This window comes from Papaver somniferum, chromosome 5 (genome assembly GCF_003573695.1).
Source record: "Papaver somniferum cultivar HN1 chromosome 5, ASM357369v1, whole genome shotgun sequence".
NCBI lineage: Eukaryota > Viridiplantae > Streptophyta > Magnoliopsida > Ranunculales > Papaveraceae > Papaver > Papaver somniferum.
The window spans coordinates 111670115-111814293 of record NC_039362.1 but is presented as its reverse complement, the minus strand read 5'-3'; the positions used below and the strand labels follow the sequence as shown (position 1 = coordinate 111814293).

The following is a 144179-nucleotide window of genomic DNA, read 5'->3' as shown; positions in this document are numbered from 1 at the left end:
TATGCGATAACGTTTGTAATTAGCTTGGCCGTTCACATTTTCTTAGAAAAAGATGACTGCAAACAAATAAATGTGGCGCTAGTTTAGGGGAGCAAGTTAATAGTGCTACAGATGACATCTCAGTTCTCATCCTTGAGGACAAGGATGATTTGGAGGAGTGGGTATTTGTCATGTCCCCGGGCAAGGATATATGTGGTACTTTATTGTTATTTAGAGGGTAGTTTAGGTACTCTAATATTGATAGTAGTAATCAGGCTATATTACTCAGAAGAGTTGTAATTGGAGTCATCTAATGAATAATGAATGAAACTCATCTTCTTCCCTAATTTCTTCTGTTATTTCCTCCTCTATCAATGTCTTCTTCTTACCTCTCCAATTCGTCTAATTCTTGCTCTAACCCTCTAATTTCTTCTATCTATCACAAATCATCTCTATTCTTAGAGATCCAAGTTGTTCCTGATAGTCCAATTTGTAGTGAGTTCACTACAGGAAGCTCCTAAATCAAGCAAAGCACGCTCGATCGTCGGTTACCAATTGTAACCGGTACTGTGAAACCGCCAGGATCTTCACACTTTGTACGCATCTTCTTAAGTAACATAGCTGTAGCATTGTCGCCCACTTGAGTAATCTCATTAGCAATCAACCTATCCTTCCTTGTACACAAATCCTTCAAAACCTTGGCATACCTGGGCACGGTTCCGATGGCCTTAATAAATGGAATGTTGACGTGTATCTTGCTGAAAATGTCCATGATCTCCTTGTCTTGAGCTTGCTTCTTCGACTTGGCAAAACGACTAGGGAAAGGAGGTGGTATGGTAAAAGTGGGAGCCGTGTCCTTAGGTTGGCCGTTTGAGGTTGGCTTTTCCTTTGGGACGGTTTCCTCCTCTACTTCCTTCTCAATATCATCACTAGGTACGTGTACTGTCCCTGTATCCAGATTAGACCTTGTTGTTGTGGCTCTTCAACTTGTCTTCCACTTCTTAATGTCACCACATTGACGTGCTCTCTTGGGTTCACAAACGGTTGAGATGGTAGTTTACCAGGCGCCTGTGCTTCTAACTTACCTACGGATGTGGCTAATTGACCCATTTGTGTCTCAATGTTCTTAATCGTCATATCCTGTCTTTGCAAAATTGTATCTTGTTTCTGTATGTAGGTTTTCAGAAAATCCTCAAGGCTGGAGCTTTGATTCTGAGGTTGTTGAGGGTGCTGGAATTGTTGTTGTTGAAATCCATTTTGTCTCGCATAACGATTAGGAGCTACAGCTTGCTTGTTAGCATAACTAACATTTGGGTGGTCTTTCCAACCCGGATTGTAAGTATTAGAGTAGGGATCATACCTTGGCCTCTGATTAGGAAATATGACATTTACCTCGGCTTCATCTTCGTATGATGTAATAATCACTGCTGCCATCCTTTGTATTACCTTCTCTATATTGTCCATCAGTTGCTCTGACTGTGAAGTTTCCTCCATATTGCTAACTGAAAAGGCGAGGGTACCCAAATATACCTCAAGCTAAAACTTTTCCTACCTATTTTTTTCTGAAAGTGATTGTCTATGGACCGAGTCGAAACAATGCAACAAACCGGTTCACACTTCGTGTGATTGTCTATGGATACGAGATCGAGACAATACAATAACGAAGTATGTTTACTTGATAAAAAGGTTCGGACTTAACCAAACACAATAGGATTGCTTATCAAGTAAATAGGAATTAACGTTTGTGTGATTTACTTTAATTATAATAAAACAATTATAATGCGGAAATATAAAGTAAATGACACAGCAAGATTTTGTTAACGACGAAACTGCAAATGCAGAAAAACCCCAGGACCTTGTCCAGAATTGAATACTCTCAGGATTAAGCCACTACACAAAATTAAACCAACTTCGTATAGTTGATGCCAAGCAACTAAACCTATAGTTCACCTAGTTCCGTTTTGTATTCCCACGCCTCCAACCTATGAATAAGTCACGTACTTGGAACAATTCCTTTGGTTCGTGTTCCAAACAGTAAAGGAACAACAAATATGTTTGGTATCAACTCTCTTCAACCAAGTGATGTGAGTTCGACAAAGGCTCTTCTGTTTATCTCAAATAAACTCCTTCGTCAGCTTCTTAGATATATCTTATTCTCAACTATCGAAGTAATTGTTAAGATTTTGCAATCAATACTTTTAATCACAAAGAATTGTATTTATGCTGATCTACACAACTAATCAATCCAATCTACCACAAGGATAAACCGATTATACTTGGATCCTCTTATACCGAAACAAGTATTGTGCACACCAAAGATTATGAACCCCAAATCAGAAATCTTCAAATCTTCTTTGTCTTCAAATCTTCTTAGATATTCAATAAACACCTGCACACAACAACTTGAATCTCTTGTGATCAATCACGCACAGAACGGAGTCTGTTAACAATGGATTATCAGAAGATCGTCTTTAAAACTAACAACAGTCTAAAGATCCCTGTTGAAACTCTGAACTAGTTTGAGTGAATCTTATATCAGAAGAGAAGATTCTCAAGCATTAGCAAACTAGGTGCAATCAAATTCAACCACCGTTAGTCAATCAAATCAAAGAAAACAAAAGATAAAGTGCAATTATCTAGTTTCCCACCAACGGTACACGCTAGAGCTTCTCAATCCCAAAGAAGACTTTAAACTGAGCGGTCGTAAGAGATTTCTCCTAGTTAGGTTACTCTCCTCTCCGAATAGGTGGCTTCACCAGTAACAACACAACCGAGGAAGTTTGCTGTCACGAAGGATTAATTTGCTAGAAATGCAAACTTCAAGTATTTATATACAAGGAAGTTTGGACATCAAGGAATTTCCAAAACCGAAAATATTCTCAAGATATTCATTAAAGCACAAATTCGGTTTCCATAATTCCTGGAAATGCTCTGTCCAAAATATTGGCTGAAATCTCTTTAGAAAATCTTTAACTAGTAAATGCACATTAATAATTCTTATTTTTCCTAAAATAAAATTAAGACCTTAATTAAAAGATTTTTAACTTATTTATGTTTCGATCCTTGGATTTTCTTCCTTTAGATATTAAGGAATAACTTTGAACAATAAAAGATAAACATTACCGCCTGTATTCAAAGTGTGTCGACATCCTTACTTTGTAAGTCCTCTTTCATACTTGCAACCTTGAAACCGATTTGCCACACTTCCAAACAAGTTTAGAATTGGTTCATCTGACTTTCAAGAACTATGTGATTGATCAAGAACACTCAATCACAAATCATAGGTTTAACGGTTCTACCAAAACAAGTTTCGGTTCTACCTCCATGTAAGTACTATGCATAGTCACACTAGCTTTCCAAAATTCGGTTGACTAGATACTAGGATCGGTTCCCCACACATATATATGGTATCTAACTTATATGTGTTGCACATGTCCATAGGATCGGTTCCCTTTTGCCTAAAAACGTGTCGCAAATGTCCATAGGATCGGTTCCCCTTTGTGCTACAAACTTGTTGCACCTCATGCAAGGATCGATTCCCCTTTGTGATGTGTTGCACCTATTACTATGATCGGTTCCCCTTCACCCAGATTCGGTCATACACAAATCACAAACTCGATCATACCATCTCAACTGATTACTTAAGATCGGTTTCACTAATAAAAGTCATACCAATACATAAGTCAGGCCTTTGTGAATAGTTTTACCAAGAACACAAACAAGTCATTAGCGGTTATACTAAATCACACATATTGGTTGTTCACAGAATATGAAATGAATAACAATACCAATAACGCCTGGCGATTTCATTTTCGATTCATAAACAAGTTGATGAACTTACCTCCTTAAAACACATGTAAAACATTATTTTCTAGGATGAAATCCTCACCTCATACTCATACATAATCACAATAGCATTTAAACGATTATGTAGATGTCTTATCTACAAAGTTTAATGGTTAAGCAATAAACCTCGTATTGTATTCCTTAATACTATGTCTATCTAGAGTGTTCATGCTTCGCAGTTCTGTTTTCAATATGCACGACTTGAAAGATCCGTGAGGGAATGAAACAGTTCAATTCAAATATCACTAACCTCAAGTGGAAGGATGATGTTGTCGTTGTAGCTTCTTACTTCTTAACTTCTTCAAGTCTTTGAAATACTTGTAATGTCTCATATCCTAATACTTTCAAGCTAACCTGTACGAAGTTGACTCTAGTACATAATCAAGCGACTCTTAAATGAGTTTTGATTCACTAAAATATGACAACAAAACTTGACATACCAACGCTTGGTGGGTTCAACCGAGCTATGCTCTAACAATCTCCCCCTTTGTCAATTTTAGTGACAAAACTCTTATAATCATATGGATAAACAAATTACAAGAATTCATTACACATACGCTTGATTCCCGAATTCAACAACACAATTACCTGTGTACATTCAATCCTTAAATGTCGCTGTTGACATTATAATAACAAAGCTAATACTCCCCCTAAAGGTGAGATAGGTAGATTTTACCAATCCGCACGTCTTTGTTATACCAATTAATATGATATGTTACTCCCCCTTAGTCTAAGCTTTCACTCTTTCGTTAGATAAACGTTTAAGCACAATTGTCCTTTTCCTTAGCGATACCAATCAATATAAAATCAATGCCAGTATCACTTGTTTACTCCATATATTCTCACCTTTTTGTCACAAAATTACAAAGAAACGAAAAAATAAAGGACAAACAGAAAATAATCTTACAAATCTCAAAATAGACTTGCAAACCTATATAGTTAAGCACGAGGGTTCCACACACCATTTTTGATAATCAATATCAAAACCGAAACTATAAAGTAATTTGTTTTGATATGTTATCAAGGAAATAATTGCCCGAAGCAATTTTTCCAATTTAGTTTAGCAAACAAAAAATCAACTAAGCACCTTAGTCCCTTTGCTAAACCGATTGTACAAATACAATCGCTTCATTCGATAATACCAAAATAAAGATAACTATATTTTTCTCATCAAGTTCTAATTATCCATATAACTTAGACCTTTAAGTTTTAAACAAGACAAGTACTAGGTTAGTTAACTAGCATTTCTTGTTAAGGCATTCGATTAGACTTGAATAACCGAAACCTCCACTTTGATAAGTCTAACTAAGATAAACTTAGATTCTCTTATCCGGAATCGAATTGGACTAAACAATCCATCCCGTAGACTTTTTCTTTCGTTAAGCCATAAATAATTCATACAAACCAAAATAAATCAACTTGCATAATTATTCACCTCAACCGGAAGCAATTGAAACAACATAGACATTATAGCACCACAATTGCACCAAAATTTTGTAAGCCTAAACAATTGATACCACACAATAAAGCAAGATAAAAATAGTTTTTCTTAATTGGGAACCAATTGAATCACACACACATCCATACACACATAATGGAATAAGTCATCAATTGTACCAAAATTTTGTTAAGCAAAAGCAAAATATATATGAAATAATATCAGGCTTTTCTTAAACAGGAAAACAATTAACTAACAACATTGTTACCTCAAATTTCGCATCAACTTCTCCAATATGTTTGCATCTTCTTCCAGGGAGATTGATATCGAAATATCATTATGTTGTCATCCTTATGCAAAACAAAAGAATAACAACAACCAACCTTTACCAGAGAAAGGTTGAAAACCGGTTTTAACAATTGCAAGCAAAAGTTGAAAACCACCGAAACACATATGCTTTTATGCTAAATCAAAATCGATTCAACATATTGTGATTTTTTCACATATTGTTTCTATCAGAACTCCTCATGATGCTTTGATAAAGCCTACCAACATGGGCTAGAACTTAATCCTGCTAAATCAAAAAGTCACCCAAACCATAAGGGTTCGCAACATTATGAGATTGAATATCAAGGTAATAAAACCGAAATCAAACATCCCATAAACAACCATAGGAATAATAAAGCATTCAAGCACAGGCTATGTAAATCAAAAACCATCACAAGAAAAATTATAAATCAAATAATTTTATTCATAATAGTTTTATTCATAATAAACTTAATACAATCATTGAAAGAAATCAAAAATTGATGTCTATTTTTCGGATTAAGTATTACAACATATAACTTAATCTCTAGTGGTGCTCTTGTTGTTCACTGAGGTTTCTTCAGTATTCAAACTTTTGAAGCATGTCTCAAGAGACTTGTCAGCAACCACTTATTGTTTTTCAAGCTCTTCAATTAGAACCTTAAGTTCAGCAAGAACTCCTCTTGTTCCTTCAATCTTTTCTTTTACCCAATCTTGATGTCGAACAGTTATAACAAGATTGGTTTCCAGTTCTTCAAAACCTTGGATATATTGAGACATACTATCAGAAAGAATCCACTTGGTTTTGATTGGATCTTGTTTGTTGTAAGCCAAAAAACATGACTCATCTTGTGATCCAACTGAACTATCCGAATCATAATCAGACATGATATTTGATATGATTTTCTTCTTCCTCTCTGTATTGATTCCTTGACAATCTTTAACCCTTTGAGCTTCCTCCTTATTATCCTTTGAGATGTTGCGAGTTATTGGAGGCATGCTTGCTCATATATATATATATATAAAGGATTGATCAGGGTATCAGAATACAAACAAGAGATAGTTTCCCTTTAAAAAGAGACAACTTCCGTCCGAAAGATATCAGGGGAAACTGAAAATATTAAACAATATATTTCGTTTCCTTTGTCCGAACTTCTCAAGTTGGAAGGTCTTTTAAAATTCGAAAATTCCAAATATAACTTAATTTTTGGAAGATCATGATAAACATGAACATTTTTACACAACTATGGATTCATAGCTATCCATAAAGTTTCACAATTTTTCTGATAAACAACTACTCAAACAAATGTGCTCCAGATTTATTGTGCCTTTCCCATCCATGAATAAAAGCACGAAAGAAGATGAGAATGCACAATTTTGATACAACCAGGTTGCATCGGAGTAAGCTTTTTCTAGCTTACAGTGAACATCAAAAACATAGTTCATGTTTCTCTTAGGGAATTTCTGCCCAAAATATTTTCTCCCAAGACGATGATCTTTTCTAACTCTAGAGATATGATCATGTGGAGAAACTGTATTGACGTGAGAATTTTCAGAGATAGATAAAACTCTCTTAATTCTATCAATAAGATTTTCATAAGATTTTTTCTCATTCTAAGGACTTCCTTATGATTCATGAAAAGGAGAGGGTACCCAAATATACCTCAAGCTAAAACTTTTCCTACCTATAGCCCTTTCTCCGAAAGTGATTGTCTGCAGACTGAGTCGAGACAATACAACTAATCGGTTCACACTTCGTGTGATCGTCTATGGATACGAGATCGAGACAATACAACAACGAAGTATGTTACTTGATATAAAGGTCCGGATTTAACCAAACACAATAGTATTCACTTATCAAGTAAATAAGAACTAACGTTTGTGTAACTTACTTTAATTATAATAAAACAATTATAATGCGAAAATATAAAGTAAATGACACAACAAGATTTTGTTAACGAGGAAACCACAAATGCATACCCGGGACCTTTCTAGAATTGAATACTATCAGGATTAAGCCGCTACACAAAATTACACCTAACTTCGTATAGTTGAGACCAAGCAACTAAACCTATAGTTCACCTAGTTTCGTATGTATTCCCACGCCTCTGACCTTAGTCACGTACTTGGAACAATTCCTTTGGTCCGTATTTCAAGCAGTAAAGGAACAACAAATATGTTTGGTATCAACTCTATTCAACCAAGTGATATGAGTCGGACAAAGGATCTTCCGTTTATCTTAACATAAACTCCTTCGTCGGGTTCTTTGATCTATCTTATATTCAATTACCGAAGTAATCGTTTAACATTAAGCTAACAACACTATTAATCCAAAGAATTGTGTTGATGCCGATCTACTCAATTAATCAATTCAATCTATCACAAAGATAAACCGATTATTAATTGGATCCTCTTTTTCCAAAACAAGTATTGTTCACACCAAAGATTATGAACCCACAAATCAGAAATCTTCAATATCTTCTTCGTCTTCAAATCTTCTTAGATCTTCAACAAACACCTTCACACAATCACTTGAATCTCTTGTGATCAATCACGCACATAATAGAGTCTGTTAACAATGGATTATCACAAGATCGTCTTTAGAACTAACAACAGTCTAAATATCCCTGTCGAAACTCTGAACTAGTTTGAGTGAATCTTATATCAGAAGAGAAGATTCTCAAGCATAAACAAACTAGGTGCAATCAAAGTTCAACCACCGTTAGTCAATTAAATCAAAGAAAACAAAAGATAAACCGCAATTATCTAGTTTCCTACCAACGGTACACGCTAGAGCTTCTCAATCCCAAAGAAGACTTTAAACTGAGCGGCCATAAGAGATTTCTCCTAATTAGGTTACTCTCCTCTCCGAATAGGCGGCTACACCAGTAACAACAAAACAAAGAGGAAGTCTGTTGTTACGAAGGATTAGTTTGCAAGAAAGGTAAACTTCAAGTATTTATAGACAAGGAAGTTTGGACACCAAGGAATTTCCAAAACCGAAAATATTCTCAAGATATTCATTAAAGCACAAATTTGGTTTCCATAATTCCTGGAAATGCTCTGTCCAAAAATAATGATCGAAATCTCTCGGAAAATCTCAAAGTAGTAAATGCACATTACTAATTCTTATTTCCCTACAAAATGAAGTTAAATACCTTAATTAAAAGATTCTTAACTTATTTATGTTTCGATTTTGGGATTCTCTTCCCTTAGCTATTAAGGAATAACTTTGAACAATTAAAGAAATAAACATTCATAGCACGTGTTCAAAGTATGTCGACATCTTAACTTTGTAAGTTCTCTTTCACACTTACAACCTTGAAACCGATTTACCACACTTCCAAACAAGTTTAGAATTGGTTCATCTGACTTTCAAGAACTATGCGATTGATCAAATAACATTCAATCACAATCATGGGTTTAACGGTTCTACCTTCCATGTGAGTACTGTGCATAGTCACACTAGCTTTTCAAAATTTGGTTGACTAGGTAATAGGATCAGTTCCCCACATATATATGGTATCTAACTTATATGTGTTGTACATGTCAATAGGATCGGTTCCCCTTTGCCTAAAAATGTGTTGCACGTGTCCATAGGATCGGTTCCCCTTTCTGCTATAAACCTTGATGCACCTCATACAAGGATCGGTTCCCCTTTGTGATGTATTGCACCTCTTACTAGGATCGGTTCCCCTTTCCCATATTTGGTCAGACAAAAATCACAAACCCGATCATACCATCTCAGGTGATTACTTAAGATCGGTTTCACTAATAAAAGTCATACCAATACATAAGTCAGGCCTTTGTGAATAGTTCTACCAAGAACACAATTAGTCGTGAACGGTTATACTCAATCACACATATTGGTTGTTCATAAGATATGCAATGAATAAGAAAACCAATAACGCCTGGCGATTTCCTTCGATTCACAAACAAGTTTATGAACTTACTTCCTTAGAACACATGTAAAACATTGTTCCCTAAGATGAAATCCTCACCTCATACCCATACATAATCACAATAGCATTCAAATGATTATGGTGATTCTTATCTACAAAGTTTAATGGTTAATCAATAAACCTCGTATTGTACTCCTTAATACTATGTCTCTCTAGAGTTCAAATATGCTTCGCAGTTTTGTTTTCAATATGCACGACTTGAAAGATACGTTAGGGAATGAAACAGTTCAAGTCAAATATCACTAACATCAAGTGGAAGGATGATTGTTGTCGTTGTAGCTCCTTGCTTCTTCACATCTTCAAGTCTTCGCAATACTTGTAAAGTCTCAAATCCTAATACTTTCAAGCTAACCTATACGAAGTTGACTCCAGTACATAATCAAGCGACTCTTAACATGAGTTTTGATTCACTAAAATATGACAACCAAACTTGACATACCAACACTTAGTGGGTTCAACCGAGCTATGCTCTAACAATTCACATCAGTGTGGTTATCTGAAACAATTATAGAAAACTCCTGATTGTTTCTTTTGGCAGAGATTCTCTCTTTCCCTTTCTTCTGGAGTCGTTATTCATCAAAACAAGGATTGTTTCGATAAGGATGAGGAGGAATCTTTTTCCAGAAGCGATTATCAACTCTTTCATATGACTCTTTTGAGTTGATCTTATCGGGTAGTGGTATAATTGTCTTTCTATTGAGGAATTATCTTTCAGTTTTTTAAGACAAGAAACTTCCTTCAAAAATTTTACCACCGTATGTCGAAGAAGTATAAGTTTCCTGTCAAGTGACTGAAAATTGTATTCCTTAAGATCACCATCACGGAATCGGTTCAAAGTTTCCTTTGGACAAGATTTCGTTTGATCATCAGTAGATCTAGAAGTTGGTTTCTCATCCTCTTCTAACTTGATGTAGTTAGGCAAACTACCATCATCTTGATCTGTTTCAGATGTGATTAAACCGGTTTTATCACGGTCTGTAAAAGTCGAGCAAGGACTTTTAGTTTCCTCACTATCAGAAGAAATCACAACACATCATTAGTCAGAGTCATAAGACGTGTCTCTTTATCACAAGTAAGAGATTTACCAATAGCTTCTATTTTGACAGTGAGATCCATATTCTCTTTGTCCAGACAATTCAGTTGAATGTCTTTATCTCTGATCTCTTGTTTAAGAAGATTTGTCTATGTCTTTAATAACACTACTTTAGAAGACAGAGATTTTATAGGCTTTAGGAGTTTTACCAACTCTTTATCAGCATCTTGTTTTCCACCAGAGATGGACACAGATGTTTTCGCAACTCCTGGATCATGAGTCAACGAAGTAGTAACATCTTCAACTTTTGAGTATTCAAACTCTTGCATAACGTTAACTGAATCCGACATAAATTCAATTTCTTATAGGTTAGATCGCACCAAACACAGATTGTTAGATCTTTTCGTGTTTGCCTGCTCTGATACCAATTGAAAAGGCGAGGGTACCCAAATATACCTCAAGCTAAAACTTTTCCTACCTATAAGTCCTTTTTATGAAAGTGATTGTCTATGGACTGAGTCGAGACAATCAACAAATCGGTTCACACTTCGTGTGATAGTATATGGATACGAGATTGAGACAATACAAAAACGAAGTACGTTTACTTGATAAAAAGGATCGGACTTAACCAAACACAATAGGATTGCTTATCAAGTAAATAGGAATTAACGTTTGTGTGATTTAATTTAATTATAATAAAACAATTATAATGCGGAAATATAAAGTAAATGACACAACAAGATTTTGTTAACGAGAAAACCGCAAATGTAGAAAAACCCCGGGACCTTGTCCAGAATTGAATACTCTCAGGATTAAGCCGCTACACAAAATTAAACCAACTTAGTATAGTTGAGACCAAGCAACTAAACCTATTGTTCACCTAGTTCCGTATGTATTCCCACGCCTCCGACCTACGAATAAGTCACGTACTTGGAACAATTCCTTTGGTTCGTATTCCAAACAGTAAAGGAACAACAAATCTGTTTGGTATCAACTCTCTTCAACCAAGTGATGTGAGTTCGACAAAGGCTCTTCTGTTTATCTCAAATAAACTCCTTCGTCAGGTTCTTAGATCTATCTTATTCTCAACTACCGAAGTAATTGTTAAGATTTTGCAATCAATACTTTTAATCACAAAGAATTGTATTGATGTCGATCTACATAACTAATAAATCCAATCTACCACAAGGATAAACCGATTATAGTTGGATCCTCTTATACCGAAACAAGTAGTGTGCACACCAAAGATTATGAACCCCAAATCAGAAATCTTCAAAATCTTCGTTGTCTTCAAATCTTCTTAGATCTTCAATAAACACCTGCACACAGCAACTTGAATCTCTTGTGATCAATCACGCATAGAACGGAGTCTGTTAACAATGGATTATCACAAGATCGGTCCATGTTGTAATACTCCCTGGAGGAAGGTAATACAACCATTCTTCCGCTGAATCTATTAAAGAGAATGGGAAAGCTTGCAGCATTGTCGTATCACTGTCTTCGGTACTTTGGCTAAGACTTGTCATATTTTGTTGAAATTTTCGAAGATGACGATTCGGATCTTCACCTGGAAGTCCCTTCAACTTTGGTAGATGATGAAGTAGATTCAACTTCAGCTCCACTGGATTAGTGATTGTAATACACAGTGGTTGCGAATCTAAGCATGGATATGTCAACTCTCGAAGCTTCCTCTTTTGAGGCGGAGGAGGTGGAGGGTTTGTGCCGTCTACCATCTCTTCTGTAAAGGGTTCCGGTTGTGGTTGTTGATGTGCTTGTAGTACGGTTCCCCTACGAGTTTGAATACCACACCTCTGGTAATCCCAATCTTTCAGTACCAGAGATTAAGTATCTGAAAATAAAAATCTAGAAAAAGAAATTAAAAACTAACAAGAAATTCTAAAAACAATAATAAAACTAAAAGAAATAACAACTAAATCTACCGACTGCTCCCCGGCAACGGCGCCAAAATTTGATGGCTGTCGTAAGTGCAATCAAATTAATAATCTTATTTCTACACAATTAATTGGTAATATAATGGAAGTAAGGACCGTTCCCACGAAGAGCGGTGAGTTTTAGTTGTCAAAGTGTTACAAAGGGGGGTTTTGTTTTAGATTTTAAACAAAATAAATAATCGAAGCAAATAAAGTTTAATTGTAATCAATAAAGAGAGATATGATCGAGGAATCCTTCTTCGTTAATAAACCGTCAATGAGTTATTATAATTTCCTACTCGTCGTTGGTCATAGATTATCACCAATCGTGGAATAACAGCTAGATCAGTGTTATCCCCTAAATCTATAATATAAAAGAGGTCATGTCTAAGTTAGCCTATACAACTAGTGGTCCAGATTAAATCTATCTCAATATAATCCAACAACTCAAAGTTAAAGTTGGAGCATGTGCTCTTAAATACCGCGTATGTGGCGTTCAATCATCTGAGCAGTTTTGGTTGGGCTTTGGAGGGCTTTGGCGTTCAATTATCGAGTTTGAAAGACGACGACCTATGCGTCCCAGACCTAGAAAAATACCAACTGCATATTGAGCCAATAAGAAAACAATCAAATATTAATTTCTAGGGTTTTCAGCACATAGAAACCTTCAAATAGAATTTATGGACGGTGCCATATAGCCTGCAATGTAATCTAGCATGCAGTGGTCATATTTTTTTCTTGAGCTGTAAGCTATTATCTCCTTTCAGAAATCTTAAAAAACTATTACTATACCGGCTTATTATATTTGAATTTGCAAAAAAAAACTCTCTTCTCCAATCTAACGGAAAATATATGTAGGAGCTAAGAGCATGTATTGGTTGGTTCACCGGTGAGTTAGCTCCGGAGGTTGATCAAGTTATAGCAAATATAATTTGCAGATGTGTATATCTAAAGCCCTCTACCAATTGTCCATCGATGTAACGTGAAGGCAGCATTGTGCGACTATCAAGATTTAAAGTACGACTGTCCCAACCTCACTCATAATTTGATATTGGTTACTAGAATTTTAGGGTGCATCTTCAAAAAATAAACCAAATAGCGATGTAAGTCACCTATTGAGATAGAAGTACGAGATGGAACTCACATACAACAGAAACAAAACTCCAGCGCCAAGGCAAAGGATCAAGGGAAGTACAAAGGACCGACACTACCTACACCATGATAGGTACGAGGACCTGCACTACCTACACCATAATTGGGGAAACGGTTACAACTAGATCTTTTGAGGAGAGTTGACCCCATATGAAGACAAACGAAACTTCAATTGGCATGTACAAGGCTTTGTCGGATCTGTAACAACCTTTCATTTTTAAATTAACAACCTAAAGGTTACATTTAATGTGATGTGTTCGCGTATCAAATAATACCAGGTAAGTGTGTGAAAATGTGAATATAATGGGAAGATAAAAGATCCGGGTTGCTTAAATTTGTGGGCTGCATATTGGCTGATTTTACCGTTCATCTGTGGTAATTGATTCCCATAAATAGGAATTTCCTATAATAAATTTCCCATTGAATAATAATGTACATGAACCGAAAATGGGTCTTTGGATAGGGTGACTCGATGAAAATTCGGAAAGTATTTTTTATATATATGAACGATCGACTAGAATGCGTATATAACCTCGATTGACTAGAATGTGTATATAATCCCGTGCCACTGGATACTGAAGTTCTCGCCTACCAGATTCTATTCACCCAAACCACCTAGTAGTAGATCACTCAAGGTGTAATTTAGTCGAATGATTTATCTTTTGTGAATTTATAGGTTGATCCTACTAGTTAGACTCTTAGATCAAGGTCCACTTTTTAGTGTTGTTTATACACACAATCGCTCCAAGGAATCCCTCTACAAGGTTTTGTGTTCTCTACTTGTGTACAAGTTATTCGACGATTACTTATCTCCTAACTCAATACTAGCAATGGATTGAATCAACAAATAAATTTAGTTGGCCACCTAAACAATCTATCAATCAATCATTGAAAATTCGATATAGTATAAACAAACGATAATCATATGAAGAACTTCAAAGTAGATTAATATAATAACTCAAATCTTGTCAATCAATAGGTGTTTAGCTACTCATGGATGTAGAAACATCCATGATATATATATGAGAAAAGTAAAGAGATAACGTTAAGATTGAGAATCGCTCCGTGTGATGTTTCTTCTCTCCAAGCCTTACAATTTCGTGCCTCTTAATGTGATATCATTTCACATAATCTAATACCTTTTTATAGGTTTACATTGCTTGGCCTTCACGTATTTAATTCGATTCAAGAACCCGACCCAAAAACACCAAATAAGGGTCCTAACCGTGAGTTTTGGCTTTCCATAGTACTTAAGTATGCGTACCCGTATGCATACTACAAAAACCAGCAGAAATTTTCGGAATTAAAGTATGCGTACCTGTTTGTCTTAATGTCTTCGGTATTCGATAAAAACTCTTTTTGGCCACAACTTCTTCGTCCGAACTGGGAATGACCTCATTATTTTTGCGTTCTTTTTATATTTCAATTCTCTTCAAGATGGTGATGACAAATCCTTAATTTGAATGAGTTAAGATCTGTCTTTGGCCTTTCTCTTGATTTTGAGCGTTTTGCTCCTTTTCGTCGCACTTCTTCCACTTCTCTTAGACTTGGGAACTTGGATACTTGGAATACTTCTTTTCCTAACTCTTTTCAGAAATTTGTAGCTCATTTTTGGATGATTCACCTAATAGAGGCAAATGAGAGAAAACAAGAGTATAATACGAATACATGCAAGAATAATAGCTAAAACAAGTATGGAATGGACACTAAAATCATATGAATTATGCACTTATCAACCACGTGTATCACGATGTTCTTTACATGCTCCCAGCATAGAAGATAATTTTGTAGAACTAGAATTGAATCTTTTCATATTTTCTCCAATGAGTTTACCTTATCAAGAGCAGCAGCAAGATCAGTCTCCAAAAGTTTTTCCTTGGCGATAAGACTTATTTCTCTGTCATTAATTTTTTTTTTTTTGAGAGTTGTATCTTGCTTCAGATTCTGCAAGTCCGTCTTTCGACACAAAGAGATTTCGAAGAAGATTATCACATTCAGACCTTTTTGAGCGTACATCTTCTTCTAGATCTTTAAAGGTAGATTGTAAGAGTTTATACCCACAATCATAACCTTTAAAGAGTTTTCTTAGTTTTATGTTTTCTTGACAGAGAGGTGCCAGATATTTACCCAAGCAAGTTGTTGACTTCTTTCCTTTTAAAACATGGTCAAAGAGCTTGATATATTGAGAGATTTCCTCATCAATACTTTGTCCTTCTTCTGAATCACTCTCATCTGAAAGATCATCCAACTATTCATCAAGACATTTTTCCCAGTTGAATGCAGATTCAGTCAAAGGAGAGGACAAAGGAGATTTCTCAGAAGTCTCAAGATTTTTATCCAAATCAAGGTGACTCTGAACTGGTGTTGCGTTATTAGAGATAGCAGTTATGTCCATAGAGTCAGATCGCTACAAACACGAGCTTATGAGGTCTTAAACGTGTTTGCATGCTCTGATACCAATTGAAAAAGCGGGGGTCTAACAACCTCACCCAATATTTCGCTTAGCAATCTGTATGGACTAACTCCAATATACTTTCAAGAGAATCAACTAGATAGTCAAACTCAATCTAATATCAAGGAGTTATATCTCAATCTCTTAATTCAATCCGAAAAAAATAAATAATAATTTACGAGCCCGATTGAATATAAGAGAGATAACTTGAACGGTACCAAAGATCAATGTTCAAGGATCAATCAATTTCAATCAACAGCCAAAGGTTGGATTTACCAATCGATCGATTCAACGCACAACCTGTGATATTTCAATTATATAACAAAATATAATGCGGAAAAGAAATAACACAGACACTAGAAGTTTTGTTAACGAGGAAACCGCAAATGCAGGGAAAACCCCTGGACCTAGTCCAGATTTGAACACCACACTGTATTCAGCCACTACAGACACTAGCCTACTACAAAACTAACTACGGTCTGGACTGTAGTTGAACCCTAATCAATCTCACACTGATTCAAGGTACAGTTGCATTCCTTACGTCTCTGATCCCAGCAGGATACTACGCACTTGATTCCTTTAGCTGATCTCACCCACAACTAAGAGTTGCTACGACCCAAAATCGAAGACTTGATAAACAAATCTGTCTCACACAGAAAAGTCTATATGAATAGATAAATCTGTCTCCCACAGAAATATCTACGAGTTTTATTCCGTCTTTTGATAAATCAAGGTGAACAAGAACCAATTGATATACCAGACTTATATTCCCGAAGGACAACCTAGAAATATCAATCACCTCACAATAATCTTAATCGATTAACGAAACAAGATATTGTGGAATCACAAACGATGAGACGAAGGTGTTTGTGACTACTTTTCTATCTTGCCTATCGAAGATATAAATCTCAATCCAATCTTATGATTGCAATTAATCACGATAGAAACAACAAGATCAGATCACGCAACTACAGAGAAAATAGTTGGGTCTGGATTCACAATCCCAATGAAGTCTTTAAGTCGTTAACCTACAGGGTTTCGTGAAAAACCTAAGGTTAAAGGAGAATCAACTATAGCTTATACAACTAGTATCACACATGAGGTGTGGGGATTGGGTTTCCCAGTTGCTAGAGTTCTCCTTTATATAGTCTTCAAATCAGGGTTTGCAATCTAAGTTACCTTGGTAACAAACAATTCAATATTCACTGTTAGATGAAAACCTGATTAGATTCAAGCTAATATCTTTCAACAGTTAGATCGAACTTAGCTTGTTATACAAAAATGAAATGCACCTTCATTTAGGTTTAAGTAACCGTACCTAAACGTGTACACTTAGTTGGTTCAACAATAGTTAACCAATGGTTAGCCATATGAGCACTTTCATATCAACCTTATTTATCTTCACCATAACTAGTTAAAATGACTCAAATAAACTAGTTAGAGAGTTGTTCAATTGATTAGATCTTATAGAAGTATACAAGACACAATTGAAGCAAAATCGGTTTTGATTCACTCGAATCGATTCATGAACATTATAACCACGGTTTGCAAAGATTGCATTCCTTATTATATAAATATTTTAGTTCATGAACAAACCGATTTTAGAAAGTAACCTACCTAAGTATGCAAACGGGTACGCATACTTAAGTAACCGGATTGAGTTTGTTTTTCACTTTCAAACTCCAGCAGAATTTCACGGACGTGAACTTTCCGCCAGTACACGTACGCGTACACACAGTCTCCCGGATTTCCAACAAACGCCAGTACGTGTACGGGTACGAATACTTTGGGTTCCCGGTTTTTGACTTTTACACAAATGTGAGAACACACTATGTTTATATCCAAATATGGTTACATGTTCTAACTCTCATTTCAATCATTGAAACTTTCTTAGAGGATGTTATATAGTTGTTATTCACAAACTATTTTTCATTAAAGTGATTTTCAAGTTATTGAAATAATCAACATGACTTTCGTCACGAGTAAAGATGAACTTGGCCAAAGCGAAAGCTTACCAACACATATTTCGAGAAATAGATAAGCGAGATAAACTCGACTCGAAATAGCACATGTGTATAATCGAAGTCTATATAGCAATACGACTTTTGTCTCAAAAAAAGAGATAGAATAGATCGACTTTTGAGTGATAGATAAGTTCAAGTCTCCACATACCTTTTGTGTTGATGAAGTTCCACAAGTTCCCTTGAGTAGTCCTTCGTCTTCAACCGATGAATGCCGTGGAGTCTAAGGCTCAACTACACTTAATATCCTAATCCGAGACTTAGCTATAAGTAGTCTAAAAATCAATACTTATAGTTTTGGCAACTAAACTTGACAAACAACCTTGAGATAGAAACGCTTGCGAGTTCGACCGAGCAGTGCTCTAACAGTACCAGAGACCAATGTTCAAGAATCAATCAATTTAAATCAACAACCAAAGGTTGGATTAACCAATTGATTGATTCAACGCACAACCTGCGATATTTCTATTATATAACAAAATATAATGCAGAAAAGAAATAACACAAACACCAGAATTTTGTTAACGACGAAAACCGCAAATGCAGAAAAACCCCGGGACCTAGTCCAGCTTTGAACACCATACTGTATTAAGCCGCTACAGACACTAGCTTACTACCAATGAACTTCGGACTGGAATGTAGTTGAGCCTAATCAATTTTACAATGATCAAGGTACATTTGCGCTCCTTACATCTATGAACACCATCAGGATTCTACGCACTTGATTCCCTTAGCTGATCTCACCCACAACCAAGAGTTGCTACGACCCAAAGTCGAAGACTTGATAAACAAATCTTTCTCACACAGAAAAGTCTATAGGAATAGATAAATTTGTCTCCCACAGAAATACCTATGAGTTTTGTTCCGTCTTTTGATAAATCAAGGTGCACAGGAACCAATTGATAAACCGGACTTATATACCCGAAGAACAGCCTAGTATTATCAATCACCTCACAATAATCTTAATCGCATGGTAGCGAAACAAGATATTGTGGAATCACAAACGACGAGACGAAGATGTTTGTGACTACTTTTAATCTTACCTATCGAAGATAAATCTCAAGCAAATCTTAGCAAAGATAATACTCAATCACGATAGAAGAAGTAATATCAGAACACGCAACTACAGAGAAAATAGTTGGGTCTGGCATCACAATCCCAATGAAGTCTTTAAGTCGTTAACCTACAAGGTTTCGTGAAAAACCTAAGGTTAAAGGAGAATCGACTCTAGCTTATGCAACTAGTATCACACATGAGGTGTGGGTATTAGGTTTCCCAGGTTGTAGAGTTCTCCTTTATATAGTTTTCAAATCAGGGTTTGCAATCTAAGTTACCTTGGTAACAAAACATTCGATATTCACCGTTAGATGAAAACCTGATTAGACTCAAGATAATATCTTTCAACTGTTAGATCAAACTTAGCTTGTTATACACAAATGAAATGTATCCTCATTTAGGTTTGAGTAACCGTACCTAAAAGTGTATACCATGTTGGCTCAACTGTAGCTAACCGAGGTTAGCTATATGACCACTCTCATATCAATCTTATTCATCTTAACCACAACTAGTTCAAATGACTCAAATGAAACTAGTTAAAGAGTTGTTCAATTGCTATATTCTCATAGAAGTATACAAGAACACAACTGAAGAAAAATCGGTTTGATTCACTCAAATCAATTCATAAACATTATAACCACGGTTTGCAAAGAATGCATTTCTTAATATATAAATGTATTAGTTCATGAGAAAACCGATTTTAGAACTTTAACCACTCAAGTATGCATACGAGTACGCATACCTAAGTAGCCGATTTGAGTTTGGGTTCGCCAGTATGTGAACGGGTACGCATACCTTAGTACACTTCCAAAACCCAGCAGAAATTCCCGGACCTGTACCTTACGCAAGTATGTGTATCGATATGTGTACTTGGTACACAGAATTTCATAACTACAACTACGCATACGGGTATGCATACTATAGTTCCGGTCATGGATCACATACATGCAAGAATGCAAACTATGTTCATAATCCAATAGTTCTAAACTCTATTTCAATCATTTAAACTTTCTTAGAGGATGACAATAGCCGTTTTCAGACACTATTAGCATCAAAGCAATTTTCAAGTTATTGAAATAATCATAATGAAACATTCCGAGTCTACACCAAATGATTGTATCACACAAACCATGTAAGATGTTACTCGGCAGTTTTCACATGGTCATCTTTTGACTTTCGTCAAGAATATAAGATGAACTTGGTTGAAGAAAAACCTTACCAACACAAATTTCGAGAAATATGTAAGCGAGTTAAACTCAGCTCGAAATCTCAAATGTGCATAATCGAATACTATATAGCAATACGACTTTTGTCTCAATATAGGAGATAAAGTAGAAATAGAATTTCCAAGTGATAGATGATTTTTAGTCTCCACATTCCTTTTGTTGATGAAGTTCCACAAGATCTTCTTAGTAGTTCTTCGTCTTCAATTGATGAACGTCATGAAGTCTAATGTTCAACTGCACAATCTATCCTAGTCCGAGACATCACTATAAGTAGACTAGAAATCAAGACTTATAGTTTTGATCACTAAATATTACAAACAAGCTTGAGATAGAAGCGCTTGAGAGTTCGACCGAGCAGTGCTCTAACAGGTACTCGTAGAACTTCTTGATCCCACATAAATCTTTAAACGAGTGGTTGTAAGAGATTTCGCGTAATTAGTGTTAGAGCATTGCTCGGTCGAACTCGCAAGCTTTCCTATCTCAAGTTTGTTTGTCAAGTTTAGTTGTCGAAATTATAAGTCTTGATTTTGTTAGAGCATAGCTCGGTTGAACCCACCAAACGTTGGTATGTCAAGTTTGGTTGTCATATTTTAGTGAATCAAAACTCAATTAAAGAGTCGCTTGATTATGTAACTAGAGACAACTTCGTATAGGTTAGACTAGAAAGATTAAGATTATGAGACATACAAGTATTACTCGAAGACTTGAAGAATGTGAAGAAGTAACAATCTACAACGACGACATCATCCTTCCTCTTGAGGTTAGTTATATTTTGACTTGAATTGTTTCATTCCTAACATATATTTCAAGTCGTGCTATATTGAAAACATAACTACGAAGCTGTCAATGATTATACTCTAGTAGTGAGACATGATCACATGATCATAGTTTTAAGGAATTAGGATACGAAGTATAACGCTTACCTTTTGAACTTTGTATATAAGATATCGACATAATCGTATGAATGTTATTGTGATTATATGTATGGGTAAAGGTGAAGATTTCATCCTAGGAAACAATGTTTACATTTGTTTAAAGTAAGTACATTCATGAACTTGTTTTATGGATCGAAAGGGAAATCGCTAGGCTTATTGGTATTGTTATTTATTGCATATCTTTGGATTAGCAATATGTGTGAGTTAGTAGAACCGATCATAACTTGTTATGTATCTTGGTAAAACTAGTCACAATGCCTGACTTATGTATTGGTATGACTTTTATTAGTGTAACTGATCCTAAGTAATCACCTAAGATGGTATGATCGATATTTGTAATTGGTGTAATCGATCCTAGTAATTGGTATAACCAATCAGAGAAGAGTTGTGTAATCGATCCTTGTAATTGGCGTAACCGGTCCTGGTAATTGGTGTAACCAATCTTAGTGACTTGTATAACCGATCACAAGTAATACCATGAGAATATGGTTACCGGTCCTAGTAATTGACGTAACCGATCCTCGTAACTGATGTAACGGGTCCCAGTAACCATATTGAGGTAGAACCGATCCTTGTGTTTGGTAGAAACAAAAACCCATGATTAGTGATTTGATATTTGATATTTGATCAATCACATAGTTGTTCTTGGAATACAGATGAACCAATTTTAAACTTGTTTGGAAGTGTGGTATAATCGATTCCAAGATTGTAAATATGAAAAAGGATTTACAAATGTCGACATACTTTGAACATGTTCAATAACTCTTATCTTTTATTGTTCAAAGATATTCCTTAATTACTCAAGGTGATCCCTGACCAAAATAAATTAAGAATCTTTTAATTAAGGTTGTTAGTTTTATATACTTTTAATTACCAGCAATTAAATGCATATCTCTGGAAAATAAAAATTGGTAATGTGCATTTACTAATTGGAGATTTTCTAGTGAGATTTCGGAAATGTTGGACAAAGCATTTCCAGGAATTATGAAAACCGATTTGGGAATTTATTGCATATCTTTAGAATAACTCGGTTTTGGGAATTCCTTGGTGTCCAAACATCCTTGGTCTATAAATACCCAAGTTTGCATTTCGAGCAAACTATCCTAAGAACCAGGCAAACTCCATCTTTTTGTTGTTTCTGGCGGAGCCGTTTATTCGGAGAGGAAAGTACCCTAATTAGGCGAAATCTCTTACGACCCCTCGTTTAAATACTTTTGTGGGATAAAGAAGCGTCTACGAGTAACGTTGGTGGGAAACTGGATAATTGTAGTTTATTTTAGTTTTCGATTGATTTGATTGACTAACGGTTCTTAAACTTTGATTGCACCTAGTTTGTTTATTCTTGAGATACTTCTCTTCTGATATAAGATTCACTCAAACTAGATGGAAGTATCGACGAGATATTTAGAACTGTTTGTAGATCTAAAGACGTCTTGTGATAATCCATTGTTAATAGACTCCGTTTTGTGCGTGATTGATCACAAGAGATTCAAGTGGTGTTGTGCAGGTGTTTATTGAAGATTAAAGAAGATTTGAACACAAAGAAGATTTCTGATTTGGTTTTTATATCTTTGGGTGTGCCCAAACCTTGATCGGCTGAGATCCAACTAGAATCGGATTTATTCGATTGTTTAATTGTATAAGATCGACATCACCTTGTAGTTTCTTGTTTGATTCTATATTGACTGATTGAAAATCTAAACTCGGCTACTTTGGTAGTTGTTGGATAGATTGATCTGATCATGCAAAGAAGTTTATTGGTTAAACAGAAGAGCCTTTGCTTATGACTTGAGATATCTTCATCTGAAAGAATCAAGAGAGTTGTTACCAAACAGATTTGTTGTTCTTTTATTGTTTGGAATACGATCCAAAGGAATTGTTCTAGTGTGTGCACTTATTGAATATCGGAAGCGCAGGGATACTGAAGAAACTAGGTGAACTATAGGTTTAGTTGCTTGGTCTCAACTATACGAAGTGATGAGTGCCAAATAATGTATATATTTATCCCTTTTTGTTGGCATTTAACTCATCTTTTGTGCAGTAATTCTACATTTTATCCCATATTCTGTATTTTCATTGTTTTCAAGAATAAATATTTTTCTTACTTAATTTTGCATTTTTAGGTAATAAATAAAGTCTGGATGACTTGCGGAGCGGAAAAGAGCTGAAGAGTGGTGAAAAGCCGGAATAAATTACGCAAGGAAGCCGCAAAGAATGGAGCGCACGTCCAAAAAGCTAGGAATGGGCTCAAGAAGGAAGAATTGTTCTTAAAGAAGATATGGGCTTGGCATACCCAAGGTCCAAAACCCTTACCCAAACCCATTTTCTATATCAATACCCGCTTCCATTCTCATCCGTTAGATGGGATTACATCGAAATCCAATGGTCGCTTCAGTAGAGTGCATCAAATAGCGATACTTCCGCTAAACACTACAGCACCTAACCTCGATCTTCGCCGTTAACTTCGTTGTATCAAGACATCCGACGGTCGCTACCAGACTCTTCAGGGGTAGCCATCCGATTCACCTACCAGCTTCGCATCCAGTGACTCAGATTCGCCAACATTGAATCTTGATATCCCACCTAACACCCAAGTATCGAACACCTATACCCTTCAGCCAAACGCACCTTACCCAAATTCTCATCTTCCTCCTTCGAGCAGTCGAGCTCTGCTCCTGCCAACTCCACCACCATCACCCTGCACTGCCATCGCCACCACCTACTCCATATCCACCTAAACACCACCACCAACTCCACTATAATCACTCCCCCCATCTTCTAGCCATCTATCCTACCAATTTCTTTTCTTTTCTTTCTCAGAGAACCCTAGGAAAGAAATTGGTACAATAACTCGAGCTAGAAAGAGAAATTGAAGGCATGGGAAGGAGCAGAGAAGGGAGAAGAAGCATGGGTTGAAGACGGACTCGTCTTATCACGTTTGGTAAGTTCGAAAATCAAAACCCTAGTCTACTGTCAATTTGGGGGAATTTATTAAAAAACCCTAATTTTCTGTTAGGGAGAGCATCAGAAGATATGGGTCTGATTTGTACTGTCAAATTAGGTAGAAACAATTTACCTAATTTCTGTTTGATTTTAGGGATTTTTTTGGGAAGAACCCTAATTTTGTAATTTGGGGGAAAATCCAAATTGGGTCTGTGGGTATAAATAGAAGGGACTGGTGTGATGTAAAGGCTTATGCTGGAATAGCCAGTGTCCAGAACTTTGATGTTCTGCATATGTTCATGTTTTGTTTTGTGTAATGTTCATGTGTTTAATTCCTTTCCCTGTTTTAATATCTTGTTGTTGTTGTTGTTGTTAATGTGATGTTTTGGGAGAACTGGATTAGCCAGTCTCTCCAATTTATGTGTTGTTCCATCTGTTTTCTCATGTTCTGAGTTCACTGCTGAGGCTCAGATGAAGCTTTAGTGGACTGTTAGGTAGTGGAATGCTAGGTTAGAGCCTTAGTGCAGTGTTTTGCTTGTGCAATGGGAAGAAATTAGTGCTCTGGTATGCCTGTGATTGACTGTGCTGTCAAAAGACAGTCAATACTAGGGGCATATCAGTGAGCAAGCTGATTTTCCTTCCATTCTAGATGTATGCATAGGATGTTCAATTCAACCTAGGATCACATTGCTTGGCTAGGACACAAGGGTGGATTCAAAGCCTTAGCTTAGCCCACAGTCTGTTTTTACAGTCACTTGCAACTCTAATTCTGTTATTCTTATTGCTCAGTTGAGTTTGTTGCTGTTTTATTTAGCTTTTGCACTTCACATCTTGCTGTGCACTAAAATCAGTGCACTGCCTGCCATTGCCCTTGGCTTAGGCCTTGGTTCTTTCTCTTTGCTTCATTTCCATTGCCATCTTCACTGCCATTTTCACCATTTCCTTTGCTTTTCTTCACTATCACTCTCCACTGTCACTGTCACCTGTTTTGTGTTTTGTATTTGTATCTGTTTTCTTGTGTTTATTGTTTTATCATCCATTGTCTCATTATTTCACTACCATCTTCATTGCTTTGTAAATATCACAGCTTCACTGCCACTATTTGCTCTTTCTTCTCATTTGTTTCTCCTGTTCTTGTTACTGCATTCATTACCTTGTTTTACAAAAGCCCATTGTAATCTGTTTAAAGCTCAAAAGCCTAGCTCAAGCTAAGGCCCAAACTGTTAGCTCAAACAGGCCCAGCTCAAGTTTACACCAAAAAGTTCAAATCACTCAGAAACCCAAAAAGGTTAAGTCCAGTCCACTGTGAATTCAAAGCCCAACGCACTTGCAAAGGTCCAGAATCAAGTTTAGAGATCCAGGGCTCAGTTCACCACACTAAGCCCAAGCCCAAATTCAAAACCAAAGCCTAGTGCACTACAAAACCAACTGAGCACAAGCTCAGTTCATTTCATTAAGACAACACCCCAATTCATTCCAAGAGTATTCAAAGGCCCAAAGCACAATCATAACCCATTGGTTACCAAAATCCATTGGTACCCAAAGCCCAACAATAGCAATTTTAGAGCCCAAAATAGCTAGAAACTACAAAGCACCCCCAGTCTCTGTGGATCGACCCGTACTTGCACGAGCTACAACTGACGACCGTGCACTTGCGGTATTACTGTAGGCCCGCGTTTTTATTACGCTTAATTTTCACACATCTCCGGGCCCACCACGAAGTTTGTTAGATTTTGTATATCGACTTAGTTCTGAGAGTATTCAATTCTGGACTAGGTCCCGGGGTTTTTCTGCATTTGCGGTTTCCTCGTTAGCAAAACCTTGTTGTGTCATTTACTTTGTTTTCCGCAGTTATCAAGTAATCACACTTTGATTGTTATATTGTCTCGATCTCGTATCCATAAACAATCACACAAAGTGTGAATACCGATTTGTAGTATTGTCTCGACTTTGTCCATAGACAATCACTTTCGGTAAGAGGACTTATAGGTGGATAATTTAAGATTGCGGTGTATTTGGGAACCCTCGTCTTTTCAATTGGTATCAGAGCAGCCAAACACTAACAATCTGTGTTTGGTGCGATCCAACCTATAAGATATGAGTCAAAATAAGAAAAGCAAAGCTAAACTTATGAAGAACTCAGTTAATGTACAACAAGATGCTAAGAATAAGGTCTCATAAAAGGTCAATGGAAATTGGTCTCGTAAGTCTTTTCGAAAATCAAGAAGAAAGTCTAAGACTGATAAATTGATTGAGAATCAGGATTCTGATCAGAAAAGAATGAATCCAAAACTAAAGGAACGTGTTTTGGATCCGACTCCAATCGCTGGTGAAAAATCTTATGTTTCTAAAAGAAAAAAAAAATTTGATTGACTGGTCTGCCCAAGTTCTGAATTTCGTAAAACGTTAGAAAGGTTTTTCAAACATGTTGAAAATTATTCAGAAGAAGGAAAAACCATTGACAACCTAGATGATGTTCTAAAACTTATTGTTCAATTAAATGTAAGAATCTGTGAAGGAAAGCGAGAAACACTCAGTCTTCAAAATAATCTGGCAGATTATTTGGAACAAAAATTGGCCTTGTGCAACGAAGTATATCAGCAAACTTCAGAGTGTGAAATTCTTACTCAATCGCTGGAGCATTCACAAATAAGGAACAAGATCCTTATAGAAGAACTTCTTACAGAGACATGTCGAAAGGTATACCTTGAAGTGTTTAGAAAATCATTTTCAACAGGGGATGGATATCTTAAAATGACATATAAAATGTCTTGAACAAAAGACATCTGCAATTTTTTTAATGGCAAATAAAGATCACATGGGTTCGAATTCAAAAAACATACCATCCTGGGCACAAAATGTAATCAAGGATATTACATCACGCAATATTCCTGATAAAAATGATGAATCCATAACCCACACTAGGGAACACGATCATGTTCCTAGAAATAAGAAGGAAGAAGTTCCTCAAAAGGTACTCGGTGAGAAAAGTGATTCTCACCCCAACACTTAATTATGTTGGAAAGTGCATCCTTACAATGCCCGATCATTTGATGTAAGGAAGCACAAGCACCCGGGCATCGTGTATCCTGTTAATATCTCTTATTCAACATAAAGAGTATACACAATATACCTAAAGATATTTTATTTGTCTTCATGTGTAGAGAATTTGTCTTACAACAACTTGTGTAAACAAGATAAGTTTGCTTGTCTAAATTACCTCCTGATACCTGATCTAGAATATCAATTCTCTCCAAAGAATCATTGTGATTCATTAACACATTAGATGCGAAAATATTTTCAAATCTGGTTAGAACTGTCTATTTAAGGCTGACACCTATGTTTGGTATGTGTTAAATATTTCTTGAGTATATGTACTTATCTTGGTTGACAACTTATACTAAAGGATGTATCCGCAAACCAGATCTCAAGCGAAAATTCTGAAAGTCTTGAGTGGTATGGCTTCTACTGAAACTATAAATCTTGATGATTCCCTTAAGAAATCTGGTTGTGAAGATAAAGGAAGAGAAAAGGAAGATGTGACTCATATTCTTGTCCAAAATAGTTTGGATACTAAGATTGACATTCTCAATCTTCGACAAGTCCTCCTCAGTACTATTGAAACACATCATAGACATGCAACATTACTAAGAACTGTTATCCGTAACCAAAGGAATCTGATTAAACTTGGAATCGGTAATAGGGAGTATGCTCGGAATATTAATCGTAAGGTTAATGCTTTAGCCTGTGAACATAATCAAGGTACTGTGTGCAGAATCCGAGTATTCATTCATGATGTTGTTGATGAAGATCCTGAAAAATTTGAGAAAATTGAAGATGATCTTTGAAAAATCTGCTTGAAGATTGATCCAACAAAATAAACATCAGTTTTTTATTATTTCAATTATTGTATAAGGTCTATTGCTGAATAAATCTATCTATTATTTATTGAATAAAAATATTATTTTATAATTTTTCTTGTGATAGTTTTTCCAATTACATAGCCTGTGCTTGAATGATTTATATTATTGCTTTGTGTTTATGGGATGTTTTATTTCGGTTCTCATAACCTTAATATTCGATCTCAAATGATGAACCCTTATGGTTTGTGTGGCTTTTTGGTTTACGGGATTAAGTTCTAGCCCATATTGGTAGGCTTTATCAAAGGATCATAAGGTGTTCCGATTGAGACTCATATGTAAAAAGTCACAATGTGTGGAATCAATTTGTGTTTACATGAGTTTTGTTTAGCATAAACATATGTGTTTCGGCTTTTCAACTTTTGCTATTCGCACGCATTAGTTAAAACCGATTCAACCTTTCTCTGGTAAAGGTTGCTCTTTGTTGTTGTTCTTTTGTTCTTGCGAGAGTATGACAACACATCTAACTTGAACTTGCGCTTAATGATATATCTTTTTGGGGAGAAGAGGATGCGGAATCTGAGGTAACAAATTTGTTAGTTAATCGTTTTCCTGTTTAAGAAAAGCCTGATTTTATTGCATATATTTTTCTTTTGCTTAACAAAAATTTGGTACAATTGATGGTTATTCCATTATGTGTGTATGGATGTGTGTGTGTGTGTGTGATTCAATTTTTTCCGGTTAAGAAAAACTGGTTTAATATCTTTTTTTTTTGTGTCAATTGTTTTTGGCTTAACGAAATTTCGGTGCAATTGCTGTGCTTTAATGTCTATGTTTGTTTCAATTGCTTCAGATTAAGAGAAATAATTGTACAAGTCAATTTATTTGGTTTGTATGTATTGTTTATGGCTTAACAAAATACGGGACATTTTTTAGTCCAATTCGATTCCGGGTAAGAGAAACTAAGTTAATTATGATCTTAGTTTGACTTATCAAAGTAAAGGATTCGGTTATTCAAGTCTAATCGAATGCCTTGACAAGAAGTACTAGTTAACTAACCTAGTACTTGTCTTGTGTAAAGTGTAAGGTCTAAGTTATCGTCTGAATAATTAGAGCCTGATGAGAAAAATAAAGTTAATTCTGATCTTTATTTTGGTCTTATCGAAATAAGCAATTGTATTTGTGCAATCGGTTTAGCAAGGGAACTAGGTTTCTTAGTCAATTTGTTAAACTATTAGGGAAAATTGCTTTGGACAATTGTTTCCTTGATAACATATTAAAACATAATTACTTGTAGTGTCGGTTTTGATATTGGTTATCTAAAATGATATGTGAAACCTTCGTGCTTAAATCTTATAGTACAATTCTTTTAGATTTGTAAGATCCTTTCGGTTTGACTTTTATTTGCTCGAACCTTTGTCATTTTGTGACAAAAAGGGGGAGAAATATATGGAGTAAACAAGTGATTTGTAATCACTAAGGAAAGGACAATTGTGTTTAAACGTTATATCTAACGAAAGAGTAAAGCATTGACTAAGTGGGAGCAACATATCATATTGCTATTGTAGTTATCTTGACTACAAAAGGGGAATAACAAAGATGTTCGGATTGAAAATCTACCTATCTTGCCTTTGGGGGAGTATTAGCTTTGTTATTCAAATGTCAACAACGACATTTATGGATTGAATATATGCAGGGTATTGTGTTGTTGAAACTTAGAATCAAGCGTATGTGTAATGAATTCTTGTAATTTGTTTATCCATATGTATTAAGAGTTTTGTTATTAAAATTACAAAGGGGGAGGTTGTTAGAGCATAGATCGGTTGAACCCACCAAGCGTTGGTATGTCAAGTTTAGTTGTCATATTTTAGTGAATCAAAACTCAATTAAAGAGTCAATTGATTATGTAACTAGAGACACCTTCGTATAGGTTAGACTAGAAAGATTAGGATTATGAGACATACAAGTATTATTCGAAAACTTGAAGAATGTGAAGAAATAACAAGCTAAAACAACGACATCATCCTTCCTCTTGAGGTTAGTAATATTTTGAATTGAACTGTTTCATTCCTAACGTATCTTTCAAGTCGTGCTATATTGAAAACATCACTACGAAGCTGTGAATGATTATACTCTAGTAGTGATCGAATTTTAATAGTGGTAAGAAAGGTTGTCGTTCACTCAGACTTGTCGGATTGATTTTAAGTTTTAATAAAAGAAAATACTAAAAATAAGAAAATATATATATACAATATAAAGTCACATGATGAAGAGGGACCGGGACTCGGGATTCCACTGCTTTTCATGTTCATGGGATTCATAAATTTATCCTAGACATTTATAGCTCAAAACAAAAGAAACAATGACTCTATTCTTTGCCAAAGTAGATTTCGTAAAATATCAATTGTAAATTACAAGCATAGTGTATCTAAAGCACCTAAGACTAAGCATACACTATCTAACAAGATAACAATTGATTAATAGAAATCATAAATCATTTAAAATCGGTGCATAAAGTAAATAAGGAATTAATTAAATTACCCCAAGGATGAAATCCAGCTTCCTCCGTTGTCCCAGTGATGGGTTCTAGCTCCACATGGTGAAAACACACTCAAAAGAATTTTTTAATGCTCAATAGGTGTTTACAAAGAGGAAAATATAACTCAGGCAATTCGCAACACTGAAAAGGCGTTACAGAGGTCACCGTTACAATAATTGTTACAAACTGAAGGTAATCGTTAGAAACTGGCCGTTACAAACTGTTAAATATGCGACCCTTAAAACGACAGTTTTATACGGTTTTATGTTCTTTAGGTTCTTCTTCCCTGCCGCAGCAGAAAAATCTTCTCTGCAGCTTCTTATTCCTCTCTGTCGCTTCTCCCAACTCTCGACCCCCCTCTTGTGAGTCCTTACACCCTTTATATAGTCACAACACCCAAATATCTTCGTAATAAACTCCGAAATCTTCTCACTGTCAAACCATTAACTCGAGAATATTTTGCTTCATGTTTTAACTTCTCACGCGCCTGCAGCTTCCTAACCCTATTCAACACGCTGAGTCATCATCCAGACATGTAACAAACTTGATTACAGCACACTCAGGTCACACACAGTTACCATAAATGGCTCGGAAGAATCCGTAGAATATTCCAACTCTGTTTAACGTTAATCAAGAGAAATCTTCCATGTTCGATGATTCAGCCAAGCCTAGTCGAAAAAAACAACCATACCAACCCTGTTTCGTAGAAACATGCTAGTTCCAATCCCAACCCGAAATTTAATCTCTCTCAAACCATTCTTTGTTTCAAACTGAAAACCCGAGAATAAAATCATCTTTCCCTGATATGTTCAATCGAATTCTCCAGCCAATTCTGGTCCAAGCCATTGATCATACCTCGCATGTTAAGCTTAATGAAGTCGTCACATGCAATTTCAGCCGTTGAGTCTGCTTAAATCACCTTTAGAACACGAACCCTAATTTCTGTTAGTGATGAACACAATTATTAAATCTCTAGTCAATTCCTGATCATTATGCCTACATATTTCATGTTCTTCATCAATACTATCCTCATCATAATCATCATTATAATAACATGATAATTATCGCTTCATCTAAACAAGTAGTGTTACCAATTCTAACCTCGTCATCTTGATTATGTGAATAAAAACTATCCTTATTTTCAAGGGTGGTATTGGGAACACTATATTGGAAATTAAGACTATCCTGAGCAAGTTTTTCCACAATCCTATTTGCACTCTCAGTAAATTGCTTGAGGGACTCTTCTAGAGAAATCTTAGTTGACTGCTCTACGGACTCTTCTGGGAGAAGAATATTATAAGTCTCTTTCATAAATAACTTCCATGTTGACTCATTGAAACTCTTGAGAGACTCTTCTAGAGAAATAGAAGGATTGTTTTGCTCGTATGACCTGTGGGTATGTGCATAGTAATTGGGCTCACAATGGTATGGACCATAACCTTCAAAAATTTCGCGTTCCCAATCACTATTCACACTATGGTCATAAAAAGGATAATGTCCAAGCTGCTCAGTCGGATACTCATTGTATTGGCTATTATAATACCAGTTCGACATCCTAACTGCAAGGGAATTCTAAACAAACACAAAGAAGGTTGACTCGACCACAACAAGCCTATTTTATCTAGCAAACAAAAAGCATGAAGGCTCCACTTAGATTGTTTCTAGACTAGATTCTAATTCTTCGAAAGGGAATTCGTTACAATTTAAGAAAACCCCTTTGGAATCAATCCGAGTCAAAGTAAGTTGAATAGAGGCGAGGGAAGCTCGGTGCAGCTTTGATACCCAAGGCCTCACCGGTATTACAAGGCGGCGCAGTCACGCATTCAACTCACAGAAACCATCATGAACTTCAAAGTATGCTTAAAAGAGTAACCAATATTTTTCGAATGACTTTCCTATTAAGCTCGTTACCCTATCGGTCTCGTTCTAGTCAGTATTTTAAGCTTATGTTCGCGTAGGTTACGTGTTCCTAGGGCGGGCAAGAAGGAAACGGTGATGAAATCCGAGTCCTTATCTTGATTTGGCCAGGCCTTGCACTTTACTAGAAAATTAAATCCGATTTCATCTCCTCAACATATTTGCATACAAAATCATCCAGTAAACCCGCTGACAGGGGATTCGCGGGTGTTTAGAATTCTTACCTCCCGTTCCAGACGGGGGATGAACCGTTGAAGTCGACTCGGGCCACCGAATCCAATGTCAGTGTACGAACCCGAGGGGCCGAGACGATATTGTAATCGTCGTCCTTCTCTGCACACAGTTTATATTTAAACTACCCTTCCATAGGGTTTAAAAATAATGTCCCAAAGTTTAAAGTCCAAAGTCCAAAAATAAAGAGCAAAAGAAAAGGAAAGTCTAAAAAAAAAACGTCTCTTTTTTTTTCTCTCTTTTTATAAAATAAATAAATAAAAAACAATATCTTCTTCTTTCGCTTTGCCTTTTACTCCAAGCTTTAAGTATTCACCAAAAGCTTTGCAAAATTTTCTTTCGCTCCAAATTCCAAATTCTGTAAGGAAAAGACAAAAACCCAAAAACGTAAATAAGAACAAATAAAATAAACAAATAAAAACCTAAAAAAGAAAAAGAAAATCTAAAACTCTAGCCTAAAAAAAATCCCCCGGCAGCGGCGCCAAAAATTGATCGAATTTTAGTAGTGGTAAGAATGGTTGTCGTTCACTCAGACTTGTCGGATTGATTTTAAGTTTTAATAAAAGAAAATACTAAAAATAAGAAAATATATATATACAATATAAAGTCACAGGATGAAGATGGACCGGGACTCGGGATTCCACTGCTTTTCATGCTCATGGGATTCATAAATTTATCCTAGACATCTATAGCTCAAAACAAAAGAAACAATGACTCTATTCTTTGCCAAAGTAGATTTCGTAAAACATCAATTGTAAATTACAAGCATTGTGTATCTAAAGCACTTAAGACTAAGCATACACTATCTAACAAGATAACAATTGATTAATAGAAATCATAAATCATTTAAAATCGGTGCAAAAAGTAAATAAGGAATTAATTAAATTACCCCAAGGATGAAATCCAGCTTTCTCCGTTGTCCCAGTGATGGGTTTTAGCTCCACATGGTGAAAACACACTCAAAGGAATTTTTTATTGCTCAATAGGTGTTTACAAAGAGGAAAATATAACTCAGGCAATTCGCAACACTGAAAAGGAGTTTAAGAGATCACCGTTACAATAATTGTTACAAACTGAAGGTAATCGTTAGAAACTGGCCGTTACAAACTGTTAAATATGCGACCCTTAAAACGACAGTTTTATACGGGTTTATGTTCTTCAGGTTCTTCTTCCCTGCAGCAGCAGAAAAATCTGCTCTGCAGCTTCCTATTCCTCTATGTCGCCTCTCCCAACTCTCGATCCCCCCTCCTGTGAGTCCTTACACCCTTTATATAGTCACAACACCCAAATATCTTCGTAATAAACTCCGAAATCTTCTCACTTTCAAACCATTAACTCGGGAATATTTTGCTTCATGTTTTAACTTCTCACACGCCTGCAGCTTCCTAACCCCATTCAACACGCTGAGTCATCATCCAGACACGTAACAAACTTGATTACAGCACACTCAGGTCACACTTAATTACCATAAATGGCTCGGAAGAATCCCGAGAATATTCCAACTCTGTTTAACGATAATCAAGAGAAATCTTCCTTGTTCGATAATTCAACCAAGCCTAGTCGAAAAAAACAACCATACCAACCCTGTTTCGTAGAAACAGGCTGGTTCCAATCCAAACCCGAAATTTAATCTCTCTCAAACCATTCTTTGTTTCAAACTGAAAACCCGAGAATAAAACCATCTTTCCCTGATATGCTCAATCGAATTCTCCAGCCAATTCTGGTCCAAGCCATTGATCATACCTCGCCTGTTAAGCTTAATGAAGTCGTCACATGCAATTTCAGCCGTTGAGTCTGCTTAAATCACCTCCAGAACACGAATCCTAATTTCTGTTAGTGATGAACACAATTTCCCGCCAAGACATGAAATTCAAACGAAGAGGATGGTCAGCCCTTATCCAACAGCTAGGGGTGTGAATATCATATGGGTGCCCCTTAGTAATTGAGGAGCCCCTTATCCAAGATGAGAGTCTGCATAGCAAATGTCCTCCGGGGGTGCCCCGAGCAACTTTTCGAGCCGATTTTTCCACACATGTTTATTTTTCCAAAAACACCTACACAAATACAAAAACAAAATAATAAGTACGAAATCGAGTACCAACAGTACGAAACATTGAGGACAAATTAGACACAAAAATGCGTCTATCAAGTAGTGAGACATGATCACATGATCAAAGTTTTAAGGAATTAGGATACGAAGTATAACGCTTATCTTTTGAACTTTGTATATAAGATATCGACATAATTGTATGAATGTTATTATGATTATGTGTATGGGTAAAGGTGAAGATTTCATCCTAGGAAACAATGTTTACATTTGTTTAAAGGAAGTACATTCATGAACTTGTTTTATGAATCGAAAGGGAAATCGCTAGGATTATTGGTATTGTTATTCATTGCATATCCTTGGATTACCAATATGTGTGAGTTAGTAGAACCGATCATAACTTGTTATGTATCTTGGTAAAACTAGTCACAGTGCCTGACTTATGTATTGGTATGACTTTTATTAGTGTAACTTATCCTAAGTAATCACCTAAGATGGTATGATCGATATTTGTAATTGGTGTAATCGATCCTAGTAATTGGTATGACCAATCAGAGAAGAGTTGTGTAATCGATCCTTGTAATTGGCGTAACCAGTCCTGGTAATTGGTGTAACCGATCTTAGTGACTTGTGTAACCGATCACAAGTAATACCATGAGAATATGGTAACCGGTCCTGGTAATTGACGTAACCGATCCTGGTAACCGATGTAACGGGTCCCAGTAACCATATTGAGGTAGAACCGATCCTTGTGTTTGGTAGAACCGTAAACCCATGGTTAGTGATTTGATATTTGATCAATCACATAGTTGTTCTTGGAATACAGATGAACCAATTCTAAACTTGTCTTTAAGTGTGTTACAATCGATTACAGGATTGTAAATATGAAATAGGATTTACAAAGAAAAATATGTCGACATACTTTGAACATGTTCAGTAACTCTTATCTTTTATTGTTCAAAGATATTCCTTAACTACTCAAGGAGATCCCAGACAGAAATAAATTAAGATTGTTAGTTTTATATGCTTTTAATTACCAGCAATTAAATGCATCTATGGAAAATAAAAATTGGTAATGTGCATTTACTAATTGGAGATTTTCTAGTGAGATTTCGGAAATATTGGACAACGCATTTCCAGGAATTATGAAAACCGATTTGGGAATTTATTGCATATCTTAAGAATAATTCAGTTTTGGAAATTCCTTGGTGTCCAAACATCCTTGGTTTATAAAAATCTAAGTTTGCATTTCGAGCAAACTATCCCAAGAGCCAGGCAAACTTCATCTTTTTGTTTTTTCTGGTGGAGCCGTCTATTCAGAGAGGAAAGTACCCTAATTAGGCGAAATCTCTTACGACCGCTCGTTTAAAGACTTCTGTGAGATCAAGAAGCGTTTACGAGTACCGTTGGTGGGAAACTGGATAATTGCAGTTGATTTTAGTTTTCGATTGATTTGATTGACTAACAGTTGATGAACTTTGATTGCACCTAGTTTGTTTATTCTTGAGAATCTTCTCTTCTGATTTATTCGATTGTTTAGTTGTGTAAGATCGGCATCACCTTATAGTTTCTTGTTTGATTCAATATTGATTGATTGCAAATCTAAACTCTACTACTTCGGTAGTTGTTGGATAGATTGATCTGAGCAGGCAAAGGAGTTTATTGGTTAAACGGAAGAGCCTTTGATTATGACTTGAGATATCTTCATCTGAAAGAATCAAGAGAGTTGTTACCAAACAGATTTGTTGTTCCTTTACAGTTTGGAATACGATCCAAAGGAATTATTCCAGTGCATGCACTTATTGAATGTCTGAAGCGCAGGCATACTGAAGAAACTAGGTGAATTATAGGTTTAGTTGCTTGGTCTCAACTATATGAAGTTTGTTAGATTTTGTATAGCGGCTTAATTTCTGAGAGTATTCAATTCTGGACTAGGTCCCGGGGTTTTTCTGCATTTGCGGTTTCCTCGTTAACAAAATCTTGTTGTGTCATTTACTTTTGTTTTTCGCAATTATAATTGTTGTTATTATAATTTAAAGTAAATTACACAAATATTAACTCCGTATTACTTGATAGTGATCCTATAGTGTTTGGTTAAGTCTGAACCTATTATCAAGTAATCACATTTTTATTGTTGTATTGTCTCGATCTCGTATCCATAGACAATCACACAAAGTGTGAATACCGATTTGTAGTATTGTATCGACTTTTTCCATATACAATCATTTTCGGTAAGATGACTTATAAGTGGATAATTTAAAGATTATGGTGTATTTGGGTACCCTCGTCTTTTCAGATTTCTAGTCTATTTATGTCAATTTCTCGGATTAGGATAGAATGTGTAGTTGAGCTTTAGAATTCACGGTGTTCATAGATTGAAGATGAAGAACTACTAAGGGGAGCTTGTGGATCTTCATCATAAAAAGGTATGTGGATACTTGAATTCATCTATCACTTAGAAGTCTATTCTATTCTATCTCCCATTGAGACAAAGTCGTATAGCTATATAGACTTTACATTATACACATTTGATATTTCGAGCTGAGTTTAACTCGCTTATATCATTCTCGAAATATGTGTTGGAAAGCTTTTTGCTTTAACTACGTTCATAATTATTCTTGACGAAAGTCAAAAGATGATCATGTGAAAATCACCTGGTAACATTTTACATGATTTGTGTGAGAAAGTCATTTGATGTAAACTCGGAATGTTTTGTATTGATCATTAGATCACTTGAAAATTGCTTATAAGCTAATAGTTCGTGTGAGACAGCTACTATCGTCTTCTAAGAATGTTTCAACGATTGAAATGGGAGTTTATAATAATGAATCGTTGTCTGGATATAGCACAATATGCATACCCGTATGCAAACTGTTGTAAGAATGATTCAGGTCCAGGAACCAAGTATGCATACCCGTATGCGAACGATTTTAACTGTCAAAGTTCGGGAACTAAGTTTGCGTATCCGTTTGCAAACTTATTCACCTGGGCTCGGTCCGGAATGACAGTATGCATACCCTTTTGCGAACTGTCGGACATGACCAAAGTCCGGAACTTAAGTTTGCGTACCCGTTTGTAAACTTATAAGGTTAAGTTCTAAAATCGTCTAAGAATGATTTCATACTCATGAACAAATACATTTATAAATTAAGGAATGCAATCTTTGCAAACCGTGGCTAAAATGTTTATGAACTAATTCTTTTGAATCGATCCGATTTTGCTTTAATCGTGTCTTGTATACTTCTATGAGAATATAAAAAATTGAGAAACTCTATGAGTAACACAATTAGATTCATTGGATTATCATTTGATATAAAAGTGTTAAGATGAACATGGTTGACACAAAAATGTTCATATGGCTAACTTTGGTTAACTGTTATTGAGGCAACTCAATATACACGTTTAGGTACGTACAGTTACCCATATCTAAATGAGAGTATATTTTATTTGTGTGTAACAAGCTAAGACCATCTAAGGGGGGAAAGATATTAGCTTGAATCTTAAATCAGGCTTCATTTAACGGTGAATATTGATTGCTTTGTTACAAAGTTATCAAACCCTGAGTTGAAGACTATATAAGGGAGAACTCTAGCAACTGGGAAACCTAATCCCACACCTCCTGCGTGATACTAGTTGCGACCAGAGTCGATTCTCCTTTAACCTAGGTTTTTCCTAAAACCATTATAGTTAACGACTTAAAGACTTCATTGGGATTCTGAAGCCAGACCCAACTATTTTCTCTGTAGTTGCGTGTTCTGATCTTACTTGTTCTATCGTATTGAGTACTATTTTCTCAAAGATTGCTCGAGATTTATCTCCGATATGTAAGATATAAAAAAGTAATCACAAAGCTCTTCGCCTCATTCTTTGTGATTCCACAATAACTTGTCCTACTACCATATAGTTAAGTTTGTTAGAGCACTGCTCGGTCGAACTCGCAAGCGTTGATATCTCAAGCTTGTTTGTCAATGTTAGTGATCAAAACTATAAGTCTTGATTTTTAGTCTACTTATAGTGATGTCTCGGACTAGGATAGATTGTATAGTTGAGCATTAGACTTCACGGCGTTCATCAATTGAAGACGAAGAACTACTAAGGAGAGCTTGTGGAACTTCATCAACAAAAGGTATGTGGAGACTAAAACTCATCTATCATTTGGTAAGTCTATTTCTACTCTATCTCCTATATTGAGACAAAAATCGCATTACTAAATAGTATTTGATTACGCACATTTGAGATCTCGAGCTGAGTTTAACTCGCTTACATATTTCTCGAAATATGTATTGGTAAGATTTTGCTTCAACCAAGTTCATCTTATATTCTTGACGAAAGTCAAAAGATGATCATGTGAAAATCGTCGAGTAATATCTTACATGGTTTGTGTGATACAATCATTTGACATAGACTTGAAATATTTCGTTATGATTATTTCAATAACTTGAAAATTGCTTTGATGCTAATAGTTCGTGGAAACGTCTTTTGTCATCCTCTAAGAATGTTTCAATGATTTAAATAGAGTTTAGAACACTTAACCATCATTGGATTATGAACATAGTATGCGTTCTTGCATGTATGTGATCCATGAGCGGAACTATAGTATGCATACCCGCATGCGTACCTGTTAGTTATGAAATTACGAGTACCTAAGTAAGTACACATACCCGTACGCGTACTGGCGAAGGGTTTGGGTCCGGAAATTTCTGTTGTGTTTGGAAGTATGCGTACCCGTTTGCATACTGGCGAACCCAAACTCAGACCAGCTACTTTAAATATGCGTACCCGTTTGCATACTTGAGTGGTTAAAGTTCTAAAATCGGTTTGTTCATGAACTAATACATTTATATAATAAGGAATGCATTATGTACAAACCGTGGCTATAATGTTCGTGAATTGATTCGAGTGAATCAAACCTATTTTGCTTCAATTGTGTTCTTGTATACTTCTATGAGAATATAGCAATTGAACAACTCTTTAACTAGCTTCATTTGAGTCATTTGAACTAGTTGTGGTTAAGATGAATAAGGTTGATATGAGAGTGTTCATATAGCTAACCTCGGTTAACTACTATTGATCCAACCTAGTGTACATGTTTAGGTGCGGTTACTCAAACCTAAATGAAGGTACATTTCATTTGTGTATAACAAGCTAAGTTCGATATAACGGCTGAAAGATATTAGCTTAAGTCTAATCAGGTTTTCATCTAACGGTGAATATTGAATGCTTTGTTACCAAGGTAACTTAGATTGCAAACCCTGATTTGAAAACTATATAAGGGAGAACTCTAGCAACTAGGAAACCTAATCCCTACACCTCCCGTGTGATAGTAGTTGCGACTAGAGTCGATTCTTCTTTAACCTTAGGTTTTTCACGAAACCCTGTAGTTTAACGACTTAAAGACTTCATTGGGATTGTGAAGCCAGACCCATTTTTTTCTCTGTAGTTGCGTGTTCTGATCTTACTTCCACTATCGTGATTGAGTTTTATCTTTTCTAAGATTTGCTTGAGATATATCTCCTATAGGTAAGATTAAAAGTAGTCACAAACATCTTCGTCTCATCCTTTGTGATTCCACAATATCTTGTTTCGCTTCCATAGGATTAAGATTATTGTGAGGTGATTGATAATACTAGGCTGTTCTTCGGGAATATAAGTCTGGTTTATCAATTGGTTCCTGTGCACCTTGATTTATCAAAAGACGGAACAAAACTCATAGGTATTTATGTGAGAGACAAATTTATCTATTCCAATAGACTTTTCTGTGTGAGACAGATTTGTTTATCAAGTCTTCGACTTTGGGTCGTAGCAACTCTTGGTTGTGGGTGAGATCAACTAAGGGAATCAAGTGCGTAGAATCCTGTTGGGGTTCAGAAACGTAAGGAGCGCAACTGTACCTTGAATCAGTATGAGATTGATTAGGGATCAACTACATTATAGTCTGAAGTTCATTGGTAGTAGGCTAGCGTATGTAGCGTCTTAATACAGTATGGTGTTCAAAACTAGACTAGGTCCCAGGGGTTTTCTGCATTTACGGTTTCCTCGTTAACAAAATTTCTGGTGTCTGTGTTATTTCTTTTCCGCATTATATTTTGTTATATAATAAAAATATCATAGGTTGTGCGTTAAGTTCAATCAGTTCTTGAGTCCGACCTTTGGGTTGTTGACTGAAGTGATTGACACTTGGATATTGGTTTGCGAAACCGTCCAAGTTATTTCTCTTATTCAATCGGGCTCGCAAATTCCTATTTGTTTGATTGTAGATTTAATGGATAAATTGAGATATAAACTCTTTGATATACTTTTCTATAGATTGAGCATGACTGTCTAGTTGATTCTATTGAAAGTATATTAGAGTTAGTCTATTCAGATTGCCGAATGAAATATTGGGTGTGGTTGTTAGACCACGCTTTTTCAAAGTTATTGTGAGGTGATTGATATTTCTAGGATGTTCTTCGGGAATATAAGACATGATTATCAATTGGTTCCCGTTCACCTTGATTTATCAAAAGACAGAACAAAAACTTCGTAGGTATTTTTGTGGGAGACAAATTTATCTATCAAAATAGACTTTTGTGTGGGACACAGATTTGTTTATCAAGTCTTTGCCTTTGGATCGTAGCAACTCTTAGCTATGGGTGAGATCAGCTAAGGGAATCAAGTGCATTGAGTCCTGCTGGGATTCAGAGGCGTAAGGAACATGATTGTACCTTAATCAGTGTGAGAGGTTAGGGCTCAACTACATTCCAGTCCGAAGTTAACTTGTAATAGGCTACAGTCTGTAGCGGCTTAATACAATGTGGTGTTCAAATCTGGACTAGGTTCCGGGGTTTTTCTACATTTGCGGTTTCCTCGTTAACAAAACTTATGGTGTCTGTGTTATTTCTTTTCCGCATTATATTTGTTTATATAATTGATATATCACAGTTTGTGTGTAGTTCAATAAATTTGTAAATCCAACCTTTGGTTGTTGATTTAAATTGATTGACACTTGAACATTGGTCTTTGGTACCGTTCAAGTTGTCTCTCATAATAACCAGGCTCGCGGATTTCTATCTGTTTGATTTGATGATTACGTTGAGAAATAGAGATATAACTCTTGGATATATTTTCCTTGATTGAGTCTGACTATCTAGTTGATTCTCTTGGAATTATATTGGAGTTAGTCCATACAGATTTCCTAACGAAATATTGGGTGTGGTTATTAGACCCCCGCCTTTTCAATTAGGTTACTTTCTTCTCCGTATAGACGGCTCCACCAGAAATAACACAAATGAAGTTTGTCCGACTCTTATGATAGTTTGAAAGAAATGCAAACTCAGCTATTTATAGACCATGGTTGTTAGGACAACAAGAAAATTCCAAAAACGAAAATATTCTCAAGATATGTAATAAGTATCTAATTTCTGTTTTCATATTTCCAACTAATATCCAACCTGTAATTCTGAAATCTCTCATTAGAAAATATCTAATATTAATTTAGCACTTAACTAATATAACTTTTCAAGAGATATGTTTTGATTGCTGGAAAATCAAAAAAATATAATCGAAATTCTTAATTAAAAGATTCTCAATATTTCGGTCCGGGATTGTAGTTACCTAAAATCGGTGAGAGGCTAGAGATGGGATTCTAGGGTTTTGAAAGTGAGTTTCGGGAGGTTGATCACGAAAAGTCTTCGCCTAAACCATGCACAATGTTCGTTCAAAGGCTTCTTAAGTCACATGGATGGAGGTTTAGGGATGGTCTTAGGGAGGGAAGAAAATGAAGAGAGAGAGAGATCAGATAATTCTAGGGTTTGAAGAAGAATTACTCTGAGAGATTATCAGATAGATCATCGTATCTTGGAAAAATAGAGGACCTATTTATAGCTGAGTTCTCTAATCTCAGGTCGGTGAAGATAAGGATTGCTTTCCGTGTCGTGTGGAACAATTCTCACGTCTCTTCAGGAATAGATAGAGATAAACTAGGTTGAGTTTATCTCATTATTCCACCGCCTTTACTCTCTTTTGCGGTGAGAAATAAACCGGGTATTTCTCACACGTGTCGTAGACCGCCATACCAAAACCCTAATTGTTATGCCCCCATTTGTGTGAAGCTGAGTCAGCCTTTGTGATGATGTGTTGAGAGAGAAATATTCTCTTTAGCCGAGTTTTCCAAGATAGAGAGACAATCTCTGATTTGTGAGAATGACTAGGATGAGTCACGTGAAAAGGCATGTAATTCCTCAGGAATCGTGTGCAGAGCGTGAGAGGAGCTGAGGATGATCTCCCTCTCTCTATGGACGGTCACATATTGTCATGTGAAGACCGTATTATTGTTTGTGGGTCCCTTTGTTGAGCATGCGGAGCTCAAGAGAGCTTATCCACGTTTTTCGATAGACATGTATAGTTCTGGCTCAGTTTACTAGCCGTGATTGTGTTTGAGAGGATGAGAAATAGGCCCGAGCACTAGGTAAGGCGTGTGCCTATCATATGAATCTCTCCGAGATTTTTCGAAGAGATTTGAATCTCTCCGAGATTTTGCAGACGGAACAAAATCTCTGTGATTTTGCAGAGAGATTTGAATCTCTCCGAGATTTTGCAGACGGGTCAAAATTTCTCCGTGATTTTGCAGAGAGATTTGAATCTCTTCGTGATTTTGTAGAGAGATTTGAATCTCTCCGAGATTTTGCAGATATATTTGAAACTCTCCGAGATTTTGCGAAGAGATTTGAATCTCTCCGAGATTTTGCAGATGGATCAAAATCTCTCCGAAGATTTTCTTAACGGATCTGAATCTCTCCATGGTCAGCTGGGACTCGTCCTTAGAGAGAAAAAGGATTTGTATGCCCAATTAATGCATCTGCGAGACTTTGGCTCACTTGTCTTTGACCAGCGTATCTTGCAGAGATGTGCTAGGAATCAACTGTGTATCCATATGATGGGCCAACAAGACCAGTATATCCTGAAATGATGTTCTAGGAGTCTGTCGAAAGAGCCCGGAGGCAGAATAACCAGTGTATCTCGCGGGGATGTTCTAGGAGTTATTCGGAAACCTCAGTAAGTCGAGTCAGAGGCTAGAGCAGACATGACCAGTGTATCTCGCGATGATGTACTATGAATCAGTCCTTGATCTCAAATAAGGAGAGTTGTGCTTACAGGAGATAAGCAAATCTCCGCTCTGGGTCATAAGTCCGTCGGGGACGTATTTACGCATCTAAAGAGCCTACATGACCAACAAAATCTCGTTGAGGATATATACCAGGAATCATGGCATCACAATCAGCAGCGTCTCACAAAGACATGCTGGAATTGTGGTTGTTCTGGTTCATAAGTCTGTTGGGGACATTTTACGCTCTACAGAACCTACGTGACCAACAATATCTCGTCGAGGATGTGCGCTAGGAATCACGGTATCACGACCAGTAGTGTCTCGCGAGAACGTATACTAGAAATCTGGCTAAGGATGCCTTGAGGGCTAAGGGCTTAATATCTCCCGTAAGAGTTGAGTTATGTCTATAGGGTTGAAATGACACTTTTTTCCCCTATCCAAATTTTACCATCTATAGGGATCACCTTGAGTATCAAGGAATATATTTGAACAATAAAAGGTAAGAATTATATACATGTCCAAATCATCTCGACATCTGGAACTTTCCTATTTAGAAAACCCTAATTTCAAACTCACACAAAACCGTAAGTAATATGTAAATGTTGGAAATAATTTTTTGCTCTTGGACCGGTTCTACCATGACTCCTAACATAGGTTAAGATATGTTCTACCAAGTCTCTAAATATAGGTAGGTATCATTTCTACCATAAATCCAAACATAAGTTAGGGTTGGTTCTACCATGATTCCCAATATAGGTAAGGATCGGTTCTACCAAGACTTCCAACAAAAGTTAGAATCGGTTCTACCATGTTTTCCAATATAGGTAAGGATCGATTCTACCATGGCTCTCAACATAATTTAAGATCAATACTACCGTGTATCCCAAACTAGGTAAAGATCGGTTCTACCATAACTCTCAACATAAGTCAAGATCGGTTCTACCAAAGTTCTTACCTAGGTTCAAATTGGTCATCCAATAGATCTTCATAGAAAACCGGACCAAAACACCAATTTCTTTTCGATTACGAAACAAGTTTCGTATATGTACTTCTTTTAAACATATGTAATCAAACATAGTTTCCTAGGATGAAATCACACCTATATCCAAAATGCAATCAAGTAACGAGTTACATAGATTATGACGATGTCGCATTTACGAAGTTCAAAAGATAAAGGTTATACATCGTAATCAAATATTCTTCCCGTGACACTTTGATCATAATAAAATGACCAAGTATAATACTAGAGTATTAAATATAACCTCGCATGTTATGTTTTCAATTTTAAATGACTTGAAAGTAACGATAGGAAAGTAAACAAGTCAAGTCAGAATCACTAACCTCAAGAGGAAGGATGATGTCTTCATTATCGTCGATAAGTCTTCACGATCTTCAGGTATTCAAGGTAATACTTGTATGCCTCAACATTTCTAGACTTTATAGTCTAACCTAAACTAAGTTAACTCTAGTACATTTAATCAGTCGACCCTAATTGAGTTATGATACTAAAATATGACAACCAAACTTGATATACCAATGCTTGGTGGGTTCAACCGAGCAACGCTCTAAACAAATTCTTAAGGAATGTCATCAGAAACTTTCTGAAACTGAAAGCTCTTTACTCAGTAAGAAAGTTCAATATTACAGACTTCGTAGTGAGCATAAAAACTTGCAAGACCAACTTGATTTTATCGGTACAAGGGATTATCTCAAACAAATAAGAGATCTCAAATAAGAAATCTCTGAAGGACGTGATAGAGAGAAGGTACTTCAAGCAAGACTATATAATTTGGAGGACGGGTCCAAGAGCATAACTCAGTGGTATCCCACCAACTCCAGTATGGAAGAAGTCAGGGGTTCAATCCCCGTCGCCGTAAAGGTTTGTAATAGTTTAGTTGTATGGTGGGTTGAGCGGGGTTGGGTCTGTCAGTGGGGCCAATCCAACTAGCTGGGTTCGGGTAGGGACCTGGGTCCGGCTTTAGCATATCAAAATAATAAAATAATAATAATAATTTGGAGGACATTGCAATGAACTTGTTATTTGATTCAAAACGAGAAGATCTCAAAGTTGAATTTGAATCATTTAATAATGATCTAGTTAATACACTTGAAAAGATCAAAAGGTTGGAAGATATGAGCTTAAAAGAAATCTTGTCTCTCATTAGTGCTCAGATAAATTAACCTCGATATTGGGAGCATGGAGAAGTCATCGTTATTAGAGCATTGCTCGGTCGAACTCGCATGCGTTGCTATCTCAAGCATGTTTGTCAATGTTAGTGATCAAAACTATAAGTCTTGATTTCTAGTCTATTATAGCTAAGTCTCAGACTATGATAGAAAGTGTAGTTGAGCTCAATGACTTCATGGAGATTCATCATACAAGTAGAAGAACTACTCAAGGAACCGGTGGAACTTCTCGACAAAAAGGTATGTGAAGGCTTGAACTTATCTGTCACCCAAAAGTCTATATACTCTATCTCCTACTTCTTGAGACAAAAAGTCGTATGCTATATGTATAGACTTAGATTATACACATTTGGTACTTCGAGCCGAGTATATCTTGCCTATCTATATCTCGAAATATGTGTTGGTAAGCTTTTCGCTTCGACCAAGTTTATCTTTACCTAGTGACGAAAGTCATGATATGTTTCAATCATCTTGAAAATTGCTTTGACGAGAAATGGTGTAACAACTATATAACTTCCTCTAAGAATGTTTCAATGATTGAAATGAGAGTTTAGATTACATAACCCATGATGGACATAAGCATTGTTGTGGAAACACATTTATGTATAAGTCCTATTCCTTGTACCAAAGTTTTCGAACTTTGTTGATCAAGAGAACCGGAAGAATGGCAAGTGCCAAATCCGCGAACTTAGTCCGCGAACTGCCGAAGTTCTCAAACCCGAGAATTTTTGCTGGAGTTGACAAACTACTTGCATGATCTAAGTCCGCGAACCCAGTCCGAGAACCGGCGAAGTTCTCATCCCGAGAATATCTGCTGGAGTTTGTAAACTCTGTCCGGTTGCTTAAGTCCGCGAACCTAGTGTGCGAACTTAAGAAGGTTATATATCTGAAGATGATTTATGAACTTAAACTTTAAAAAGACTAAGGAATGCAGTTTGCAAACCGTGGCTATAAAATTTCATGAACCGATTCAAATGAATCAAATCATCTTTGCTTCAATTGTGTCTTGTGTAGTTACATAAGATTTCCTTGCAATTGAACAACTCTCTAACTAGTTCATTTGAGTCATTTGAACTAGTTATGGTGAAGAACAACATGGTTGATATGAAATGCTCATATGTCTAACCTTTTGGTTAACTATTGTTGAACCAACAATGTACACGTTTGGGTACAGTTAACAAACCTAGAAGCGTGCAATTCATTTGTGTATAACAAGCTAAGTTTTCGATCTAACGGTTGAGAAATATTAGCTTGAATCTAAATCAGGTTTTCATCTAACGGTGAATATTGATTGCTTTGTTACCAAGGCAAAACCCTGATTTGAAAGACTATATAAAGTGGACATCTAGTATTGTGTAAAACTTATCCCCACACCTTACATGTGATACTAGTTTGCGTACTAGACTCGATTCTCCTTTAACCTTTGTATTTCTTCTTCTAAAACTAGGTTAACGACTTAAAGACTTCATTGGGATTGTGAAGCCAGACCGATACTACTTTTATCGTAGTTGTGTGATCTGATCTTGCGTCTTCTATCGTACAAGTACAATCAGATTGATTGGCTTGAGATTTGATATCTCCGATAGGCAAGATATAAAAAGTAATCATAAACATCTTCGTCTCATTGTTTGTGACTCCACAACATCTTGTTTCGCTACCATACGATTAAGATTGTTGTGAGGTGATTGATTAATCTAGGTTATTCTTTGGGATTATAAGACCGGATTATCAATTGGTTCCTGTTCACCTTGATTATTATCAAAAGACAGAACAAAAAATTTAGGGTTTTTCTGTGGGAGACAGATTGATCCTTTGATAGACTTGTCTGTGTGAGATATATTTGTTTATTGTCAAAGCCTGCGATTTTGGGTCGTAGCAACTTCTAGTTGTGGGTGAGATCGTCTAAGGGAATCAAGTACGCAGTATCCTGCTGGGATCAGAGGCGTAGGGAGTACAACTGTACTTTGGATCTGTGGGAGACTGATTGGGGTTCAACTACAGTCCATTCCGAAGTTAGCTTGGAGTAGGCTAGTGTCTGTAGCGTCTTAATACAGTGTGTGTTCAATCTGGACTAGGTCCCGGGGTTTTTCTGCATTTACGGTTTCCTCATTAACAAAATTCTGGTGTCTGTGTTATTTCTTTTCCGCATTATATTTTGTTATATAATTGAAATATCACAAGTTATGCATTGTTCAATCAATTAGAATATCCTACCTTTTGGTTGTTGATTTAACTTGATTGACACTTGGATATTGTTCTTTGGTACCATCCAAGTTATCTTTCTTTGACAAAGACTCGCAGATTTCTATTTGCTTGAGTAAAGATCAAATCGAGAGATTGAGAGATCTAGATTGACTCTGACTGTCTAGTTGATTCTCTAGAAAGTATATTGGAGTTTGTCCATACAGATTGCTAATCGAATTGTTGGGTGTGGTTGTTGTACCCCCGCTTTTTCAATTGGTATCGGAGCTGGAAAACACGTTAAAGACCTTATAAGTCTGTGTTTGTAGCGATCTGATTATGGACGAGTCTATCTCTAATAACGTACCAGTTTAGAAATTACCAGATGATTCTAAAATCTTGGATTCACCTGAGAGAAATATCACATCTAAGTCAATATCTAAACATTCTCTTGATGTAAAAACTGTTGATTGGGAAACTCTCCTAGAAGAACAGTTGGATGAACTTTCTGATGAAGGTGATTCAGATATTGATAGAGATGTTGATGAGGAAGTCTCGGAGTATGTTAAGTTTTTGGATTCGTGGAATATGAAGAAGATTACAACTCCTCATGTCTCACCTCTTCTGACTCCTCTCTGTCGAGAAAACAAGAAATTGAGAATATGTTATGCAGGTGTTTATTTTTCAAATCGTTCTTGCGAATCGATCCTCAAGGATTCTGAGGAAAACCTACGTATGAAGTCATTTGAATGTGATAATCTTTATCAAAAGTACTTTTTGTTGGAAGAGAAACTTGCAGAATCTGAAGCAAGGTTTAACTCTCAACAAATTAGTTTTGATGACAGAGAAAGTGCTTGTCTCGCTCGAGAAAAACGCCTTGAGGCTGATTTAGCTGTTGCTCTTGATAAAATCAAGATGTTGGAAGATGACTTGAAAAAGTTCAATACTAGTTCAAGCAAATTAACCACTATGCTAGGAGCAAGTAAAAATCATCGTGATACACGAGGATTGGGCTATACGAGAATAGATGCTCCAAGTATTAGCAAAGAGGTGAAATTTGTCATGGCTAGTGATTCTTCTCAACAAAAGGTTTCCACTGATGGAAAAAGTGAAATACCTTCACCGGTAGTTAAGGTTCGAAAGAGCAAAGTATATCAACCTCCAAAGTCAGCACATACAAATCGAGGTAAGAACATTCCTTATGTTTGCCACTATTGCGGAAATAAAGGTCACCTGGAAAGGAGATGTCGTTTCCGTATAAGGAATGAGAAACTTCATGATGTTCTTGTTTGGGCATCACAAGAAGTTTTGAAACCAAGATCATATGTTAAGACTAATCCTCTTAACGTTACAGGTTGTAACTGTCCAACCTTTAGGCAAAGGAATCAGTGCTGTGATAAGCCTAGATTTGCCTATAAACATCATACGAATCCTTTTCACAATCGTAATGGTTATCAAAAGGATAAATTCGTAAAGAAGAAGACAAGATATGATGCTCCCAATTGGAGAAATACTAACTTGCAAAAGAATAGTCAATCCAATTCTCTTCCGGAAAATCTTGAAGAGAGTAATGGGAAAAAGGTTTCGATGGTTCCTAAACACACTCAAAAGTGGATACCAAAGAAAGTCAATGATGTTTTGAGTGTGAAAAGGAATGATCTCCCAGAAAGTTCCATGACTATAGAGAAAGCAGTATCCATGATGCTGGAACTTAAAGAGTTCTTTGGGAAGATGGATTTGGATGTGAAAGGTTCTAAAAGCGATCTCTTTCATGGTAATCCAAAAGTCACTTGCGGTGAGCAAGACATTGTTCACCTCAACACAACTTGAGTGTGTTGTAAGTGTTTCCTCACCAAGGAATGCCTTGTTACGTATACGGTGAGGGAAGCACGAAAATTGGGGCGCACAGATTATGTTTGGTAAGGCTGTAGAATTCAACTGGATTCATCTAAAAATGTATGTCTATAAACTTGAGCAAGATTTGTGCTTATAATGATTCACATACCTTTCTTATCGTTCTTTTCTACCTAACTTGATCTGTGTTTAAGATTCTTAAATGTTTAGGTTTGAAAATAATAGTTCGGGATGTTTGGACTTCATGGTACACATACCAAGTATGTATAATATCATTTAAAACCAAAATCCAGGGGTTTAAATTCGCAAACCCCGTCTGCATACTGCTCCAGGATACGAAAATTCGTTTCCAAACTCGTATGCATACTTAACGTCGATATTCGGTAAACTTGTTTTGGCCGTAAGTTCTTAGTCCGAACTCGGATTGACCTCATTATTTTTGCACTCTCTTCCTCTTTGGATTCTCTTCAAAATGGAGATGAGAAACCTTGAATTTAGATGAGTTAAGATTGGTATTTGTCCTGTCTCTTGTTTTTGAGTATCTTGCTCCGTTTCGTTGCACTTGTTCCACTTCTCTTGAACTTGGGCACTTGGATTCTTGGAGTACTACTCTTCTAAGCTAATTTGTAGCTTTTACAAGAATGTTGTTGGTGAATCACAAATAAGGAAGTTCAAGAATGGAAAGTAGTACGTAGTGCTATGGAATTCTTGAATGTTCACAATCATCCTTTGTGAACTATGGTGCATAGTCGTTATTGACTTTGTATGTTCTTCTTTATTAAGAAAATCTTTTTATACGCCTTTGGTAGCTATTATTGATGTAAATCCATGCGAAAAAGATTGATTCTACCCTATAAGGACAAATCATCTTGTATGTGCATTACGAGTTTGTCTTGTTGGCTAGGAAACTTCTTATGAAAATTTATTCTTATTTTTGAGAAGGATTACTAGAGTTTGAAATAGCCATTATTGTGATTACACATTGCTATGTCCAACGGTTTCATCTTCATGTTTTTAAATTTATTGGTTTAAACTCTAAATTTGTTTGGAAGATGATTTTTGCAGTATTAATCTTTATGGTTTTATATATTGCAAATTTGTTATGGGATATGTGTGTTTACGTCCGTGAACTATGTTTATCCCATACCTTGTCAAAAGTAAAGTCGTTTGTGATCGATATTCATGTATTGGTTAAAGAATGAGTGGACTTTTGACAGTTACAAAAGTTAAGCCTATATTGTCAATTATTGATGGAAGATAGGTTAAAATATTTTGTTTGCAAGGATTATGTCTATTAAATGTCGTTATGCAAATAGTGATGGAAAATAGAATGAATCCTTGTATATTCCGCAGTAATTGATCTTCCCTGATCCATATTTTATGTATTATTGTGTGGCTCCGTAATGTGTCTTATGTTGAGCACGAAACAACCAAGTTGATTATTTTTATGATTAGCCTTGTTGTTGTTCTGTAAGGTACTTTATGTTGAGCATTTTGAACTAAATTAATCATCTTGTTTGGTTATTTAGTTATGACTCCATAAGTCTTATTATGTTTGAGTGTTCATGACTGGTTTGATTGTTTTCATGATTAACTTAGTCATTGCTCCATAGACTCTCTTATGTGAGTATGACCAATTAAATTGATTACTTTTGTGGTTAATTTGGTTGTGTATTTCGATTAGATTAATTATGGGTATACTTGTGATTTGTCTAATTGAGCGCTCTTAAGTCTCCATAAGTTTACTTGTGTTGAGCATTTTCGGTTAAATTAATCATGAACTTCTTGTGGTTAATTTAATATTTTGGATTCAAATTCATACTTGTATGTGATTTGTTATGTCTAAAGAAATCCTCCTTTTCTCTTTCGAAATTAAGGTCGCTCTTGCTGTTCCCTTGGGAATGACATATAATGGGGGAGAGTTCTTTTGAACTTGTACTTAATGGTCATATCTTGAGGGGTGTGCGGCTGTGGAATTTTAGGGGTTATCTTGTATCTTTAAACTCCTTGATGAAATCTATTAGCTTCGGCTATATGATTGCATCTAAATAAGATGATGTGTGTTCTTTCTTTTTAGTCATGAAATGTCTCTTACAGAAATTTCATTATGATCCCGTTCTTGTACCTTTGCCAATTTTATTGACAAAAAAGGGGAGAATTACTATGTAGTTCACACTACAAATACATATGGACTTTGGGTCATTATGTAAGGGGGAGTGGTTTCCATGTGAGATGGAGTATTGACTAAGGGGGAGCGATAGATATCACCATAGTATTATTGTTGAAGTTGTGATACAATTGAACTTTGACGTTGTGTAATAATACTATGACACTGTATAACAATGATCGAGACCGATGCTTTCTCATTGTTATAGCTACGGATCTTCAATAGCGGCGATGCTAAACTTACAACGTTTGGGATCATTGGAGTACTTGGATGTGACGAAGATTTCGAGGAATGTTGAAGATTAGTGTGACGCCACAACCTAATACCCTGCTTAGCTAATAGGATTACATCCTAATCGAAGCATCAAATCTAGATTACATATTTTAAGAATCATAGTTACATAAAGTGCTAATAACGAAACCCAAACTCTCTGATATTATATAAATGATAAATCTCTCGAGTGATAAGAATATACTAATGTGTTGTTTTACAAAGAAATAAAGAATACATATATAACAATAAACAAACATCTTCAGTTCGCTAAAACTTTAAGCTACAAACACGGATATCTTCATGTGCACTATTTCTTCGTGTAACTGAAACTGAAGTGAGAACGAGTGAGCACATCATCCCAAAGGGTGCCCAATGGAAACAAATAACTCTCATGTAATCACTAACATGCTTCACAGTTCTAAGATAAACATTAATTTAAAAGTGACGATGGTAAAAGAAAACATTCAGCAATTCACGCATCAGGAAGCAAGAGTTAATCAAACAAGCATAATATGCACACGAGTGATTTCCCTTAAATAAAAAGTATATATAATATTCTGACGGATGGCGTACCACCCTACTAATACTATTGCCGACGGATGGCATACCTCCCTACTATCTTAATAAGCAGAAAATATAATATTATTGCCGACGGATGGCGTACCACCCTACTAATACTATTGCCGACGGATGGCATACCGCCCTACTTAACTTAGCAAGGAGCTGTGGGGAGACACAGACACTCCTCGAGGGAAACCACATAATGCATATCACACACATACAATTACATTCAAAACAAACATCGTTCAATGCAATTACAATATACATTCATATATATAGTAAAAACACATCATGCTCGCAAAGGAAAGAAAACTCAATGATTACAAGAAGGTTACAAAGTTTCCACCTGATTTGATGACAAGCCACGCCTACCTCGAGATCCTCAATCCACTAGTTCATCCTTTAATTCAATCGTTATTAATAAAGACTAACTGTTAATCACACAAGCACTCTAAAGATTATCCCAAAGGCTCATACAAAGCTTATAACACATTTCCAAACAATACTCTAGTTATAGGCTAAGTGAACTATCTAATGGTTCTAAGCCCATTAATGATTCTACATCTTTTCATTATCTATCTTTAGCATAATAAAGGTTTACTAATTCCATTAGGTGGAATCTATAGTCCATTTGACAAGTCTAAAGAGTATCCACAACTTTGTAGAAGGAACTAAGGTTAATTCAGACCATAAGGTCCAAAGGTATCAATCTAAGAAATTATGACATTAAGCCCAAGCCCACTAAAGAAGCCAAAACACAAGGCCTGGTCCATCTGGATCAACTGACGGTCAATAACGGTTAATGGGTCAGCTAACAGTCAACGTCAATCAGAAGTCAAGACAGATGGTCAACTAAGTCAAAGGTCAAGTCAATGATCCACTGGTCTAGTCAAGGTCAGGTCTCCGAGTCAATTCACGGTTAGACTGATTCAACTCAGTCAGATTTACTAAGTCAGCTAAACAGATTATGTCAGCTAGACTGACTGGGCTGACTAACAGGCCAAAAGCCTAAGCCAAACTTCTAAGGCATAACCATGATGCAACACAAAACATGCTAGGATCAAAAGATGCATTTCTAACAACAAAAAGCCTTACAATTGAGATAACAATTCTATCATCTCATTCCATAAAACTCAAGCCTCCTCCCTATATCTTTACAACATCTCAATTATAGTTCCAAACATAACCACTACCACCTATAATTTCAGCTATCTTTTCAACTGACTCTATTCATCTCAAAACAACACTTCTGTCACATACATAACCACCAATTCTACATTACAAACATCTCAGCTCAACAATTCCATTATCATACGTATCTCTTGAATTTTAACAACACTGTCATCCTAGCTTCAACTGCAACACACCCAAACTGTAGTTAGCAATTCTAATTCTTCTAAGTTTTACCCGACCACTGGCATCAACACCAACTAACCTTGCCTAACTATGGCTGTAACTTCTAGCACATATCATCAACTGAGCAACAACACCACAACTACTAAGTCATTCATAAACTTCATCTCAGGTAACTCTATCTTCTCCACTTAACACACTCTCACTTCAACAGTACCAAAGCAACTTGTAACTCAGCTGTAGTTGAAATTCATAAGTCTTACAAAATCAATCTGCTAGAACACTCTCCTGCAATACTTCAATCATATAATCCTTGTTCTCAACTGTATTTCTTTAACCTACTCTACAACTGCATCCAAGATAGAAGTACTAATAATCCGCAGCACCATAATCACAACTAACACCGTCCCCAAAATCCAATGCTTTACTAAGTCACCACCACCACCAATCTTCACAGTTCATACACCATATCATTACCATAGTCTCGGCTTCATTTCTATTTTTCTCAAGTCAGTAGCCTTGTAATTCAAATCCAGCAACTAACAACTTCACCTGCCATCTGTATCTGTAAAACAGTCCACTCAACAAACACAACCCATCCATTTGTAACTTCCAAAACAAATAGCAGCACCAGTTCAGTAGAAACAGTATTCTTGTCACAAAACTATAATTCTAAACCACTAACAACAATCGCAATTCACTAATTCATCTTCCTCCCAATACCATTCAGTTAATTCCCAATACAAACTCAAACTCAAATCCCAGATTCCATTTCTTTTTTACAGAACCTTAAAATCAACATCCAACTTCAATCACCCCTTACAATTCATCTTCTTCATCTGCTGATTCCGATTCAAACACCCTAATTCACAAGAACCCTAACTTCTGGTTGATTTAGGGAAGAACACCCTAATTTTTTGCGGAATCGGAAATAAACTTCATAAATTCATCTACACCTCAATTAACAGCAAACCCACTCTATAGTCAATCAAAAGAAAACAATTTCATAAAGAAATTTCAATCAATTACAAAACCCTAATTTGACTTATCCAAAGCTCTGTTGTTTCCAGAACTCACTCGGCTTCAGTAACATCACCTCCTTCTTCATATCATCAAGCTAACTAGGTCTATGATAAATTCTCTAATAGAAGAATCTCAAATCTCTGAGATTGAAATCAACAGAGAGGAGATGAAGAAAACTAGAGAAAAAGAAGAAAGAAAGAGAAAGTGAAAAGAGAAATGAAGTTTCTCTCGACACGTTTTGGTGGTGATAAGGCAAGAATAGTTATTAAGGCGCCCAGAAAATGGATAAGGGCAGCGAGGCGGTTTAGATGTAAAATGATTATTTTCCCTTCATAATAATCCAATGATATCTTCTTCGTCCGCTGTCCGAATGACACGTTCGAGTAATTTATTTCGCATAACTTTCCGAGATCTATCTGGTGATACTAGTTTCATATCTAGATCGTTGTTATATTAATTTCTATTAATTAATGTTTGTCTCTAATTAATCGAGTCATTGGCGGCTTAGTCGTCTCTTGACTGGTCTAATAGCGTTGACGAGCTTGAGGGTCCTTACAATTAGACATGTGGAATAGGAGCTACTTAAGTTTCTTTATCTTTTTTGTATTCTATATGTATTGATAGTTTTGTCGCTAAAATTGACAAAGGGGGAGATTGTTAGAGCATTGCTTGGTTGAGCTCGCATGCGTTGCTATCTCAAGCATGTTTGTAAATGTTAGTGATCAAAACTATAAGTCTTGATTTCTATTCTATTATAGATAAGTCTCGGACTAGGATAGAAAGTGTAGTTGAGCTCAAGGAATTCATGGCGATTCATCATACAAGTAGAAGAACTACTCAAGGAACCGGTGGAACTTCTCGACAAAAAGGTATGTGAAGACTTGAACTTATCTGTCACTCAAAAGTCTATCTACTCTATCTCCTACTTCTTGAGAAAAAAAGTCGCATGCTATATATATAGACTTAGATTATACACATTTGGTATTTCGAGTCGAGTATATCTCGCCTATCTATATCTCGAAATATGTGTTGGTAAGCTTTTCGCTTCGACCAAGTTTATCTTTACCTAGTGATGAAAGTCATGATATGTTTCAATCATCTTGAAAATTGCTTTGACGAGAAATGGTGTAACAACTATATAACGTCCTCTAAGAATGTTTCAATGATTGAAATGAGAATTTAGATTACATAACCAATGATGGACATAAGCATTGTTGTGGAAACACATTTATGTATAAGTCCTATTCCTTGAACCAAAGTTTTCGAACTTTGTTGATCAAGAGAACCGGAAGAATGGCAAGTGCCAAGTCCGCGAACTCAGTCCGCGAACTGCCAAAGTTCTCAAACCCGAGAATTTCTGTTGGAGTTGACAAACTACTTGCGTGATCTAAGTCCGCGAACCCAGTCCGCGACCCGGCGAAGTTCTCATCCCGAGAATATCTGCTGGAGTTTGTAAACTCTGTCCGGTTGCTTAAGTCCGCGAACCTAGTGTGCGGACTTAAGAAGGTTATATATCTGAAGATGATTTCTGAACTTAAACTTTAAAAAGACTAAGGAATGCAGTTTGCAAACCATGGCTATAAAAGTTCATGAACCGATTCAAGTGAATCAAATCATCTTTGCTTCAATTGTGTCTTGTGTAGTTACATAAGATTTCCTTGCAATTGAACAACTCTCTAACTAGTTCATTTGAGTCATTTGAACTAGTTATGGTGAAGAACAACATGGTTGTTATGAAATGCTCATATGCTAACCTTTTGGTTAACTATTGTTGAACCAACAATGTACACGTTTGGGTACGGTTAACAAACCTAGAAGCGTGCAATTCATTTGTGTATAACAAGCTAAGTTTTCGATCTAACGGTTTAGAAATATTAGCTTGAATCTAAATCAGGTTTTCATCTAACGGTGAATATTGTTTGCTTTGTTACCAAGGCAAAACCCTGATTTGAAAGACTATATAAAGGAGACATCTAGTATTGTGCAAAACTAATCCCCATACCTTACATGTGATACTAGTTTGCGTACTAGAGTCGATTCTCCTTTAACCTTTGGTTTTCTTCTTCTAAAAACAGGTTAACAACTTAAAGACTTCATTGGGATTGTGAAGCCAGACCGATACTACTTTTATCGTAGTTGTGTGATCTGATCTTGCATCTTCTATCGTACGAGTACAATCAGATTGATTGGATTGAGATTTGATATCTCCGATAGGTAAGATATAAAAAGTAATCACAATCATGTTTGTCTCATTGTCTGTGATTCCACAACATCTTGTTTCGCTACCATAAGATTAAGATTGTTGTGAGGTGATTGATTAATCTAGGCTGTTCTTCAGGAATATAAGACCATATTATCAAATGGTTCCTGTTCACCTTGATTATTATCAAAAGACGGATCAAAAACTTTAGGGTTTTTCTGTGGGAGACGGATTGATCCTTTGATAGACTTGTCTGTGTGAGACAAGTTTGTTTATTATGAAAGCCTGCGATTTTGAGTCGTAGCAACTCTTAGTTGTGGGTGAGATCGTCTAAGGGAATCAAGTGCGCAGTATCATGCTGGGATCATAGGCGTAGGGAGTACAACTGTACCTTGGATCAGTGGGAGACTGATTGGAGTTCAACTACAGTCCAGTCCGAAGTTAGCTTGGAGTAGGCTAGTGTCTGTAGCGGCTTAATATAGAGTGTGTTCAATCTGGACTAGGTCCCGTGGGTTTTCTGCATTTGCGGTTTCCTCGTTAACAAAATTCTGGTGTCTGTGTTATTTCTTTTCCGCATTATATTTTGTTATATAATTGAAATATCACAGGTTGTGCGTTGTCCAATCAATTAGAATATCCGACCTTTTGGTTGTTGATTTAACTTGATTGACACTTGGATATTGGTCTTTAGTACCATCCAAGTTATCTCTTTTTGATAAAGACTCGCAGATTTCTATTTGCTTGAGTAAAGATCAAATCGAAATATTGAGATACAAACTCTTTGATATACTTTTATCTAGATTGAGTCTGACTATCTAGTTGATTCTCTAGAAAGTATATTGGAGTTTGTCCATACAGATTTCTAATCGAATTGTTGGGTGTGGTTGTTGTACCCCCGCTTTTTCAATCGTGATATGGGGGGATTGGGTTATGAAGGAATAAACGCTCCTAGTATTATTTGCAAAGAGGTAAAATTTGTCAAGGTTAAAGATTCTTCTCAAGCACTTTGAAAACTAACGGTCGAAATTAAAGTCCGTGGTGAAGTTTGGTATCCCGAATTGTGCTCATTTTTTGTAAGAATCTAGAATTTAATAAGATAAACGTATCACCAAAGTAGTGGCTTGAAATTCATTGTCGTTATAAACAGGGTCAAATCCCGTATGATTGTGGAAAAAATGGCTTTTTGTTTCGAAAATTGTTATGAAATCCATAAGGTGTTGAACAATTTCAACCCCTTATTTGTTGTTCCACCTAGTACTTCTCAGTGACGTTAATGTAATGCTTAATATTAAATATATATAATTTGATCTCAACGAAAAGTCGTACTTTTAATTGATTAAAATTATAATTACATATGTAGCAGAATTAAAAGTTACAATTTCTCTAACGTCGTCCACTGTTATCTTCTTGGCCTAGAGTCCATTCTCCAAGACCCTGGATGTCCTCACCTTCCAACAAATTTGCAAAATTTGAATAAGGAAAAGGAGATGCTTGAACACCACTAGCCGATTGGTAATTATTTGGTCCTCCAAACGTATAACTGGTTTGTTGTTGTACTGGTGGTATAATAGTGTAGTAAGGGTCATTTGGGTTGAAGGGCGAGAATGATGATGAAATGCGCCTGGCATCTGGGTGATATACTTGATATTGAGATATAGACACAGTTAGTGGTGAAGTATTTTGCGGTGCTTGTGTTTCTCCCACCATTGTATCATTCTTGTGCCATGATTTGTTGCTCCTGGTAGAATCGGAAGACTGTAAACTCCCATCAACATTTACAGTTGGACTCAATCCAAACATTGTCTCTGTTTGCTATTTCTGACACAAATTCAAGTGTGTAGCCCCCATTTGCCGAGCCAGCCAATTCATATCATTAAGTTGTCTCTTCAACTCATCATTACTGGCATCCACATTGTAGTAAGGATACTCATGTTACATAGCTTGGGAAATAATGGGGATCGTGATAAGCTCACCTTGTGAAGTAATACTTGGCATCTCCCAACGGATTTCGGGAAAATTTGACGAGGATGATGAAGAACTTGCAACCGTGCTGGGCTAAGTCATAAAGCATGGATCTTATGGAGGCGGCTGTCTAGGAACGATGTTTGTATTAAGACCCATGTGTGATAACCCTGGGAAATCAAACCCATAGATGTGCATGTTTTGTATACCAATTACATGCTTTGCAATCGACTTGTACCAGTTCGCATACTGCGCTTCATTAATATCCTTTTGTGTGTTTAGTTCATACCTCACCGACGACGTATATCTCAACCGATCGAAATATGATGCAGAAGTTTGCATATGTGGTGACGGGTTAATTGCAATTGCAAACATCCCACGTAACTGGTACACGTAGTATTTATGATTCTAAAAACAAGGGATGAAGCATGTGCCATTTATTATTCGACACCCATCCGTTTTGGTTGAATGGTACAGGATCTCCCACTCTACTTGGAATCCCACAAATGAAATACAAATCAAGGGGCATAATTCCTATTAAAAAAAATAATATCAACTATAATTAATTAGTTTGATTAAGGATGAACAAGGTAATATGATGGAGTCTAGAGAACAAATTGTTGCGCTGTTTGAAGCTCACTTTAAAAAGGTTTATCACTCTTCTCAACCTTGCTCTGCTGATATTCAAGAAGTTTTAAAAGATGTTCAGCCAATCATTACTAATGAAGTAAATCTGTCTCTTGTGGCTATCCCTACTCCGGAGGAAATCTTGTCCACCATCAAAAATATGGAGCCATGGAACTCTCCTGGCCCTCCCTGCAGGTTTTTTCCGCGACAATTGGGATATAGTTTCTGTTCAGGTAATTGAGCACATTCAAATTTTTTTCAAAACTAAGTTCTTGCTGAAACAGTTGAACTACACTTTTATAGCCTTAATTCCTAAAGTTTCCAATCCTTCCTCGCCTAATGACTTTAGGCCCATAAGTTTAGCAAACTCAGTTTACAAAATTATCTCTAAGATCTTAACCAATAGGCTCAAACCTCTGCTAGATTCACTTATTTCCCCTTTTCAGTCGACTTTTGCGTCTAATAGGCAAATTCAGGATAACATCATAATAAGTCATGAGATTCTGCACTATTTTAAAAGAATGAAAAAAAGAACTAAAAAGGGTTATATGGATATTAAACTCGATCTGTCGAAAGCTTTCGACAGATTAGAATGGCCATTTATCATTGCTGTATTTCAAAAACTTGGTTTTTCAAATGATTGGTGTCAACGGATGCTTCAATGCATCAGTACAGTCTCTTATTCGATTTTTATAAATGGTTCTCCGGGAGAAGTTTTTTCTCCCTATAGAGGAATCAGACAAGGAGACTGTCTCTCTCCCTATATTTTCATCCTTTGTATGGAAGTCCTTTCTCAGATGTTATTAAAAGCTGAATCGGATAAACTTATTCAAGGTTTTAAACTTAGAGCCAATAGCCCTTCTATCTCGCATCTTTTCTTTGCGGAAGAATGTATGCTTTTCTCTAAATCATCTTTAATGTATGCAAAAAATCTGTTGCATATTTTAAATAAGTTTGCCAAAGCTTCGGGACAGGTTATTAATCTGGAAAAGTCGAGTTTTTTTACAAGTGCGAATATGCATCACACACACATCAAAATTCTATCTAGATCCTTAGGCATAAAGTTTCTGTCAAGCACAGAAAAATACTTAGGAACCCCCCCATTTGTTAATAGAGACAAGACTAAATCCTTTAAGTTTCTTATTGATAAGTTATATGCTAGAGTTGGTAATATGAAGAAAACTAATCTCAATGGTGCTGGTAGAACTGTTGTCACTCGACATGTTTTGTCAAGCCTTGATGTGTATCATATGTCATGTTTCCCCCTTCCTAAGAAGCTTACTTCAAAGTTTGACTCAATTCAGAGAAATTTTTGGTGGCCTAAGATAAATCCCCGTAAGACAGTTTATTTTCGATCTTGGATTGACATTGGTAAATCTAAAAAATGTGGTGGTCTGGGTATAAGGAATTCTTATGCTCTGAATAGGGTCTATATATCAAAAATTGCTTGGAGAATTACTCAGTTCCCAGGTCACTTGATTTCAAAATTTCTAAAAGATAAATATTTTCCTTATCAAAACTTATTAGAAATAGATAAGGCTGCTGACACCTCCTCCTGGATTTGGAAAGGCATTGTAAATAGTTTAAGTTTTCTAAAATCCAATATTGTTTATAAAATCAACAACAACACCTCTACTAGAATTTGGTCTTCTATATGGTTACCATGTTCTGCTCCTCCTCCTTTATCTATTGATCCTAATTATAATGAATACACTTTTGTTAGTGAGCTTATAGACCCTTATCATAATACTTGGAACCTAGATATTCTGAATTCCTTATTTTGTCCTGAAGATGTTATCAAAATTCGTTCGATTCGCCTGAATACTTATCATGAGGACAAGGTTATGTAGGCACACATTAAAGATGGTAATTTTACAATTAAGTCTGCTTATAAAGTGTATAGAAATGAGTTTTCTACAGCTGAGGAGTCTTATTTCTGGTCTAAAGTTTGGTCACTGAACTGTCTTCCAAAAGTTAAGTTATTTATTTGGAAGGTTTTTGCTAGTGTGTTGCCAGTTAATGCTACTATGAATTCTTATAACAACACTATTGATCAATCATGTCCTCTCTGCAACGATGATTCTGAAACTGTCCTTCGTCTCTTTTTCATTGTCCTGTGGCGTCTCACATCTGGTTTGCTTTATCTCTACAACATTTGATATTTTTCGACTTTATGTGTCCTGATGATTACTTTCTAAAATGGTTTGATATAGGGATAGGTCAGTCTTATTTCCCTGTTGGTTGGCCTAGTGTAGGAGGAATTATTATGTGGTGTATATGGAAGCTGCGATGTGAAGTAGCCTTTCGGAAGGTTGAGATAAATTTTGACAGAGTTATCCTCAACATTAAAAGAATGTTGAATACTTATATTCATCCTCCCCTTGCGACTGTTTTTCGTGTGGAAACTAAAACTCCCACTTTTGAGGTTGATCATATATTATTCATTGATGGCTCTTATAAAAACTTTAACATGGGAACTGGTTTGATTTTATGTGATGTTGTAGGAAGAATAATTTCTTGTAAATCGAACTTTGGGCTTGCTCCTGATGCAGTTAGTACTGAAGCAATGGCACTGTTTTTGGCTGTTTCCTGGGCAGTGGAGCTGAAATTATCCAAAGTTCTTCTTGTTAGTAACTGTATGCAAGTGGTAGATTTTGTGAATAGAGTCAGTCACTTGGCCGGTTGGAGATGCAGTGATATTCTTCAAGATTGTTGCTGCCTTCTCTCTAGTAGTTCTGGTTTTAAGCTTGTATATATTAAGCGTGCTATGAATAAGTTTGCAGACCGGCTTGCACGCCGGGTTAGGAAGTTATGTGTTAAAGCAACTTGGGTTTCATGTCCTCCTTTTTTGAACTACCTTGAGAGGGAACAAATTGTGTATGCTTGTGACTTCTTTCTTTGTGTATGAAAAGTTTGTTTCTTAGCAAAAAAAAAAAAAAAAGATAAAAAAAGGAAAAAAAAAAAATATTTTTGTTAATTGTCATAGGAATTGCCCCGAGATTTTCCATGGATACTTCTTAAAAACATATATCCGTGATAAAATTAAAATTAAAAAAAATGTATTACCCTTGGAGGACTTCGGTTAAAAGTTATGTGGAAAGACTCAAGAGGCGATACAATGAACACGCCTCCCAGAACATGAATAATTCCCATACATGTGGCAAACAATGCTGGTCTTGGTTCCATGATCACTTTCCAACAGTTCCGGATGGGGAAGAATTAGATCCCAACTCTCATCAATCACCCTTTTCTTTATGTGAAAACTACAGACAGACCCATTTTACAGATTTTTCCCACTGTGAAACCCATGCTCAAAAAAACACAGGCGCGCACCCATTTTCTACGACAAAATATCTCCCAAACCCATAATTTCAGAAATTATGTTTCAGTCTTTTTTATTCTTCTTCTCCGATTCGTATCTCCCTACTGTTTTCATCTCAGTTCTTCATTGGAGCTTCAATTCATGGGTAAATCTCAACATCTTCGTATTTGGGGGTTGAAAGGGGATCTGAGCATCATTTTGAGCTTCTGCAGTTGAACTGAAATGGAGACATCAAGGATTGATTGAAGCAGCGATGACGAGAATGGATCTGTGGTGTTTGGGGGTTTAATTTCAAGCCAATTGCTTCAATTCTCTCAACAACAACGATTGAATTTGGGTGTGATTGCTTGTGGATTGATTGCAGGTGGTATAATTTGGGGTCTGTTGATTGAAGAACTGGTGTTGTTCGATGATTTGACTTAGGGTTTCTTCCATTGATTCATGGCTATATACGAGAAGTTTAAGCAACAGATTTTGGGGATTTTTGAAGTTAACTGAAACGGGTTTTATATGGAGTTGTTGGATAAATGAGATGGATCTGTTGGGGTTCAGTGTGGTGCTCGATTGAGAGAGAAATTATGAAGGTAATGGTGGTGTTTGCAGGTCAAATTGGTGTTGATTTCCGTCGAGTGTTCTCTGGATATAGACAGAGTTTGGTGGAGTTTTGGTTATGCCAGAAAACCAGCTGAAATAGATGCCACTGTTGCTGTCAACTGGGGTTTTGTTGTGGCCTGAAATTGGAGGTTTGTATTTGAAAAATCAACAGTACCTGGCAGAAACTAAAATGGGATTCTGGGGAATTCTGGTTTTGAACTGAAATTGGGGGTCTTTGGTTAATTGAATCGATTCCGTGGAGATGGGTTCTTACCCATTTTTGTTCTTGATTAAACAATGGTTGTCGACTTGTCGGGCAGAATTGCAGACACAAATGGAGAATACTCGAGCTTCAAAGCCACTGGTGGTTGTGCTAGACAGATCTTTAGACGTTGTGAACACGGGGAGTTGAAAAAGATGGTGTATGTCCTTCTCTACTACATTGCTGATGGAGACTGGAGTGAGCAACGAAGAGAGACTTCGGCACTTCTGTGCTTCAGAGACCAAGTCGAAGATGCAATGAAGCTGTAGCGACTCGATGGATGATTGCAGGAAGCAGTGGTCTACAACAACAACAACAACACAGATTTGCGGAGGATTTTTGGATGTGGATTAAAACTGGGTTCAATTGAGAAGTGGAGGAATGTGATGACATGAGTGCTACAGCAAAATATCTATGTTGTTAGCTATAGATTGTATGGCTGTCTAAGATGGAAGATGTACTGCAGTTTGGGGTTTAAATTCAGTGAAGTATGTGACCTGCATTCAGGCCAGTGAATCGGCAAGAGCAGCAATTTAAGGTCTATGTTGTTTACAAATTTGTTGCATAACTTGTTATGCAGTCCCGAAAATGGTCGCATAACACGTTATGCAACAACTTTTTTATCACTATTGAAACCAATAAAAACAAAGACTGTATAACTTGTCATGCACCTACTATAATATCTACATAACATGTTATACAGTCGCGAAAATGGATGCATAACCTGTTATGCATCCGAAAATATGACTGCATAATGCATCGAGAAAATTGTAGCATAATATTTTATGCATCGAGAAAACAGATGCATAATGCATCATGCATCAATTTTTTATATACGCATTAAAACCAACCAAAACAATGGTTACATAATTTGTTATACATGCATAACTTTGTTATGCAGATGCATAATTTGTTATGCAGTCGAGAAAATAGTTGCATAATTCGTTATGCGTCTGCAGAATGTGTTATGCGTCTTTTTTGGTGGCCGCATAATGGCTACATAATGCATTATGCATCGAGAAAATAGATGCATAACCTGATATGCATCCGTAAATATGGATTCATACTGCATTATGCATCAATTTTTTATATGTACGACTAAAATCAACCAAAACAATGGTTACATAACTTGTTATAGATACATAACTTTGTTATGCAGATACATAACTTGTTATGCAGCCGAAAAATGGTTGCATAATTCGTTATGCGTCTGCAGAATGTGTTATGCATCGTTTTTGGTGACTGCATAATGGTTAAGTATCAAGTTTTCAAAAAATTTCCCTAAAATGAGGATCACCTCCGATTTTTTCGTTAAAAACAAAAATTTGATATTCTTGTTTGTACTCGTTGCGTAGCTCTTTTAAAAAGATTTCCAACGATATAAAATTTGTAAAATTCTAAGGCGCGGATTTTTAGATATGTTATGTCCAAGTTGCGCTGTCAATTATACCCCTCAAAAAAATAGTACGCATAACGAGTTATGCCTGAAAAGATAATATGCATAACCAGTTATGTATTGATTCATATAATAATTTCATATAATTATGGGTGTCACGGTATACAAAATTAATTGTGGGCCTGAGAACGAGAATATTTTTTTCTTTTGGGTCTCCCCCTAATTTCCCCTTTCTTTATTCCTCCTCCTTCCACCGAACCAGGTATTCATTGGGGCCCACACCACGTTCAAGGATATTTTCGTCCATTAAACACAGGCCGTATGGTTTTTATTTCGTTCCACTTCTCAACACCATTTTGTTATAATTTCGGTTACCAGTTTCTTTTCTCTTTCCCTCGACTCATTTTCTCTTTCTTCTCTTTAGATCCTTTCTCAAAAGGTGTGTCTCTTTCTCGATCTCAATTTTCGATTTATAATTCTGATTACAATTCTTGGTACATATTTACTGTTTTTCTGTGAAATTCATCGAAGAATCGCGATGTTTTGAGGTGATTACTGTTAGACTTTAGTTTGCATTGGTTAGGTTGTCGTTTTGACCCAAGGGTTTGTTGATCTGTATCAGATTTTGTTAGAGTTGTTGATTATTTGGGTTTCATCATTGTTTGAGGGGAAACGATGGTGAGATTTGGTGAAATCAAATTCCAGTGGATAATCACGATGTTTTGAGCCGATTATTGTTGGAATTTAGGATTGTTTATGGTTTTTGATCGAAGTGCTTATCGATCTGTATGAGATTTTTGTAATTTAGCTGATTGTTTTCAGTTTCATCAATGTTGAGCTGATCCTGTTGATGAATTGAATTGGATCTAATGTGTTATTTATGTTTGTGAAGTTTGATTATTGTTGATAGTGTTATTTATGTTTGTGGAGTTTGATTGTCGGTAGATCTTATGATTGAGTTAGTTATGATAATGGAGGATGTGGACTTTTAGATGCATATAGAGGATATATTCTTAAACCCTATGTTGAATATGTCACTTTTCATCTTTAGATCTTTTGTATAAGATAACACAATTGTTATTGAAGGCTTTTTTAAGCGATGCATGGAGCTTGTTTGTTATAGGTTGCTAGGTATTAGATAATTTGATTTCAATAATCTTGAACTTAGTTCTGTGAGTCTTCATAGCATTTTGTTATAACTTTAGGGGTTTGTATGAGTTTATTTTGAATCCCTCCTTTAAACTTGTGATGTTATCTGTTAATTATGTTTTCACGCTAGTACATTGTGTTAATGATTTGGTAGCCTTGAGATTCTGAATTGCTTTTTGTTTACTCAGTTTAGAGGATCAATAGTGAAGCAGAGATGGGTCTTACATTCACGAAGCTTTTCAGTCGGCTTTTTGCCAAGAAAGAGATGCGTATTCTGATGGTTGGTCTCGATGCCGCGGGTAAGACTACAATATTGTACAAGCTCAAGCTGGGAGAGATTGTCACAACTATTCCTACTATTGGTAAGTTCTGGTTACTGTATAGACGACTTCAATGTAATTTCTATGCAAATTGTTCTCAAGAGGTCTGCTGCGCATTGATTCATTCTACCATTTAAGTCAAGTAGTTTTGTGGTGTCATTCGTGGTCTGTAATTCTGAAATATAACCTTTCATGATTCTTGTTAAGTAGCTCTTCCTTGGAAGAAAGTTTCAGCCGGGATATTGGTTGACGGGAATGTTTGGATCTCATTATCAAACTTGATAACCTTATATATTTGAATGATTCACTTACATAGGTCATATTTGAGATGCAGTTTATGTTCCTCTTGTTAATTCACAATGATTTATAAACTTTTGGTGATTTATACTGATATGGTACCTCTGCTTACTCCGTATCTACTCTCTTGTAGGTTTTAATGTGGAGACGGTGGAATACAAGAACATCAGCTTCACTGTTTGGGATGTTGGAGGTCAGGACAAGGTATATGTTTTCATTTTTTATAAAAAAAATTTTCCGTAACTCTTGTAGCACCATATTGCAATATCTAGCCATGCACAATTGGTAAGCTCTTTCGAGGTTCCAACACCCCCTTATTTCTGGTTCTGCCTTTTCTTTTTGCTTGTTCGTTTCTTGTTTTCTTCTGGGATTTTGTCCATTGCTTCCTAACCTCCTATATAATCAAATAACCATAATGTTGAGTTATAGCCTCTGTGAAATATGTTTTGCCCCTTCTTGTGGTTAACTAGAGCCATCTTATTTTGTAGATCCGTCCATTGTGGAGGCACTACTTCCAAAACACACAAGGATTAATATTTGTGGTGGATAGCAATGACAGAGATCGAGTTGTCGAGGCTCGTGATGAGTTGCACAGGATGTTGAATGAGGTATTTAGAGCTTCAATTAGAGATTGGAAATTGCAGATTAGGTGGTATGTGAATAACCCTTAGGATTAGTTGAAACTAAAAGCTGGTGATATGTTATATGCTTTCAGGATGAGTTGCGAGATGCTGTGTTGCTCGTATTCGCTAACAAACAGGATCTTCCTAATGCAATGAATGCTGCCGAGATCACTGACAAGCTTGGTCTTCACTCACTCCGCCAACGCCACTGGTAACTGACCCTACATGCCTTTCCTCAAGAAATCTTTTATTATATTATGTTCCTTTTTTTTGTTTGCACTAGTTTATTTGACCAGTTCTTGTTGTCTGATATTCATTTGGGTGGATATTCAGGTACATCCAGAGTACATGTGCAACCTCAGGAGAAGGTCTGTATGAGGGTTTGGACTGGCTTTCCAACAACATTGCTAACAAGGTAATGAATATTTGGGCAATAAATTGCGTAAGTTTGATGGTACTTGAATAATGACTATTAGTGGCTACTCTTCTTCTTCTTCTTTTTTTTTTTTTTTTTTTTTTTTTTTTTTTTTTTTTTTTTTTTTTTTTTTTTTTTTTTTTTTTTTTTTTTTTTTTTTTGAGATGTGAGTCTTTAATTATTACTTGATTATTGTTAGACAACTTGGCATTTAATCTCTGGACAAGATAGAAAGATACTACATTCTGACAGAATAGGCCTTAATTTGGTTGGACAATACTTTCTGTGGTTTGGCCTAGAGAGTAGAACAATCCATGGTGGTTGATATTGTCAAACATATAATATGAGGTCTAGTTTGCTCAGTAGTTTAGTTTTAGTTGACTGCTGAATGTATCATTTTTAGAATACTATACAGCTCGAGGATCCTGAAGTTTATGGAATACTCAATCACCTGAGGAAGTTACTTGGATTCAGTATATCAAAACAAATCAAGGAATCCATATAGATTCCTGTAAATTGGAGCTTGTGTGAAGTTTTTGAGTCCCTAACTGAACTAGGTTTGCATCAGGGAGGTGCTATAGCTTACTGTAGGCTTACATAGATACGCACAGACAGGGTATCATGATAGTTCTGGAAATAGTTTTCTAAGGACCAACAGCAGCATATCTACTGGTGATTAATATATTAGAGTTTCTGAGAATTCTAAATGACGATTAGGTGATTAATTGTATTTTCTAATGTTTTACAGGCTTCATGTGACATTTTAAGCACAAAACAAAATCTTAACCATAAAAAAGCTATAAGTTTTATTCACATAAGAAATCGGCATCTACATTGTCCAAGTTAAAATGAGTTTGTGAATTACCTATGTGATATGTTGAAGTTGCCAGAATATGTTTTCACCACCTAAACTGAAATGGCATAATTTAATCTCAGCATCTGTTGTGTTGGTTTACTTTTATTCATAGTGTGCGTTGTATTCTCCCGACATGCTCTCACTAAATTGCTTTTTGTGTTTACAGGCTTGAGGCAGTTGAAGGTTGTGTATTGGTTGGTTGCTTATTGTTGAAGGGACATTTCTTCTTCTTTTTTGCCGTACTGACTAATGTTGCAATAGGATAAAATGAATGTCTGGTTCGGATATTTGTTTGTTTTTTTGTTTAAAGAAGGATTTATATTGGATTTAAGTTACTATTTTTAGCTAATACTTTTTCTGTAATTGAGTCTCTATGGTTAATATCATCTCTTTATACTAAACCAGCAACAACAAAAAATCCCCAAAACTGCAACCGAGAAACCCTAGTGCCGCTTCTGCTCCTTTGGAGCGGATCTGAGCGGGAAAAAAATCCTCTAATTTGTTTATTTTCTCCTTAATCTCTAGTAATCCTGAAAACCCAAACCTTTTTTCTTTATCAGCACCATCAAAAACCAAAGCATTCACCATGGATTTAGCACATCTCACCAGCTAAATCCTTGATTCACCGGCCTTTAGGATTCAGTTAGATTGTTGCTTGCTGTTTATTATGATTCCCTTCCTTTCTCATGGAGATTTTAACCTAATTTCATCATTATGGTGCTGGCCTCGTCTAAAAAGTGGTAGGTGTTATAAATTATTATTTATTTATCAAGATGTCGTTCGTGTCTAAGTTTAGGGTTTACATATCTTGGACACCAGGTCTTTTATCTATATAAATAGAGGCTTAAACATTGTATTCTACACATATCTGATGGAAATTCTCTTTCTTTGTTTTTCTATTTTGTGCATTCTTTTAGATTCACAAGACGTTATCACGCACACGTTGCTGTAATCGCTAAGCATATAATCAATTTTTTCTTTTGGTTTCAAAAACACAATTGATTGATCTTTTTCTTTTTCGTATAAACATAATCCATGATTAGGGTTAGTCTATATATTTTTTGAGTTTTACATCTTATTTATACGAACTAACTTAACTTTTTAGTTGGTTCATGTATAAATTGTTTGATGTACAAGAAAATAGTTTTCTTCTTTTTAACGTGTCTTAATGCATTGATTATCGTGTAGATTTTGATAACCAATACACAGATGTGCTATACTATCAGAGCTATATAAGTTATTGTAGAAATTATTGTCCCATGTTAGGCACTTAAATTATATCATCCGTTCGTATATATATATACTTAGTATGATGCATATATCCTTAGTATGGTTATGTATGATGTGTTTATGTGCTCTATGGTTCTATTAGTACTCATGGCTATTTTATCTTCTACGCAGCTTAATTATGGGATTGGTCCAAAACAGTATTATAACTACGATGATCCATCCCGGCTGAACTTAAAGCATCCATCACCTAACCGATACACGAGCCTATAGGATGGGCGATTGGCAATCAATTATTACACAGTAATTTTTTTATTTACAGTTCTTATTCGTTGTTTATATTAAGTTGTACTTCGTATGGGTAATCAATTTTTTTTTTATTTCCCTTCTTCTCTGATCTTTTCATGTAGAGAAAGAAAATCCATCGGAAGATGGTTTACAGTTTCTACTCCTTTCATGAAATTGTAATCACCAAAAAAATTGATGTTACCGCAATCTAATTACTTTTACGGTAACCAATCACGTGCATGGTTGAAAAACCTCCGGCCAATTAATATTGGCATCTTTGTCCATTGGTCAATCATCATGTGATTCGTATTTGGTTTCTATTCTTACAAAAATCATTCTTTTACCATACAATGGATTTTCCATGCATAACAAACAACATTTTTTTTTTCCAGTCGTCGATACGATTTTGGTATATAATTTTACCAATTGGCATTAATTTTCTCCATAAATTCTCTATAATGAGAAGTAAAATTGGCATTTTAAGTATTTATAGCCAATTTTGGTTTTTGATTTCTATTCCTCTAGAGAAATCTTCATCAACCAATTGGAATTCGTATTCTATCAGTACTACGAAGATTGAATATTGTTATTATGGTATTGATAGTTGCAAATATCAATAAAACGAGGAGATGCGGCATTCTTGTTGGATATTTTTGCAATTTTAATTTTCCTCGTTGTAATCATCTCCAAATTTTGTGATTGTTCCAATTGGAATTAGAATATAATTGGACACTCAAGCTCAATGGGTGCGCACCCGGCTTGTTAGGCCATATAATTAGTCCTTGTAGTGACTATATAGATCTTAATATAATTTTCTTTGACAAAGAATGTGTCCATAATTTGATTCTAAATCATTATCTTGTTCGCCTTAGAGGTCACAAAATTATTTGGAGATTTATGAATGTAACCAATAAAATCCGTGGTTGATGTTCAATTTGGTATGTCAAGTAGACTACAATACTATTTTATTTTGGACATTGTTTTTTATGGATCTTGAAGTCAATCGTCCAAAAATTATTATAAGTATATGTTTCGAATTAATCGGATAATACTTTACGAAACTTGAAGTTTCGTATATGAGATGAAAAGATTTTTCGCCATAATCAGTGAGAGACTATACACTATCAGAAGCTTGTGTAATTAACTTAAATGTTATATCAATTTCTCTCCCATCACAATCAAATCGACGTAGGCTAAGGGATATGATTGGCGTGAAATTTCTCATTTTGCTTTTATTTAAGTTTTTACCTCTTAAGGGGAAATCCAGTCACATCTAGCAGATAAGTAGTGTTCTATAAGAGGCTACAGGTAGTGCTCCACTTGAGTGTACCGAATTCACATTCTCAATTATAATATCTTCTCACTTGAATATGAGGAGATTATAATGCCCGCGGGCGCTGGTACCAGTAATTGATTGAATTTTTCAATATATGCATACACTTGAGAATTGTGTTGGCTTATAGTAAGCTAAATTATTGTCGAATATTCATTTATGGTAGCTACTGGAATAATAAAGATGGTGGTTGTTAACCCCTCTGCAGAGGAATATCGACATATGTGATTGGTTGGCATGTAATCCATATTAGATTGGAATATTATAATTTCTCCATTAACGCGATTTTGGATCCATTACTAACACCTTTTAAATTTACAAGCCTATATAAATTATAGGTTGGTGTAGTCATAAATGCGTTACACGAGAAATATATTCGTTGTGAAAACGATTTGAGGGTTTTATTTTTGCTCAGACCCTAGGATTGATTAAATAATTTTTTGATCTCCTTATTTGATGCATTTGGCGTGGTAGTCCTTTAAGGATTCATATTGCATTCACACAAGAGATGTGATCGGGGAACATATTAAAATTTGCAATCCTTGAAGGATTCAAATTATATTCAGGCAGCCACCTGACTAGATTTTGTCAGTTTTAACAATCATTTATGTATTTTTAGAAATTTGGTACGAAACCATAAATCCGGATTAATTAGTTGATGATATCAACTTTACAGGTCTCTTGAGGAGTCCTTAAAAACACTAAAATCCACGCTTTGGCAACATAAATTCTATTATTTTTCTTTCTTAAATCTGCAGTTAGATTTATGCTAGCTTAAACTCGTCATTGAGATAAACTAGAATTATGATTTTTATACTCGTTTTCTGCAATACTCATATAGTTGAGTTAGCATCCATAAATCGTCAAAAGTTGTACTCTTTTTCCTTCGTTTCAGGTTTTGTCCCAAGTAATTTTTCTTGACAAGGTTTTAATGAGGCAATATCTCGTTGGCATTTAATTTTCTTTTAAAATGTTGATATTTGTGCTCTTTTTCTTTCGACCATATATTTTTTCCCGCTGGGTTTTTAATGGCAAGGTTTTAGTGAGGCAATTTAATTCAACATGGTGGTCATCCAAGGGGGAGTTGTATTTTGGTTATTTAGTGGATGCCCACATTTGGTTAAACCAAAACAATTTAATTATCTCCTAAGATATTAGATCTCCTTCTTACATATACGATATTTTTCACGTATGATAATGTATTCATATCTTGGCACTTTGTTGAAGAAATTACATCAACAACTTCTGCAAATCATCTCGGGAAGCTAGCAATCCATGACACAATGTGTTGAAGAAGAATATAGACTCTGCAAAAGTATTAATCGAAGACAATACTATTGGTGCAACCCAAAAGAAGACTTCATCAACTATCCGACATCTTCATGAAAGCACAATAATCTTCTGCATTCAAGAAATTCGTTCTTCAAAATTGGAAAGTCTAGACTCAAAGATTTGCACGTCAATATTTGACCGAAGTATTCATCAGAGGGAGCGCCATCATCAAAGGTGCATTTACTGGACTTATCGCGTTGTACTCTTTTTCCTTTGTCAAAGTTTTGTCCCACTGGGTTTTCCTTGTCAAGGTTTTAACGAGGCAACATATGCGTGTCCAACACTGTCTAAGTCTTTACATGCTTATGCAATTTCAGGTTTTTCTCTTTTGAGTTTTCATGATATCTTTGTATTGACTTAGCCACAGTGGTCATCAGGGGGAGTGTTAAACTATTGTTTATTTACTAAGATGCCCTTCGTGTCTAAGTTTAGGGTTTACATATCTTGGACACCAAGTCTTCTATCTATATAAATAGAGGCTTAAACATTGTATTCTACACATATCTAATGGAAATTCTCTTTCTTTGTCTCTCTATTTTGTGCCTTCATTTAGATTCACAAGAGTAGGGGGTTTGTTTTTATATATCAACTGATATCGTTATTCAAGTTTTTATCCTGGGTTTGGATTTGTTCTTTTAAACCTCATTCAAGAGCTATATGCTGGGTGATTTCAACATCATGCTTGCATTAAACCCTAAGAACCCATTTGACCACCATAACTATCTCTCTGAAAATTCCAAAAGTTATCTTTATAAACTCCTTAATCCTTGATCTATTCACCTGTTCTGCAGATTTTGATTTTTGTTTTTAAACTCCTAGCTTTCGCATAAATTTTCGGTGTTTCTTTTTAATCTGTCCTGGCTGGTGAAAACCCCTGTTTTCCCGCTTGATTAATTTTGGATCATGTTTTGGTAATTGAAAGGCATTTTTAATCTACCACCAATTTAGTCCCAGTTTGAAGTTTTGGTTTTGAATTGTTGGTGGTGTTTCTATGGTTGTTCCTATCTCATGCCTTGTTTAAACTTGGTTAGTGTTTGTAATTCTCTGTGGTTGTATCTGATTTTCAGTTCAGATGGGTTTGCTTATGTTTGTTTAGTTGATTTAAAATAGTTTTGGTTGCCAGGATTGTGCTTCCTTCCTTGGTGCACAAGTGTTTTTTGATCAGGATTTGGTCCCTTAAAAGGATTTTAGAGATGGTTTTTTTTTCAAATTAGTCTTTGGGATAACAACTTTGAGTATACCTGATCATTCTTAGAAATCAGCTCATTTGACTTGCATACATTAGCATTTTCTCAAGTCTGCTCCATAATAGAGATACCCAGCAAGCGGACTCCAACTCCAATTCAGCTAGTGCAGAAACCGGAAGCAAACCATTATAGATACCTCACACCTTGATCCTCAATGTTAATATAGGACTCTTCAGTAATGGATTATCTAAGGTGTATATTCTCACAGCGAGCAAAATACACAACTTCTCCATTTGTTTGAAGCAGCAACAACAGCAGGCTCGGAATCTTATTGATATTCGAATAGGCCGGTGAATCCTTTCGCGTTCACTAGAAAAGTTATTTCATATTCGCAGTAGATTTTCTTGTTTTAGGAGGTTTATTTTCTCTTTAGTTAAGTTAGCTTAATCAAGCGTAAGTCTGTAATTGTTCTTGTTGCTTTATTTCAGTCTATAGGTTTATATTAGTTTTGTTGTTAGTAATAGTAGTCTCTTGCAACAATATTATTAGTACTATTATCGAGTTATCTTTCGACTGCACCAAAATCTTCAAGGTCATAGATTGGAGACTTTTTCAAGCTACAATCAGAGTTGAAGGCATATTCCGAAGAAATGGATCAAGGCGAAAGATCAAGAGATAAACAGATATCGTCGGGGAAGTACTCCTCAACATATGGACGCAAATACATGGACAGTAACTTCACTCAATTGCATCGAACCCCACTACCATCAACCAAATTCCTATGGACACTGTTGTGTTCATCAAAAATACAACTTTTCTTGTGGAAAGCATTGACCGGAGGCCTTTCGACCTTCGACTTCGACTCCAACAACCGCCATCGATGCAACTCCAATCTGAAGACTACTACTCATAATCTGCTCCAATATGATGTTGTAATTGAAAAATTTAGGGGTATCAGAAACCCTCTTGTAATGGTCCCTTATTAGTATAATAAATTTCATGCTTCAAAAAAAAAAAAAAATCATCTCTTTATATAATATATATCTTGTTTAAAAATTTACCTGGCTAAATTAGGGCCTATGCCACTTAATTGGGGCCTATAGATTACTTCATCTACCTAATACAAAATGATAAGGGGTGTCTAAATTTGTTGAAACTACCAAAATTACCCTCTAAAAATATTAATATTACTAAATTACCCCCATCAACTCTAAATAATAAACCTAAAACTAAAATCAGTTTTCATTTCTATCTCATAAGCCGATTCTTTATCTCTTCTACTCCCTCTTTTTTCTTTTTTCTTTAAACAAAAAATCGTCGATTATCGACGATCCAAAAATGATCAATCGTTTTCTTTCTTCTATAAAATGTCGAAACCATCAAGAACGAAGCATCCTATTAACAAGAATTTTCCTAGTGATAAGAATCCCGGAATCGTTGAAGTGATTCGAAAGAAAACGAAGGAAGTGCTTGAAGAAGCCGAAGCTTCTCGTGTCGCACAAGATGAGGAAATGGGTCGAATCAGGAACTTTTCTATCAACCCAATCCTCTAAGTTAGGTTTTAGTAACATGCAATCGCTTAGAAATCAAAATTTTTGAAATCAAAATTTTCCGGGTTTTACAAAATCGGATTATGTTAGTTTACAAGTAAACCGATTCTGTTTAGAAACAGTTTATGTTTTTGCTCACATAAACCGATTGTTCTGCATGTGAATAGGAATCGGAAAATTTTAGTGTATAAATAGACCGATTCAGTTATGGTAGGGATAACCGTTGTTTCTGTAACTTTTTTTCGTTAGAATCAGGTTACATATGTGTTCACAAAAACCGATTGTGTAGCCTTTGGATTTTTATATGCTTAGTCAATAATCAGACTTTATATGTATATCGAGAAAACCGATTAGTAGAATCGGTTTACATTAGCACTTAAAAAATCCGATTCTTGGTTTTATTATGTTAGGAATCGGACTTTATATGTGCATCGATTAGACCGATTCCATTATTGTTTGTCGCTTGACTCCGAATTCTACAGGCCAAACAAGGGCAAGCAATCAAAGCAAGCCGAAAAGAAATATAAGAGGAAACATGAATTTGCTTCTCCTTTGCCTTTGGGACCTCGTCGAAAAGACGGTCAAAATTTGAATGCTTCCCACCGAAGGGCCACGGGGAGTAAAGCCAAAGAGATCAGCATCAATGACCCACCACCTCAAGCGGAGCAATCAACACATGAAGAATCTGATTCCGATACACCTACTGAACAAGAAGGTGGTGATAGAGAAGTTGCCGAAGAAGAAAGTGATGAGGAAGAAAGTGGTGGCAAGGAAGGTGATGAAGAAGGAGATGAGAATGAAGGTGATGAATAAGGAGATGAGAATGAAGCTGATGAAGAAGAAAGTGAGAAAGAAGGTGAAGAAAGTGAGAATGAAGGTGATGAAGAAGAAAGTAACAATGAAATTGATGAAGTTCAAGAACAAGTGCAAGAACAAGTCCAAGGAGGAGAAGTTCAACAACAAGTCTAAGGAGGAGACGCTCAAAAACAAGGTAAGACAGATGGTAAGAAGAAAGAAGTTCCAAAGAATAAGAAAGGGGACCACATGCCCGACCCGCTGAAGATGTTTCCTCGCGGCCCTAAGGATCCCGTTTAGGGGTTACCAGGTGATGGAGGACAGATGTTATGGGGGTACAAAGACAGTTGGGCCGTCGTCGTTTGACATACCATAGTAAGTACCTAAACCTTATGCTATGTAACATAAAAATTATTATCCGTGTAGCGTTTTGATTGTTGTCCACCGAGTTTGTTTTGTTTTATAGGATCACAGGGATGTCGTTCGTCTTATGAAGCCAGGAACGTCAGTGGGTATGATGAGGTAATGGCCACTGCAAGCAATAAAATCAACTTTTGGAGAAGTTCCGGAAGTAATAGATCTAGTCAATTCTACGGGGTTGATATCTGCGGTCGAGAATTTGGACCTTGGTTACGACAAACCTCTTTGTTCCGCCTTTTCCGAGAGATATTACAGGGAAACGGATACTTTGCATCTTCCGTTTGGAGAACTGACGATAACTCCAAATGATACGAAGTTCATTACCGGGCTAAGAATAGAAGGTAAAGTCGTGAAGCACAAAGAGTACACGCAAGAGCTTGAGTGGGTCAAGATTTACGCGTTCACCAAGGATGTGTTCCAATGGGATGAGGAGAGGACCAAGTCAGAGATGCTGGTAGGAAACTCAAAGCAGAGGATATTCCATCTGTCGAAGCTGAGGGACAACTTTATGGGAACAAAGAAGCTTCGTGCTAAGGGAAAAAAGGTGACGCCGAAACGTATCATCGCCACGACCAATGCGTATGTCCTCTACGTCCTGGGAGTTGTTATCTTCCCCGACGTTTCCGGTGCCCGTGTGAGCGCCAACTTTATCCAGCTGTTGCAACCATTTGACAAGATTCACGAATACTCTTGGGGCACTGCCATCCTTGCACACTCGTTGAACGAGTTGAGAAAGGCTTCTAGGGATCAAAGGAACCAAATCAAGGGAATATGGATTTTCTGCAAGCGTGGATATATTTTCACTTCCCAATATTTGCTCAAAGGGCTTTTGAGAACAAGGAATGGGACCACAGGTATTATGGAGACAAGCACACCTACAGAAGTAAGCCGAAGAACCAAAAAAAGGATTATCTGAAGTTGAGACGCCAGTTGGACAACTTGACGACGAAAGATGTTGTCTTTGATCCTTACAAGGAGGAGTTGGTTAAAGGAAAAGGAAAGAAGGTTGGGTGCGAAGAGCAGAGAGATTATTTTGGGCCTTTGTTTCACCCAAGAGGATATGTAATGTACAACCCGATGAGAGTCACAAGACAATGCGGTTACGTACAAAAAATCCCAAATGAGCACAAGATGTTCAAAATCAATGAGAAAAAAACCAAATCATATGATAATGATATTGACATTGTTCACAAGCCTTTACCATCATGTGATTATTAGGAAGACAGAGCGTTTCACAGATATACTATGGATGGAGTATCTCGAACAGATGATGATGCAATTACGGGTTACATGCCATGGTACCTCAATGTTTCGCATACTCGAGTGATACGAGTAGATGAGAGGCCCAAGATAGAGGACAAAGATACGTCTCTCGAATACCTGGTGCATATTGTTACTCAATTACGATTTTGTTAATGTTATTAGCGTTTTTTGTTGAATGTTTGTTGTTTAAAATGGAAACAGAGAAGACGAGTCGAGTACTTGATAACCCAAGCAAAGGTACAAATCAGGGAAGGGAAAAATGTTAAGGCCAATGAAAAGCTGATTGATGAATTGAACAGTCTCCAAGATGTAGAAGCTGGTGCAAAGTTTGGGGAGCTGGAGGAGGAGGAGGAGCCAAAGAATAAGAGGAAGAGAGCCCCCAAAAAAGATGTCTGAAGGTGCATCGAGCAGCGCCCAACCTGGTAAAAGAGGACGCGGTGGACGTGGTCGTGGCAGTGGACGTGGTCATGGTGGGGATGTTCATGAATGAATGGTTATATTCATGTTTATGTCTTTAACTATGGATAATTATGGAGTCAAAACTTATGTTTAAACTTATTGTCGAATTATGTTTGCTTATATTCCTAGTTTATGAATGACTTAATCTGGTTTCTTTTGAAAATTGTTTGTGTTTGTCTAAGAAGCGACAAAAAAACCAACTACAATGTGTGACTGAAAAAATGCAGGATTCTGGCATTTTTTCAGTCAGAATCGGTTTACATATACCTATATGTAATCCGATTCTGACAGTTCCCCAGAGGTTCAGATTAAGCATCGGTCTATGTGGGCACTCCTTGTAATCCGATTCTTATGAAGAAAAGTTCGGTAACTTTTTTTGTCAAGAATCGGATTATATATGCAATATTAAAATCCGATTATTGAGAGGCATATTTTATATGATTTTGCGAGGAAACAATCGGTATATGTGGTCATCCCTAAAATCCGATTGTGTGAATTAAATTCGAAAAAATAGCCGTTGAGACTTCATCTATATAAGGATAACCTCTTTGAGCCACTCCCACATCACACACTTCGCCTAGAAAATGGAATGAGAACCGTTTGAAGATTTTTGTCTCGTAAAACCGTTTGCTAATACGTTTCGCGAACGTCCGAATGAAATCTATTCAATGTTTTGGAAGAGAGTTAAAGAATTCTTTTACGGGCGTACGACGAATCCCAATAACCGTAAATGGAGAGACTTGGCTTTTCGATTCCAATACATAAAAAGCGCAATGCGATAGTACGTAAAAGTTAGAAATATGGTGTACGACTATCATCCACGAGCTCCTCTTAGGGAAAAAGTGAGTAATCCGATCATTTTTATACCTATGTCACCGTTATAACTTCGCATACTAACATTTAAGATGAATTCCAGCTGGAACGTTTCAATGGGCTATGGAGAATTCGTAATGGGGAAACAAAGTTCATTCACCACAAAGAATATACGATGTTGTACCGACGTGCTCGGAGTTTCATTGACGAGCATTTGATGTGTCAAATTCTAGAATTCCCATACTGAATCCTATATATGTAGTGCGCTAATTTTCTAAACCATGTAATGAATATTTTTGTTTCTGAAAGTAAGGTATAATCGGTATATGGACATATATAAACACCGATTGTCGGAATCGGTTTATGTGGGTGATCGCTGTAGTAGGCGTCAAAAATAATTACACTTTCTTACTACTCAAATTATATAATATAGCAAGGGCAAGAAAGGATCGTTCGCACAGAGAGGACTTAGGTTGTCAATATGCTTCGGTTTTCTATAAATAACAATGGGGGGTTTTCTGATTTTATATATAATAAACTAAATAAAAACAAACAATAAAGGTAAACAAATCAAATCAAGGATGGGAAAGTATTGGTCACGGATTTCATCTTCATTCACAAACATGTTTTCTACACAATAACTAGAATTGATATTTTAATCTCAACTTTTATCAAAGGCCCTAGGATACCTTGATCGCAAGAATATCCCGCTAATTTCCTCTTATCATCAACAAACACATTAAAAGATGCGCATATGAATTCTATCTAAGAGAACAACCTAACGTGTAAAAGCACTAATCAAGTTTAATCCCCTAGATGCATTAAGTTTTATGAAATCAGGCCAATCAAAGCAATCGAACGTGTAAAAGCACTAATCCGATTTAACAAAGGTTATGACTCACATGTGACTACTAGGATGTATCACTACAAGCAATAATCACAATCATGCTACTTATAATCAGGAATCTATCACTTTTGCGTATAATAAATCATAATCTAGCAATGGAGATGAACACAAAATCAACCGATTCGCGACTCGATCAAACAAGTATTCAAATCATAAGACAATATCAATAGTGAATCATAAACGATAAAGCATGGAGACAAAACTAATTTATCATATCAAAAAGCATATTTTGTGAAATCCAATTATTCCATAACCAATAATTATAATCTAGTTCATGTTCATGGAGTTCATCGAAAGAAGAAATAAATATATCATTTTCACAAACCCTAGAACAAAAATAGAAGAGAAGATCTCTCCTGGAGATGTCTGATATAAGTGAAAAATCTTCTCTTTATAGCTTCCCTTCACCTGATTTAGGTCACACGCCCATCTGCCAAAAAAATCCACAACTGAAACAGCCCATGAGTGAAGCCCATTGCAAACAGGTCCATGTCCAGTGAGTCAGCTCGGGTCACTAAGTCAACTCGCCTCAGTAGAAAATCTGGCCGAGTTTCCTTTTTTTTCAGGCAATTTCCAGGCCAACTTTTGGCCAATTTCTTCTCCCCTGCAAACCTAACATTCATTCACCAGATACCATTCATTCACCAGATACCATTCGACAACATCATCTCGCAGCAACAACAGTTCAACTCATTTCTTCAGAAGCAGCAACACCCTTCTAGTTTACCACAGCTCAATAACTCATTACCAGCAGCAGCATTAACCAACCACCAGTGTCTCAACCAACCTCAATTTCCATTTCTTTCGCCGACTCTCACTGCCTGTATCTTAACGTCAATAGCAGCATCAAGCTATTCCATGTCAGGAGCTTAACACTCACCTGCAACACCACCACTTAGCATATCAACACTGCCACAGACTCGAGCCATTTCAGTTGAGTTTCGACCCTGAATCCACAATACCCAATTATCCACACACACAGCAGCACTACAACCAATGCACCTGCAATGCCCCTGCACCAGTTCTGATAGCAGCTACTCATTCTGAACCTGACTTCAAACATTAACGTCACCTTCTCGGATTCATACCTTGCTCAATTCCAGCCACTGCGAACTGTTATCAACACCACCTACATCTTCTCAAGCACCATTTCCAACCCATTCTGCATTTCAGCTCACAGTTCCCATGACTAGCACAGCATTCATTCCTTCATTCGAGCCATTCCTGCACCTCAGTGGCACTGGTTCTGTCTTCTCTTGCTTATCTCGCAGCTGCGAAATCATCCAGCTCTAGCCTTCTCAGCATCAAAACCATCTCTGTAACTTCTTCTTGCAGTTTTTATTATCACATGCAATTCATAACCTTGAACAACAACATTGCCAATTAGCTCAGCTGCAACTCATTCCCTTCTAATTCTTCATAGATTTCTAAATTTGAACATCAACCCAGCTTAATCATCTCCTCTTCATCAGATCCCCTTTCTCTTCCTCAACTGCTTCTATAACTTCAATTACAGCATTCCAGAACCATCATCTTCCTTGCAGCAAGCTCCATTCGGCTCTGTACTTAAATTCAGACGAGAACCCAAGTCTTGTATTGTTATGGTCTTCCAAAATGAGCTCTTAATCGCCTTTTTCATCAACAACATCAGTGGTAGCAACAATTCTCAAACTAGAAACCCCCAAATTGACAAACACAAACCCTAATTACTCAACTGACTCTTCATTGAGAACCAATTGAACCAATTCGTGAATAACCCAGCAGATTTCATACCCATTTCAATCCATATTCATCTTTACAAACTGCTTCTTCTTAATCTTGACTCTGAATCACTAATATCATCATCATTTCTTCCATCAACTGTAACCCTAATTAACCACCTTCCCTGATTCATCTCAGCTTCAGAAATTCTCCAATCCATTCATTTAAAACGGCCTTAAGCCTATCTTCAGCTTCAAATCCTCAACTCAATTCGATCCACCTGATTTTGGGAGTAATTAACTCCGGCCGCACACTCTCTGAATTTGAGGCGAGTGGTAATGATAGACAAACTAGTTGTCTGAGAAACACTCGACCTAAGTAGGTCTCTCTGTACGGACTGGTTATTGGCACCTAATGATTTGAATAAGGGCTATCCAGTTAATATGTTGCCTGTCAGTTTCGTAGAACCGACAAGTCTATTCTCTTTCTTGCACAACATTATCCTGCTCCAAATATCGCCTGTGAATTGATATTTTTTTCCGTTTTCGCTCCAAATGGACATTTTTCTTCTTTTGTTCCCAAGGACTCCATTGCACCTAATAACTCAAAACTAAACATAACATACATAATTTACAAGAAAAGTAGCAAAGAAAGCATAAACAATGAATAATAAATTTAGGTGTTTTAGACACCTATCATTGGGTATTGACTAAACTCCGATTCTGGGTTTACATCGTCATTCGGCATAAACTCAACCCATAATCGGTTTATAAATGCACTAACATCAACCGATTCTGGGTCGAGTCTTTTAAAAAAAAATCAAATTTTTACAAGTTTTGATTATGTATTAATGAAAGTTAATTTCAGGATTAACTTGATTAAACATTATTTAATTATATGAAATTATGAATTAACACTAATTTAAGAAGGACATATTAGGCATTAACATAAATAGTGGATAAGGAGTTTCTACAAATTACTTGTGAACGACCCTATTTTGTCATGTAGCTAAGGCCCCAATTAAGTGGCATAAACCCGATTTAGCCAACCTTTCAAATAATCATTTCCTTAATTTCTGTGAATTTGTTAGTCACTGTAGGCATCCTGGTCATCACCCTTTGGCCTTAGTAATTGTGGAAAATACTAACTAAAATACTGAATAGAGGAAGTTCTTCCCACACTGATAAGAAACAAAGAAACAAGTGGTTAATTTGATTTATTTAATTTCGCAGTTATTTTTCGATTGAAGAAATATGGGGTTAAACAATGAACCAGTTGGTCCAATACGATTGGAAATTCTCTCAAATTTTTGGCGAAGAAGTTCATAAGGTAAGTCTTTCTTACTGGATCCGATTTAAAATTTGGGTTTGATTTGGATTTTGTATCTTAAGTTTTTTTTTTATTGATTTTGGATCTGCTCTGATTTTAAAAAAAGGAAGAGATTTATATGTTGAAAGCTTTTGGTTGGATTAGTAATATATAGATCTCACACTTTGGGACTGAATTTGTTTCAATTAACAGTAGAAATCAATGGGGTTTTAGTTTTTTTTTTTATTTAGTTTGTAACAGTATATGCACCTAATAGGTACAAGAAGCAATCAACAACATCTGAGTTATTTGGTACTTATTGGGGTAGTTTTAGTTTACTTCTGTTGAGTTTGGTTTTTGTTAGTGTCAATAACAACATCTAAGTGAGGTAGGGGGATATGAGTTTTAGTTTTCTAATTGTCATTACCCTTAGCAGTCTGTAGGAAATGTTCTCAAGTTTCTCAAACTCATGAGGTTGACAAGGGATGCCATTTCAGCATTCATTTGGATAGCTCAACACCTAAGGTATAAATTCTCAGCATAAGCAATGCCAATTTATCTTATAACACATACATATATGAGAGAAATAAGTCGATTTACAAACATGCCTAATGTCGTGATGCGATCGCAGTACCTGTAACACCGATCGTGTCTTTAACATACAGTTAACACACTTAATGTCAGTAGTGGGGTGCCAATTAGAGTTATTGTGTAGGCCTTAAATGATAGGCGCAACGACCTATTTATCCTTTAACCTATTGCTTATCCGAAAATTATATTTAGGTATAGTGGCCATTGTGTGAAGATCATCCTTTGTGGTGACTCATATCTCGAGCTCAGTCGTAGTTTGGAGACCATGGAACCACCCATTGTCGTTTTTGTCTCCCGAAAATGGACCAGGTTTACCATTTATAATGTTTATTGAATTGTTTATCTGACAGTTTTGCTCTTTACTGTTATGTCTCCTGTTACTAACACCTCTCCCATATCAGCAGAGTTGGTCTCTCATTGTCCTCGACTAATGCGACCAAAATATGGTTGTAGCTGTTGCGATTGAATGCATGTTTAAGGTAATGTTGTGCTCCTTCTAATTAGTTGTTACTATAACTATTGCTTCCCTGGCCTTATCAAGATATAAACTTCCATATACAAAGCATTTCTATACGTTTTGCCTTACTCTTAATAATTTGGCATAGGTACCTGATCATTCTTGAAGTGAGACATCATAGTTGTCCATTTTTGCTTTTTTCGGCGAAAGCTTACATTGTTTTGGTAGAAGAGGTCAGACAAAATTTTCTACCCATATTCACAGCCCTCAATTTATTTTTAAAATCATGCATCGTGGCATCGTTACTCCGACACTGAATACGAGTACCATGTTGTTGTTGCTTTTGAGGAGGTTTCTATTATAGATGTTGGTACCTCACTGGACTTGATAGCCAAAATTTGTTGGGAATGAAAAGTACAAGTGTCTTCATCTCAACGAACAATTGCCCTTTCTTTGCCGCTTCAGAGCAGAATCCTCCCTACGTTGTTGCAACTATCACTCGCAATGCTCTATACGACTTCGCAGAAGACAAACTGGAGGAGTGGAGTATCCCCGACAGGCATTGTGGTGGTCCCTTTTTGGTTAAACAGAATGAAGACAGAACTATTAATATTTATGGGCTTTCTCTGTTGGTTCTATGAACCTTTATTTATTGAACTAAAGGTTGTTTTGTAGCATCTTAATTGTGACGTTGGCTTTTCAATTTTATTTTTTTTCTGCATAATATTTTGAGGTAATATGCAATAGAAATAGAGATTCGTTTAAATAAGACTTCTCAACTTTTTTGGGTACAACTTTGTTCAAGTCTAATACAATTTCCCTATGTTATCCACGAACGGTTAGACTTAGCTTTGCATAAGACTTCTCAATGTTTCCTTTGTTACAATCATTCGCCCAGCAGAAGTCTACCGACTTTTCTTTTTCTTTTTTCAAGATTCATGACACCTAATTTTTTTTCTAGTATTTATGCTTTCTTTGCTATTATCCTTTTAAATTGCATCCCTTGTTAAAAAAAAATGAAAAAAAAGAAAAACAAAAGAAAAGACAAGACAAAATTTCTCTAGGTTCATTCTTAGTTCTATTATTTTATCTTGTTTTGTTTTCATTTTGTATTTGTTATATTTTTCTTGTCTCAATAAAAAAAAAACAAAAAAAAAAAAAAAAAAAAAAGCAAAAAAAAAAAAAAAAAAAGAGACAAGAAAAATCTTTTGTATTATGTTTTGGTTTGTTTTTAGTTTTGTTCTTTCAATAAAGCCAATGGAAGAAGAAATATCCATAATGAAGTTTCAAGCAACAAGGAATTAGAGGAAAGAGTTACATTGTCAAGATTCTACGAAGTTCAAGATTTCATCATCAAGATGTAAAAATCGAAGACGAAGATGAAGACAAGGATTGAAGACCGAAGACGTTTCTATGGATACTGTGTGAGTGGTACTAACTGCACGTCGAACGGATAACGAGGTAAGTAAGCATATTCCCACCTTCGTTAAGTGGTTGATTTCCTTTCTTAGAGATCATCAGAAAATGGTTTTTTAAAATGAATAAAAGATGTGGGTTTTCAAAACATTTCAGAGGGTTTTGCCTTCCTACTATTCAACGTGTCGCAGGATTCTCTTTTCGCTCCTACCTGGACACATGTGTGACCCATAAAAAGCTATTTATTATTGAGAGCAACTTCATAAAACCCTTTCTTGTGAGGCAGAGTCGAGATTTTTGATCACTCCGAACCCGAATTTCTTTCGATAAGGGATGTTTATTTCTCTCTCAACTTTTAAGGATGAGATTGTGTTCATTTATGTGTCTAACTTCTTATGACTAGTGTGCAGAATCTCTATGTCTTCTTAGCGCGTTGGATGCTATCATTTCGGAGAACTAGTAAGTTGGAAGAGTAGGTTTTGTGGGTATATCTCTAGTAAACCCTCACGAGACTATAACTCGTCCACTAGGGACACCTAGGGGTTCAAAGGCTTGTTATACGTGCTAAGTGTGACCGTAGCCTCGACGACACAGAGTTGTATGTATGTTTTAGAATTTGTTTTGTTTGATTTGCTCGGGGACTAACAAAGTCTAAGTGTGGAGGAATTTGATAGGTGCTGTAAAACACCTAATTTTTTTATCTAGTATTTATGCTTTCTTTGCTATTATCCTTTTAAATTGCATCTCTTATGTTTGCTTTTGAGTTTATTAGGTGCAATGGAGTCATTGGAGCAAAAAGAAAGTGGAACTAGCTCAAATCCAGGATTTATTCTCATTATCTTGTAGAGAACAAGAAGACGAAGCTAACGGCGAAAGAGCGAGGTCATATCGACGTTGCATGAGGAAATTATGAGCGAAAGCCAATGATTGAACTTGTCATTTCTAGGGAACTGACAGTACAAGAAGACTATTTGGTGGCCCTTATCCGATTATTGGGCGTCTATAGTTATTTTACTCATTACAGCCCTAAAACCCAGAGAAATAATATCTTCTCTTCTCATTATTCTATCTGTCTGAAATTTAGAGATGGGAGGAAATAGAGGCGCAGTTCCTCAGAGAAATTGATGGTGATTGAGAGAGATTATGGAGGCGTTATCAAGAGAGCAACTCAAGGATTGGGTGAAGAGATTGATGCAGCTACTGGCAAAAAGATGATGAAACCAGGGATCTGTCGAGAAGAACTGGGAATAGAAATTGACTTATCAATGGTAGAAATCAGAGATGAATGGAGGAGATCTCTGTCTATTAGAAGTCAGGAAGTGTTCATATGAAGGGGTTTTGGTTGAATTTGAATTTAATTCGAGTTAAGAGAAGAAATTGAAGTTGGAAATGGATTATTTAGGGTTTGCTGCAGATGATTTTGAAGCCAAGATTACAAGAAGAGACGGTGAAGATCACAGAGGAATGAAGCTAATTTGCTGTGGTTGTACAAGGGTCTTGCAGATTGCAGGATTTGTTGAGTTCAGGGAGATGCTGTGGTGTTGGCTGCCATGGTACTGCAGAGACTGTAAAGAGATGAAGAATCTAGAAGCAGTATGTATGAAGTGCATGGAATGGGTTAAGTTGTGTAATTTGAGGTTACAGGGAACTTGGCAAGGCTAGCAATTGCAGGATTGAAGTTCTAGTCATGTTACAGAAATCTGAGTTAATGGAGCTGAAATGCAATTTGCAGGTCTAGAATGGTAGTTGTGCTGCTGAAATGGAATGGCTGTGACAGAGCTACAAATGGAGTCTGGAATTGGAGCTAGTGCAGTTGAGTGTTGGATTGCAAGCAGCTGTTGCAGGTGCATTGGTTGATGTTGCAGCTGCAGTACATGATTGTGTACAAGAAGATGCAGGAGCAATTGCAGTTGGGAGAATGGTTCGAGTACTATGAGCAAAGAAGGAAACTGTGCGCTTATGAATCATGGATACAGGTAGAAGAAGATGGAGTGTGCAGGCATGATGATAGATGAGTTGTGTTTGTTGAACTGAAGTTGCAGGGAAGAATGTGATTAAGGAATGATGCTGCTGTCTGAATTGAATAGATGTATGCCTAGGTTTTGCAGTGGTTGGTTGCAGCTGGTACTGGTGGTTGCTGCCAAGGGGAGTTATAGAGCAGTGGAAGTGTGCTGCAAGAAATATTGCTTCAGGTGGTTAAATCTATGGTTGCAAGTGGAAATGAAACAGAGTGGAATGTGTTATGTATGAAATTGCAGAGATTGATTGAGTTAATGGGTGGAATTGAGATGATTTTGTTGGTGTTGTGTGCAAGTACTGCTTCTGGGTTGGTTTTTTAATAGGTCTTGGCTGAAGCCGATGGTGACAGATGAACAAGGTTTGTGAACAAGTTGCAGGGAAGAATGTGATTAAGGAATGATGCTGCTGTCTGAATTGAATAGATGTATGCCTAGGTTTTGCAGTGGTTGGTTGCAGCTGGTACTGGTGGTTGCTGCCAAGGGGAGTTATAGAGCAGTGGAAGTGTGCTGCAAGAAATATTGCTTCAGGTGGTTAAATCTATGGTTGCAAGTGGAAATGAAACAGAATGGAATGTGTTATGTATGAAATTGCAGAGATTGATTGAGTTAATGGGTCTGTGGAATTGAGATGATTTTGTTGGTGTTGTGTGCAAGTACTGCTTCTGGGTTGGTTTTTTAATAGGTCTTGGCTGAAGCCGATGGTGACAGATGAACAAGGTTTGTGAGATGAGTAGGAGTATGGGAATGAAGAATTGGTGCAGTAGAAGTGGCAAGTTGCTATTGCAATTGAGATGGGTTTTGAATTAATGGGTTCACTGCTTTGGCTATGTCTTGCGGAGGTTAATGGTGGAGATTCATGGGTGGTCAGTGAATGGAAATTATTTGAGCTGCAGATGGTACAAATGAACTGAATCAAATAGGTGCTGGTCTGTGGTGTTAGAATGTTTGAAATGCATTGAGCTGTAAAAGGGTGCAGCGTCTGGCATTTGTGATTGTTTGTTGCTGCTTTACAGGGAAGAATGAGCTGAGATTGTATGCTGCTTGCAATGAGGATATGGCTGAAACACAAGCGGTGAATAGAGAAAGAAAGGATGCTGTCAAGTTCAGACTTCAGACAAAGAGAAGTTGAGCTTAATTGAGCTGGTGAATGTGAAGTTGATCTGGTGGTGGCTTTAAGAAGAGAATGGAAGTGCTGCAATAGATGTATGTTAGGACTGTGAATGAATCAAAACTGCAGGGAAGAACTAATGGCCTGAATGTGCCGGATACATGGCAGAACAGACATAACCTTGGTTGAATCGGAGTCAACCGAGTCGACTCACCGATTCAGCTGCTTACTCAGATGGACTTGGGCTCTGATATTTGGGCTCTTAGGTAGCAGAAGCAACAGGAGCCTATGCGGTTGGAGATAGCTCATATTTGGAAATCATGAAGGCACGACTATAAAAAGGAAGAGTTCTATTCTATTAGAACTCTTCAGCTGCTTACTCAGATGGACTTGGGCTCTGATATTTGGGCTCTTAGGTAGCAGAAGCAACAGGAGCCTATGCGGTTGGAGATAGCTCATATTTGGAAATCATGAAGGCACGACTATAAAAAGGAAGAGTTCTTATCTCTTCTTCTACTTTTGTTCTAGGGTTTAGAAACCTGAGTAGTTATGAACTCCATTAACATGAGTAGTTAATTTTATCATTGGTTATGGATTAGTTGGATTTCCAAACATGAGTTTTTGTTCAATAAATTAGTTTTGTCTCCATGCTTTATCGTTTATGATTCACTATTTATATTGTTACATGATTTGAATGCTTGTTTGATCGAGTCCCGAATCGGTTGAGGTTGTGTTCATCTCTATTGCTAGATTAGGATTTATTATATGCAAAAGTGATAAATTCCTGATTACAAGTAGCATAATTGTGAATATTGCTTGTAGTGATACATCCTAGTAGTCACAAGTGGTTCATAACCTTTGTTAAATCGGATTAGTGCTTTTACACGTTCGATTGCTTTGATTGGCCTGATTTCATAGAACTTAATGCATCTAGGGAATTAAACTTGATTAGTGCTTTTACACGTTAGGTTGTTCTCTTAGGTAGAATTCATATTCGCATCTTTTAATGTGTTTGTTGATGACAAGAGGAGATTTGCGGGATATTATTGCGATCAAGGTATCCCAGGGCCTTTGATAAAAGTTGAGATTAAAATATCAATTCTAGTTATTGTGTCGAAAACATGTTAGTGAATGAAAACGAATCCCTAACCAATATCTTTATTTCTTGATTTACGTGCTTGCTTTACTTTGTTTGCTTTTAGTTTAATTTCCTTTACATAAAATCAGAAAAATCCCCCCTTGTTCTATATAAGAAACCGAAACATATTGACAACCTAGTCCTCTCCGTGGGAACGATCCTTTCTTACCCTTGCTATATTATATATTTTGAGTAGTGAGAAAGTGTAATCTATTTTTGACGCATACGACAGCGATGAACGAACGGTTAGACTTAGCTTTGCATAAGACTTCTCAGTGTTTCCTTTGTTACAAGCATTCGCCCAGCAGAAGTCTACCGACTTTTCTTTTTCTTTTTTCCATATTCATGACAGTTAAATCTCCGTAACCAGTATGCTATTAATTTACTGAAGTCTTAAATTATAGATGAAATAATAGCTATTAATTCTAGACTGATAAGATTATCGAATTCAACAAAACGGCAGACGCATCGCACGTGCGTGTTATACTAGTTATACATAAAGAACCAGCTGCTTTTGTAATGTCTGCAACCTATTCAGTAATAAGCAAAAAAATAAATGGACACTCGTGAGCGTTACCCATAATTTATTCACCATTTTAGGCTATAAATTAGTTGTTAAGTCCACTACCTACCAGCTAGCAAATAACTGCACAATTAAGCGTTAATTTAACCCTAATTAATTCCTAGTGGTCAGTCCATTGTCCCAAATAAAGAACTGCACAATTGAGACTGGTAATTTGTACATTATATATCCGCAGTTCACTTTGTGCAGAGAATATCCACAAAATTTGTTATGTGCAGAAAGTATTCACAAATTCATTTTGTGCAGAAAATATCAACACAACTATACATACCAATTTCATTTTTGGTTCTGGTACTTGACACAAGAATTTCTTAAGGGCCAACGATTTCAAGTAGCTTGAACTCCGCAAGCTGAATGAATGTTCGTCTTTGTCTGGATCACTTGTTTACCATTAAATAGTCCCTGCATTAACCAACACCAATAGTAATATTCAAATGCACAAAAATAAAATAGAAAAAATGAACCATTTAAACTAATATCTAACGATAGTAAAGGATTTTACAGAATGCACCGTATATGCTTTATGGATAATAGCTGTAATATTAAAAGAACTTTGTGCATAATGTCAACAGGTAACACTAGTAACCAAAAATGCTTAAATTTCCAAAGTCACATCCAAAACATGCGTTAATTTAACCCTAATTAATTCCTAGTAGTCATCCCATTGTCCCAAACAAAGAACTGCACAATTGAGACTGGTAATTTGTACATTATACATCCGCAGTTCACTCTGTGCAGAGAATATCCACAAGATTTGTTATGTGCAAATTCATTTTGTGCAGAAAATATCAACACAACTATACATACCAATTTCATTTTTGGTTCTGGTACTCGACACAAGAATTTCTCAAGGGCAAACGATTTCAAGTAGCTTGAACTCCGCAAGCTGAATGAATGGTTGTCTTTGTTTGGATCACTTGTTTACCATGAAATAGTCCCTACATTAACCAACAACGATAGGTAAAAAAGTTTGATATGTACAGAAATTATCCACGATATTTCATTTTGTGCTGGAAAGTATCTGTATAGGTAAAAAGTTTAAACAATAAGACAACAGATTTTAAAATGAGTATATAGTATCTGCACATGTTTAAAACAACAAAAGAAGCAGATTTTAGAATGAGTGTGTACTATCTCTATAGGTAAAAGTTTTATAAACAAAAACAGCCGATAAAACTGATCTATAGGTATCACAAAAGGTGTAGCCTTAACTAAATCAAAAATGGAAATATACATGAACTCAATAACTAATTAAATTTAAAATTGATACTCTAGAATCCTAACTTAATGAATCGAAACACAATTCTCTTGAATCAATACTATTTTTTCATCAAAATCAAACTCCACTTGCGAATCGAAAAACATACCTAAAAACCTCGACGAAAAACATGCTAAAATAGAAAGCAGATTAAAAAACGAAACATACCTAAGAACTTCGATGAGTGTAAAGCTCTGGCAAACGAAACCTTCTGTCAATCGAATTGAATCATAAACTTCAATTCCTGATTTGTCTAATCAATTTCATATATCATCATCAACAACATCGTCCGGATCGATCTGCTGTTGTGATTATTATTATATTTCTGGTGGTGGATCTAATCAATGATGGTGTTACAACGACTATCACCGTCGTTTGAATTTGTAGAGGTAAAACTTCAGCACCTAGTGGTGGATCGAAAAAATAAAACAACTGAAGAAAAAAGGAAGAGGAAATAGTCTTCTCGATTTAAAAGGCTATTTTCGGAATGCTTTTTTATTAAGGTTGACGAAAGCAAAAACATTTAATTAAAATAACCCTACATGTTATTGTTTTGGCCCTCTCTTTTAAATGTGCCTGAAAAATCCGAATCCATCTCAAGCCCAAGACCAAGAAAATAAGAAAGAGTAAGAAGAGGGTCAAACACTTAATCAGGGGCGAAAAACTATGAGGTGGGGTGCAACAAAAATTTTTAAGGGTGCAAAAGAGCATAAATGAGCTTATGTGTAAAAAATATTCTTGTTGGGCCTATTAGGCTTTGGAGCCAGCTTGTAACTGTCCACCCTTGCAATGGGCTGGCTCTGCCCCTGCACTTAATTCCCACTTTTTGGGATCGTTGGCTGACTTTTTTCAAGTAGTCGTTCCGAAAAGTTCTAGCCAAACTGACTTTTTTTTTTCAACTTTCACAAATCCAAAAGCAATTTCTAATTGTACATCGGAACACCCTATGAGTGTTTTATTCGAGCTGATGTTTTTTTCTTTTTTCTTAATAGAAAAGAAAGAACAAAATATTAGGGTACTCAAAATGCACCATTGACATTCAAAACCTTAGCTTCGAGACCAACGCACTTGATTTCCGAAGGACACTAAGTTCTGCACATGTGGCTGACGATGGTTGGTCCTATGATAGCAATCTCATTTGTCATTTTTTTTTACATATGCGCGTTCTTTGACTTGTCCTTCAATTTCATGGATAAAGGTCATCATGGGTCCAGAACATATTTCGGACAACAGTCACGAAGAGCATATTTAATTTGTCGCACCCTTCTGTTTCTACATCGATCACAGTTCGTTATATTTTTGCTTACTCTTAGAGGATCAATAGTGATATATCAAGCAGAGATGGGTCTCAAGTTCACAAAGCTTTTTAGTCAGCTTTTTACCAAGAAAGAGATACGTATTCTGATGGTTGGTCTTGATGCCGCCGGTAAGACTACAATATTGTACAAGCTCAAGCTGGGAGAGGTCGTCACAGCTATTCCCACTGTCGGTAAGTTCTAATTGCAACATACAGTATATCAGTGATCAATTGTTTTCAAGTTCAAGATTTCCTCTATGATGGTCCCATTGATAACTACCGTTTGAATTAAGTTGTGTTTAATTTATGGTGCGTAATACTGTCATATCTGTGTTCTAGCTTGCTCTCGTGATTTAGAATGTTTGAAAAAGCTGTTTTGTTTTTTAACCAAATTAGTTTGGTTCCTGTACTTACTCCATGTCTACCATTTTGTAGGTTTTAATGTGGAGACCGTGGAATACAGGAACATCAACTTCACTGTTTGGGATGCCGGAAGTCAGGACAAAGTATATATCTTCACATTCCATATTTTCGTAACACTATATTCCGGTATTATCAGCTCTGCTCTATTGGTATACGTCGACACTTTTAAGTCATGTTTGTTTTTTTTTGCTGATTTGGTCAGAGTCAGATCTATACCGTTTGTTTTCTTTTAAGTCATGTTTGTAATAAAATACCCCTACTTCATGGAGACAAATCACTGACTCATATTTCTGAGTCAGATGAGTCAGATCTGATCCAAAAAAAACAAACATATTGAGTCAGATCCAGATGAGTCACGTGATTTTAGTCAGATCCATATGAGTCAGATCTGGACGAGTCAGGAGAAAACAAACAAGGTCTAAGGCCTAGTTTGGTATTGATGCGGCTTTTGCAAAAGCACTTTTCTGCTGTGCGTTGCTGTGCTGTGCTGTGAGAAAAAAAACAGTTAAACGTTTGGTAAAATATTAATTAAAGTTAAAGCCGATTAACAAAAGCAATCAAAGTGTGTTTGGTAAAATATCATATTCAACCATTGTTGTTGTAGCAAATGACAAAAACAGACATATATCTGAAAATAATTTTGTTTCAATTTTATTGGGTTTAAAAATAATTAAATTTTTTAATTTTAAATATAAACATATATAATATTAAATTTACTTTACCACTTTTTAATATATATATATATATAAAATAATTTTCAAACAAAAAATCAAACTAAAATTAAGTAATTATTTAATACTATTATCAACTGTGTTATTAAACAAATATTATATTATATTATATAATATAATATTTTTTATTTTTATTTTATAATAAAAATCAAGCTAAAATTAAATAAAAATAATTTTATATTAGTTTTACATGGAGTTAGTTGGTAGCCTAGCAACAATTTGCGCTCAAACTCCTTTTAATATTTGTTTTTATTTTTATTTGTGACAAACTAAATGAAATAGTATCATAAAATAGTTTGAAAATAAAATATAATAATATTTAAAGAATAAAATATAAGAAATAAAAATTGATTGTATATCTATTTAAGGGTAATATTTTTCATTCACAAAATAAAATAGGGACAAAATTGATAAATCAAACATTAAATTTTGGTGGGACCAAAGCTTATGCTTTTGTAGCTTTTAAAAGCTCCTCCTCCCCAACTTTTAAAAATTGTGGAATTTAGGAAGTGCTTTGGGTAAAAAATATTTTGATTTTTTTTTTACCAAACACCAATTTCAAAAATAATTAACATATATAGGTTATGAAAGTGCTTTTGGAAAAATAAAAGCATTACCAAATCCAGCCTAACTGCCTTGTTTCACGTTCGTTTCGGTTCAATCTCTTTCTTTATGCTTGTTCTTTTTTAGTTAGTTCTCTTCTGTTTCTATTGATTGGTTCTTAACTTCCCACAGATCAGTAAATGCCAAGCTGATCAGCTACTGCATTTGTGAAATGTGTTCTTGTGGTTAACGTAAGCCATCTTATTTTGTAGATCCGTCCATTGTGGAAGCACTGCTACCAAAATTCACAAGGGTTAATCTTTGTGGTGGATAGCAACGACAGAGACCGAGTTGTTGAAGCGCGTGATGAGTTGCACAAGCTGTTGAGTGAGGTAGTTGGAGATTGAAATTTCGAATTTGTTGGTTTGAGAATCTTAAAATTGGTAGAAACTAAGTGTCGTGGAATTGTTAATGCCTTCAGGATGAGTTGCAAGACGCTGTATTGCTCATATTCGCTAGCAAACAGGATCTTCCTAACGAAATGAGTGCTGCTGAGATCACTGACAAGCTTGATCTCCACTCGCTCCAGCGGCGTCATTGGTAAACTGACCCTTCATATGTTCATGGCAAAAATTTTATACTCCATGTCCTTAAATACGTGATCATTTTCCCTTTTATTTTCGTCCCACGGGACTTCTCTTAAAAATGGCCCACGTTTTTATTAACTATAGTCCAAAAAATTTAAGTCAAAATGGAAAGTTAAAATTAACAAACACGTTTTAATTTTTTTTACTAATAATCTCACTTCTTCCCCCAAAAGGCCAAAATCAAAATATATACCCTAACTTTTATTTGTTAGATCTAAACTAAATTATACTTCATATTTCTTATTTCTAATCGTTCTATCATTATTCGTAAAGAGTGCCTTATTATAAACCTTAATTTTTACTTTTCTCCAAAACAAACTACAAACCCAACTTTTCATCTTTTCTCTAAAATAATGTAGATTGATATTCTTCTTTCCCAATCATAATTACATTAAATTGATTATTCTAGAATCATCAACTATGCCATAGATTTTACATAACTTTCATTACGAAATTTATATAACTTACTTTATTTTATTATTTTGATTTAGGGATTTGAGAATTTATTTTGGACTATATATAAAAATTACGGTCCGCGAGTTATAACCCCAAAGGTGTCAATATAAATCCACAAAAAACCCATCAAAACAGAAGCAACACAAAAACCCCAAACATATTTGATGAAACCAATTTTGAAATTTGGGATTTTTGTATCAATTTTTAAAAATTTGGGGGTTTTGTATCAATTTTGTTTAAGATGGAGTTTTAATGGATCCCATCATTTGAACGGGGTTTTTGTACCACAAATTTGGTCACCTTGGGTTTATGACTAATTCTTAAAAACTATGTATAATTTTATGGGTTATGTTAATAATTAAAGGATCCGTTTGGTTAGATTAATGACTTATTTGATATGGGTTATAGTTAATAAAAGCATGAGCTATATTTAAGAGAAGCGTTAAGTTATATTTTCCCTTCATACGTATATAAGTGATCAATTTTTCCCTTTTATTTTCGTCCCATATTAAGTTATATTTTCCCTTGATATTCCTAAATTTTGTTTTAAATAACACATTTGATAGGCATATTTACACAAGTTATTTTCCAACGATATAAAATTTACCAATTTTTCCGTTCTGGTTTAGAAATATGTCGCTTATAAAAAACTTAAATCGCTAGATATGGGGAGATATAGATAAAAAATCCTTTAAAATAAAATCATCATTTTTCTTTTAATATCATTGAACAATGGTCTCTAAACTACTTATAAATCCGTTCATTTAGGATTTCTAAATGATCATTTTTTTCTTGTGTTCTTTAAGAATTGTGCAAATAGGAACCGACTCACTTATCTATTTTAATACGTAAAGTTAACACTTAACACCCCTTAATTTAGGATGTATTTTTTCTTCCTAGTTTGCTCTTTTTTTTTTGAACATTACTTAAATGATTGGAGTTTATTATATATAGTTAGTTAAAGTTCGATATGTCCCAAGTTTTTTCACCATAGTGTATTACATAAATACTTTAAAGGGCATAAATATAAATTAGTTAATTTAATTTAAAACCATATTATGACGTATTTACATTTATGTCAAATTTTTTTTGAATTTTAATTTTGCCCTTACGCTTAACTATATATCTTATTTCCACTTTATAATAGTCTTCAACTTTAGTAAGCATGATGAGTTAGCCAACAATTTCAGCATGCGCATAATGTGCAAAGGGTAATATGGAATGTGACTATATTGAAAGTCCTTTTGTGATAACTTATTCATGATACCATCAAAATTCGTAATTTCATTTTTCCCATATTTTCTATGTTCCAACGAAATAACTATTGGAGCATAAAGATACTTTAATTTGCAAAATAATTACGTGTTTACTTGTTTAGGGACAGTGAGAATACCATTAGTCTTTATTTTTTGTTCTGTTTTATCTTTCAGATCTTATTTATGTGATGTTAATTTGAATGGATATTTAGGCACATCCAGAGCACGAGTGCAACCTATGAAGAAGGTCTTTACGAGGGTTTGGAGTGGCTTTCCAACAATGTTGCTAACAAGGTATGCATTAAACATTCAATTGATTCAAAAGAAATAAAATAGTCAAACATTCGAATCAAAGTGACAAAATTACTAAAAAACTATTAGTTTATTGTGCTTAACTACATTACATCCCCTTACATTATTTCAATCTTTTACATTGGACTTGTCAACGACATATAATAAAGTATGGAAAATATGTTTTTATCATCTGAAACTGAACTGAAGAGAATATGGTAATCGCAAAATAAATTTTTATTAAAAAATGTTACTTATAAACTATTATACTTGTAACAAGTTAAATTGTACCTCGTATTCTGGCAACATGTTATCACTAAGTTGCTAGTTTCTTTGCACATGCTTGAGTTGAGGCGGTTGAAGATTGTGTTTTGCTTGCTTATTGATGATGGAACCTTTCTTCTTTTTGGCCGCGCTGACTAATGTTGTAATATAATTGTCTATTTTTTTCTATTCTGTTTCAAGAATGGTTTATATATTGAGTCTAAACCACTAAGTAATTTAGATATCCTATGGTTGGTGGCACATCTCTCTGTCGATATTCCGTCTCGTGAAAAAATACTTTTATTTTTTTTTTGTCTTACGAAGAGAGATATTTATTTATCTCTCACAAAAATGGGCAGTAGAACCACATATTCTTCGAAAGGACTAGCTTTGTATCTAATATCTGAACCAGATGTTGACTCTATTAAGCTAAGAAGACTGTTGAGAGGCTTTTTGTTTTATTACTGATGATTTGCATTGACTAACTTAATAATAACAACTGATTAAATATATTATCTGAAATGGGCACTATCTGTATTATGATCATAGTGTGGATAGTACTTGGGATCACTACCAACCTTCTGAAGGTTGTACCTCATGCCATGGTGAATCCAATTATTATTTGCACGTTCACCAGTCATTCAAGTGAGAAAATGAACAATACTGTGATGACCGAAATGTCGTTTCGGGAGCATTTAGTCAAGGGGTTGTTGAGTTTACACCCCCCCCCCCCCCCCCCAAACAAATTATTAATTGAACTTTCACCTCTAAATTGTTAATATTAGCAACACTCCACCCTAAACTAGTATTTCTGTCAAAAATACCCTTGTTGCGTTTGTGCAACTCATTTGTGTTGGGCATCCATCGTATTTTGACCCCAAAGCATTCGTTTTACATGCGAAAGGCATCAACTTGAATCAAAGTTTAACCTTAAGAAGGTTAACTCTTCCTTTTCTAATTTTCTGACGCCCCCCCTTTCCCCATCACCACCTCCACATCATATATAGAGATTATTTTTACAACTCAACATAAGGGTTTGATTGTGTTATCAAGTCAACCCCGTATCAAGTACCAAAGAATCTTGATTAATTTACCTAGGGACAGTTTAGTGAAGAATAGTGCAATGACATTTTGGTGTGATGGTATGCGATTATCATGATGATTGATATATGCAGTATTCCTATAGAGAGGTTTTACCATATAAGAAAACGAAATTTGTAGATTTTATATAGTTTTGCAGAATACAATGAATAAAACTCGATTGGACTAAAATACAACACTCTACACTAAAATGGATGGTAAACGAAGCCAGCCTCAAAAATGTTACTTTAATGGCCACCTCGAGATACTGTGATTGCGGAAGTCAAATCCGATCAAATACAAACAACATGAGACACAGTTGTATAACAAAAACAACAACATTTCTCTCGTGCACATGCTAGCTTGGATGTAGGAACTAGTGAGGTGACTGGTTTGAGAGTCCACTTTAAAGAATACTAAAAGGAAACGAAAATTATGGAATTATTTTGCTAGCTATTGAAAAAAACATTTTGGTGTTAATCATGACGTGTTTATGAAAACGAGGGGATATAACAACCACACCCAATATTTCGTTTGGGAATCTGTATGGACTAAACTATAATATAATTCCAAGAGCACCAACTTAAAAAGTGTGACTCAATCAAGAAAGATATCAAAGAGCTTTATCTCTTTCTCAATAAAATTAGTAAATCAACTAGATAGAAATTCATGAGACTGATTGTTATGGGAATAACTCGGATGGTACCAAAGACCAATGTCTGAGTGTCAATCAAGTCATATCCAACAAACAAGGTCGGATTTATCAATTATGATTGAACTACGCATAACCTGTGATATTTCAATTACATAAACAAATATAATGCGGAAAAGAAATAACACAGTCACCAAAATTTTTGTTAACGAGGAAACCGCAAATGCAGAAAAACCCCGGGACGTAGTCCAGATTTGAACACCGCACTGTATTAAGCCGCTACAGACTTTAGCCTACTACAAGTTAACTTCGGACTAGAATGTAGTTGATCCCTAACCAAGTCTCACACCGGTTAAGTTACAGTCGCGTTCCTTACGCCTCTTGAATCCCAGCAGAACTCTGCGCACTTGATTCCCTTAATTGATCTCACCCACAACTAAGAGTTTCTACGACCCAAAGTCGAAGACTTATAAACAAATCTGTCTCCCACAAATAAGTATGTTCTGGTTGTTGTTTCCGTCTTAATATTAAGATCAAGGTGTATAGGAAACTCAACTAATAGTACGGTCTTTTACTCCCGAAGAGCAGCCTATAAATATTAGTCACCTCACAATAACCTAACTGATTAACAGATGAAGTTATTGCGGAATCACAAGAGTCTGAGACGAAGAACTGTTGTGATTACTTTTTATATCTTACCTATCGGAGATAAATCTCGAGAAAATCTTAGAGAATATTTAACTCAATATGATAGAAAAAGTAAGATCAAAATATGCAACTACAGAGAAAATAGTTGGATCTGGCTTCAAGAATCCCAAATGAAGTCTTCAAGTCGTTAACCTAATAATGGTTTTGGAAAACCCTAGGTTAACGGAGAATCGAATCTAGTTTGCAACTAGGGCACACAAGAGTGTCGGGTTTAGGTTTCCCAGATGCTAGAGTTCTCCCTTATATAGTCTTTCAAATCAGGGTTGTTTACAATCAAATCTAAGTTAGCTTAGTAACAAAGCAATTGATATTCACCGTTAGATGAACTCGTGATTTAAGATTCAAGCTAAGTCTTCTTAGAAAATAAGCAATCAATCTCCACTGTTATATGGTATTATCTTGATACACACAAATTAAATATACCTACATTTAGATATGAGTGAACCGTACCTAAACGTATGTAACAGTTGGCTCAATAACAGTTAATCGAAGTTAGCCACATAAACACTTATAGTTTTAGCCATATTCATCTAACACTTCTAGATCAAATATGATGATCAATCAATCATGATAGATAATCAAATAAATCTAAATGTGCCTTAAGAGAGTTGTTCAAATGTTCACTATGTCATAGAAATATCAATGAACAATTTGAAACATATTCAATTTTGTACAAAGTACTTATACAAGAACCAATTCATGAACATAATGCCATGGTTTGCAAAACAAGTTCGCATATATACCTTATTTCATTAAAGTTCCAGGGACTTTAGTTCGCAAACGAACCTGAGTTCATGAGTATGAATTGCCATACTTACCGATTTTAGAACCTGACCATTGTGTTCGCACACCGAGTACGCGAACCACAGTTTCAGACTTACCTAGTCTTAGCCGTTCGCAAACCACAGTTCCGGACCTTTGACAGTTAAACCCGTTCGCAAACACATTTTGCAAACAAGAGTTCCGGATCTGAACTAGTATTCACAGTTCGCATACAAGGTACGCATACTGTGCTATATCCAGACATTGGTAATAGTTTTAAAACTCTCATTTAATTATTGAAACATCCTTAGAAGATAACAATGGTAATCTTACACATACCACTAGCTTCAAGTAATTTTCAAGTGATTAATCGATCAATACGAAATTTCCCAAGTTAACATCAAATGATTGTCTCACACAAATCATGTAAGATGGTCAAGGTAATTTTCACATGATCATCTTGACATAATATTTAGTTTCCAACAAATAAATTGTCTACAATTAAACTCGTCAAGTAGATGATGAACTTAAGCTAAAGATAAAAAGCTTACAACACGTATTTCGAGAAATATGTAAACGAGATAAACTCGGCTCGAAATTTCAAATATGTATAATGTAAAAGTCTATATAGCTATACGACTTAGTCTCTTTAGAAAATATAATAGAATATACTTCTGAGTGATAGATAAGTTTTAGTCTTCACATACCTTTTGTTGATGAAGTTCCTCCAAGCTCTTCAATAGATATTTTTCTTCAATTGGTGAATGCCGTGAAGTCTAATACTCAACTACACACTTTTATCCTAATCCGAGACATATCTATAAGTAGACTAGAAATCAAGTATATAGTTTTGATCAACTAAACTTGACAAACAAGCTTGAGATATCAACACTTGCGAGTTCGACCGAGCAGTGCTCTAACAGTTTACCATGCGCACACTTTCTTGCTTCACTCATTTCAACATCAATGATATTACAGGGAGTCCCATCTCATTCATGAATCAAAATGAAAATAAATGATGTGGCAGTTATATTACTTACTCTAGAACATCTCTGACAGTAGGTCGGAAAAATCTTACATGGAGGTTATTTTTAGACCCTCGAATGTGAGAATTTTATTCGTGGCCTCAATAAGATTTATTTTTTATTTAAAACTCAATTCCAATAATTAAAAAATAATAATTTTTAATTATTAAAATTAATGAATGGAAGTATTTGGAGGTCTAACTGAAAGTCTACATAAGACTTTGTCCTAGAACTTTTATTGTCCATGTCACCACTCTTATCTTAATTTATAGGATCTAACTACTGGAGACACGTTTTTGTGAAATAGCGGTTTAAAATTATATGTTGCATAGGAAATTTAAAATTATACCTACTATTCGAGATGCTCAAAGTGGATCTGAATAATCTCCTGTATTACACTTAACATGGGACTTGAAAATCATGAGGAGATCATGGTGATTGTTTGGCGACAATTGACCTATGGCATCATATTAGGGGATTCTTTCTGTGTTCTAAGAGAGTGATTAAATGTTATTTTAACATATAAGGAGATAACCGGGAGATGTATATATAAAGGATCGGAACTATGAACCCGAAGATCTTCTCCTGCTGGACTACAACATCCTGACCACTATTTGTATTTTGAAGAATCCATCCCGGCCACTCTTTGTTTCCTCCAAAAAGCCAACTGTGTCATAGTTTATTGATTATAATAAAGAAAAGTCCCCTTGTCCCTAACATTTTTAATTACTTTTTCCTCGGACGATAATACCCCTCTAAATTTTTATTGTTGTCAGATGTGCCTTCGTAATAACTGAAAATAGTAAGGATACGCTTGTCAAATGGTTAAGTTTTACTCTCTTATACTCATGTACATACTATTGTTTCGTTATTTTTCTTCGCCGCCATTCTCCTCCACCTCTTTCAGATCTCATCTTCTTCGACTGTCACTACCATTTGCAATATGTGAATTTCTTTCAGAAGAGGAACCTTATAAAGATCGTATCAATTCTTATCAACCACCATCAACCCTACCGTAACCAGCACCACCACCAGGTACACGAGAATTAATTGAAATCTTTGCCCTTATCATAATCAATTTTGAATACAAATTTCAAAAACAATTTCCCCCATTTTTATCATAATTCATATACCAATTTTAGTTTCAAATTTAATTACTAACATTCGGATTCAACTCTTACGTACAATGCTTCTTATTTTCCCAAATCATAATTGAAATATCTGCCCCGATCACAATCGGTTTTGAAAATATATTTCAACTTCAATTTTCCTAATTGAATTCTTGTTGGCCGTGCACCAGGATGGGTTTTGCTCGATCAACAACAACCCGAAGTAACTCTCTCTCTCTTTGTCCCCGTCTCACGAGTTGGTGATGCTCATAAACTTTATTTTATCTTTTTTTTTACTATACTAGTTAGATTATGATCATTAATTTTGCTTAAGTTATCAATTTATTTTATTTTATATTATTTAATGTGAAGGTACAATTTTTATTGAAAAGGTGTAGATAAACAATCTGAGATAATGTTGAGATGATGTTGTTCTTTAATTATAAAAAGTTTCAGACTTGCAGTCTCAGTGTAAACTTAATTAATCAATCTAATGCAATAATTAAGATCAGTTGGAGCGGTATCTCACATCTCCGTGTTTGGATTTTCCAGGGTTAAGATGTTGATTAATATGATGTAGAATTTGGCAACCTTCAATTTTCCCAATTATGATTAAGATTCTTACACACTTGACACATTTTCATCTAAAATTGTTGTGTCAGTTAACTTTATCATTTTTGTTTAGTACAAGCAACTGACAACGTACGAAGAATGTAATCAGAAAAAAGAAGTATATTGCAGTTCATTCAATGGGATCCGACAATGCCTTGAGGAAAATATCTCCTAAAAGTATAACACTCATTAATGCTTCAGTGAAGTGCAACCATATTTGGAGTTTTGAACCGAACCACATACTTTCTCATACTGCAAGATTGAATAGATAAACAATCGAAGGCCATCGGCACAGTAAATAATAATAATAGCAGAACCACATAAGATAAGTCGTTGTTATTCCTGGAGTTTGTTGACACATTAGATTTTTTGAATTTTTATCTGTTATTTTTTTTTTGTCTTATGAGGGGTTTTTAATGCCGGATAAAATGGGTTATGTTGCTTCACTTTCCAAAAATTTTTTTGTCAAAATGTCACAAATGAAAGAGAACACCTACTCACAAATATTGACACGTAAGGAATAAGCCCCCTGAAAACTACATACAAGTATATATATATATATCCTTCTCTTCGAGTTTGCTGGAAGGTACTCAATTATGTTGATTTGAAACTTAATTTCATGTACTAACATTCAATTAAAGAAGATTGACATGATTCTACTATTTCAGCTGGAAAGTTACACTGTCAAGCATCTGATCAATAAAATTTTCAAGAATTAGCGTTCTTGGTGTAACTATGTGCATTGTGGATCAAACCTAAAGTAAGCCAAACTTTCCAAACAAGGATTATAGACTGAAAGCCCTCACCTCAGGGACTGAATTCAATATGCTTACTATCTCATTTTACCATACTTCTTGTGTTCAACACACACCTCCATCCTTCTGCGGTTTCTGAACAGTACTCCTGACAGAAGTTTTTAAACGAGAAGCCATAAGAGATTTCACCTAATTAGGTTACTTTCCTCTCCGGATAGACGTCTCCACCAGAAACAACACGAATGAAATTTGTCTGGCTCTTAGGATAGTTTGCAAGAAATGCAAACTCAAGTATTTATAGACCAAGGTTGTTTGGACAACAAGGAAATTCCAAAACTGAAAATATTCTCAAGATATGCAATAAAGTACCTAATTTAGGTTTTTCTATTTCCAATTAACGTCAAACAATATTTCTGAAATCTCTCTTAGAATATTTCTATTATTAGTTTAGCACATCAATGAATAATCCCTTTCTAGAGTATATGCTTTAATTGCTGGTAATTAAAACATATAAGGGTCTTTGAATAATTTAGTGATATTTTTAATTTTTGGGAGCTCTGTGAATCGGTGAATCGACGATAAACTTGGCTCCAACTCGGTAAAATTCTCTGATTATTTTTCGATTTCTGTGTGGATTACTTCATAAATTCAGGTGAATATTAGTCAAATCTGATCATTGGTGTTCAAAAATATGGTGAATCTAATCGTTAAAAGTTAAATCACCATGTCAAATCATTCTGAGAATCAGTCGGATATTGGATCTCATTCGAGACCCAATCTGACAAATCTAAACTCAAATTTTGGTAAAACTTCTGAAATTATGGTCATCCCATCTATGTTCATCCCTGATGAAATTATGGATAACAGTCTGGATGAATGGAAATTCAGTTTAATTGGAAGGCTAGATTTTGTTAAATTGAAGATGATGGTAGCAGAAGATTCTCTGAGACAAAAATGGAAACTTAAAGGTAACCTTCAACGCATTCCTCTAGGAAAAGGATTCTTCATAATTAAGCTTGATAACTTTGAAGATAGAATTTATATCTGGAAGGTTCTCTGGATTGCGGAATCTTAACAGCTCAAACTTAGAGCATGGGAACCCAATTTCAACCTAGAGGCTCAAAAATCTACTTCAACATTTGTATGGGTAATGTTTCCAGGACTTAGCATTGAATATTGGAAGGACAATATCATTTTACATATGGGAAACACATTTGGTAGAGCAATAAAAGTTGATGAAACAAATTTGAAAAAGGAAATTGGATATTATGCCAGTGTTTTAGTGGAAATAGGTATATCAAAATTCATTCCAAGCAAAATTTGGGTTTCATCCAAATATGAAAAGTTTGAACAAGCAATACAGATTCCAAAACTTCCAAAATTCTGTAATCATTGCCAAGTGATTGGCCACTATGTAGCTGAATGCAAGAACAAAAGAAGTGAATCATCTCCAACAAATGCAAATCAAGAACAAGTGGTGGAAAATCCAAAGAAGAAGTGGAGACAAAAAAAAGCCACAAGAAGGTGTGGGTTTTGACATATGTTTTCCAGAGAAAAATTCAGAAGCCTTTAAAGACTCCAATGTGGAAAATCCAATCATTACTGATTTGGCCATCATTCCTTCATACATCAGCAAGGTGATCCCTCTTCGGGCAGATTTCATATACTACAAGATCCTCCAGAAGAATTTACAGGTGAATTGGAATCACATGTGGAATTCCCAGAACTTTCTGTAGACAAGCTTTTAAGTATGTGCTCAAATGCTCCAAGTATTACAAATGTGGTTAATCTGAAACCACCTATTCAAGGGACAGTGGAGAAAGTGAAAGAAAAAAATGCTCCAAAAGAAAAAGTATTAAAGCCTAATGTAGTTACAAGAAAACAAGCTGCATCCAGTTCAGGTACTGCGCCTAAAGTCAAAGATTTTGGAGTTATTGGTAGTAAAAAAATTTAGGGTAAGAGAAGTCCTAAAGCTTCTCAAACTCAACCATCTCAATGAGGATTATTTACTGGAATGTTAGGGGCTTAAGAAGAGCGAAAGCCTCTGACAAAGTAAGAAGTTTAGTTTCATCTTTTTGTCCTTCTTTGATTTGGTTAGCAGAACCAAAAATAAATGTAAAAGCAGACACTATCAAGAAATTGAGTTTACCAGTAATGAAGAGTAAAGTAATTCATAATTCAACTGAGAATAGTAAGGGTAATATTTGGTTACAGTGGAATTCAACTATTTCTGATAAATTGTTATTTCAAACACAAAACAAGACACTACACCATATCATCTTATTTGCCACGTTTATTTTTTCGGTTTTGCAACGTATATAGACATTGCTCACTTTGCAACCGAAATATCCGTTGCAGACCAAATAAAACGTTATTGTAATTATAATTAATTTTTAAAATAATTAAGCAACGTATATTTACATTTATAAACGTTGCAAATTATGGCTAATTACCTATTGTGTAATGAAGGATTTTTAATTAGGTAGGTTTTTATTTTTGGTTACATAAGATCAGCTTTAATTTGATATTTTATTTTTTTTAAAAACATAAAACTGTTTCCCTCAAATTTTTCCCTCTTTATATTTCACCTAAAAAAATCAAATCCCTTCTAAAATTATATCAATAATTGTTCTCCCCCAAAACAAAATTTAGAATTATTTTTCCCTCTAAAATTTCCCTCCCAAGTTTCTCACCTAAATATACATTTCCCTCTTTAATTTGTATTTCCCTCCATTTGACCGAATTTCCCTCCCAGTTGACTGACGTCTTTAATTTGTATTTCCCCATTTGACCGAATTTCCCTCCTTCCCCAGTTTTAGAGACAAGAGATATTTTTGTGTCTTCACTTATGTTCCAACACGTGTCCTAGTTAAATCTCTCACACCTCACCCTACATCAAAGCTCGTGTCTCTCTCTTTTACTTAGTGAAAAAAACTCCAGTGAAGAAAAAAACTCTCTCTCTGCGCAGAAAAAAAAGCCCATCTCTCTCAAAATTTCACCGATATGTAGACAAAGCTACCACTATCTCTCACATAATAGATTTGTGAACTTTGAATCAACCCTTATTCTAGCTTGTTAGTCTTTGAATCAAAACCTCTAGAAAAACCCCTAATTGACAATTTTATAACCCTAAAAAATTTGAATTTGTTGGTGAAATCGAAGGATATCCTAGTTCAGTGATACTTGTTTGTGCTCGAATCTACGAGCAAACTGTTGCGGTATAGTCTCTAACTCAGTTTATTGTTGTGTTTATTTGATGATTTTGTATATTTTTTAACCTAATTTTTTTTCGTTTACTGAATCAGCATACGAGTTTGTGAACAACAAGAAGACTATTGCAATTAAGGTATATTTTCACAAACCCTAACTCTATTTCTCTTCTATGTTATTTTGCATGTTCAATTTCTGTTCCAATTTCGGGTTTTTTCTTTATCAATTTAATACTAAGGGTTTCAGTTTGCAGATTTGTTTACTCGATTTTAAATCATGGGTTTTCAGTCGATTATGAAATTAGGGTCTTCGTAGTTGTTTATGAGTGATATTAACTCTATTGGTTGAGATGATGTCTTTTGATTGTAAAGTGGTATGTTGGTGTGTCGGCATACAGAACCTTGGTGGTGTCCTGAATACAAGGTCTAAGTTTGGCGTGTATATATACTGCATACAGAACCTCCATTTCTCGTTGGTGTGTCGGCATGTCTTCATTTATCTCCTTTTACTTGGACTTAATGTACTTGGAGGTTTCATCCTATCTATATATACTATATATTATCTCGTGCAATGTCCGATCTGGGTGTATACGGAAGCCTTGTCCTATACACCATTATACCATTCTCTTTTTTCTTTTAGATTTCTACTGGTGTACTTCCAAGTTTTCAGTCTTATGCAAGCGTTAGGGCACTGCTCGGTCAAACTCGCATGCGTTGCTATCTCAAGCATGTTTGTCAATGTTAGTGATCAAAACTATAAGTCTTGATTTCTAGTCTCTTATAGCTAAGTCTCGGACTAGGATAGTAAGTGTAGTTGAGATCAAGGGCTTCATGGCGATTTATCATACAAGTAGAAGGACTACTCGAGGAACCGGTGGAACTTCTCGACAAAAAGGTATGTGCAGACTTGAACTTATCTGTCACTCAAAAGTCTATCTATTCTATCTCCTACTCTTTGAGACAAAAGTCGTACGCTATATATATAGACTAGATTATACACATTTGGTATTTCGAGCCGAGTATACCTCGCCTATCTATATCTCGAAATATGTGTTGGTAAGCTTTTCGCTTCGACCAAGTTTATCTTTACCTAGTGACGAAAGTCATGAATGTTTCAATCACTTTGAAAATTGCTTTGACGAGAAATGCTGTAACAACTGTATAACGTCCTCTAAGAATGTTTCAATGATTGGAATGAGAGTTTATATTACATAACCAATGTATTCCTTGGAACTTTGTTGATCAAGAGAACTGGAAGTATGGCAAATGCCAAGTCCGCGAACTGCCGAAGTTCTCAAACCCGAGAATTTCTGCTGGAGTTGACAAACTACTTGCGTGAGCCAAGTCCGCGAAGCCAGTCCGCGAACCGACGAAGTTCTCAAACTCGAGAATTTCTGTTAGAGTTTGTAAACTCTATCCGGTGTCTTAAGTCCGCGAACCTAGTCTGCAAACTTGAGAAGGTTATATATCTAAAGATGATCTCTGAACTTAATCTTAAAAGACTAAGGAATGCTTTTGCCGTGGCTATTAAAGTTCATGAACCGATTCTTGTGAATCAAATCATCTTTGCTTCAATTGTATCTTGTGTAGTTACATAAGGTTTCCTTGCAATTGAAAAACTCTCTTAACCAGTTCATTTGAACTAGTTATGGTGAAGAAGAACATGGTTGATATGAAATGCTCTTATGGTTAACCTTTTTAGTTAGACTATGGTTGAACCAACAATATACACGTTTGGGTGCGGTTAACAAACCTAGAAGCGTACAGTCATTTGTGTATGACAAGCTAAGTTTTCGATCTAACGGTTGAGAAATATTAGATTGAATCTAAATCAGGTTTTCATCTAACGGTGGATATTGATTGCTTTGTAACTAAGGCAAAACCCTGATTTGAAAGACTATATAAGGGGACATCTAGCAACTCTGCAAAACCAATCCCCACACCTTACGTGTGCTACTAGTTTGCGTGCTAGAGTCGGTTCTCCTTTAACCTTTGGTTTTCTTCTTCTAAGACCAGGTTAACGACTTGAAGACTTCATTAGGATTGTGAAGCCAGACCGATACTACTTTTATCGTAGTTGTGTGATCTGATCTTGCATCTTCTATCGTAATAGTACAATCATATTGATTGGCTAGAGATTGTTTGATTTCTCCGATAGGCAAGATATAAAAGTAATCACAAACACCTTTGTCTCATTGTTTGTGATTCCACGACATCTTGTTTCGCTACCATACGATTAAGATTGTTGTGAGGTGATTGATTAATCTAGGCCGTTCTTCGGGAATATAAGACTGGATTATCAATTGGTTCCTGTTCACCTTGATTATTATCAAAAGACGGAACAAAAAAATTTAGGTTTTTTCTGTGGGAGACAGATTGATCCTTTGATAGACTTCTCTGTGTGAGACAGATTTGTTTATTGTTAAATCCTGCGATTTTGGGTCGTAGCAACTCTTAGTTGTGGGTGAGATCAGCTAAGGGAATCAAGTGCGCAGTATCTTGCTGGGATCAGAGGCGTAGGGAGTACAACTGTACCTTGGATCAGTGGAAGACTGATTGAGGTTCAACTATAGTCCAGTTCGAAGTTAGCTTGGAGTAGGCTAGTGTCTGTAGCGGCTTAATACAACGTGTATTCAATCTGGACTAGGTCCCAAGGTTTTTCTGCATTTGCGGTTTCCTCGTTAACAACATTTCTAGTGTCTGTGTTATTTCAGTTTCTGCATTATATTGTTTATCTTTGTAATTGAAATAATACAGGTTGTGCGTGTAGATCATCAATTGGTATAATCAAACCTTTGGTTGTTTGATTGTCATTGATTGATCCTTGGACATTGGTCTTTGGTACCGTCCAAGTTATTCCTTGTGTTTGATTAGGACTCGCTGATTTCTATTAGCTTGAGTAAATCAAAACAAGAGAGAGATATTAACTCCTTGAGATACTTTTACCTGGATTGAGTCTGACTGTCTAGTTGATTCTCTAGAAAGTATTTCGGAGTTAGTCCATACAGATTTCTAAGCGAAATATTGGGTGGTGTTAGACCCCCGCTTTTTCAATTGGTATCAGAGCAGGCAAACACGTTTAAGACCTACAAGTCTGTGTTTGTAGAAATCTGAGTCTGCGGACGAAATCTCTTACGCATACAAAAATGCCTCCTAAATCTTTCAACGTTGTCAAGTGTCTCGGAAATACCTCAAAGGATTACTCCTTAGTTGATTCTTCTGAATTCCGAGGTAGGAAGACTGTCCCATCTTGTGTTGACCACTCTTCCTCAAATGAGACATTGGACACAATGGCAAAAGCTGAAATGGAGCTCACCAGAATTGCGAAAAATTCTACTGAGTTTGTTGATCTTCAGAATCATGAACAGCTCATTGATGAATTTGAAAAGTCTGTTGATTGTGAACATGTACTCTATAACATCATAGAGTCATTCTCCAAGGATATTGAGAAACTTCTTCAAGAAAATAATCTACAACATGAAAAGATTTCTGATCTTGAAAAGTTGATCAAAGAAGGCTCAATTAGAGAAAAATGTTTGATCAAGACGCATTCATCTGATCTTGACAGACTTCGTGTAGAAAAAGAAAAGCTAGAAGCATCACTTTCACTGGCCCATGAACAGTGTTTGACCTTGAAAAAGGAAAATTCTGTCTTAAGGAAAAACTCTTCTATTCCAACTATTCCTCTTAATGTGGATCACATGAAGAAATCTCCTCCATAAGACTGTGTCGAGGAAAGTTTATACAACTTATAATCTTCTCACAGGGCTGTAAAGTTAAAACGGATGCCGACTCTTGCGTCCTTCTCACGAACCTGTACCTTCTGTGGAAAAGGAAATCACTATGCTGTCCATTGTTTTTCCAGAAAGAAACAAATTTCTAAACTTCGCAATTTGCTTCTTTCCACTGTCAATGGAGTAAATAGTCAGACGACTACTGCAATGAACCTCTTCACAAGGAATCATACTTCTTATAAAAATGATCTCTTTCCTAGAAATCATTACAGGACTGGGTTGCACTATAGTGGTAAAAATTCTTGTGCTGCCTATGAAAGCATGTCCTGTGTTTATAAGAATAACTCTGGTAAATCTCCAGAGTATGGAGACCCATTTCTGAAAATCCCCTAGAACCAATCTCTAGAGGTCCTAGACTTTGTGATCAGAAAGATTCCTCTCCTGTGCTTCCAGGAAGGGTTGTGAGACATTTCTCTAAGTTTGGAGACTGCCAGGAAAAGATAAGAAATGCTGAGATCAGATATCCTGGAGGAAATCACAACTATTCTCTCAGATCCTTTGGTGAGATTATGTCCTCTACTACCTAGTAGAAAAACTCCATTCTTGTATCTAACTTGAGAGATACAAGGATGATGTCTGAGAGATGCTCAAGTATGTTTTGCAGATTTTCTTTCGGTTTGTATGTTTGATTTTTTTTCTGGTAGTTCTTTCTTTCTTCACTGTGACTTTTTAGAGATGAAGGTTCTTTGAAAACAACACAGTACGCAGTGTTCCTAATTGGGTCTATTTACTCTGGTATTTCGGTCTGCCCACGAATGTCCATAACCCCTCGAGGAACTCTAGGGTTTCTATCTAGGGTGTATACTTTAACACATATATATCTTATATGCGTTCATTAATCTTCAGAAAAGAACTCGATGGAAACTGTTCCAAAAGAAGAAGTTAACCCTAACTTGTAAGATGACCTTAAAGGATGTGATTCTGCTCAAGAGTTCATCATGAAGAAGATGCTGGAAAGGAAAGAGTATAACTCTTGGATTGGAGAGTCCGTCAAGGATATAATTCGTGTTCAGAACGAAGTTAAGAGCGAATTTGCTAACCTTCAACTGCAGATAAACCAGCTCATTGATGGACAGGAAAAAATTCTTGGTACTCAGAATATCTTGATCAGGAATCAGAAGAAAATTATCTTTGACTGCGCAAAGGCTCGTCATTATGCTCGCATTGTTGATCGAAAAACGAACGTTCTAACTTATGAACATGGTGTCTCTACAGTCAACAAGATCAAGGATATCAATGATTCCTATTTCGATGGACCACTCCAAAGGTATGAAATCATCAAGGAAAACTGAGTGTTTCTTATCGCCTAGCATGTCTTCTTTTTGGCGTAGTTGGAAGAATAACTAGTGCTTTGAATAGCGATGATTGTGACTACACATAGCTATTATTTTTCATCTTCTTGTTTTTAGGTTTTTGATTCTAAAACTTTGGAGGATGATGTTTTGCAGTATTTAATCTTTATGATTTGTTATATTGCAATTTGTTATGAGATATTGGTGTTTACGTCCGTGAACTATGTTGTCCCATATTTTGTCAAAAGTAAAGTCGTTCATGATCGGTATTCGTTTATTGGTTCAAAAATGAATATACTTTTGACATATACAAAAGTTAAGCCTATATTGTCAATCTTTAACGAAAGATAGGCTAAAATCTTTTGTATCCAAGGATTATTGCTATTGTATATGCATGTGCAAAAGAATGAATCCTTGTGTGTTCCACGGTATTGATCTTCATTGATCCATCCTTTTTGTATTACCGTGAGGCTCCGTAATGTGTCTTATGTTGAGCACGATACGACAAAGTTGATTATTTTTGATTAGCCTTGTTGGTTGTTCTGTAAGATACTTTATGTTGAGCATATTAGAACTAAATTAATCATCTTGGTGGTTATTTAGTTATTACTCCACAAGTTTCTCTTGTGTTGAGTATATGAACGATTAAGCGAACCACTCTCTTGTATGGTTAACTTAGTCGTTGCTCCGTAAGTTTGCTTATGTTGAGCACAATGAATTAAATTGATCACTTTTGTGTTTAATTTGATTATGTATTCCGATTAAATTAGTCATGGGCTTACTTATGATTAATTTGATTGAGTTTTGAATATAAAAATCATTCTCATGGTTTTGGTGTCCAATAAAAATCCTTCTTTTCTCTTGAAATTAAGGTCGCTCGTTGTTGTTCTTTCGGGAATGACATCAAATAGGGGAGAGTTCTTTTGAACTTGTGCTTAATGGTCATATCTTGAGGGGTGTGCGGCTGTGGAATTTTAGAGGGGTTATCTTGTATCTTTAAACTCCTTGATGAATGCTGTTAGCTTCGGCTATATGATTGCATCTAAATAAGATGGTGTGTGTTTCTTTCTCTCAGCCATGAAATGTAACGAGGTGTCAACTCGCAAATAATATTTCTCTACTTCTATTTACACTAGCAAGTAGTATAATGAAAGCAGGATCGTCCCAAGGGAGGTATGAAGCAAAAGTTGTTATAGAAATATTCTTAGCAAAGAAGATTTTGTTGTAGAATTTCTGAAAATCACAAAGTTGTATTCAAATATGAGATGGAATTGATTAAGGATTCATTCTAGACCACGGAACATAAACCAAATTGATATATAACTACGTTTTTCACATTATCTTGTTACTAACAACCCTAGGATAATTGGTACACTCAACTATCCTGTTATTATCTCCTAAGCTCATCGGACACGGAAGCGCTCGACTACCGGTTTCTACTTGTCAATTTTCCTAGAGGTACGCTTACTAGGTGTGACTTAAACAAATGCTCTAAGTTTTATGAGATAAGATTGTTCCTAGTGATAAAATCAAAGGCTTGAATCACCTACTAGTGTCAATTTCTACATATGGGTACTTAACAAAGTCCCATCATCAATACCCACATATCGCTACTTGTGTTTAATTCTCTAGACAATTACAGGTCGAAGAAAATCTAAACTAGCAATAAGATTGTGACATGACTATTTAATTTCGAACTTAAACAATTAAGGAACAATCCATAAGCATTATTAGCATGGTAGAAATCAAACAATAACTAAACTAGCGAGAAAACGAGCTATTGCATATCAATTATAGATTCATACTCCGGGCTTTGAAATCACCCTTAATCAAAAATAGTTTTAATTACTCATAACTATGGAGTTCATCATAATCACAATAATGATAATGAAAAGAAGATGGAGAATAAATATGAAAGCAAATCCTAGTTGCCGCTATCTCCAAAAAGCTCCAAATAGAATACGTGATAAACAAAGTTGTAAAAATCCTCCCTTTTATGTCTATTCTTAGGTCAAGTCTTCAAAGGACCAATAGATAGGAGTTCACCAAGCCCATGTGAAAATCTGCCCCAAAAGCGGTCGTCGGAAACTGGTGAAGTACCGGAAGTTGGTCGGAAAGTAGCTCAGGTGACCGGCAAAGTCCACCCGGTCACCGGTCAAACGAGTCCGTCTATCGGGTCAACTCAGTCAGACCGAGTCAGAGATGTGAGTCAGAGTCAGCCTAAACTGACTGGTCTAACTAGTTATGGCTTAAGCCATTTTGCAAGCCATATTGTCAGGCCAATTTTCTGTTGCACCATTGTTAGTGTATTTGTGTGCATAACCTCACAGCTGCAGAGCTGTAATCTTCCACCCGCGAACCATTACATCCACCACCTGGAACCACTAGCAACACTGCAACATTACAGCTAGCCAACTCAATTGACACTGCCTGCAGTGCAAAAATTCATCCCCAGAATCCACATCTTCTTCACAGTCCACCTACTAACTCGGCTTACTAGCTCAACACCTTAACCTTCACTTCCACAAATCTCCACTGGCATAGAAATGCATTCTGTGACTTCACTCCAACACTGGAATCATCTCTAGCTTCACATTCTCAGACTCCTCGCCACCTTATTTGCATTTTAGCTCAGTAACAGCTGCACTACCTGCAATGCCATCTTATACCAGCTCGCACCTGTAATTCATATTAGCTTCATTTCCTTCCGGCAATGCGTCACTAGAATCACAATCTTTTGTGTCCTTCAGCTCAAAACACCAACAACATCACCAGTGCTTCAAACCCAGTTAAGCATCAATATTACTCTTTCATTCCAACTCCAGCCAATTACCAACAACAGCTTCACTGCCCCTGCGTTTCCTCATTCTCAAGAATTCAACCATAGTGAACATAATCTCATACAGCAGCACCTCAATTCTACCGAATTCAGTACCACCACCTGCAGCTACTCATTCTGAACCTAACTGAAATTTGCATCTGAACAACTCCATAATCTCCATAACCTATTAAACCTATCATTGATCTAGGTCAGAATCCATTCTCCTTCTTCTTTATTGTGCTCAAACACCACTTCCAACTGCAGCTGCACTGCTGTTGCCTGCAACAGTCACTGGCACCGTCTCAACTGAAATATAGCACCATTCTGTAGCTTCAAAACAACACAAAGCTTCCCTCTCTTTCAAACCATCAGTTCACAGCTTCGTCTCAAGTCTTTCGTCGTCGCCATTTCTTATTCTGCAGCACCTGCAGCTCCAGTTTCGATACACAAATCTGCAGCAATAATACCATGTAACTCCACCTGACTGCAATTTCACATACATTATAGCACCAACAGTTTGCAACTTCATCGAACCAGCCTAGCCATTATGACCATGGCAGCAACAAATTTAGCCACCTGCAATTCAGTAACTCTACCTGCAATTTCATATCATCACCTGCAGTTCATACAAACTAACTGCAACATTAGTTCATGCCTTCACACAACTCCATCTGCAGCCTCCATTCAAGTCCATAAGTCCCTGCAATTGCAACTCTTGCCTGCAAAGTCATTCCCAACTCTACCAATTCAACAGCAAAGACAACCCCAGATTTCATAATTTCTCAGGTCAGCAACATCAGTGTCTCCTTCCTGCAATTGCACTTCCTTGTCCTAATCTTTTCGAGCTCCAGTTATCATCACCACTGATTCTCTTCTCTGCATCGCCTCAGTTCAGCTGAACCCATTTCCACAAGACACTATGAACTGCAATCTATCACTGCAAAACCACCAACAACACTGAAACCACCTCAATCTTCACAGACATCCACGAATTTCACCATCTACAGCTGTTGAATCTTCAACTGGGCAAAACCCATCTCTCAAATTCCTTTGTCTTCTTATCACTGCCAACATCAAACCCTAACTCCGAAATCCACCAAAACCATCACCAGATTCTTCAATCACTCAATAATCCGTCAAATCCATTCATTTCTCACAGACCCATCTTCTCAGACATTGATTATTCCACCAGTACCACAGACAAACTCAGACCCATTAGTTCCATTGAACTCAAAATCACCACCATCCTCATAAGAATACACTCAACAACATCTCCCTGAGTTCAATCGATTCCTCTGTAATAGTTTCATCAAATTTATCTTACATCAACCGCCTTTTCTCAGCTTCCGTTCTCTCTAACTTTCAGATAGAATAGTGATGAGAAGAAAGTATCTCTTGGAGTTGGGTCTAGGTAATGATAGAAATTGATGTAAACGCCCACGCATTCAGATAGGGGCCACCCAGTTACCATATGGCCTGTTAGTTCCAAAGAAATGACTGCCCATTCTATTTTCATGCTCCGTAGCTAGCTTCCCTCGCCTGTTAATCGATCTTTTTGCTAATTTTCGCTCCACACGAACGCTTTCTTCTTCCTCGGATTCTTTTACAACAACAGCCGCCTCTTACTTCTCAAACTCATTTCTTCTCTTCAATTTCTCTTCATCACTAAAGCAGTCGTGTTTTTCAGACAGATAGTTGCATCACTAAAGCCGACATGCTTTTCAGACAAAAATTAAGAAATAGAAGCAAATAATGAGAAATAGTTCGTCTCCAACAGCAGTTGCACTTGAAATGATGCTTTTGCCCTGTTTCTTCTTCTTTTGTTCCAAATGACTCCAAAGTAACTAAATACTCAAAAGCAAACATAAGTTACATAATTTACAAGAGAACTCAGCAAAGAAAGCATAAACAATAGATAAATATTAAGGTGTTTTAGACACCTATCAAATTCCCCCACACTTAGACTTTGCTTGTCCCCGAACAAATCAAACAAAACAATTCTAAAACATACATACAACTCCGTGTCGTCGAGGCAACGGTCACACTTAGCACGTATAACAAGCCTTTGAACCCCTAGGTGTCCCTAGTGGACGAGTTTTAGTCTCGTGAAGGTTTACAATAGGTGTTCTACAAAACACTTTATTCCAAATTCCAGCTACATGTGAAGAGTCTATGAACAAACCCAAAATGACTGCAGGAGGAGGTACCCTGATTCAATCCAAATTAATATATAAACAAAGCTCTACATAGAAAGTTGAACAACCAACAATACTCGGAATCTAACTAATCATAATCACACATGAATAGATTATGAAGATGGATATAGAGGTAGATGTTTGCGATTGTTGACAAGTGATCGGTGTTTCCCATATCTGTCTGAAGGTCACTGCCAAGATGAACCTATGAATCCTATTGGATTGAGATATTGGTCTGAATTATAGTGTCAACACAGCTGGCATATACAAGGGAACCAGCGGTCGACAATCTTAATTCTAGATCAACTCAACTGGCATATACAAGGGAACCCGGAGTCGATTTTATTGAACAATAATAACAATTTTTTTCTTTTCTTTTTATTTTTTTATTTTTTTTCTCTTTTAGTTGACAACATGATTAGATTTTTTGGATCCAAGCGCATGCTTCTTGTCAGCAGATTACATGGTAATTCCCATGGATCCTGCGTTCCACGCTTGCTTAGACGACGGAGACAGGGAGAACACACACATATTGCATCAAAGTGTCATATTTGATTTTTTTTTTTTTGTATACACTCCGGTTGGTCTAATTGGTCTGCTCTTTTTTTTTTTTTTAGTAACTCAATCACTATATTTCATCCTAGCAGTAATACCAATTCGATGCTAGTGACCCACCAAATCACTTAGTTAAACAAGAAAATATTGCAAAAATAAAAACAGAAAGTGATATAGTGACATTCCGAGATATGGTAACAACTATCATATTATTTGTGACACATGAGCTCTGTCCGTCCTTTTAGTTAATGGTTTCCTCAACTCGTGTAATCAAGATGGTTCCATCCACTTATATTGGTAGTGTCATCTTAAAGGCACAAGTTTCTAGATTTCGGAGTTTATAAAGCAAATTTTTTTTTTTTGAAAAGCGCCAAAGCAAGGTTATGTTAATCATATAAAATCATAACATACATCATCACATGGTAAGAAATTGGAAGGGAGTCTAGCAACAAGCTGAGTCCCGACCGCTTTTTGAATGACAACCCCTAGCCTATGGAAAAGAAACTCTCCAACTTTGACATTTGCATCATTATTAGCCATATAATTACGAACCTCTTTAGGAATGTGATAGTACCATCGTCGAGTTCACCTAAGGTAGTGAAGGCAAGGACCCTCAAACCCAACCCATGCTCCGTACATTTCTCAAGATATTTAACACATTTGCGATCAATAGCATTGGAAAGGGCTTTCCCTGGGGTAAAGGTACGTACTCCATCACCTGTGAAGGGAGAGACAACGGTCACATCCATGCACACATCACGCCCATCAATCCAATTATGAACTAGAATGTCCGCAGGTCTTAAGTCCAAGTCATTATTAGAAACGAGACCTAAGTCGACTTCCTTTCTAGCTGGGATACCGGCACGGTAACACATATCAGCGATTATGTCAGGAACCAGATCATGTCGGAACTTAAGCCCGACTTCCATAGCACAATGTAGAGCGTGATCTCCAAAAATATCCATGTCTCTGCCACAACAAGGACAAGTACTCCCCTCCTCGAAAAGCGGTATACCCAGTCTATAACACATAACCGCGCTGAATTGTCTAGGACCTATCTTCTGATTAAGCCCCTCGATTGAAACAACCATCAAGTAGTCTTGTGCATGTTTAATCTTGTTGCATTTCCACAGAGCAGCATCACGTGCAGACAAATTAAAGTTAAGGGGTAACTCTTTCGTCACAACATTAAAATATCTAACCGCCAAAGAACGTATAGATTGGGGGAGGTATGATGGATACTAAGTTGTGAGTAAACAATACCACATACTAAGTTGTAAGCACTTATAGCATGCTCAAGACTTAGACTAAAGCCAGACACATCTGAGTGAAGCAAGATGTTATTCTGTTGCTCAATAGTTTGTAAGCTAGAAGCAACATAACCATATTACATAGTATCAATAATAGTATAAACACCTGCGCCACCATGTTGAATAGGTAAAGTAACTAACCTTTGTTGAAGCTTACCAAACCCTGGGCCATCTCTCGTGATCAGGTGTTGAAGATATGTCATCAAAAACTCATCAAACAAAGGCTGAGCTTCACTCAAATGTGATGGCTTGGTTGTACGAATAGAGAAATAAAGCATAGAAACCCCCGTACAATTGCGCATAAGGAGGAGCTCATATTGTGGGTCTTTAAGCTTCTTGATAGCATCCATTAAGGCCGCAGTTTTCTGAACTTTTTTAACAACGAACTCTCTGCAGAACTGTTCATTCATGCTCACTGTCCCACCCAACAATTTTACGCCGTCTGGAGGTCTACTAATGTCGTCTGGAAAAACACCTGGCAACATGCTTCTGTCATCGACAGTAGGCCAATAAATCTCTGTCTTGACCACGTTTAGATGTAGGACAAACACCGGGCCTTCTTGTTGAACTATCTCCAAGGCTTTAGCCACCATAAGCGTGTCACCAATCAAAGTCCCATCATCCAAATACCAAGCCTGGAGTTCCAATTGGCACTGCCTAGAAATACTGTGTATGAGAGGATGGAGTGTTAAGGCAAACAGAAGGGGTCCAAGGGGATCCCCTTGTTGCACTCCTTGCGCAGAGACTAAAGTTTTATCCATATAATACAACTTCGCTGGAGCTGAATAACAAAACACCACCCAATACGAGATAGAAGGACATTGCTTTCTCACCTCTTTCAGCATGGCAGTGCGGCTCACCAAGTTGAAGGCATTGGAAATATCGACAAGCAACATGGTCCGCGTGTTGGATCATCCATGAACCTCCAACATACGGTTGACAGAGTGAAGAATAGCCTCCCCACCACAAGCAACTCCCACACCGAACTGATAATCACCCAAATATGATTCCATCTCCTTACACACATGAGTAGTTGCGACTTTCGAAACCAAATGTCTCCATACTGTACCTACGGCATTGGTCCGCAACCCTCCACCTGGCTTGACTAACGGTGTGAGTGGTGCAGAAGCAATGAAAACACTCAACTCCGATGGGCATAAGCCTGCCAGCCAGATGTTAACAATACTAGTGATGGAGGTAATCAAGACATCTGAAACCGCAGCTGCAGAACCACTAATCGCATCGATCAAGTGTTGAGCACGTAGAACATCTCTACCACATGAGGTCACCTTAGGGAAGCTCTTGATTTTACCCAAAACTATTTCCTTCGAGGCTGTAAACGTAGCTTGTGAAGGAGGTTCAGCATGAATTGTTGGTGACGCGGCCTGGGGATGCTTGTGGCGTAGTTCTTCCAATGTGCCAGAATTGGCAGGAGCAACCCCACTGGATGTAAAGGTACGTATGGCTGATGTGTACATGCCATGGCTCATCTTCTTACGACAGAGACGCACGTTTTTGGCTTCATGACTGTCGTGTTTTTTCCTCTTGATCTTCAACAGCTCTTCTTTCCAGGCTTTATGCTCTTCCAGAACTCGATTAACCAGAGTGATACACCCTTGGTTGTCAGACCACATCGACAAGGCATTATTGATGGATGTTATCTGCAACTTTTTCCTGCTGCCAGTCTGTTCTTCTTTGCTACTCGTTGGGATGTAGGTATGAAGTACACAGACTGGGAAAAGCAGAAGTTGAATCCACAATGTGATATCCTGATAGGCTTTGAAGGGGTGTAAAAAATTATCCCCGGCCAAAAACTTGGTGGGCCCGGAGATATGTATAAAATTAAGCGCAATAAAAACGGGGGCCTACAGTAATACCGCAAGTGCACGGTCGTCGGTTGTAGCTCGTGCAAGTACGGGTCGATCCACAGAGATCGGGAGTGTTTGGAGTGTTTCTAGCTATTTTGGGTTCTAGTTGCTATTGGGCTATGAAGCCTTTTGGCTTAAATTGGGCTTTGAGTACTAATGGGTTTGATAACAATAAAATGAACTGAGCTTGGGCTCAGTTGGTCTTTGAAGTGTAAATGGGCTTTGATTGAAGTTGGCTTTGGCTTTAGCCTATCAGTACACTAGGCTTTGGCTTTAAACTTAGGCTTGGGCTGAACTGGGCCTTTTCTTGTTCTGAACCTATTTCTGGGCCTTAATGAACTAAACCTTGGGCTTTTGTTTTGGTCTTCTGATGAGCTCAAGTTGTGCTCTGGGCTTTTGGGCTCAATGGGATTGAGCTAACAGTGGACTGTGGGCTGGGCTTTGGAGAGGAAGCAGCAGCAGCAGCAAGAGTAAGGAAGGCAATGCAGCAGCAGCACAAGTGCTGCACAGCAGCTGCAGGGCAAAAGCAACAGCAACTGCAGCAGTAGTGTAGCAGAAAGGAAGCAATGCAGCAGCACAAAGTAAAGAAAGCAGCAGCAGTGCAAAGGGAGGCATCAAGAATAACAAGTAGCAGCAGGGGAGAAATGGCAGCACTAAGTAGCAGGAGAAGAAGTGGCAGCAACACAAGGCAATGCAATAAAGAAAATATCAAACAAAATAAACATGGAAGCAACATAAGGCAACACAGGGCAAAAACAAGGAACAAAGCAAGTGAACCAAGGCCTAAGGCCAAGGGCAAGGATGATAGTGAAACTAAAAGAGCAAGGCTAAGGCAAGAATACAGGCAAACAAAAATGGAATGGCAAGATAATCAGCTTGCTATGAGCACTGATTTCTTCCATTGCACAATCAGCACATTGCATCCTAAGCATACAAAAGGAATGGCAAGATAATCAGCTTGCTATGAGCACTGATTTCTTCCATTACTCAATCAGTTCAATGCTTCAAAAGTAACTAGCCTAGCATTCCATCAAACTAACAGCAGTGAACTAAACATTAACATTACACAAACATCAACAGGAACATAACAAATTAACAGGATATGAAAGCAAGCACATTAACAGGAACTTAAACAGGATATGAAAATAAATGAAATTAAAACTAACACAAACCTAGAATTGGACTATAACAGCATGGATTAAACAAAATAACAAGCATTAAACATGACATGAAATTAAAGAAAACAGCAAATTTAAACACTAACATTAACTTTAAACTGAATGAGAAATTAGAACATCAAATTATAAGAAACCCTAAAATTAAACAGTTGAAATTGAAATTAAAATTGAACCTAAACTAACCCAATTTTGGGGGAATCTCGGCTAGCCCAAGAACACCCTTCATCCTCTACACCATGAGCTATTTATACTTCAAAAGCCCCAATAATTTACAAACCCTAAAATTAAAATTAGGTATTTTCAATTCCGAAATTGCTCACCAAATCCGCTGAATTGGTGGTGACCCATGCCTCTTCTCTCTCTCTCGATCCTTCTCTGCCCTCAATTTCAATCTATAGCCTCATCTATTTCATCAACTCTTCACGCCTAGGGTTCCAGCGAGAAAGAGGGGTGATGGGCTGATGTAATAGATGGCTAGAGAGTAGGGGGATGTATAGGTGATTGAGACAGAGGAGTTGGTGGTAGAAATGGTGGTGACAGGAGCGATGGATGATGGAAGTAGCAGGTGGAGGTGATGGTGGTGGAATGGGTGTTTCTGCAGAGGAATGGGGGGAAGAAGATGGAGTCGATGGAGAAGAGATTAGGTGCTGTTTGGTTTAGGGTATAGGGTTCGAGTATTAGTGTGTTAGGCGGGTGTATCAAGATGGGTGTACCGCGATCTGAAGCCGCTGGATATGGAGATGGTAGGTGGATCGGACGGCTAAGAAATAAGCAGCTTGTATCGACCGTAGGATGTAAAATACAACGAAGTCTACGGTGCGAGATTAGGTTAGGTGTTGTAGTGTTGAGCGGAATCATCGGGATTTGATGAACATGCATAGGATCGACCGTAGGATTCAACTGCAATCTAATCTGATGGCTTGGAATTTAGGCACTATGGTGTTTTGCAGGGACTTCAGATTTTGATGCACGATGAAGAAGCGACCATTGGATGATGAGATGGATCCAATCTAACGGCTGAGAATGGAGGCGGGTATGGATATAGAAAATGGGTTTGGGTAAGGGTTTTGGGCCTTGGGTATGCCAAGCCCATATCTTCTTTAAGAACAATTCTTCCTTCTTGAGCCCATTCCTAGCTTTTTGGACGTGCGCTCCATTCTTTGCGGCTTCCTTGCGTAATTTCTTCCGGCTTTTCACCACTCTTCAGCTCTTTTCCGCTCCGCAAGTCATCCAGACTTTTTTATTACCTAAAAATGCAAAATTAAGTAAGAAAAATATTTATTCTTGAAACAATGAAAATACAGAATATGGGATAAAATGTAGAATTACTGCACAAAAGATGAGTTAAATGCCAACAAAAAGGGATAAATATATACAATATTTGGCACTCATCAAATACCCCCAAACCTGAATTTTACTTGTCCTCAAGTAAAACAAAACTAAGGAAATCCTAACTATACCACTGTCGCTGGTCTCTCGAATGCATTTAGCGTATGCACTAAGCCTTTTAAACCACTAAGTGTCCCTAGTGGACGAGTTGAAGTCTCGTGAAGGTTTGCTTAGAACGTACCTACAAAGTTCTAGGTCAAAATATAAGCTCAGATTCCATCAAATGTGACATGTGCAAGTCAGTTTAAGCTCATAGCAAAATGGAGATGTCAATCTAGCTATCAAAGGCACAATCCTAGCACTGATAACAAAAAAAGACATGTGATAAGAGTGTAAAGTGTATCTACACATGTGTAAAGAAAGATCTGAAGTTATGACTACTAATCACCAAGAGATAGTTTCTCAGGCTAAGAACCAAGGTCGAAATCTAGCTAGCTGTCCGGACTTTACGAGAATTGTGAATGAGTTGGAGGTATTTCACAATTACTCGCGTTGTACATCAATGGCATACACCCTCCTTGCTTATTACAATGAAACAACAAAATGACTCTTTACATGACTCTTATTTACATTGACTATTCTCTTTTTATTTTTGGAACAAGAGATGATGGAATTGATAAATACTTGATTTTTTTGTATTTTTCTGATTTTTTTTTTCTTTTTTTTTTTTTTTTTTTTTTTTTTTAACATTGATTTTTTGATTTGGACATAGAAACACTTTTGATACATATACAAAAGGAAACAAAAGATTACATGACACTTTGCAAGAGGTAGCCCTTTTTGATGCACCCAGTTAAATTCGATGGTTGTCTTTCTTAATGTAACCTCCACCTTCTATCCCAACCAACCAAAGAACAAGCTAGTCAAGTTTCGTTCAGTATTCTAAAGTGATTGGCAATCATAACTTCCTATCAAACACCTTGAAGATCGAGGCCATACATGTATTGGTAGATCGTGCGCGTGCAAATTTCTTATCACTATGTGAATTGTGCTAGAATCAGGGTGCCTAAATATCTAGACTAAGACTCCTAATAAAAATACATATTTGCACAAGAGTCAACATTTCAAGGTAAATGAGCTCCATTTTTATGTTTTTTTCAATTTTTTAATTTTTTATAATTTTTTCAAAAGAAGAAGGAGTTCGTTTTCAATTATAGCATATTATCATGGTATCCACTCTATACCCCCAAACCTAAACTAAACATTGTCCTCAATGTTTAAAAATATGGAAAGAATTAAAATGCAACATATGGAAAGGGACATGCTGAGTAGAGTAAAAGGAGAGAGAATACCCGATTTCGGCGAAAGCAGAATTAAAACTCCGTTATTCAAGGCAAAACTCCAACATATTCGGAGTCACAATGGATGAGCACAAAATATATACAAAAGGAAATTTAACTAACACATTATCTACAAGAAAATTTGGTTTTTAATGGGATTGGACTTTTTGGAAAAATTTGGTTTTGTCGGGAGACATTTGGAAACTTTTTTTTTTTTTTTTTTTTTTTAAAAGAAAATAAAATTTGGTTTTTGAATGGGAGCAAGCCCACTGTTTGGTTTTGTGTTTGCTTTGGCTCAGCTGGTTTGAAAACGTTTGGTGAAACTGAGTCCAAAATCTCGGCCTAGAATTTGGGTACTCGGCCCACTAACGAGTTAACCTAGCGTGATCGGTTACAAGCTCAGCTGGGTTTAAAAACCCAGAATACAAAATACCAGTCCAAATTAAACAAGCTCACAAAAATTAAATACAAGCCCACAAATTAAACAAACAAGCCCACAGAAATTAATTACAAACCCAACAGAAAATAAAAGAAGCCCAAAAATTGGCTTTAATATTACATGCCCACAATTAAAAAAATTGGAAGCCCACAATTCGGATTCTCTTAAATGGGTTACCTTTTAAGCACAGCCCAGCTGCTCTGATATTGTTGCAAAAACCCAGTTGGGTTTTGGTTCTTTTCCTTGGTGGCGTCCCAGCAGAGGAAAACAGGTTCAGAACAGCAGGTCCAACAGCAAATGAAGTGAAGCAGATGCAGATGCAAATGCTATGCAGTGAAATGCAAAAATAGCTAAGAAAAACACAAGAAAAACACAGCACCAATCCCTGGCAACGGCGCCAAAAACTTGGCAGGCTTTGAAGGGGTGTAAAAAATTATCCCCGGCCAAAAACTTGGTGGGCCCGGAGATATGTATAAAATTAAGCGCAATAAAAACGGGGGCCTACAGTAATACCGCAAGTGCACGGTCGTCGGTTGTAGCTCGTGCAAGTACGGGTCGATCCACAGAGATCGGGAGTGTTTGGAGTGTTTCTAGCTATTTTGGGTTCTAGTTGCTATTGGGCTATGAAGCCTTTTGGCTTAAATTGGGCTTTGAGTACTAATGGGTTTGATAACAATAAAATGAACTGAGCTTGGGCTCAGTTGGTCTTTGAAGTGTAAATGGGCTTTGATTGAAGTTGGCTTTGGCTTTAGCCTATCAGTACACTAGGCTTTGGCTTTAAACTTAGGCTTGGGCTGAACTGGGCCTTTTCTTGTTCTGAACCTATTTCTGGGCCTTAATGAACTAAACCTTGGGCTTTTGTTTTGGTCTTCTGATGAGCTCAAGTTGTGCTCTGGGCTTTTGGGCTCAATGGGATTGAGCTAACAGTGGACTGTGGGCTGGGCTTTGGAGAGGAAGCAGCAGCAGCAGCAAGAGTAAGGAAGGCAATGCAGCAGCAGCACAAGTGCTGCACAGCAGCTGCAGGGCAAAAGCAACAGCAACAGCAGCTGCAGCAGTAGTGTAGCAGAAAGGAAGGCAATGCAGCAGCACAAAGTAAAGAAAGCAGCAGCAGTGCAAAGGGAGGCAGCAAGAATAACAAGTAGCAGCAGGGGAGAAATGGCAGCACTAAGTAGCAGGAGAAGAAGTGGCAGCAACACAAGGCAATGCAATAAAGAAAATATCAAACAAAATAAACATGGAAGCAACATAAGGCAACACAGGGCAAAAACAAGGAACAAAGCAAGTGAACCAAGGCCTAAGGCCAAGGGCAAGGATGATAGTGAAACTAAAAGAGCAAGGCTAAGGCAAGAATACAGGAAAACAAAAATGGAATGGCAAGATAATCAGCTTGCTATGAGCACTGATTTCTTCCATTGCACAATCAGCACATTGCATCCTAAGCATACAAAAGGAATGGCAAGATAATCAGCTTGCTATGAGCACTGATTTCTTCCATTACTCAATCAGTTCAATGCTTCAAAAGTAACTAGCCTAGCATTCCATCAAACTAACAGCAGTGAACTAAACATTAACATTACACAAACATCAACAGGAACATAACAAATTAACAGGATATGAAAGCAAGCACATTAACAGGAACTTAAACAGGATATGAAAATAAATGAAATTAAAACTAACACAAACCTAGAATTGGACTATAACAGCATGGATTAAACAAAATAACAAGCATTAAACATGACATGAAATTAAAGAAAACAGCAAATTTAAACACTAACATTAACTTTAAACTGAATGAGAAATTAGAACATCAAATTATAAGAAACCCTAAAATTAAACAGTTGAAATTGAAATTAAAATTGAACCTAAACTAACCCAATTTTGGGGGAATCTCGGCTAGCCCAAGAACACCCTTCATCCTCTACACCATGAGCTATTTATACTTCAAAAGCCCCAATAATTTACAAACCCTAAAATTAAAATTAGGTATTTTCAATTCCGAAATTGCTCACCAAATCCGCTGAATTGGTGGTGACCCATGCCTCTTCTCTTCTCTCTCGATCCTTCTCTGCCCTCAATTTCAATCTATAGCCTCATCTATTTCATCAACTCTTCACGCCTAGGGTTCCAGCGAGAAAGAGGGGTGATGGGCTGATGTAATAGATGGCTAGAGAGTAGGGGGAGGTATAGGTGATTGAGACAGAGGAGTTGGTGGTAGAAATGGTGGTGACAGGAGCGATGGATGATGGAAGTAGCAGGTGGAGGTGATGGTGGTGGAATGGGTGTTTCTGCAGAGGAATGGGGGAGAAGAAGATGGAGTCGATGGAGAAGAGATTAGGTGCTGTTTGGTTTAGGGTATAGGGTTCGAGTATTAGTGTGTTAGGCGGGTGTATCAAGATGGGTGTACCGCGATCTGAAGCCGCTGGATATGGAGATGGTAGGTGGATCGGACGGATAAGGAAGAAGCAGCTTGTAGCGACCGTAGGATGTAAAATACAACGAAGTCTACGGTGCGAGATTAGGTTAGGTGTTGTAGTGTTGATCGGAATCATCGGGATTTGATGCACAGGCCTAGAAGCGAACGTTGGATTCAACTACAATCTAATCTGAAGGCTTGGAATTTAGGCGCTGTGGTGTTTGGCAGAGACTTCAGATTTTGATGCTCTATGAATGAGCGACCGTAGGATGATGAGTTGGATCCAATCTGACGGCTGAGAATGGAGGCGGTTTTGGTTATAGAAAATGGGTTTGGGTAAGGGTTTTGGGCCTTGGGTATGCCAAGCCCATATCTTCTTTAAGAGCAATTCTTCCTTCTTGAGCCCATTTCTAGTCTTTTGGGCTTATGCGCACCATTCTTCGTGGCTTCCTTGTGTAATTCCTCCCGGCTTTTCACTACTTTTCTGCTTTTTTCGTTCCGCAATTCATCCAAACTTTATTTACAACCTAAAAATGCAAAATTAATTAATAAAAATATTTATTCTTGAAAACAATGAAAATACAGAATATGGGATAAAATGTAGAATTAATGCACAAAAGATGAGTTAAATGCCAACAAAAAGGGATAAATATATACATTATTTGGCACTCATCAAATACCCCCAAACCTGAATTTTACTTGTCCTCAAGTAAAACAAAACTAAGGAAATCCTAACTATACCACTGTCGCTGGTCTCTCGAATGCATTTAGCGTATGCACTAAGCCTTTTAAACCACTAAGTGTCCCTAGTGGACGAGTTGAAGTCTCGTGAAGGTTTGCTTAGAACGTACCTACAAAGTTCTAGGTCAAAATATAAGCTCATATTCCATCAAATGTGACATGTGCAAAACAGTTTAAGCTCACAGCAAAATGGAGATGTCAATCTAGCTATCGAAGGCACAATCCTAGCACTGATAACAAATAAAAGACATGTGATAAGAGTGTAAAGTGTATCTACACATGTGTAAAGAAAGATCTGAAGTTATGACTACTAATCACCAAGAGATAGTTTCTCAGGCTAAGAACTGAGGTCGAAATCTAGCTAGCTGTCCGGACTTTACGAGAATTGTGAATGAGTTGGAGGTATTTCACAATTACTCGCGTTGTACATCAATGGCATACACCCTCCTTGCTTATTACAACGAAACAACAAAAATAACTCTTTACATGACTCTTATTTACATTGACTATTCTCTTTTTATTTTTGGAACAAGAGATGATGGAATTGATAAATACTTGATTTTTTTTTTTTTTTTTTTTTTTTTTTTTTTTTTTTTTTTTTTTTTTTTTTTTTTTTTTTTTTTTTTTTTTTTTTTTTTTTTTTTTTTTTTTTTTTTTTTTTTTTTTTTTTTTTTTTTTTTTTTTTTTGAATAAGGAAACACTTTTGATACATATACAAAAGGAAACAAAAGATTACATGACACTTTGCAAGAGGTAGCCCTTTTTGATGCACCCAGTTAAATTCGATGGTTGTCTTTCTTAATGTAACCTTCACCTTCTATCCCAACCAACCAAAGAACAAGCTAGTCAAGTTTCGTTCAGTATTCTAAAGTGATTGGCAATCGTAACTTCCTATCAAACACCTTGAAGATCGAGGCTATACATGTATTGGTAGATCGTGCGCGTGCAAATTTCTTATCACTATGTGAATTGTGCTAGAATTAGGGTGCCTAAATATCTAGATTAAGACTCCTAATAATTACATATTTGCACAAGAGTCAACATTTCAAGGTAAATGAGCTCCATTTTTTATGATTTTTCATTTTTTTAATTTTTTTTGGAATTTTTCAATTTTTTCAAAAAGATGGAGTTTTGTTTTCAATTATGGCATATTATCGTGGTATCTACTCTATACCCCCAAACCTAAACTAAACATTGTCCTCAATGTTTAAAAATATGGAAAGAATTAAAATGCAACATATGGAAAGGGACATGCTGAGTAGAGTAAAAGGAGAGAGAATACCCGATTTCGGCGAAAGCAGAATTAAAACTCCGTTATTCAAGGCAAAACTCCAACATATTCGGAGTCACAATGGATGAGCACAAAATATATACAAAAGGAAATTTAACTAACACATTATCTACAAGAAAATTTGGTTTTTAATGGGATTGGACTTTTTGGAAAAATTTGGTTTTGTCGGGAGACATTTGGAAACTTTTTTTTTTTTTTTTTTTTTTTAAAAGAAAATAAAATTTGGTTTTTGAATGGGAGCAAGCCCACTGTTTGGTTTTGTGTTTGCTTTGGCTCAGCTGGTTTGAAAACGTTTGGTGAAACTGAGTCCAAAATCTCGGCCTAGAATTTGGGTACTCGGCCCACTAACGAGTTAACCTAGCGTGATCGGTTACAAGCTCAGCTGGGTTTAAAAACCCAGAATACAAAATACCAGTCCAAATTAAACAAGCTCACAAAAATTAAATACAAGCCCACAAATTAAACAAACAAGCCCACAGAAATTAATTACAAACCCAACAGAAAATAAAAGAAGCCCAAAAATTGGCTTTAATATTACATGCCCACAATTAAAAAAATTGGAAGCCCACAATTCGGATTCTCTTAAATGGGTTACCTTTTAAGCACAGCCCAGCTGCTCTGATATTGTTGCAAAAACCCAGTTGGGTTTTGGTTCTTTTCCTTGGTGGCGTCCCAGCAGAGGAAAACAGGTTCAGAACAGCAGGTCCAACAGCAAATGAAGTGAAGCAGATGCAGATGCAAATGCTATGCAGTGAAATGCAAAAATAGCTAAGAAAAACACAAGAAAAACACAGCACCAATCCCTGGCAACGGCGCCAAAAACTTGGCAGGCTTTGAAGGGGTGTAAAAAATTATCCCCGGCCAAAAACTTGGTGGGCCCGGAGATATGTATAAAATTAAGCGCAATAAAAACGGGGGCCTACAGTAATACCGCAAGTGCACGGTCGTCGGTTGTAGCTCGTGCAAGTACGGGTCGATCCACAGAGATCGGGAGTGTTTGGAGTGTTTCTAGCTATTTTGGGTTCTAGTTGCTATTGGGCTATGAAGCCTTTTGGCTTAAATTGGGCTTTGAGTACTAATGGGTTTGATAACAATAAAATGAACTGAGCTTGGGCTCAGTTGGTCTTTGAAGTGTAAATGGGCTTTGATTGAAGTTGGCTTTGGCTTTAGCCTATCAGTACACTAGGCTTTGGCTTTAAACTTAGGCTTGGGCTGAACTGGGCCTTTTCTTGTTCTGAACCTATTTCTGGGCCTTAATGAACTAAACCTTGGGCTTTTGTTTTGGTCTTCTGATGAGCTCAAGTTGTGCTCTGGGCTTTTGGGCTCAATGGGATTGAGCTAACAGTGGACTGTGGGCTGGGCTTTGGAGAGGAAGCAGCAGCAGCAGCAAGAGTAAGGAAGGCAATGCAGCAGCAGCACAAGTGCTGCACAGCAGCTGCAGGGCAAAAGCAACAGCAACAGCAGCTGCAGCAGTAGTGTAGCAGAAAGGAAGGCAATGCAGCAGCACAAAGTAAAGAAAGCAGCAGCAGTGCAAAGGGAGGCAGCAAGAATAACAAGTAGCAGCAGGGGAGAAATGGCAGCACTAAGTAGCAGGAGAAGAAGTGGCAGCAACACAAGGCAATGCAATAAAGAAAATATCAAACAAAATAAACATGGAAGCAACATAAGGCAACACAGGGCAAAAACAAGGAACAAAGCAAGTGAACCAAGGCCTAAGGCCAAGGGCAAGGATGATAGTGAAACTAAAAGAGCAAGGCTAAGGCAAGAATACAGGCAAACAAAAATGGAATGGCAAGATAATCAGCTTGCTATGAGCACTGATTTCTTCCATTGCACAATCAGCACATTGCATCCTAAGCATACAAAAGGAATGGCAAGATAATCAGCTTGCTATGAGCACTGATTTCTTCCATTACTCAATCAGTTCAATGCTTCAAAAGTAACTAGCCTAGCATTCCATCAAACTAACAGCAGTGAACTAAACATTAACATTACACAAACATCAACAGGAACATAACAAATTAACAGGATATGAAAGCAAGCACATTAACAGGAACTTAAACAGGATATGAAAATAAATGAAATTAAAACTAACACAAACCTAGAATTGGACTATAACAGCATGGATTAAACAAAATAACAAGCATTAAACATGACATGAAATTAAAGAAAACAGCAAATTTAAACACTAACATTAACTTTAAACTGAATGAGAAATTAGAACATCAAATTATAAGAAACCCTAAAATTAAACAGTTGAAATTGAAATTAAAATTGAACCTAAACTAACCCAATTTTGGGGGAATCTCGGCTAGCCCAAGAACACCCTTCATCCTCTACACCATGAGCTATTTATACTTCAAAAGCCCCAATAATTTACAAACCCTAAAATTAAAATTAGGTATTTTCAATTCCGAAATTGCTCACCAAATCCGCTGAATTGGTGGTGACCCATGCCTCTTCTCTTCTCTCTCGATCCTTCTCTGCCCTCAATTTCAATCTATAGCCTCATCTATTTCATCAACTCTTCACGACTAGGGTTCCAGCGAGAAAGAGGGGTGATGGGCTGATGTAATAGATGGATAGAGAGTAGGGGGATGTATAGGTGATTGAGACAGAGGAGTTGGTGGTAGAAATGGTGGTGACAGGAGCGATGGATGATGGAAGTAGCAGGTGGAGGTGATGGTGGTGGAATGGGTGTTTCTGCAGAGGAATGGGGGAGAAGAAGATGGAGTCGATGGAGAAGAGATTAGGTGCTGTTTGGTTTAGGGTATAGGGTTCGAGTATTAGTGTGTTAGGCGGGTGTATCAAGATGGGTGTACCGCGATCTGAAGCCGCTGGATATGGAGATGGTAGGTGGATCGGACGGCTAAGAAATAAGCAGCTTGTATCGACCGTAGGATGTAAAATACAACGAAGTCTACGGTGCGAGATTAGGTTAGGTGTTGTAGTGTTGAGCGGAATCATCGGGATTTGATGAACAGGCATAGGATCGACCGTAGGATTCAACTGCAATCTAATCTGATGGCTTGGAATTTAGGCACTATGGTGTTTTGCAGGGACTTCAGATTTTGATGCACGATGAAGAAGCGACCATTGGATGATGAGATGGATCCAATCTAACGGCTGAGAATGGAGGCGGGTATGGATATAGAAAATGGGTTTGGGTAAGGGTTTTGGGCCTTGGGTATGCCAAGCCCATATCTTCTTTAAGAACAATTCTTCCTTCTTGAGCCCATTCCTAGCTTTTTGGACGTGCGCTCCATTCTTTGCGGCTTCCTTGCGTAATTTCTTCCGGCTTTTCACCACTCTTCAGCTCTTTTCCGCTCCGCAAGTCATCCAGACTTTATTTATTACCTAAAAATGCAAAATTAAGTAAGAAAAATATTTATTCTTGAAAACAATGAAAATACAGAATATGGGATAAAATGTAGAATTACTGCACAAAAGATGAGTTAAATGCCAACAAAAAGGGATAAATATATACAATATTTGGCACTCATCATATCCTTAGGGTTATGGATGACTTTCTGTATTGCCGAGTTGAAAGTTCTCGCAAACAAAAGTTTACATTTAGCTGGTATGCTGGACACAGTTTTGATTTGTTAGCGAAGCACGGTATCCAACAATTCCAAGCTCAAACAAGGAAAAGGATCAGATGTAGGAATGGTGTGAGATGGACTGTCACAGGTAGGTACATCTACAGGGAAGGGGATGTTATGAATCAGTAAATCAACCCCAAATCCATTGAACGGACCATTAGTTACGTCCCCTGGATGTAACCTGCAAGAACTCCTCCAAACCTGTAGTCGCATACAGTCTGTACACATCCACATCTTCAATTGACGCAAGACATCTTCCCAAGTTTTGTAGACTTTACTGTTGCTGTTGATCCTGCCACGGCAAACAACTTTGCACTCTGCATTGGGGTAATTCTTATCACGCAGATGTGTTAGTAATGAACCTTTGGTATAGCCTCTTCCTCGAACACCGTCAGCGCAACCATCGAAACCAAGAATGGGCAATGGAAGCGTGTCTCTTCTGATGATTCGACACCTTGGATGTTGTATGAAGTGAAAGAACCTTTTGTTCTCACCATGGCTAATCAAAAACCCATATAAAAACCGTAGCTGCGAAACCCTAAAGTGGTATTAGAGATGCAAATGCCAAGCTTAGGGTGTCAAAAGAAAGCTTGGGAAGAGGGGAAGAAGATGAGACAAGAAACGATAAGGAAGAATTGGTATAGAACTAGTTTGATCAAGGAAAACCACGACCTACGCCAAAAAACCTTCAAAATCGCCAATCGCCTGGAGTGCAAAAATATAGACTCATACCGTAAGTTTATATTTTCTTTACTAAAGGCAACAAACTCTAAAAACATATAAATTCTCCCACACACTTAAACTTTACATTGTCCTCAATGTAAAATTTAGTCATTCAAAGTAAAGTTCAAGGTGGGAAATTTCGCAAATGATATGCAAAACAAGAAAACAAAGATAAAATGCTTAAAAATAAAAAGATAAAGATAAAGATACAAAACCGGTGGGTTGCCTCCCACTTAGCGCTTGGTTTAAAGTCTTCATCCCGACTTTCAGCTCAAATTACTCCTCCAGAGGGAGTGGATCACTCAATGTGACCATATCCAGATTCTCCATCACAAACTGCTCATAGTATGGTTTCACACGATGGTCGTTGACCTTGGAAACCATCCCTATTTTGGGACTAATAATTTCAACTGCACCATGCGCAAACACATTAGTAACAACAAATGGTCCAACCCATCTGGACCTAAGTTTATCGGGAAACAATTTAAGACGATAATGGAATAAAAGAACTTTCTTCCCTACTTCGAAACTCTTTCAGGAAATCATTTTATCATGGAAAGCTTTGGTCTTTTCTTTGTAAATGCGTGAACTTTCATATGCATCATTACATATCTCTTCTAAATCATTGAGTTGAAGTTTCCTATGTTCACCAGCTGCATCTAATTCCATATTACATACCTTGATAGCCCAATAAGCTTTGTGTTCAAGTTCAACGGGAAGATGACAAGGTTTACTATAGACAAGCCTAAAAGGAGACATACCGATGGGTGTCTTGTAAGCTTCCCTATACGCCCACAAAGCGTCATTGAGTCTATAACTCCAATCTTTCCTTGTAACGTTCACCGTCTTCTCAAGGATGAACTTAATCTCCCGGTTGGAAATTTCAGCCTGACCGCTCGTTTGTGGATGATAAGGTGTGCCAACTTTATGAGAAATATTATACTTCTTTAGAAGAGCGTGAAGGATCTCTTGAAGTGCGAACCTCCATCACTAATCACCACTCGAGGTGTACCAAATCTAGAAAAGATATGTTCCTTCACAAACTCACAAACAACTTGAGAATCATTAGTCGGGGTGGCTTTAGCTTCCACCCACTTAGAAAAATAATCCACATCAAGAAGTATATAGAATTTCCCATTGGAATTCACGAAAGGCCCCATAAAATCGATACCCCAAACATCAAAAATCTCAACAGCGAGAATTGGTGTTTGCGGCATTTGGTTTCTAGCACCTAGATTGCCTGTCCTTTGACACCTATCACAAGCCTTGAAAAATAAATATGCACCCTTAAACAATGTAGGACAATAAAAACCACTTTCGAGAACCTTGAGGGCTGTCCTCTTGGCTCCGAAATGACCACCACAAGCATATGAGTGACAAAAAGTCAGAATTGATTGGAACTCCGATTCGAGTACGCACCTGCGGATCATCTCATCGGAGCAATGCTTCCAAAAATAAGGTTCATCCCATATATATTGCTTGGCAATCTTCTTAAGCTTTTGTTTCTGAAATGTAAATATGGAACTCGGTACTTGTCCCGTCACCAAGAAATTAACAATATCAACGTACCATGGAGTTGTGCCAACAACCGCAAAGAGTTGCTCATCCGGGAAACTATCATGTAAAGGAATCGCTTCTTTGGACACAACCAATCTGCTTAGATGATCCGCTACGGTATTCTCACTACCCTTCTTGTCCTTGATTTGCAAGTTGAACTCTTGTAGAAGAAGAATCCACCTTATGAGCCTTGGCTTGGCATCCTTCTTTGTGAGCAAGTATAGAAGTGCAGCATGGTCGGAGAAAACAACCACCTTTGTACCCACCAAGTAAGATCTAAACTTCTCTAGTGCAAATACTATGGCCAAGAGCTCATTTTCAGTAGTGGAGTAGTTGATTTGTGCTCCGTTGAGAGTTCTAGAAGCATAATAAATGGCATATGGAACTTTACCATCTCGCTGTCCCAACACGGCTCCAACGGCATAATCACTTGCATCGCACATCAACTCAAATGGCTTGCTCCAGTCCGGTGGTTTGATAATTGGTGAGGTAGTTAACAACTCTTTCAAGGTGTCAAAGCTTCCTTGCATTCTTTGTCACAATCAAAGGCCACATCTTTCTGGAAAAGTCTACACAGGGGCATTGCAATCTTGGAGAAATCCTTGATGAATCTCCTATAAAAACCTGCATGACCAAGAAAAGAGCGAACCTCCCTCACAATTGTGGGGTATTGTAAGTTCCGAATCAAATCTATCTTAGCCTTGTCCATTTCTAACCCCCTAGAGGATATAACATGGCCTAGTACAATCCCATGATTCACCATAAAGTGACACTTTTCCCAATTAAGCACAAGGTTAGTTTCTACGCATCGTTTAAGAATAAGTGTAAGGTTATCTAAGCACTTGTCAAAAGAATCACCATACACGCTAAAATCATCCATAAACACTTCTATGATGCTTTCCACATAATCTGAGAATATACTTACCATACAACGTTGAAAAGTGGCTGGAGCATTGCACAAGCCAAATGGCATACGTCTATACGCAAAAGTGCCAAAGGGACAAGTAAACGTCATCTTTTCTTGATATTTCGGAGCTATTACAATCTGGTTATAACTTGAAAAACCATCAAGAAAGCAATAGTGAGTGTCCAGCCAATCTTTCAAGCATTTGATCAATGAATGGTAAGGGAAAATGATCCTTTCGGGTGGTAGAGTTGAGCTTTCGGTAGTCAATGCAAACTCTCCAGCCGGTCTGAATTCTAGTTGGAACCAAGTCATTATCATAGTTTTTCACCACCTGGATTCCGGACTTCTTTCGAACGACTTGAACCGGGCTAACCTATTTGCTATTGGATATGGGATAGATAACCCCTACATCCAACAACTTCAGGATTTCTTTCTTCACTACTTCCATCATCGGAGGGTTCAAGCGACGTTGAGCTTCTCTTGTTGGTTTTTCCCCCTCCTCAAGTAGTATTCGGTGCATACATGTGGAAGGGCTGATTCCTTTGATATCGGCAATGGTCCACCCAATGGAAGACTTGTATTCTCTTAGCACTCGAACAAGTTTCTCCTCTTGCACCTTGGTAAGGTCTTTGGCAATGATCACCGGCAACTCTTCCTTATCACCTAAATATATGTACTTGAGGTGATCCGGAAGAGGTTTCAACTCAAGAATAGGTGCCTGCACAATCGATGATAAAAGTTTCTCATTATGAATCGGCAAGAAAACATAAGATGCATTATACTTTTGTGGAACTTCTTGTAATGAGTTAAGAGCTAAAATAGCCTTTTTAAGTTCATCACAAATAGACAATTCAGTTTCAAGGTCTTTGTATTTTCCATAACCTAAACCTTCCACTATGGTGTTTTCTAAAGCATCATCACCATTCAATTCAAAAATTTGTTGAGTTAGAGAATCTATAATATCAATTGAAAAACATGAATGCACATCACTAGGATATCTCATAGCCTCAAAGATATTGAAACTTATGATCTCATCATCAAATTCCATAGTTAAGGCGCCTTTGAAAACATCTATCTTTGTTCTTGCGGTTCGCATGAAAGGTCTACCCAAAAACAAGGGAGTAGACGATGGTGAATCTTCATCTATCATGTCAAGAACATAGAAGTCCGCCGGAAATATGAGTTGATTAACCTGCACCAAAACATCTTCAATAACCCCTTTTGGGTAAGTATTATACTTATCAGCAAGTTGTATAACAATACCGGTATTCTTAAGAGGACCAAGTTTCAAGGATTCATAAACTGAAGCGGGCATGACATTAATGGATGCTCCTAAATCTAGCAAAGCACGTTCAAACCTGATTTTACCAATAATACATGGTATGTTGAAACTATCGGGATCTTTCAACTTAGGTGGGAGTTTCTTTTGAAGATATGCCGAAGCATTCTCCCCCACACTCATTACCTCATTACCGGTCAATTTGTGCTTGTTAATGCACAATTCTTTCAAGAACTTTGCATAGCGAGGAACCTGCCTTATCGCCTCAATGAGTGGAATGTTCACTTCAATCTTCTTAAAGATCTCCCAAATCTCTTGGTACGATGTCTCCTTGTTCGACTTTACAAACCTGCTAGGAAAATGAGGAGGAGTAACATAAGTAGAAACACGAGTTTTAGAGTTAGAATTTGTTACCGGGCCAGCCTTTTTAGGGGCTATTTCACCCTCTTCTTTCTCCAAATCAGGTTCATGGGACACCGGTGATGATGCCGGCTTCTCTACTTGATTCCCACTTCTCAGCTCAATAGCATTCGCATTCTCCTTATGATTTAATGGTTGCGAAGGAAGTTTTCCAGCTGCTTGTACTTCCAATTTGCTCACCGTAGTAGCTAGTTGACGCATTTGTGTTCGGATGTCCTTCATATCCATCTCTGACTTTTGCTTATCTTGCGCCATTGTGTTGAGAATGAGATTCAACTTGTCATATATACTCGTGCCTTGAGTTTCTTGACGTGGCTTTTGCAAGAATTGGTACCCACCTTGTTGATTAAAAGTAGGATTTGAAACTGACGCTTGCTTGTTGGCGTAGCTGAAATTGGGATGATCTCGCCAACCCGGATTGTATGTGCTAGAGTATGGATCATATCTTGGCCTTTGTTGATTTTGGTACATGACACTTGCTTGCTCAACATCTTCGGTGTATGATGATGGTATGACGGCAGCTGCTATTTGTTGCATCATCCTCTCCATGTTACCCATTCTATGTTCCATATGTGAAGAATCACTAACTTCATTCAATTTCCTTACCACTGATTCACCTCGAGTGTAGAATTGTTGAGTGTTTGCATCCATGTTTTCTAACAAGCTTGTAGCTTCAGCAATGGTTTTGTTGGTGAGTGCACCACCACTTGCGACATCGATCAAATTTCTATCATTAGAAAGCAACCCCTCGTAGAAATATTGAATCACAAGTTGATCGCTGATTTGGTGGTGTGGACAGCTAGCTAAAAGCTTCTTGTAGCGCTCCCAATACTCATAGAGAGTCTCCCCTGATACTTGCCTGATACCACAAATCTCCTTGCGAAGCACTGCTGCTTTTGATGCCGGAAAATACTTCTCAAGGAACAACTTCTTCATTCTATTCCATGTGGTTATACTTCCAGAGGGTAAGCAAAAGAACCACTCTCCTGCAGCATCTATAAGGGAGAAAGGAAAAGCTGTCATCATAGCCATATCGGCATCTCCAGTTGCTTGCTTCAAACTAGTCACAACATGATAGAATTGTTGTAAGTGACGATTAGGATCCTCTCCCGATAAACCTCTGAATTTGGGCAGCAAGTGAATCAATTGCGGCTTCAACTCAATGGTTCCATTCAGCTGAATACATAAAGGCTGCTGGTCTATGTTTGGAGAAGTGAGCTCCTTGAGTGTTCTTGGAGCGGTAGTCGACCTCCCATTGTGTTGTCTTCCTCTTTGTCTGAATCCGAGAATTCACTTGGTGTAGAACTAGGAGGAAGTGGAGTATTCACTGCTCGAATCAAGTCTTTTAACAAAGTGCCCGAAGGAAGACGTATACCAATTGGACTTGGTCTGCCCTCTCCACACATTCACCAAATAAATGGTACCTGAAAAACAGATTCTCAAAGATTTAATGAGTAAATGAAAATCGAAAATAAAAGCAAAAGTAACAACTAAGAATAAAAATAACAACTAAACTGCCACTGCCTCCCGGCAGCGGCGCCAATTTTGATGAGGTGTCAACTCGCAAATAATATTTCTCTACTTCTCTTTACACTAGGAAGTAGTATAATGAAAGAAGGATCGTCCCAAGGGAGGTATGAAACAAAAGTTGTTATAGAAATATTCTTAGCCAAGAAGATTTTGTTGTAGAATTTCTGAAAATCACAAAGTTGTATTCAAATATGAGATGGAATTGATTAAGGATTCATTCTAGACCACGGAACATAAACCAAATTGATATATAACTACGTTTTTCACATTATCTTGTTACTAACAACCCTAGGATAATTAGTACACTCAACTATCCCGTTATTATCTCCTAAGCTCACCGAACACGGAAGCGCTCGACTACCGGTTTCTACTTGTCAAGTTTCCTAGAGGTACGCTTACTAGGTGTGACTTAAACAAATGCTCTAAGTTTTATGAGATAAGATTGTTCCTAGTGATAAAATCAAAGGCTTGAATCACCTACTAGTGTCAATTTCTACATATGGGTACTTAACAAAGTCCCATCATCAATACCCACATATCGCTACTTGTATTTAATTCTCTAGACAATTACGGGTCGAAGAAAATCTAAACTAGCAATAAGATTGTGACATAACTATTTAATTTCGAACTTAAACAATTAAGGAACAATCCATAAGCATTATTAGCATGGTAGAAATCAAATAATAACTAAACTTGCGAGAAAACGAGCTATTGCATATCAATTATAGATTCATACTCCGGGCTTTGAAATCACCCTTAATCAAAAATAGTTTTAGTTACTCATAACTATGGAGTTCAACATAATCACAATAATAATAATGAAAAGAAGATGGAAAATAAATATAAAAGCAAACCCTAGTTGTCGCTATCTCCAAAAAGCTCCAAGTAGAATACGTGATAAACAAAGTTGTAAAATCCTTCCTTTTATGTCTCTTCTTAGGTCAAGTCTTCAAAGGTCCAATAGATAGGAGTTCACCAATCCCATGTGAAAATCTACCCCAAAAGTGGTCGCCGGAAACTGGTGAAGTGCCGGAAGTTGGTCAGAAAGTAGCTTAGGTGACCGGCAAAGTCCACCCGGTCACCGGTCAAACGAGTCCGTCTATCGGGTCAACTCAGTCAGACCGAGTCAGAGCTGTGATTCAGAGTCAGCCTAAACTGACTGGTCTAACTAGTTATGGCTTAAGCCATTTTGCAAGCCATCTTGTCAGGCCAATTTTCTGTTGCACCATTGTTAGTGTATTTGTGTGCATAACCTCACAGCTGCAGAGCTGCAATCTTCCACCCGCGAACCATTACATCCACCACCTGGAACCACTAGAAACACTGCAACATTACAGCTAGCCAACTTAATCGACACTGCCTGCAGTGCAAAAATTCATCCCCAGAATCCACATCTTCTTCGCAGTCCACCTACTAACTCGGCTTACTATCTCAACACCTTAACCTGCACTTCCACAAATCTCCACTGGCATAGCAATGCATTCTGTAACTTCACTCCAACACTGGAATCATCTCTAGCTTCACATTCTCAGACTCCTCGCCACCTTATTTGCATTTTAGCTCAGTAACAGCTGCACTACCTGCAATGCCATCTTATACCAGCTCGCACCTGTAATTCATATTAGCTTCATTTCCTTCCGGCAATGCGTCACTAGAATCACAATCTTCTGTGTCCTTCAGCTCAAAACATCAACAACATCACCACTGCTTCAAACCCAGTTAAGCAGCAATATTACTCTTTCATTCCAACTCCAGCCAATTACCAACAACAGCTTCACTGCCCCTGCGTTTCCTCATTCTCAAAAATTCAACCACAGTGAACATAATCTCATACAGCAGCACCTCAATTCTACCGAATTCAGTACCACCACCTGCAGCTACTCATTCTGAACCTAACTGAAATTTGCATCTGAACAACTCCATAATCTCCATAACCTGTTAAACCTAGCATTCATCTAGGTCACAGTCCATTCTCCTTCTTCTTTATTGTGCTCAAACACCACTTCCAACTGCAGCTGCACTGCTGTTGCCTGCAACAGTCACTGGCACCGTCTCAACTGAAATATAGCACCATTCTGTAGCTTTCAAAACAGCACAAAGCTTCCCTCTCTTCCAAACCATCAGTTCACAGCTTCGTCTCAAGTCTTTCGTCGTCGCCATTTCTTATTCTGCAGCACCTGCAGCTCCAGTTTCGATACACAAATCTGCAACAATAATACCCTGTAACTCCACCTGACTGCAATTTCACATACATTATAGCACCAACAGTTTGCAACTTCATCGAACCAGCCTAGCCATTATGACCATGACAGCAACAAATTAAGCCACCTGCAATTCAGTAACTCCACCTGCAATTTCATATTATCACCTGCAGTTCATACAAACTAACTGCAACATCAGTTCATGCCTTCACACAACTCCATCTGCAGCCTCCATTCATGTCCATGAGTCCCTGCAATTGCAACTCTTGCCTGCAAAGTCATTCCCAACTCTACCAATTCAACAGCAAAGACAACCCCAGATTTCATAATTTCTCAGGTCAGCAACATCAGTGTCTCCACCCTGCAATTGCACTTCCTTGTCCTAATATTTTCGAGCTCCAGTTATCATCACCACTGATTCTCTTCTCTGCATCGCCTCAGTTCAGCTGAACCCATTTCCACAAGACACTATGAACTGCAATCGATCACTGCAAAACCACCAACAACACTGAAACCTCCTCAATCTTCACAGACATCCACCAATTTCACCATCTACAGCTGTTGAATCTTCAACTGGGCAAAACCCATCTCTCAAATTCCTTTGTCTTCTTATCACTGCCAACATCAAACCCCAACTCTGAAATCCACCAAAACCATCACCAGATTCTTCAATCACTCAATAATCGGTCAAATCCATTCTTTTCTCACAAACCCATCTTCCCAGACATTGATTAAACCACCAGTACCACAGACAAACTCAAACCCATTAGTTCCATTGAACTCAAAATCACCACCATCCTCATAAGAACACACTCAACAACATCTCCCTGAGTTCAATTTC

The 144179-nt window shown here is 36.7% G+C and overlaps 1 protein-coding gene, 2 long non-coding RNA genes and 1 pseudogene across 9 annotated transcripts; 3 read left to right on the top strand and 1 right to left on the bottom strand.

Moving 5' to 3' along the window:
• The first annotated feature begins 66262 nt into the window (after positions 1–66262).
• On the top strand, positions 66263–69982 carry LOC113282427 (annotated as a pseudogene).
• Positions 69983–83923: 13941 nt separating this feature from the next.
• On the top strand, positions 83924–85972 carry LOC113282428. 4 transcript variants are annotated; one of them, XR_003326921.1, is made up of 4 exons: positions 83924–84185; positions 84601–84689; positions 85160–85234; positions 85361–85972. It is a non-coding gene; the product is annotated as an uncharacterized LOC113282428 (long non-coding RNA). The 4 variants fall into 4 exon arrangements; XR_003326920.1 differs by having other exon boundaries at positions 85157–85234; XR_003326919.1 differs by lacking the exon at positions 84601–84689.
• Positions 85973–91570: 5598 nt separating this feature from the next.
• LOC113282429 lies at positions 91571–93131 on the bottom strand. The gene is made up of 3 exons (XR_003326922.1): positions 92902–93131; positions 92283–92413; positions 91571–91877 (listed from the first exon to the last, which is right to left on the bottom strand). It is a non-coding gene; the product is annotated as an uncharacterized LOC113282429 (long non-coding RNA).
• An 849-nt stretch (positions 93132–93980) lies between these two features.
• On the top strand, positions 93981–104344 carry LOC113282426 (ADP-ribosylation factor-like). Of its 4 annotated transcripts, none has more exons than XM_026531420.1 (7): positions 93981–94222; positions 94466–94536; positions 96000–96119; positions 96209–96327; positions 98299–98380; positions 103829–103903; positions 104169–104344. In XM_026531420.1, the coding sequence occupies exons 1-7, from the start codon at positions 94075–94077 to the stop codon at positions 104202–104204; spliced, it is 651 nt and encodes a 216-aa protein (XP_026387205.1). In that variant the 5' UTR covers positions 93981–94074; the 3' UTR covers positions 104205–104344. The 4 variants fall into 4 exon arrangements, with proteins under 4 accessions (XP_026387205.1, XP_026387204.1, XP_026387206.1 ...); XM_026531419.1 differs by having other exon boundaries at positions 94466–94602; XM_026531421.1 differs by lacking the exon at positions 103829–103903 and having other exon boundaries at positions 94466–94602.
• Positions 104345–144179: the final 39835 nt, after the last annotated feature.

Excerpts from the sequence above, each read along its gene's own strand:
- LOC113282426 (XM_026531419.1), top strand. The coding sequence starts at position 94,075 with ATGGGTCTCAAGTTCACAAAGCTTTTTAGTCAGCTTTTTACCAAGAAA. Across the intron at positions 94,223-94,465 it reads CACAGCTATTCCCACTGTCG|GTTTTAATGTGGAGACCGTG; the intron begins GTAAGTTCTAAT and ends ACCATTTTGTAG. Across the intron at positions 103,904-104,168 it reads GTAACCAGCACCACCACCAG|GATGGGTTTTGCTCGATCAA; the intron begins GTACACGAGAAT and ends GCCGTGCACCAG.